We start from the raw sequence: 144,179 nt of genomic DNA, 5'->3' as shown, positions 1-144,179 counted from the left end.
TTCAGCCCCGTCAGGCACTTGGGAAGAAGCCCCGCCCCCTCCTCTAGCCCCACCTCCTGTGTCTTGGCAGGTGCCGCAGGATAGGGATAGAAGCTCAGCCCTACCTCAGAGCTCATAACTCCGCCCATCCTAGTCCTTGCTGCCCATTTGTGGCCCCGGCCACCCCTCTAAGCCCCCCCCCCCTTTCCAGAGGACAGTGAGTCATATATTTTCTGGAAAGGGGGCGGTAGGCCAAATATGTTCGGGAACCACTGCTGTAGAAGGACTAGAACCTTGACAGTGTCAGTCTTCTAGCCTAGATCTTTTAGAAACTATAGCATTTTTCATTCCACACCCTACTCCTAGCCCATTTAATAACAGGCGGAATGCTTTGTCTGGAAGGAACACCCTGCTTAGGTAGTTAAGTAACTGGAGGTCCCCTAATACAGTAGAGTCTCACTTATCCAACATAAACGGGCCGGCAGAACGTTGGATAATAAGGAGGTAATAAGGAAAAGCCTATTAAACATCAAATTAGGTTATGATTTTACAAATTAAACATCAAAACATCATGTTATACAACAAATTTGACAGAAAAAGTAGTTAAATACACAGTAATGCTATGTAGTAATTACTGTATTTACGAATTTAGCACCAAAATATCACAACGTTTTGAAAACGTTGACTACAAAAATGCGTTGGATAATCCAGAACGTTGGATAAGTGAGACTCTACTGTATTTCCTTTTTCTCTGGAGATGAGAGGGGAAGTTGCAGAGGCTGGAAGCGCAATGCTGCTTACACTCCAGCTTGGTGAATGTGCTTTAGCCTGGTCTTTCCTTGGCAACACATTTTCTGTGCATGATGGAAAACGTTGGGAAAAATGTCTTTCCCTGAATCTCCACCAGCAGCCTGAAGTGGTATGTGCCAGACCCTGTCACCATATAAACAACAGCGAGAGGGCTGCTTCCAGTCATGACTGTCCATACCATTCACATATAGCCTAGCTGTCTTCTTCCCTCCTACCTGCCCTGAGATGGTGATCCTATTGGAGGGACTAGGGGTCCGTTTTCAAAAGGCGCGTTTCCTTAGATGTTTTGAGGATGTGTGATGCTTGCTTTTCTTGTTAAAGAATTGTTGTATTGAGACACCTGACACAATTAAAACAAATCCTTTGGCCCCCTTGTCCATGCTCTTGGAGTTGCTTATTTTTAATCCAGCCTTGTTATAGAGAGGCATAACTGTTCCTGTCAAGCACTCCTTCCCTGCAAGGGTGAATTGAAGCAGTCAGGAGAAGACGCTAGTTCTGGTCCTCCAGGTGTTCTGGACTTCAGCTCCCAGAAATCCCAGTTAGGAAAAGTTGGAACTGAAATCCAAAATACCTGGAGGACCAAAGGTTGGGAACCACTGCTCTAGTTGAACCTTGAGGCTCAAACTTTATGGTTTACAGCCAAGAGTGGCCCAACACTGGCATCAAGTAACTGACCAAACTGCAGAATGAGGTGGACCGATTTCAGAAACATGGGGTTTTATGGGTTTTGATGTTAATGAAACAGCTAGAAGGGGCTACATACAGACAGAGGGATGTTCTGCTTTTGAAATGGAGATATGGATGATCTGAAGAAGCCCTTCTACTGAAGCCTTAGGTATCACTCCCTAGTTCTTGCTTTCATGGTAAATAAGGTCTTCTTTCAGCCTTCAGTTTACATAGGTATATGTGTTTTATTTATTATGCAAACTTTTCAGAGCAGCACCTCCATTTTAAGCGGGTGTAGGTGCCACTGTGGCATCAAGGAAAGGGTTTCCGACTATTAAAGTATAGAAATCGGGTATCCTGCAGATATTGTGGAAAGGTTTTTTGGCTCTCCAGCTTCCCCCATCTCATCACCTCCAGTCTGCCTGGTCAGTCAAGGAAACAGCAATCCCAGCCAGGCAAAAAGGGCAACAGGGACGACAAACCAAGGAACTCAAGGTAAAAATCTGCTTAGAATGACAAGCTTCCATTTCCCTTTCTCCCTCTCTATAGGGAACTGGAGTGTGTGGGGTGGGGTGACTCAGTATTCAAGGTAAATTGAAGATCATCTGTATTGAGAAATGTTCCCTATTTACGGTCCCCTACAGTGATGCTTAGAAACATGCAACGCCAAGAAGGAAAGAGTGGCTGTAGTTCAGTGGTATTACACATAAATTGCATTTTTTTTTCTGGTGCCTGGTCTTCTGTCCCTTCTTAAAAGAGTCTGAAAGACACCTCAGAGAGCCAAGGCCAATTTTGAGCAGTTAGAGCAGGGGTCCCCAAACTAAGGCACGGGGGCCACATGCGGCCCATCGAAGCCATTTATCCGGCCCCCACAGCACAAAGGCAGAAGGGGGTTGGGCTAAATGACCCAAGGGTTCTCCTCTTCTCATTATTACTATTATTATTATTATTATTATTATTATTATTATTATTATTATTATTATTATTATTAACATTGAGGCTGGGAGGCCATATGTCAGGGGTGCTTTGCTTGTGCTTTTGATGCACAATGGCAGAAGAGTGTTGGACTAAATGGCCCAAGGGGTCTCTTCCAACACTCTTTATTACTGTTGTTGTTGTTGTTGTTGTTATTATTATTATTATTATTATTATTATTATTAATAACAACATTGAGGCTGGGAGGCCATCTGTCAGGGGTGCTTTGCTTGTGCTTTTGGTGTACAAAGGCAGAAGGGGGTTGGACTAAATGGCCCAAGGGGTCTTTTCCAACACTCTTTATTACTGTTGTTGTTATTATTACTATTATTATTAGTAATAGTATTAACACTGAGGCAGGGAGGCCATCTGTCAGGGTTGCTTTGCTTGTGCTTTTGGTGCACAAAGGCAGAAGGGGGTTGGACTCAATGGCCCAAAGGGTCTCTTCCAACCATTATTATTATTATTATTGCTTGGTGGCCAACTATAGTCCGGCCCTCCAATGGTCCGAAGGATCGTGAACTGGCCCCCCAGTCTAAAAAGTTTGGGGACCCCTGAGTTAGAGTACTGGCTTAGTTTTAGTATAAGGCAGACAGCAGCAGCAACAATGACAACTTAAAACAAAAAAGCAGAAAAGATTGTATGAGGCAGTTGTTGCCTAAATTATCTTGCTATTCCTAATTAGACTTTACCAACTGAATCAGTTTGATGTATGTGTTGAGTCTGCATTCAGCAATTAGTTTAAAGATTGGGGACTAGGCAGCAGGATTTTCCCTCCTGTGTGTTTTGGTAAGCACAAGAGTGAATACATTTTAGGTAAGAGGTGCTAAGGTTTTTGTTGGAAGCCTAAATCTAACCAAGCAAAGGCTCAGACCAGGGCACATCTACCCTGACATGGGGACGATCTGGAATGTCAGATTCCAGATTAGCTAAAAAATATGCAACCACGATAAAGGTTCAAAGCATGGAACATTATGTACAATAGAGTCTCGCTTATCCAACGTAAACAGGCCGGCAGAACGTTGGATAAGCGAATATGTTGTGCAAGCTGTGGTGCAAGCTGATGAGCAGCCAGCTGAGACCAATCACTGACCAAGAGGTCATGAGTTCGAGACCAGCTCGGAGCCTGCATTTGTCTTGTCTTTGTTCTATGTCAAGGCATTGAATGTTTGCCTATATGTGTAATGTGATCCGCCCTGAGTCCCTTTCGGGGTGAGAAGGGCGGAATACAAATGCTGTAAATAAAGAAATAATAAATATGTTGGATAATAAGGAGAGATTAAGGAAAAGCCTATTAAACATCAAATTAGGTTATGATTTTACAAATTAAGCACCAAAACATCCTGTTATACAACCAATTTGACAGAAAAAGTAGTTCAATACACAGTAATACTATGTAGTAATTACTGTATTTACGAATTTAGCACCAAAATATCACAATGTATTGAAAACATTGACTACAAAAGTGTGTTGGATAATCCAGAACGTTGGATAAGCGAGTCTTGGATAAGTGAGACTCTACTGTATATTAGAGCATCATATACATAATAATGTTAACAATAATAATACAACTGATGATCAAATTCAGTCAGCTGTAGTGACACACAGTAGTAACAGAGTATAAAGAGCAGTTTTCAGTATAGAACCATATCTACAAGACTCCAACTGAATTATGTTAACAACACAGTATGTGTACATTCAATCTCTCCAAAATGGTATGTGATAATATGCTGTGAAACTAAATAAATCAGTATACAATTCAGTTGACTCAAACCTCAAATTCAGCTGGAGTCTTGTAGATATTGTTCTATACTGAAAAGTGCTATAAATCTGTAAGTTACTACTGTGTGTCACTACAGCTGACTGAATTTGATCCTCAGTTGTATTATTATCGTTAACATTGTTATGTATATGATGCTCTAATACAGGGGTCCTCAAACTTTTTAAGCCGAGGGCCAGTCCACAATCCTTCAGACTGTTGAGGGGCCGGATTACCATTTGAAAGAAAATACAAACAAATTCCGATGCACACTGCATATGTCTTATTTGTAGTGCGAAAACAACAACAACAACAACAACAATGAAAGAACAATACAATATTTAAAAATAAAAACAATTTTAACCAACATACATTTATCAGGATTTCAATGGGAAGTGTGGTCCTGCTTCTGGCCAATGAGATAGTCAAATTAATTAGGGTTGTTGTTGTTGTTGTGTGCCTTCAAGTCATTTCAGACTTTGGGTGAGCCTAAGTCTAAAATTTATTTATTTATTTATTTATTATTGACTGCATTTATTTACTACATTTGTATCACACCCTTCTCACCCCAAAGGGGACTCAGAGTGGCTTACAAATTATATGTACATACAATATATTATATTATTAGCATAGCACAATATTAGCATTATATATTACTATATTGAACTATACCACTATACAGTAATATTATTAGTAATACTAGCTGTGCCTGGCCACATGTTGCTGTGGCGAAGTATGGTGGTATGGGAAATAAAGTATTGAGGAATTGGTGGTAGTTAAGGTAAAGGGTAAAGGTTTTCCTCTGACATTAAGTCCATTATAAATGGGTTATATAGCTGTGTGGAAGGGCCTTGAGTCCACACTGCCATATAATCCAGTTAAAATCTGATAATCTGTATTTTATAGGCAGTGTGGAAGAGGCCTAAGTGAGGCCTAACTCTGCCTGTCCCCTGGGCTGAGTGGGTTGCTAGGAGACCAAGTGGGCGGAGCTTAGCCTTCTAACTGGCAGCAATTGGAATAAAAACAATTATTCCTCTCCCTCTAATTAGGACTTTATTTTTCTTTTCTTTTTGTTGTATGATCGTAGAGGCATGGATGAGGGGTTGTGCTGCCAAGTTTAGTGTTTCTGGGATGTGCAGTTTTGTTGTTTTGTCCTAGGCCGAAATTTCATTACCCTTTTATATATATAGATTATTAGCATAGCACAATATTAGCATTATATATTGCTATATTGAACTATACCACTATACTGTAATATTATTAGTAATATTATATGTAATGTAGAATATATAATTAATATTATTATATGGTATTATTATTAGTGTTATATTGTATTACATTATAATATTATCAATATTATATGTATATACAATATATTATATTATAAAACTGAGGGCGGGGGCCAGGTAAATGACCTCCACCCCCGGGCCTTAGTTTGGAGACCCCTGCTCTAATATATATATTATGTTCCATGCTTTGAACCTTTATCGTGGTTGCATATTTTTCAGATATTGTTTAGAATAGACATCTGTATTTAGTTATTATTAGATTCCAGATTAGCTCCAGGATGGTTTTGACTGTTGCAGATATGGGGAGGAGTCCTATCAGTCCAGCGCATCAATACTACTAAATGGCCACCCTTACCACCACCTATCTACTCATAATGGTGGTGAGAAGCTGCAACATGGCTTGTCAGTTGCTCCTCACCTGGAGTGATGTTGGAATGAGTGACACTGTGGGAGAGAAGGAATCATCAGCATCTCCCAGGGAATATAGGATGGCCATGTAAATATATGGTTGGTTCCGTTTTAGAATCTCAGAGTTGGAACTGTCCCAGAGTCATGGTTTGTTCTGGATTCTCAGGGAGAATTTGGAGCAGCTTGCGACTTCTATTAAAAGACTATGGCTTTGGCCTGTATTAACTCAAATCAGCTCTGCGTCGTGCAGCCACCACGAAACCGATTCACCCTATACTTCGGGATAGCGGGTTAGTGTAGATGTGCCACCCAGACTTTCACACAGAAGGAGATAGTCTTGGTGACTGTTAATATCTCAAAGCTAGTTCTACAGACCTTTCTTAATACATTTGATGGTTTCTTATCAAGTAGCCATTGTAAATAGCGTTTATTGTACAAGCATAGTGCCAACTAGTCAGTCGATTTATCTCGGTCATAGACCAGCATCAAAAGAAAAAAGTTAATTTTTAATATAAGATACATAAAACTAGAATATGTTAAATTAATCATTTATTTATTTACAGTAGAGTCTCACTTATCCAAAATAAACGGGCCGGCAGAATGTTGGATAAGCAAATATGTTGGATAATAAAGAGAGATTAAGGAGAAGCCTATTAAACATCAAATTAGGTTATGATTTTACAAATTAAGCACCAAAACATCATGTTATACAACAAATTTGACAGAAAAAGTAGTTCAATATGCAGGAATGCTACGTCGTAGTTACTGTATTTATGAATTTAGCACCAAAATATCACGATATATTGAAAACATTGACTACAAAAATGCGTTGGATAATCCAGAACGTTGGATAAGTGGATGTTGGATAAATGAGACTCTACTGTATTTAATACATTTATATCCCACCCTTCTCACCCCGAAGGGGACTCAGAGCAGCTTACAAATTAAATTTACATATAATATATTATTTCCATAGCACAATACTGGCAATAAATTACCATATTGTACCATATCTATATATTGTAATATTATTAATAATACTACATGTAATATATAATTAATATTATTATATTGTATTAGTATTATATTGTATTACAAAATAACATTAATATTATATGTATATACAATATATTATAATATATATTATTGTAAATTATATTGTATATATGTATATATGCATGTGTGTATACATATATATACACACACACACACACACATATATATATATATACATACATATATATATGTATAATTAGCAAAGCATGTTACTGGTGGTGTTACTTGTGTGTCAGAAGTGACTTAAGAACATACTGCAAGTCGCTTCTGGTGTGAGATAATTGGCTGTCTACAGAGATGTTGCTCAGGGGACGCCTGGATGTGTTACCATCCTGCCGGGAGGCTTCTCTTATGTCCCCGCAAGCTAGAGCTGACAGGCGGGAGCTCACCCCATCTCACGGATTCAAACCACCAACCTTCAGATCAGCAGTTCAGCCAGCACAAGGGTTTAACCCATTGTGCTACCGCAGCTCCTTATAAGATACATAAAACTAGAATATGTTAAATTAATAATTGATAACCACTGATAAGTGGAGGGGTACTATTAAGTATAAATAAAATAATGAGATATTAAGGATGTTTATTTATGGATTTTTTAATGTTCTTTGTATCCCGGATACTTTATTGTTCACGCTGCCCTGAGTCCCTATGGGTTAGAAGGGCGAGATATAAATCTTGGAAATAAAAATGGAAATAAATAATTATTTTTTATCACAGCCAAATTAGTCAAAAACCACAACTGGATTGTGAAAATGGCTGTGCTTTTAACTTGTAGTGCATACAACTGTCCTGCACAGTGTAATCGGAAGCCTTCATTGATTGCTTCTGTAGGCTTTTTTTAATGGCTCACTTTTGGATTCCCTTTCCCTTTTTGAAAAAAGGCTATAGTTATTGCTATATCCAAGAAGAACTGGACTTTTTCCAGCACGATTGAGTAATGCCAGGAAAACTCACTTGTCCTAGCCTTGCTGGTATTACTCATCCATGAAATTGTGCCCTTTGGTAGATTTTACTAAAATAACCACTTGGTGTTTTGTCGCCGCAGTGTTTAAAACATAAAATGTTAGGTTAAAACTGCAAATAATCCAGTAAACTATTCATTCCCATGTTTCCAAAGAGACGGGAATTTCAATTACCGTATATACTCGAGTATAAGCCGACCAGAATATAAGTCAAGACACCTAAATTTTTTTACCACAAAAAAATTGGGAAAACATTGACTCCAGTATAAGTCGAGGGTGGTAAATTTCAGAAATAAAAATAGATACCAATAAAATTACATTAATTGATGCATCTGTAGGTTAAATGTTTTTGAATATTTACCTAAAGCTCAAATTTAAGATAAAGACTGTCCAACTTTGATCAAATCATTCTCATCTTCTTCAATGTAAATGTGCTTATGTATCCTTTTAATAATAATAGAGTAAAATAATACATGTAATAATAATAAATACAGGAAAATAATACATGTAATAATAAATAGAGTAAAATAATAAATGCAATAATAATAATAAGATCAGAGTGAAATAATGTACAGTAGAGTCTTACTTATCCAAGCTAAACGGGCCGGCAGAAGCTTGGATAAGCGAATATCTTGGATAATAAGGAGGGATTAAGGAAAAGCCTATTAAACATCAAATTAGGTTATGATTTTACAAATTAAGCACCAAAACATCATGTTTTACAACAAATTTGATAGAAAAAGCAATTCAATATGCAGTAATGTTACGTTGTAATTACTGTATTTACGAATTTAGCACCAAAATATCATGATATATTGAAAACATTGACTACAAAAATAGCTTGGATAATCCAGAAGCTTGGATAAGCGAGGCTTAGATTGAGAGACTACTGTATTATTATTATTAATAATAATAATAATAATAATAATAATAATAGAGTAAAATAAATGTAATAGTAGCAACAATAATAGAGAAAAATAATAAATGTACCATATATTCTCGAGTATAAGCTGACCCAAATATAAGCAAACCAGGGCCCTCACCCGAGTATAAGTTGAGGGGGGCTTTTTCAGGCTTAAAAAAAGGGCTGAAAAACTAGGCTTATACTCGAGTATATACAGTATTTTCACTTTTATTATATGCATAGATGATGATGATGATGATAGTTATTATTAGTGCAGGTATTTGTGTGTTTCATGAACCAACCCAACTAAAAGAAGCTGAGGATCGTGACACATGATGTATTTGATTTTAAAATCAATAACATAAATGATCATAAAATTGCAGGTGCAAAACTGTATTTTTTCTCCCCCAGTCCAAATTAATTAGCTAGGATAATCATAATAATTGGCCAAAACAGTAACTCTCTGAAAATAGTTTTCATGAGAACAAGACATCGATTATGCTCAAATGTTATTCAAAGGGCCATTAGAATTACACTAGTTGGAGGTAGAAAATAAGGGGATATAAAACTTAATAGAGCAGCAAGTAGACAGTTTTAATAAATAATATATCTTGATGGGGTGCAATCAATGAAATTTACTAAGGAAAGGATCAAGGGTCTGGAGAACAAGCCCTATGAGGAGCGACTTAAAGAGCTGGGAATGTTTAGCCCGCAGAAGAGAAAGATGAAAGGAGACAGGATGAGGGCCATGGATCAAGATATAATGAGAAGTCATAGGGAGGAGGGGATGGTCATGGGTTGCAGTAGTTGCAGTATAAAACATCTGGAGAAGCAAAGGCCATGGAGTCATCAATACTGGGAATGATGGAACATGGCATAAGGCAGCTACCGGTGCTTCTGATGGACCTTATGGCAATGTTGCATGTAGAAGGTTCTGTACTCATTCCCTGCCAGGTTTAGTTAGAAGGATCAGGTGGCAGATGATGGGGAATGAACCTCCAGAGAGCTGTTGTTGCCTCCTGTTGTCTATCCCTAATGTTGCGCTATATTGGGAATGCGTAAAGTGGCAACCCTCCAGAATCATTGGTTGACCTTTTGGTGAAATATGCTGGTGTGACCAAAGTTACCCTCGTAGATGTAACTTCTGTGGCATTATGGTATTCATTCCCCAGCACATTAGCTCCCTACCCTCAAACCAAGACAGCTCCACAGCCATGTAGTCGCTGGTCTAGTTCTGCATCTAGGAGAAATTATCAGATGTCACTCTTGTTTCCACTATGTTCAGGCATAGTTTATTGTGCACCTCGCGATGTATCCCCTGCCATTAAAAGTAATATGCAGTCGAAGGTCCCTTGTTGAGATGGTGTGGGGCAGGGGTCCGGATACGGCCCTCCAAGGTCATTGACCCTGTCCTAAACTTTAGACTTAGGGTTGACCTAAGTCTACATGGTCTTTGAAGGTCTCTTTGCTTACTTATGGCCTTATGGGAGCGTCTAGATGGTCTTTGAAGGTCTCTTTGCTTAGCTACGGCCTTATGAGACCATCTAAATGGCTTTTGGAGGTCACTTTCCTTACCTATGGTCCTATGAGACCGTCTAGATGACCTTTGAGGGTCCCTTTACTTAACTATGGTTTTATGTGACCATCTAGATGGCATTTGGGGGCCCCTTTCCTTACCTATGGTCTTATGAGACTATCTAGATGGTCTTTCAGGGTTTCTTTATCTATGGTCTTCTGATGGCCTGATGAGATTGTCTAGATGGCCTTTGAGGGTCCCTTTCCTTACCAATGGTCTTATGAGACCATCTAGATGGTCTTCGGAGGTATATTTTCTTACCTATGGTCTTATGAGACTATCTAGCTGGTCTTTGAGAGTCTCTTTCCTTATCTAAGGTTTTCTGGTGGCCTTATGAGATCATCTAGATGGCCTTTGAATGTCCCTTTCCTTACCTATGGTCTTATGAGACCATCTAGATGGTCTTCGGAGGTATCTTTACTTACCTATGGTCTTATGAGTTTGTCTAGATTAGGGGCCACCAAACTAAGGCCCTCCCAGGTCATTGACCTGGCCTCTGACCTAAACCTTAGACGTAGCGTTGACCTAAGTCTGAAATGACTTGAAGGCACACAACAATAACAATCCTAATTTTGAACTATTTCATCCTAGTCCGGCCCCCCAACAGTCTGAGGGACTGTGAATCGGCCCTCCACTTGAAAAGTTTGAAGACCCCTGGTGTGGGGCAAAGAGGATAAGTCCTATGGAGGTAGGATCATGGCCAACAACATCCAGCCCTGCTCTCTGAGACACTAGGCCCCCATTGTGCTTCAGCTATGGACTAGGAGCAAAAAACACTTGCAAATCTCATGGCAGTTGTCATATGCTTTCCCACCAAATGTTGGAGTAAAACAGTGCCTTAGCTACCTGACCCATTCCATACCATGAAGTCCTAGAAGCTGGAACATGCTTTATTGTTGATGGTTTCTACCCTAACCTATGTTTCCCATGGTGCCAGCATGACGGCAGAATAAGCAGGGATCAGGCATTCATGGAGGGGCTATTTTGCTATCTTTGAGAAGGCCCACTTTTCTGTACAACACCTGCTGATAGAATCCTATGGGTTAGTCCTACCTAGAGTAAACCTATTGAGATAATAATTTTTTTACCTATTGAGTGCTATGTCAGCATATAGATAAATGCCATATATATTCTATATTCTCAATTGGATTCCCACCACTGTGAGCTTGACATGGAATGTGCTCTGCAAATAAGTGTCTTGACGGTAAATTGTCTAGAAATGATCTGTCATATCCTGTGAACATACTGAGTAAGGTTCTCCCATCTTGGGATCAAAAAAGGGACCTTGACCCAGAGACAATAAGTTATCAGTGATACGTTCCATTGATAAGTTCATAATCTATGGCCCAACTTTTCAAATAGTTGAAGAAGGCCATTGCTTTGCCTTATAACTGGAAGAGACCTAAAGGCCATCTAATCCCAACTCTTATCAGCTCAGGAATCAACTGCTAAAATATCCTTCCAGCATAGAAGACTTCATCACTTTCCCAGGTAGGAGGTTGCACTCTCAGACAGATCTTTCAGTCAAAAAGTTCTTTCTTCCTAATGTTTAAGCAGAATTCCTTTAATTAGAATCCATTGGCTTGGGTCATGTCTCAGGGTCATTCTTCATCAGTTATATGACTGCATTTCAGACATTTCAGTATGGCTAATTTTATCACCTCTTTTCCAAACTAAATATCCAGAGTCCTTGTATTCCCCATCAAACGTGGCTTATAGACCTTGTACATTGTGTTGATGTTCTTTTGGATATGTTCCAACATTTCACTGCCTTCATCTGTGGCAGAAAACCTGGTATTCAAGGTGAGACTGTCCAAAGCAGTGAGTTTTATTTGAGTGCTCTGAGATGCTGTGAGTTTTATTTGAGTGCTCTGAGATCTTGGGCAAGCCATACTCTCTCAGCCTCACAGAAAGGCAGATGTGAAATCGTCTCTGAACAAATCTTGCAGTGGCATCATAGCTCACACTTGCTAGTATTCCACCATAGAAGGTGATGGGAATCCACTCCAAAAACTTCCACCTTGAAAAGAAATAGCCCCAAATGAACCATGAGAGTACCAAAAGATGAGATCCCCACATTGGAAGGCACTCAACCATCTACTAGGGAAGAGCAAGGAAATCTGGAAGCTGTAGAACACATAATATAGGAACACGGAATGTAATAGGGTAAGACAGATATTGTAAAATAATAAATGAAACATATAAACATTGCGATACTTAAGACGAGCGAGCTAAAGGAACATATTCAGTCAGATAATTACAGTGCTTTACTCCAGGAATGAATAAGAAGAAATGGGTGCCATTTATAGCAACGACAAATGTAGTAAAGGCAGTCAAGGGATATAATGCCAAGTCTGAGTGAGTAATAACCGTACGACTTTAGGGAAAACCTGTCAATATAATCATATGCTGTAACTACAGAAGAGGAAAATTATGTGCTGGAGGCCCAGGAGGAAATTAATCACATGTTATTAATCGGAAATAGGTATGCAAAAAATAGGAAGCAGAGCAGAATCAAATATTTTAGGAAAATATAAAATAGGATCAAGAAATGAAGCAAGAGAAGAAAAGAAATAAGAGAGCAACAGACTGAATATTATAACGCCCATAGCTTGTTCATCACAAACACATTTTTTGAGGCAACCAAAGAAAAACTATACATGGACATTACCTGATGGCCAATATAGAAATCAGGCTATTTAATTAGAAGCAGAAGATGGAGATGATTCAATTATCTCTGCAAAAACAAGGCTAGGAGCATATTGTGGCACAGACAATGCACTACTAATAATATATATAAAAAACTAAAGAAGAACTCTGGTCTGAAACCAGGGAGGAGATACTCTCTGTAGCTAAAAAAGAAGGAAAAGCTATGCTTTGAACGATAAAACTCTTCAATCAGTCAAGTCCAGATAAGAAACAAAAGTTTAAGGTGACAGCAATAAGGCCAGAGCCCCCAATGCCATTGCTTGGGTGCAGGATCAAACATCAGTTTTATAACAAAAATAGTTATATGGAGGAGAAGAACTAAACAAGTTCCTGGACCACCCCAACAGCATCCACTCAAACATCCAAGAAAATGAAGGGAAACTGCAATTTCTAGATTTCTTAGTCATCCGCAAACTCAACAATCGGGCCACACAGATGACAGAAAAGCTACACATATGAATGGATATCTACATAAAAACTCCAACCATCACCCAAATTAAAAAAAAAAAAATCACAATTTAATTAATTCCAGACAGGAAACAATCAGGGCCAGCTAACACCTCTCAACAAAGGATTCCCCAGGCAGGAAGCAGCCAGACTTTGTAGCTGCAAGGCTGTTCATTGCTAATCAAGCTGGCCAGCTGCAACATTCACACTTCCTTCAGGCAGACGAGGTCTTTCTCCCACCCTGGACATTGTTCCACAGATATATAAACCCCACTTGCCTAGTTTCCAGCAGATCTCACAACCACTGCCATAGATGTGGACAAAACGTCAGGAGAGAATGCTTCTGGAACATGGCCATAAAAAAGGGAAATCAGTGTGTTTAGCAAGCCTTGCTAATGCTGATTTATTATCAGTAGATGTTTGATTTTTATACCTATCTTATATACCTTTATACCTAGGGTCGTGAAAAAAAAGTGATCTAGCTGAAAGAAGTTCCGAGTGGGAAAATTTAGGAAGCCTTAGTCTAACATATTTGGAGGATGTCAGGTTTAAGAAATGCTAATTTTCTAAGTATTTCCATTTAAAATAGTTTGGCTTTGGACTGTAAAAAATATTTTCCTCCCTCAAACGTTGTAACTGATCCTTCCCCCCATGCCCTCCTTGCCATACCGCTAAACAACACTGGCCATCCTTTGTGTCCTGCGTTCCTTAACCCTGTCAACCTCAGCTATACACAGAACGGGATTTTACACATGTTGGACAGAAACAAGCGGATCAAGCCCCGGCCGGAGAGATTCCAGAACTGTAAAGATGTATTCGACTTGATCTTGACTTGCGAAGAAAGAGTCTACGATCAAGTAATAGAAGGTAATTCCTGAATTTGGGGGCAGTGAAAAGATTCTGTTATTAGAATTCCATAGAGTTCGGGGAATGTGAACCAGGGATTGTTTAGTCTAGAACAGGGGTCCCCAAACTAAAGCCCGTGGTCCGGATGCAGCCCTCCAAGGTCATTGACCTGGCCACTGTCCTAAACTTTAGTGTTGACCTGAGTCTACCTGGTCTTTGGAGGTCTCTTTGTTTACCAATGGCCTTATGAGATCGTCTAGATGGTGTTTGAAGGTCTCTTTGCTTAGCTACAGCCTTGTGAGACCATCTAGATGGCTTTTGGAGGTCCCTTTCCTTACCTATGGTCCTATGAGACCGTCTAGATGGCCTTTGAGGGTCCCTTTCCTTACCTATGGTTTTATGAGATTGTCTAGATGGCCTTTGAGGGTCCCTTTATTTACCTATGGTCTTATGAAACCATCTAGATGGTCTTTGAGGGTCCCTTTCCTTATCTATGGTCTTCTGGTGGCCTTATGAAATCATCTAGATGGCCTTTGAGGGTCCCTTTCCTTACCTATGGTCTTATGAGACCATCTAGGTGGTTTTTGGGGACCCCTTTATTTACCTATGCTCTTATGAAACCATCTAGATGGTCTTTGAGGGTCCCTTTCCTTATCTATGGTCTTCTGGTGGCCTTATGAAATCATCTAGATGGCCTTTGAGGGTCCCTTTCCTTACCTATGGTCTTATGAGACCATCTAGGTGGTTTTTGGGGACCCCTTTATTTACCTATGCTCTTATGAAACCATCTAGATGGTCTTTGAGGGTTCCTTTCCTTATCTATGGTCTTCTGGTGGCCTTATGAAATCATCTAGATGGCCTTTGAGGGTCCCTTTCCTTACCTATGGTCTTATGAGACCATCTAGGTGGTTTTTGGAGGCCTCTTTACTTACCTATGGTCTTATGAGCTCATCTAGATCAGGGGTCCCCAAACTAAGGCCCTCCAAGGTCATTGACCTGGCCCCTGTCCTAAACCTTAGACTTAGGGTTGACCTAAGTCTGAAACGACTTGAAGGCACTCAACAACAACAATCCTAATTTTGGACTATTTCATCATAGTCCAACCCCCCCCCCCCCAATGGTCTGAGGGACTGTGAATCGGCCCTCCACTTAAAAACTTTGGAGGACCCCTGGTCTAGAAGATCACAGCCACAAAGCTGCCTTCAGGCTAGGAAGCTAGTCACTTCTACAGACTAAGAACCATAGAGCTGGAGGTGGCACCATAGGTCATCAAGTCCAGAGCAGGACCTCAAGATAGAATATCCTTAGTATGTCATCACCATCATTTATTTGTATAGCCCTCACTATACAAGCAAAAAAGCATAACAAACATTGAAAAGGAATGGAGTGTGGGAGATGATGAAGTCCAGCAGATGCTGATGCTGCTTTGCTCCATCTAAGGCAGTGGTTCCCAACCTTTGAGTCTCCAGATGTTTTGGACTTATAATAATAATAATAGTAATTTTATTTTTATATCCCGCCTCCATCCCTGCAGGGACTCAGCGTGGCTAACATGAATGAGCCCAGGCCCAGATAATCACAATAAAACAGAATAAAATTCATAAATAAACACAACGCCAATAACAAATAATAACTTCAGCTCCCACAGTTCCTAACAGCTGGGATTTCTGGGAGTTGAAGTCCAACAAAACACCTGGAGGCCCAAAGGTTGGGAACCACTGCTCTAAGGCAGTTGGTTCCATTAAGCAATAATAATAATAATAATAATAATAATAATAATAATAATAATAATAATAATAATAATAATTTATACCCTGCCTCCATCTCCCCGGAGGGACTCGGGGCGGCTTACAAGGCTCGAACCCAGATAAAAATAGCAACAATATAAAACACATTAAATGTACAAAGACATGTGCAATTATAAAAACAGACATTTACATATACAGGTAAAATAGCAAACTAAATAACACAATTAAAACAAGTTAAAAATAGACTAAATAAAGTGCACTGTATAAATTTCAAACCTGAGGTAGGTGACAAAGTGCTGCTCAAACCATCACAAAATTCCTTTTAACGTTCTTTGAACAAAACTAGTATAATGTGAGCCACCCTGAGTTCCTTCAGGGAGATGGGACAGGATACAAGAATAAAGTTTTTTTATTATTATTATTACTATTATTATTATTATTGACACAAAGACATAGTATGACACAGCAAACGATATATATGCTGGATTTCGTATCACAAAATCACAAGTCGAACACTTCCCAAGTATTTAATAATAAATTACCGTTTATACTCAAATATAAGCCGACCTGAATATAAGCCGAGGCACCTAATTTTATCACAAAACTGGGGAAACCTATTGACTCGATTATAAGACAAGGGTGGGAAATGCAGTAGCTACTGGCAAATTTCAAAAATAAAAATAAATATAGATACTAATAAAATTACATTATTTGAGGCATCAATAGGTTAAATGTTTTTGAATGTTTACATAAAACTGTAATTTATGATAATAATAAGACTTTAACAAGATAAGACTAAGTCTGATTACCTATATACTTGAGTATAAGCCAACCCGAACATAAGCCAGCCAGGATCCTCACTCGAGTATATGCCGAGGGGAGCTTTTTCAACCCTAAAAAAGGCTTATACTCAAGTATATAAGTAGTATTATATAAATTATTATTATTATTATTATTATTATTATTATTATTATTATTATTATTATTATTATTATTATGAGAGTGGTATTGATGATTATAATGGTGGTGATGATGATGTTAGCTACTCCATAGGCCTAGGAAGAGCTTTACTCTCATGGAATAAAATTGTAAAAGGCTTGCTTTCTTTGGTGCGTTTTCCCCAGCATCATTTGGATGTTTCTTGGTGTCGTTTCAGATTTAAATTCTAGGGAACAGGAAACGTGCCAGCCTGTACACGTGATAAATGTGGACATTCAGGATAATCATGAGGAAGCAACACTGGGCGCTTTCCTTATCTGTGAACTATGCCAATGTGTAAGTATAAATACACAAGAGAAAATGGTTTGAAGACCAAAGGGCAAACAGCCAACACTGGGTCTTCCACTGGAGAATCCAGCCACAGAACATGATGCACCTGAAATACTTGCTCCGAAGGGCTGGGAAACCGTCTGGATTCGAGTTTTGGGCAGATCCGAAATCTTCAAGAAGTGCAAGGAAAGATGCTCAATGGCACTAACATTGGATCGAAGCTTTGAGGGCCATTTCGTTTAGTGGGAGATTAGAACATCAGACCAAGCACACACATACCCAATAATTCCCATTGTTGTTATTATTATTTACAATATTTATACTCCGTCCTTCTCACCTCGTATGGGACTCAGGACGACTTACATATATAGGCAGCGCTTCGATGCCATAAAAACATACATCAATTTTAATATATATAAATCATTTAATATATAAATATAACAATATAAAATGATTGTTATATTTATATATATTATTATATTTATAACAATTATAAATATAATAATCTATATATATAAAAGAGTGATGGCATCACGGCGATTCACAAAACAACAAAAGTACAGGCCCCCCAACCTCAAAATTTGACAACACAACCCATCATCCACGCCTCAAGGTTGATATAACAAAAAGAAAAGAAAAATAAAGTCCTAATTAGAGGGAGAGCAATAATTTTTTTTATCCAATTGCTGCCAGTTTAGAGGGCTAATCTCTGCCCACTTGGTTGCCTAGCAACCAAGGGACAGCCAGGTTTCAGTTAGGGGACAGGCAGATGTAGGCCTCACTTAGACTTCTTCCACAGATTATCTAATTTGCACTGGATTATATGGCAGTGTAGACTCAAGGCCCTTCCACACAGCTATATAACCCATTTATAATCTTATATTATCTGCTTTGCACTGGATTATCTTGACTCCGCACTACCATATAATCCACTTCAGTGTGCATTTTATACAGCTGTGAAGAAGGGGCCTCATATAATCCAGTTCTGAGCAGATAATATAAGATTAGAAATATACAGTAGAGTCTCACTTATCCAACGTAAACAGGCCGGCAGGATAAGTGAATATGTTGGATAATAAGAAGGGATTCAGGAAAAGCCAATTAAACATCAAATTAGGTAATCGTTATACAAATTAAGCACCAAAACATCATATTATACAACAAATTTGACAGAAAAAGTAGTTCCATGCGCAGTAATGCTATGTAGTATTTACAGTAGAGTCTCACTTATCCAACACTCGCTTATCCAACGTTCTGGATTATCCAACGCATTTTTGTAGTCAATGCTTTCAATATATCGTGATATTTTGGTGCTAAATTCATAAATACAGTAATTACTATATAGCATTACTGTGTACTGAACTACTTTTTCTGACAAATTTGTTGTCTAACATGATGTTTTGGTGCTTAATTTGTAAAATCATAACTTAATTTGATGTTTAATAGGGTTATCCTTAATTCCTCATTATCCAACATATTCGCTTATCCAACGTTCTGCCGGCCCGTTTATGTTGGATAAGTGAGACTCTACTGTACTGTATTTACAAATTTACCACTAAAATATCACAATGAATTTAAAACACTGACTACAAAAGCATTGATTATGAAAAGGCAGACTGCGTTGGATAATCCAGAACATTGTATAAGCGAATGTTGGATAAGTGAGATTCTTCTTTAATATGAAATAATTACTGGGATAGAATAATGCAGAACAATATAATCTCTAAAACCAGGACAGTAAATAAACAGGGGAATTCCACACAGGAAACAATCAGGGCCAGCTAACACCTCCCAACAAAGTATTCCCATCATCAAAGTCTGGCAAATCCTCTGTTTTCTCAGGGCCACAGACAGTAGAAGCACATAAAATATCGCAAACATCACTCTGAAAACAAGGGTATTCCAGACAGGAAACAATCAGGGCCAGCTAACACCTCCCAACAAAGTATTCCCATCATCAAAGTCTGGAAAATCCTCTGTTTTCTCAGGGCCACAGACAGTAGAAGCACATAAAATATCGCAAACACCACTCTGAAAACTAGGGAATTCCAGACAGGAAACAATCAGGGCCAGCTAACACCTCCCAACAAAAAATTCACTCAGGGAGGAAACAGCCAGGCTTTAAAGCTGCAAGGCCATTACATCCTAATCATTTTTCCTAATTGCAGCATTCATACTTGCCTCCAACAAACAAAAAAAACCAATCAGAAATATTGTATATTCACAACCTTTAGGAAATAATATCCCCTGATGGCGCAGCGTGTTAAAGCGCTGAGCTGCTGAACTTCTGGACTGAAAGGCCACAGGTTTGAATTGGGGGAGCGGAGAGAGCCCCCACTGTTAGCTCCAGCTTCTGCCAACCCAGAAGTTCGAAAACATGCAAATGTGAGTGCATCAATAGGTACTGCTCCGGCGGGAAGGTAACGCCGCTCCATGTAGTCATCCCACATGACCTTGGAGGAGTCTATGGACAACGCCGGCTCTTCGGCTTAGAAATGGAGATGAGCACCAACCTCCAGAGTAAGACACGACTGGACTTAATGTCTGGGGAAAACCTTTACCCTTGACCTTAACTACCACCAATTCCTCAATACTTTATTTCCCAGACCACCATTCTTCGCCACAGCAACGCGTGGCCGGGCACAGCTAGTATATAAATATAACAATCATTTAAAAACATATTGCGCTTTTTACACTGCTTTTACAATATTGCCTCCCACTTTTCCTCTTTACTCCCTCTTCACCCCCAGTTTACTTCAAAAGGAAAGTGAATTCAAACAGCAAGAATAGTTTCCACTTATAATTTAATTGGAAGGGAGGAATTTGCTGAATCTTGTCCTTCCCAATTGGCTCAGGCAAAAGCAAACTGCTGCAAACATACCTCTCCTGGCTGGTATGTTCTTCATAGATCATGTTTACCATGTTCACATGTTGCATGGCTATACGTGACTCAGTTTTTGTCTGTGAAACACTAGTTGAATCCAATATTGCTTCTCCACTAATAAACTAGTTCCAGGGTTCTAGCTAAATCATCAAGCTCTTGAGACAAACACACATTATATTCAATCGGGGCCAGCTAACACCTCCCAACAGAGGATTTCCCCCAGGCAGGAATCAGCCAGACTTTGAAGCTGCAAGGCTTTTCAATGTTAAGGTGATTGATTGCAACATTCATACTTGCCTCCAACAGATATTATTATTATTATTATTATTATTATTATTATTATTATTATTATTATTATTATTATTATTATTACGTGTGATCCAATACAACAGCCAGCAGAGTGCCTGTTGTGGACTCATCTTGTTGTGTTTCTAATAATAATAATTACTATTATTATTATTTTATTTTTGTATCCCACCTCCATCTCCCCGAAGGGACTCGGGGCGGCTAACATGGGGCTAAGCCCAAACAATTACAATAAAACAAAATAAAATGCATATAAGACACACGTCAACATCCAATAAAAATGCTTATACAATAACATAGTAAAACAAAACATAATAACAATAGCATAATAAAACAGACAATAGTTCTTTCTCCCACCCTGGACCTTCCACAGATATATGTATACACCTGACTGACCTAGTTTCCAATATACCTCACCTCTGAGGATGCCTGCCATAGATGTGGGCGAAACTTCAGGAGAGCATGCTTCTGGAACATGGCCAGACAGCCTGGAAAACTCACAGCAACCCACACACTATATTTTTTCAATTCCAAGAAACATTTTCCCCCATATAAACATCTCTAAAGTGGGGTATTTCTTAGGATCACGGGTGCTTTTGTATATACCGTATATACTGGAGTATAAGCCAACCTGAGTATAAGCCAACCTGAATATAAGCCGAGGCACCTAATTTTACCACAAAAAAACTGGGAAAACGTTGACTCCAGTATAAGCCGAGGGTGGTAAATTTCAGAAATAAAAATAGATACCCATAAAATTACATTAATTGAGGCATCAGTAGTTTAAATGTTTTTGAATATTTACATCAAGCTCTAATTTAAGAAGACTGTCAAACTCTGATTAAATCATTATTCTCATCTTCTTCAATGTAATTGCGCTTATGTATCCTTTTAATAATAATAGAGTAAAATAATAATAATAAATACAGGAAAACAATACAAGTAATAATAAATAGAGTAAAATAATAAATGCAATACAGTAGAGTATCACTTATCCAACACTCGCTTATCCAATGTTCTGGATTATCCAGCGCATTTTTGTAGTCAATGTTTTCAATACATCGTGATATTTTGGTGCTAAATTCGTAAATACAGTAATTTATTTATTTATTTCGTGTCAAAAGCATTGCATAACAAATACATTTTAAAATGATGAAAAAAAAGGAAATCACAAGCAACTAAATAGTTTTAGACCAAAATACAGTAATTACTATATAGCATTACTGCGTATTGAACTATTTTTTCTGTCAAATTTGTTGTATAACATGATGTTTTGGTGCTTAATTTGTAAAATCATAACCTAATTTGGTGTTTAATAGGCTTCTCCTTAATCTCTCCTTATTATCCAACATATTCGCTTATCCAACGTTCTGCCGGCCCATTTACGTTGGATAAGTGAGACTCTACTGTAATAATAATATTGGAGTGAAATAATAAACATATTAATAATAATAATGATAAAAATAGAGTAAAATAAATGTAATCGTAGCAATACTAATAGAGAAAAATAATAAATGCAATAATACCAATAATAATAGAGAAAAATAATAAATGTACCATATATTTTTGAGTATAAGCTAACCCAAATATACGCCAACCAGGACCCTCATCTGAGGGGGGCTTTTTCAGTCTTTAAAAAGGGCTGAAAATAGGCTTATACTAGAGTATATACAGTACATAATAATTGAGCTTTTTTTTTTGGTGATTCTAAGAGATCTTAGAATCAAAGAACTGCAGTATTAAGGATCAATCTTGTGGTCCATTTAAGTAAACTGACGGTCGCAACCCTGGTTTTAAATCAATACTTATAGCCTCCTTTCTTCCTTTGCTTCCAGATACAACATACGGAAGATATGGAAAATGAAATAGATGAGCTGCTACAAGAATTTGAAGAAAAAAGTGGAAGGACTTTCCTGCACACGGTCTGCTTTTATTGAAAGCACACCTATCTCCTCCTCTAGGCCTTACTGCAGACAAAAGAAGCATGTGTCAGTTCAGACTTGACTGGACCTTTCTCCCCTCCTCTTGGAGACTGAACTTTACAACCAATTTCATTGTCGCTGTTTCATTTTATTTCCCTGCTGCGTATTTCTCGGAGGGGGAAAAAAATATTTTTTGTGAGTGGGAAGAGGGGAATGTTTCTGAACCTTTACCTATAAAAAAGAAAGACATTCTTATTCCCGAAGCTGCTTTATTTAAGAGATGTTTTTTAATCAAAGATTTTTTAAACCCTTTCCTTCTCCCTCCCTTGCTTCTGATACCCCACTCGAATTGGTTTTCATAGGGCTTTAATTGTAAAAGAGAATTTCGAAAATGATATCAGTACTTATTTCCAGTGTAAAGAACGTATCTAAGTTGTTTGTGGGATTTTTTTTTATTTGTTTTCGGTTGCAGGGGGAAAGGGAGATGCTTTTCTTTCAACGGAATAGACCGAATGGCTGGGATATACAAAGGTATGAATGGGATAATGAATATCTGTATAATATTAGGAATGAAACAGGAATTGTCCAATAAATATAACTGCCTCAACTTCTGTCCTGTTCCTTGTTACACGTATTAATATAGATTTATGGTGTAATCAAACTGATAAGTTTGCTTGGAACATGCATATGCCTTCTAACTGTTATAGTTATGTATTTATGTTGTATTTCCCAAAGTTTGGTCCTCCAGGCGTTTGGACTTGAAACTCCCAGAAGTATTAGTCATTGTCCAAGCTGGCCGGGGCTTCTGGGTGGTCGAAAAAGTAGGTTTTGTGAGTTGTGTTACCAATTTAGTCACCACTCAGCATTGTCAGCCTCACTAGTTGACACACCATCAGAGGAAGTGATAACAAAATCTATACTATTTTTATGCAGTTTCGGCAGTTTTTATAAAAATATGCCAATAGCTGCAAAAGCATTTTTCATAAGCCCAGCTTACATGTACTGTGTCAATATACCTACAACACTGAAACTTGAGAGTATTTTATTTTTTGAATCTTCTAATGCACATACACATAGGTTACAATTCTCATTATCACCCAGTTATCACCCAGTTGTCATCACTCAGTTGTCATTTTCACCCAGTTGTCATTATCACTCAGTCATATCTCCCAGTTGTCATCTCCCAGTTGTCATTATCACCCAGTTGTTATCCAGTTATCATTATCACCCAGTTGTCATTATCACTCAGTGATCACCCAGTTGTCATTATCGCCCAGTTATTATCCAGTTGTCATTATCACCCAGGTGTCATTATTACTCAGTTATCCAGTTGTCATCACCCAGTTGTCATTATCACCCAGTTGTCATTATTACCCAGTTATCACCCAGTAGTCATCTCCCAGTTGTCATCACCCAGTTGTCATTATCACCCACTTATCACCCAGTAGTCATCTCCCAGTTGTCATCACCCAGTTATCATCCAGTTGTCATCACCCAGTTGTCATTATCACCCAGTTATCACCCAGTAGTCATCTCCCAGTTGTCATCACCCAGTTATCATCCAGTTGTCATTATCACCCCGATGTCATTATTTATTTATTTAATACATTTATATCCCGCCCTTCTCAGTCCAAAGGGGACTCAGAGTGGCTTACAAATTAAATTTACATACAATATTATATTATTAGCATAGCACAATACTGGCAATAAATTACCATATTGTACTATATCAATATATTGCAATATTATTATTATTATTACATGTAATATATAGTATATAATTAACATTATTATATTGTATTAGTATTATATTGTATTACAAAATAATATTATTAATATTATATGCATATACAATATATTATAATATTATTATCCAGTTGTCATCACCCAGTTGTCATTATCACCCAGTTATCATCCAGTTGTCATTATCACCCAGTTGTCATTATTACCCAGTAGTCATCTCCCAGTTGTCATCACCCAGTTATCCTTCAGTTGTCATTATCACCCAGTTGTCATTATTACCCAGTAGTCATCTCCCAGTTGTCATCACCCAGTTATCATTCAGTTGTCATTATCACCCAGTTGTCATTACCCACTTATCCATTTATCGTCACCCAGTTGTCATTATCACCCAGTTGCCGTCATTACCCACTTATCATCCATTTGTCATCACCCAGTTGTCATTATCAACCAGTACTAAGAGCCTCCCCCCCCCCCCCCCCCCCCGGTAGCGTAGTGGATTAAACCTTTGTGCCAGTAGGACTGCTGACTGAAAGGTTGGGGGTTCAAATCCGGGGAGCGGGGTGAGCTCCCATCTGTCAGCTCTATTTCCACATGCGGGGACATGAGAGAAGCCTCCCACAGGATGAGAAAACATCAAACATCTGGGTGTCCCCGGGCAACGTCCTTGCAGACAGCCAATTCTTTCACACCAGTCTCTTAAGTCGCTCCTGACATGGGAAAAAAGACCCAGTTGTTTTTCTGGTATTTTTGTTACAATATTCTGGTCTACTCTGGTATAGGAGACGGTCCATAGAGGTGACACCATGAATTACCACACTGGGTGACACCAAATGTTACTATTCATACTTGGACTTGAATACCATTCTGGAGAAAAAAACAATGCTTTTTGGGAAGTTAGCATAATCTATGGCCCTGCAGCGATTGCGCCAAGGAACTCAACCTTTTATCAGATCCAAGCTAGAAATGTTGGGAGTTGTAGCTGGGCAAAGTCTGGAGGATAGCAGGTTGAAACAGGCCCTTGAAACAAGATTTAAGTATCTTATCACAATTTTATTTTTTCAGACCATTTAATAGCAGAAGGATGGCAAGGAAAGGTGGTCTCCTTACCTTTGGTGGTTTTCTCAACCTAACGTATCTATCGAAGGCTGGAGGCTGTCTCTGTCAAACTTTTTAGTTCACATTTAGTCTCATTTTTTTCAGAAGAGGATACGGACTATCCCTTCACTGTTTTATATCACAAAAATCCTTGTGAGATTGGCTTGGATGAGAGTGTGTTGTTGTATTTTGAATTCCATGACATCCATAGACTATATTGCTTAAAGGTAAACAAGATCCTGTACTTCGATTTCCATTCATCCATCAGAATTTGGATTGTTCTCTTCCTGGGCCTTCATACTTGGTTGGACCAAATGGGCTTTAGAATCGACTCCAACTCTAGGATTCTTTAAATGCTCTTTTAATCCAGTTGCATCCCTTGTTGTCGCCAATTCTGCAGTAAATTCTGACTTCAAGACACCCGATCAAGAGATGTCCAGCGCATCAGGCATTTCAAGGTTGAACATCCCTCCAATGCCAACAAACAGCTTTCAAAATAGATTTAAGAGTGGCAAAGATAGTCATAAAATGATGAGCCTTCAATGAACAAAGAACATGGCGATGCTCCATAAATATAATGGATTGCACACTAGCAGGGGGTCGGGGAGGGAAGCAAGCGGTGGGTGATGATGGCAAGGATGCATGTCAAAATTCACACTTTGTAACACTTTGGAAAAGTTAAATGCATGGTTGCTTAGTGGATTCTGGGAGTTACACTCCAAAGGAAATATCTCCAGCCTCAGGTGGGTCAATAGTCTTGCTAGATTCAATATTTTTCTTGGATGGACTTTTTGAAAGTACTTGTCCAGGAGTCTAAAAAGAAGGGAAAATACAAAATAAGTACACCGGTGTAATGTTCACCAAGTACAGTAGAGTCTCACTTATCCAACATTCTGGATTATCCAACACATTTTTGTAGTCAATGTTTTCAATACATCGTGATATTTTGGTGCTAAATTCGTAAATACAATAATTACTACATAGCATTACTGCGTATTGAACTACTTTTTCTGTCAACATGATGTTTTGGTGCTTAATTTGTAAAATCAAAACCTAATTTGATGTTTAATAGGCTTTTCCTTAATCTCTCCTTATTATCCAACATATTAGCTTATCCAACGTTCTGCCGTTTACGTTGGATAAGCAAGACTCTACTGTACTGATCAAACAGAAAAGACTGTGTTGTCGAAGGCTTTCATGGCTGGAATCACTGGGTTGCTGTGAGTTTTCCGGACTGTATGGCCATGTTCCAGAAGCATTCCCTCCTGACGTTTCGCCCACATCTATGGCAGGCATCCTTAGAGATTGCTCTTCTCCTTCTGCCTCTAAATGTAGCCATGTTCCAGAAGCATTCTTTCCTGATGTTCTGCCTGCATCTATGGCAGGCATCCTCAGAGGTTGTTGTTCTCCTTCTGCTTGTAAATAATAAAATAATAATAACAATAATATAATATAATATATATTTAATTATTTTATTTATATATATATATATATATATATATATATATATATATATATATAAAATATTATTATAATATATTATAATATATTATAATATATTATTATTATTATTATTATTATTATTATTATTATTATTATTGGCTCCAAAGGTGGTGGTTCTTCTCCTTCTGCCTCGAAAGGTGAGGCCTTCGACTTTGGCTCTTTCCACACAGCTGTATAAAACCCACACTGAACTGGATTACATGGCTGTGTGGGCTCAGATAATCCAGTTCAAAACTAATAATGTGGATTATCCGCTTTGATAATCTGGATTATATGGCAAAGTACCTCAACCTGACTCCTGAGGTGAGATAGGTAACATCTAAACTGTATTATTATACCTCACAACCTCTGAGATGCCTGCCATAGATGTGGGCAAAAGGTTAGGAGAAAATGCTTCTGGAACATGGACACACAGCCTAGAAAATGCGCAACAACCCAGTGATTCCAGCCATGAAAGCCTTCAACAACAACATGTATTATTATTATTATTATTATTATTATTATTATTATTATTATTATTATTATTACACAAAGACATAGTATGACACAGCAAACAAGATATACAGTATTATCATCGCCATATTATTATATTCCTATTATCATTATGATTATGATTATCATCACCATATTATTCTTATTGTTACCATATTTCTATTATCGCCATCATGTTATTATTATATTATCATTATGGATAAGTGAGACTCTACTGTATTATTAAGCCTTCGATAACAACATGTATTATTATTATTATTGACATAAAGACACAGTATGACATAGCAAATGAGATCTATATGCTGGATTTCGTATCACAAAATCACTAGTCAAACACTTCTCAAGTATTTAGGACTGCGTGATGTATTATTATTATTATTATTATTGACACAACGACATAGTATGACACAGCAAACAAAATCTATATGCTGGATTTCCTATCACAAAATCACAAGTTGAACACTTCCCAAGCATTTAGGACTGTGTGATGTATTATTATTATTATTATTATTATTATTATTATTATTATTATTATTATTATAATATACTGTATTATTATATACATTATTATTATTATTATTATTATTATATACTGTATTATTATTATTATTATTATTGACATAAAGACATAGTATGACACAGCAAATAAGATAGATATGCTGGATTTCGTATCATAAAATTACAAGTCGAACACTTTCCAAGTGTTTAGGATTGTGTGATGTATATTATTATTATTATTATTATTATTATTATTATTATTATTATTATATACTGTATTATTATTATATACTGTATTATTATTATATACTGTATTATTATTATATGCATTATTATTATTATTATATGCATTATTATTATTATTATATACTGTATTATTATTATTATTATTATTATTATTATTGACACAAAGACAGTATGACACAGCAAACAAGAAAGATATGCTGGATTTCGTATCACAAAATCACAAGTTGAACACTTCCCAAGCGTTTAGGACTGTGTGATGTATATTATTATTATTATTATTATTATATACTGTATTATTATTATTATTATTATTATTAACATAAAGACATAGTATGACACAGCAAACAAGATAGATATGCTGGATTTTGTATCACGAAATCACAAGTCGAACACTTCCCAAGCATTTAGGACTGTGTGATTATTATTATTATATTATTATTATATACTTATTATTATCATTATTATTATATACTGTATTATTATGATTACATACTGTATTATTATTATATACTGTATTATTAATATTATATACTGTATTATATTATTATATATTGTATTATTATTATTATTATTATTATATACGGTATTCTTATTACATACTGTATTATTATTATATACTGTATTATATTATTATTACAGTAGAGTCTCACTAATCCAAGCCTCGCTTATCCAAGCCTCTGGATAATCCAAGCCATTTTTGTAGTCAATGTTTTCAATATATTGTGATATTTTGGTGCTAAATTCGTAAATACAGTAATTACTACATAGCATTACTGCATATTGAACTGCTTTTTCTGTCAAATTTGTTGTATAACATGATGTTTTGGTGCTTAATTTGTAAAATCATAACCTAATTTGATGTTTAATAGGCTTTTCCTTAATCCCTCCTTATTATCCAACATATTCGCTTATCCAAGCTACTGCCGGCCCGTTTAGCTTGGATAAGTAAGACTCTACTGTACATTATTTCACTCTGATCTTATTATTATTATTGCATTTATTATTTTACTCTATTTATTATTACATGTATTATTTTCCTGTATTTATTATTATAACATGTATTATTTTACTCTATTATTATTAAAAGGATACATAAGCACATTTACATTGAAGAAGATGAGAATGATTTGATCAAAGTTGGACAGTCTTTATCTTAAATTTGAGCTTAATAGGCTTTTCCTTAATGCCTCCTTATTATCCAAGATATTCGCTTATCCAAGCTACTGCTGGCCCGTTTAGATTGGATAAGTGAGACTTTACTGTATATACTGTATTATTATTATTATATACTGTATTACTATTATTACTTTACTACTGTATTATTATTATTACTTTTACTACTGTATTATTATTATTATTATCATATACTGTATTATTATTATTATTACCATTATGAGCTCCAAAGGTGGTTCTTCTCTTCCTGCCTCCAATGGTGAGGCCTTCCACTTTGGCAACCCAAAGCAGTATAAAACCCACACTGAACTGGATTATATGGCAGTGTGGACTCTGATAACAACCCAGTTCGAAGCCTAATCCTTGTGGGGATCTATTCTGGGTTAAATGGCTGTGTGGAAGGGCCTTTTTCCCCTCACAAAAAAACAAAGCCAACCTGGCCTTCTTCTTCCTCGCCTTTCCTGAGGGGCCAAAATGGCGCCCCTCCTGACAGACTCCTGACAGAGACTCCGGACCCTGAATGCTATTATCTTGAGGGGAGGGCTTGGCAGGACCAGCCCGGGCTGGCACGAAGAGGGCGCCAAATCTGACCAGAGGCTGGAAAAAGACACAGAGAGGGGGAGAAGCCTGGAAGGGAAGAAGGGGAGAAGGGGAGAAAACGTCGTGCGAGGCGCCTTTTTCCCCTCAGAAAGAGACGACGGAGAGGCGGGAAGGAAAGAAGGCGCCGCAGCCTTGTTGACTTTGTTCCCCCCTCAGGAAAACGGTCGGGAAGATGGAGCACCGCCGCCCCCACCTCAAATAGGTAAACAGGGCCCCGGGCGTGGGTGTTTTTTTCTGGTCTCGAGTCGTTTTGGGTGAGGGAACGAGGAGGGAGTGGCCGCCATTGTGTTTGGGGGCGTCTTCCTCGGCGGCGCTTGCAGAGGCCTAGCGCGCCGGCCCGAGCCTGCCCTCGAGTAGCGCCAAGGCTCGTGTTTTTGTCACTTTTCTTCCTGCTTTGGGGTGCATAAAGCGCCCCATAAATCGCCCCACAAGTTGGGGGGAGTTGTAAGCATAGGCCCCTCCCATCTCTATAAAATCCACATTGAACTGGGTTATATGGCAGTGTGGACTCATAACCCTGATCAGATATTGTAGACGATCTCATAAGTCCATAGGTAAGTAAAGAGACCCCCAAAGACCATCTAGATGGTTTCATAAGATCATGGGTAAGCAAAGAGACCTCCAAAGACCATCTAGATGGTTTCATAAGATCATGGGTAAGCAAAGAGACCTCCAAAGACCATCTAGATGGTTTCATAAGATCATGGGTAAGCAAAGAGACCTCCAAAGACCATCTAGATGGTTTCATAAGATCATGGGTAAGCAAAGAGACCTTCAAAGACCATCTAGATGGTTTCATAAGATCATGGGTAAGCAAAGAGACCCCCAAAGACCATCTAGATGGTTTCATAAGATCATGGGTAAGCAAAGAGACCTCCAAAGACCATCTAGATGGTTTCATAAGATCATGGGTAAGCAAAGAGACCTCCAAAGACCATCTAGATGGTTTCATAAGATCATGGGTAAGCAAAGAGACCTTCAAAGACCATCTAGATGGTCTCATAAGACCATGGGTAAAGAAAGGGACCCCCAAAGGCCATCTAGATGATCTTATACGGCCACCAGAAGACCTTAGATAAGGAAAGGGACCCTCAAAGACCATCTAGATGGTCTCATAAGACCATGGGTAAAGAAAGGGACCCTCAAAGGCCATCTAGATGATCTTATACGGCCACCAGAAGACCTTAGATAAGGAAAGGGACCCTCAAAGACCATCTAGATGGTCTCATAAGACCATGGGTAAAGAAAGGGACCCTCAAAGGCCATCTAGATGATCTTATACGGCCACCAGAAGACCTTAGATAAGGAAAGGGACCCTCAAAGACCATCTAGATGGTCTCATAAGACCATGGGTAAAGAAAGGGATCCTCAAAGGCCATCTAGATGATCTTATACGGCCACCAGAAGACCTTAGATAAGGAAAGGGACCCTCAAAGACCATCTAGATGGTCTCATAAGACCATGGGTAAAGAAAGGGACCCTCAAAGGCCATCTAGATGATCTTATAAGGCCACCAGAAGACCTTAGATAAGGAAAGGGACCCTCGAAGACCATCTAGATGCTTTCATAAAACCATAGGTAAATAAAGGGACCTCCAAAGACTATTTAGATGGTCTCATAAGATCATAGGTAAGGAAAGAGACCTTCAAAGACCATCCAGATGGTTTCAGAAGACCATAGATAAGCAAAGACCATCTAGATGATCTCATAAGATCATAGATAAGCAAAGAGACCTCCAAAGACGATCTAGACAATCTCATAAGACCATAGGTAAGGAAAGGGGCTCTCAAAGGTCATCTAGATGATCTCATAAGGCCACCAGAAGACCTTAGATAAGGAAAGGGACCCTCAAAGACCATCTATATGGTTTCATAAGACCATAGATAAGGAAAGGGACCCTCAAAGGCCTTCTAGACGGCCTCATAGGACCATAGGTAAGGAAAGTGACCTCCAAAAGCCATCTAGATGTTCTCCTAAGACCATAGGTAAGGAAAGAGACCTTCAAAGGCCATCTAGATGATCTCATAAGGCCATAAACAAGCAAAGATACCTCCAAAGACCAGGACAAGGGCCAGGTCAATGACCTTGGAGAGCCGCATCCGTCCCATGGGCCTTAATTTGGGGACCCCTGTTGTAGACTCTCAGACTTGATATTCTGGGTTATATGTCTGTGTGGAAGGGCCCTTAATGTGCCTTTATTTACCCTATGGCTCCTTCCACATATCTGTATAAAATCCACATTGAACTGGGTTATATTATATTATAATCCTGATCAGATATTGTAGTCTCTCAGACTTGATGTTCTGGGTTATATGTCTGTGTGGAAGGGCCCGTAATGTGCCTTTATTTACACTATGGCTCCGTCCACATATCTGTATAAAATCCACATTGAACTGGGTTATATTATATGATAACCCTGATCAGATATTGTAGACTCTCAGACTTGATAATCTGGGTTATATGTCTATGTGGAAGGGCCCTTAATGTGCCTTTATTTACACTATGGCTCCTTCCACATATCTGTATAAAATCCACATTGAACTGGATTATATTATATGATAACCCTGATCAGATATTGTAGTCTCTCAGACTTGATATTCTGGGTTATATGTCTGTGTGGAAGGGCCCTTAATGTGACTTTATTTACACTATGGCTCCTTCCACATATCTGTATAAAATCCACATTGAACTGGATTATATTATATTATAACCCTGATCAGATATTGTAGTCTCTCAGACTTGATATTCTGGGTTATATGTCTGTGTGGAAGGGCCCTTAATATGCCTTTATTTACACTACGGCTCCTTCCACATATCTGTATAAAATCCACATTGAACTGGGTTATATGGCAGTGTGGACTCATAACCCTGATCAGATATTGTAGACGACCTCATAAGACCATAGGTAAGCAAAGAGACCTCCAAAGACCATCTAGATGGTCTCATAAGGCCACCAGAAGACCTTAGATAAGGAAAGGGATCCTCAAAGGCCATCTAGATGGTTTCATATGACCATAGGTAAGGAAAGAGACCTCCAAAGACCATCTAGATGATCTCATAAGACCATGGGTTAAGAAAGAGACCTCCAAAGACCATCTAGATGGTCGCATAAGACCATAGGTAAGCAAAGAGACCTCCAAAGGCCATCTAGATGGTCTAATAAGATCATGGGTAAGGAAAGAGACCTCCAAAGACCATCTAGATCAGGGGTCCCCAAACTAAGGCCCGGGGGCCGGATGCGGCCCTCCAAGGTCATTTACCTGGCCCCCGCCCTCATTTATAATATAATATTTTTATATCAATTTTAATAATATATTGTATATACATATGATATTGATAATAATATCATTTTATACAATACTAATAATAATACCATATAATAATATTAATTATATGTTATATATTACATATAATATTACAGTATAGTGGTATAGTTCAATATAGTAATATATAATGCTAATATTGTGCTATGCTAATAATATAATATATTGTATGTACATACAGCTGCTCTGAGTTCCCTTCGGGGTGAGAAGGGTGGGATATAAATGTAGTAAATAAATGTAGTAAATGAATAAATAAATAATTTTGAACTTAGGCTCACCCAAAGTCTGAAATGACTTGAAGACACACAACAACAACAACAATCCTAATTATCCCGACTATCTCATTGGCCAGAAGCAGGCCCACACTTTCCATTGAAATCCTAATAGGTTTATGTTGATTAAAATTATTTTCATTTTTAAATATTGTATTGGTCTTTTATTGTTAATGTTGTTATTTTGCACTACAAATAAGACATGTGCAGTGTGCATAGGAATTTGTTCGTTGTTTTTTTTTCAAATAATAATTCGGCCCCTCAACAGTCTGAAGGATTGGGGACCGGCCCTCTGCTTAAAAAGTTTGAGGACCCCTGATCTAGATGGTCTCATAAGACCATAGGTAAGCAAAAAGATGCTCAAAGACCAGCTAGATGGTTTCATAAGACCATAGGTAAGCAAAGAGACCTCCAAAGACGATCCAGACAATCTCATAAGACCATAGGTAAGGAAAGGGGCTCTCAAAGGCCATCTAGATGATCTCATAAGACCACCAGAAGACCTTAGATAAGGAAAGGGACCCTCAGAGACCATCTAGATGGTTTCATAAGACCATAGGTAAGGAAAGGGACCCTCAAAGGCCTTCTAGACGGTCTCATAGGACCATAGGTAAGGTATTATTATTATTATTATTATTATTATTATTTTTCGTGTCAGGAGCAACTTGAGTCGCTTCTGGAGTGAGAGAATTGGCCGTCTGCAAGGACGTTGCCCAGGGGACGCCCGGATGTTTTGATGTTTTTACCATCCTTGTGGGAGGCTTCTCTCATGTCCCAAGTTTATTATTATTATTATTATTATTATTATTATTATTATTATTATTATTATATCTGTATTTTATTTTAAGTGAACCAGATGTATGTTGTACGTTGTATTTGCATTGTCTGTTCTTGATAAGGCCAACTAGCTAATCAATAAATTGTTGTTGTTGTTGTTGTTGGAGGCTATGTCTTGTCAAAACCTGCCTTGGGTTTTCTTAATGGCTGAATGAATATGAATATCGGAAGCGGCTTGAGACCTGCTGGGTTTTTCTACCGCATTGTTAGCCCGGCTCGGGCTTGGTGCAAGTGGCTCAATGTCATCAACCCCCCAAAAATAGAGAGAAAAATCACATTTTTTAGGTTGATTCTCCTCCCATTTCCCTGCAAATTTCATGTTTTTTCCCTTCCTATTTGTGTGCATTTTCTCTCCCCACACTCCACCCTGCATTGGTTTTTTCCCCCCTACATTAGCGGTTATATAGCTCTGATTTTTTTTTAAAAAAAGACTCCTACATGACGCCAGTGTGCTTCCATTTTCACCCCCTACCGAGACCAAAAATAGGGGGATCTACATGCCTTCCTTGCCTCACTTTTAACCTGAGCCAGGGAGAAAGAAGACCTTCCCCTCCGGCTCCTGAATGGTCGACATTTTCCCCAAAAAAGGAGAGAGAAAAAGGAGGGAGGGAAGAGATCTCCAGACCCAGTTTTCTCCTTGGCATCCGTTCACCTGTTTCTAAGGGATGGAGAAAAGAGAAGACAGAGATGGTTGGAAAGGCAACTGAGATATATTTTTTTCTGAGTATAAGGTGCTGCTTCGTAATTTTTTTTTGGTTTTACAAAACCCGATTGGGCTGGATCCACCTCTCCCTGAGATATATATATATGTTTCTGTATATATGCAGAGTATAAGGTGCTGCTTCGTATTATTATTTTTTGTTTTCCCAAAACCTGATTGGGCTGGACCCACCTCTCCCTGAGATATATATATATATTTCTGTATATATGCAGAGTATAAGGTGCTGCTTCGTATTATTATTTTTTGTTTTCCCAAAACCTGATTGGGCTGGACCCATCTCTCCCTGAGATATATATATGTATTTCTGTGTATATGCAGAGTATAAGGTGCTGCTTCGTATTATTATTTTTTGTTTTCCCAAAACCCAATTGGGCTGGATCCACCTCTCTCTGAGATATATATATTTTTTTTCTCTCTGTGTGTATGCAGAGTAAAAGGTGCTGCTTCGTATTATTATTTTTTGTTTTCCCAAAACCCGATTGGGCTGGATCCACCTCTCTCTGAGATATATATATATATTTTCTCTCTGTGTGTATGCGGAGTATAAGGTGCTGCTTCGTAATTTTTTTTTGTTTTTTTTGTTTTCACAAAACCCAATTGGGCTGGATCCATCTCTCCCTGGCGGTGCATTATCCGGGTTGCAGCACCGCGATGTGGTCGACCTTTCCGCTCAAGGGGTTCGGCGCATCCCAGGAAAATAGAATCCAGCCTGTCGAAAGAGCAGCGCTTTGAACAGCCTCGGGGAACCTAAAAAAGGACAAAAAAAAAAAACAAGGGTGGGAAGCAAGGAAGGAGAGCGAGAGAGAGAGAGAGGACGAGACAGAGAGAGAGATCCAGCTCGGGGAATAAACCCAGGAGAGTGTCTCCGTGTATGGTTGGAGAGTGGGGGGGGCAAGAGCCTTCCCCCCCCTCAGGACTGCAGTTGGGCTTGAAGACCTTGTTTGTGACCGTATCCGACCTCTGCCGAAAATCCTGGCACCCCTTCCTCTCGTTTTTCATCTTGGGCAAGGGGGTGGGGGGTGGCCTGGGGGGCAGTGAGACCGCGGCCGTCCATTTCCAGTTGATGTCCATGAATGCTAACACCATGATATTTATGATCCTCGGAGCTTCTATTGTTATGGTAAGGGCACCCAAATATACCCCTGTCACCCCCCAATTTTCATGCCACCCCTACCCCCCCTACTCCCCCCCCTCGCCATCCTTCGTCTCCGTGTTGTCCCATTTTGGTGTTGTACGTCTGTGGCTCTCTCTTTTATTATATAATTGTCAAAAAAGAACGAGTCTCGTTTTGATTGCCCTAGTTTTCCGTAGCAGCCAAACGCAAGTGAATGTTTTATTCCACCACCTCTAGCCCTGACCAGATGCCTTATGGGCTCTTACAGGCAATTGCGTGCTTGATGGATATGAACGCTCTCTTGGACCGATTTCACAATTATATCTTACCGCATTTGAGGGGCGAAGACCGGGTTTGCCACTGCAACTGTGGAAGGTAAGTCACGTTACGGCGACTCTTTTGCCTTGCATGGCATGGCCCCCGCTCCGTTGCATGGGATGCATCTCTCGTCTTCCCTTGGGAATCTGTGAAGGGGGAGGGATGCTAAAAAGAAAGAGGGACAGGCAAGGATGATGCCCTTATATCTTGATGGATATTGCCATTTCTTGGGAAAGGAGTTGCTTTAGGAATAGGGTGTTCTCATCACTCTGTTTAATGCAGTGTTTCCCATCCTTTTTTTGACCAGGGACCACTTTGACCAAAATTTAGTATGTATTATTATCACTACCATTATTTTCCCCACCTTAGCACTACACAACACAGGTATTTCTATGTAAACCAGTGGTTCCCAGCCTTTTTTTTAAAGCAGGGACCACCTTGACCAGGGACCGTCTTGACCAGGAACCACTTTAACTAGGGACCACTTTGACCAGAGACCACTTTGATCAGGGACCACTTTGAAGAGCGACAACCTTGACCAGGAACCACTTTGACCAAAATTTAGTATGTATTATTATCACTACCATAATTTTCCCCACCTTAGCACTACACAACACTTAAGTATTTCTATGTAAACCAGTGGTTCCCAGCCTTTTTTTTTAAAGCAGGGACCACCTTGACTAGGGACCACCTTGACCAGGGACCACTTTAACTAGGGACCACTTTGACCAGAGACCACTTTGACCAAAATTTAGTATGTATTATTATCACTACCATTATTTTCCCCACCTTAGCACTACACAACACTTAGGTATTTCTATGTAAACCAGTGGTTCCCAGCCTTTTTCATAAAGCAGGGACCACCTTGACCAGGGACCTCCTTGACCAGGAACCACTTTAACTAGGGACCACTTTGACCAGAGACCACTTTGATCAGGGACCACTTTGAAGAGCGACAACCTTGACCAGGAACCACTTTGACCAAAATTTAGTATGTATTATTATCACTACCATTATTTTCCCCACCTTAGCACTACACAACACTTAGGTATTTCTATGTAAACCAGTGGTTCCCAGCCTTTTTTTGACCAGGGACCACCTTGACTAGGGACCACCTTGACTAGGGTCCACTTTGACCAGGGACTATTTTGACCAGGGATCATTTTGACTAGGGACCTCTTTGACTAGGGACCACTTGACCAGGGACCATCTTGATCAGCGACCTCCTTGATCATGGACCATCTTACCCAGAGACCACTTTGACCAGGGACCACCTTGATCATGGACCACCTTGATCATGGACCACCTTGATCATGGACCACTTTCATCATGGACCACCTTGATCATGGACCACTTTCATCATGGACCACCTTGATCATGGACCACCTTGATCATGGACCACCTTGACCATGGACAACCTTGACCAGGGACCACTTGATCAGGAACCATTTTTACTAGGGACTACCTTGACCATGGACCACTAACCCTAACCCATTGACCACTTTGACTCTCCATCATTAGTACCAAAAGGGTTACGAATCAGTTTTTGGTCAACTTTAGATCCGGTTTGGTTTTCTAGGTTGCTGATTCAGAAAATTGCATTGGATAGACCCCATCAGCTCTAGTTTCTGAAAAAGAACATATGCCATCCAGTAGTCACCATCTGCTTGCCTACAGAAAACGTAATAATAATAATAATAATAATAATAATAATAATAATAATAATAGTCCTAGACACTTGGAAAGTGTCCGATGTGTGATCCAGTACAACAGCCAGCAGAGTGGACTCATCTTGTTGTGTTTCAAATAATAATAATAATAATAATAATAATAATAATAATAATAATAATAATGGAATAATAATAATAATGGGAAGTGTTCGACTTGTGATTTTGTAATATGAAATCCAGCATATCTATATTGTTTGCTGTGTCATAATAAAATAATAATAATAATAATACATCACACAGTCCTAGACACTTGGGAAGTGTTCGACTCGTGGTTTTTGATACGAAATCCAGCATATCTATCTTGTTTGCTGTGTCATAATAAAATAATAATAACAATATAACTTTGTTTTTGTACCCTGCCTCCATCTCCCCGAAGGGAGTCGGGATGGCTAACATGGGGCCAAGCCTCATATCTAATAATCTAGAGCTGATGTGGTCTATCCAATGCAATTTTCTGAATCAGCACCCCAAATAATCCAGGAACAGGCCTTAAAACGAAGACACCAAGAAAATAATACATTTTTTTTATTGGGCTGTATTATTATCCGTAGTAGTAACAATGAGGCCGCAGACCATATTTTAGTTCTTGCGGATCACAGGTTGGGAATCACTGGTTTAATGTATGGCATGGTGGCATTGTACCTATCAGCACTTTGAATTTTCCATAATGTTTCTGTAGTACATAATCTCATGTTAAGCTTTACAACAATCTTGCAAAGCAGGTCAGTGTTATCTCCTCCATCCTGCGGATGGGAAAAAGAAGGGGAAGGCCAATTTAACCCGAGTGAGAGTCAAAGCAAGGACATTGTCATTCATAGGGTTGTTGTGTGTTTTCCGGACTGTCTGGTCATGTTCCAGAAGCATTCTCTCCTGACGTTTCACCCACATCTATGGCAGGCATCCTCAGAGGTTGTGAGGTCTGTTGGAAATTAGGCAAGTGGAGTTTTTATATATCTGTGGAATCTCCAGAGTCGGTGAAAGAACTCTTGTCTGCTTGGCGCAAGTGTGAATGTTGTTATTGGCCACCTTGATTAGCACTGAATGGCTTTGCAGCTTCAAAGCCTGTCTGCTTCCTGCCTGGGAGGGATCCTGAGGGAAGTGCCATTATGTCACTCTTGGCCTCTGGCCACGTTTTTTATGATGTGATGGTGAGTTTTTATAATTATGTATTAATTTGTTGTGATTGGATTGCATTTTATGTTGTTGTATTTTATTGTACAGTAGAGTCTCACTTATCCAACCCTCGCTTATCCAAGCTTCTGGATTATCCAAGCCATTTTTGTAGTCAATGTTTTCAATATATCGTGATATTTTGGTGCTAAATTCGTAAATACAGTAATTACAACATAACACTGCTGTGTATTGAACTACTTTTTCTGTCAGATTTCTTGTATAACATGATGTTTTGGTGCGTAATTTGTAAAATCATAACCTAATTGGATGTTTAATAGGCTTTTCCTTAATCCCTCCTTATTATCCAAGATATTCGCTTATCCAAGCTTCTGCCGGCCCGTTTAGCTTGGATAAGTGAGACTTTACTGTACATTTTTGGGCTTGGTCCCCATGTGAGCCATCCTGAGTCCCCTCAGGGAGATGGAGCGGGATACAAGAATAAAGTTGTTGTTGTTATTATTATTATTATTATTATTAATAATAATAATAATAATAATAATAAGTTTATTTATATCCCGCCTCCATCTCCCCCGAAGGGGACTCGGGGCGGCTCACAGAAATATCAAATAAAAACAATAACAATATACAATACACCAATAAACAAAACATTATAAAATCTAAACATTAACCTATGAAATAAAAACAGGCTTAATAAAACATAGAATTAAAACCAGCGAGGTTACAGTAATAGATAAGCTAAAGTGCGCATTATAAGTTGTAAACTCAAGATAACAGATAAAGTGCAGCAAATTATTATTATTATTATTGTTATTTTATTATGACACAGCAAACAAGACAGATATGCTGGATTTTGTTTCACAAAATCACAAGTCGAACACTTCCCAAATGTCTAGGATGGTGTGATATATTATTATTATTATTATTATTATTATTATTATTATTATTATTATCATCATCATCATCATCATCATCATCATCATCATTATCCTTGGTTGGGAGGTGTTCGCTGGCCCTGATTGTTTCCTGTCTGGAATTCCCCTGTTTTCAGAGTGTTGTTCTTTATTTACCGTCCTGCTTTTAGAATTTTTAAAATACTGGTAGCCATATTTTGTTCATTTTCACGGTTTCCTCCTTTCTGTTGAAACTAACCACATGCTTGTCGATTTCAATGGCTTCTCTGTGTCGTCTGACACGGCGGATGTTAGAGTGGGCCCAGCATTTCTGTGCTCGCAAATAATATGCTGTCTCCAACAGACAGGACACAATCAGGGCCAGCTAACACCTCCCAACAAAGGATCCCCCCAGGCAGGAAGCAGCCAGGCTTCAAAGCTGCATGGCTGTTCAGTTTTTTAAAAAAGCTCTATAATCAGGACAGTAAATAAAAAGCAATACTCTGAAAACAAGTGAATTCAAGACAGGAAACAATCGGGGCCAGCTAACACTTCCCAACAAAGGACCCCCCCCCCAAAGGCAGGAAGCAGCCAGAGAAATGGCTAAGTTGGCCTTTTTTGAAATTGCAATCGCCCCATACTTCATCTTATGTTTTTTGCAACCCTTCTTATAATAATATAATAATAATAATAATATAATAATAATACTAATAATAATAATAATAATTATTATTTATTTGTATATCCCGCTCCCATCTCCCCCAGAGGGACTTGGGGTGGCTCACATGGGGAACAAGCTCAATGTCACATATAATAAACAGTTATACAACAACGTCCTTGTGAACGTTATATACACTGAATCCTCTTAAAATACGGTAACTAAATAAGTCACCTGGGTCCCTGCCTAGCTTCTCTCCTGGCCCAATGCCTTTCCGAGCGATCCAACTCTCTGTCACTTGCACACCATTATTTGGACGCACTAATGAATATCGGAAATATTTGATACACACAACTTTGCTTTTAGCTTTGGCAATTCAATGGAGTGACCTTCAAGATCATGGCAATATTTTGCCCATTCAAGGCTATGCTGACGGAAGAAAGGCAGCAGCTGCCCAGAGCAGTAAAACAAAAACAAACTTAATTGCTTGTGGCTAATAGATGAGGAACCATTCTTTTCAAGTCCTTGAATAACATGCCTTCACACTTATTTATTTACTTATTACATTTATATCCCGCTCTTCTCACCCCGAATGGGACTCAGAGCGGCTTACAAATCAAATGAACATACAATATATTATTAGCATAGCACAATATATGCATTAAATTAAATTAAATTAAATATAAGCACCATGTCTCCTGTGTCCATATAACAATATAATAATAGATAATAATCATACTATACTAATAATGTAATATATTGAATAATAATTGGCAGCGTTAATTATTATCATGTATGCTGGAACTCAATTGACAGACCCAGTTTTTTGAACTGAACACGCCTATTTGTATTTTATAATGTGTTTTTTTTTAACTGATTTATATTGTACTGTATAATTTTTATACATGCGTTTTATTGTAAGCCGCCCTGAGTCTCATGTTGGGTGAGAAGGGTGGGATATAAATATTGTAATAAATAAATATTGTATATGCATATATTAATAATATTATAATGTAATATAATAGTAATAAAAATACACTATTATAATGGTATATTTATATTACATGTAATATTACTAATAATATTACAATATAGTGTTATAGCACAATTTAGCAATATATAATGCTTATATTGTGCTATACGAATAATATAATATATTGTATGTACATATGACTTGTAAGCCACCCTGAGTCCCCTTCGGGGTGAGAAGGGCGGGATATAAATATCGCTAATAAATAAAATAAATTACTATATTGTACTATATCATTATATGGTAATATTATTATACAGTAGAGTCTCACTTATCCAAGCCTCGCTTATCCAAGCTTCTGGATAATCCAAGCCATTTTTGTAGTCAATGTTTTCAATATATCGTGATATTTTGATGCTAAATTCGTAAATACAGTAATTACAACATAACATTACTATGTATTGAACTACTTTTTCTGTCAAATTTGTTGTATAACATGATGTTTTGGTGCTTCATTTGTAATATCATAACCTAATTGGATGTTTAATAGGCTTTTCCTTAATGCCTCCTTATTATCCAAGATATTCGCTTATCCAAGCTTCTGCTGGCCCGTTTAGCTTGGATAAGTGAGACTCTATATTACATTTAATATATAACGTGACTTAAAGTCAGGGGAAAACCTTTACCTTTACCTTTTATATAATTAATATTATTATATTGTATTATTGTTATATATTTATAAATTATTTTATATATATATATATATATATATATATATATATATATATATATATATATATATACACACACACATACACACACATACACACACACACACACACATACACACACACACACACACACACACTAGCTGTGCCCAGCCATGCGTTGCTATGGCTAGGATTTAATTTTTCTTTTCTTTTTGTTGTATGAACGTAGAGGCGTGGAAGAGAGGTTGTGCCGTCAGTTTTCGAGGTTGTGGGGCATTTAGTTTAGTTGTTTTGTCCGGTGCCGTGATTCCATTACCCTTTTATATATATATAGATATATATGTATATAAAATTATCATAGCATGTTGCTATGGCACAAGTGTTCTTTTTCCCATCCTAGACATTATTCCACAGATATATACACCCCACCTGACTTGTTTCCAACACACCTCCCAACCTCTGAGGATGCCTGCCATAGATGTGGGCGAAGTGTCAGGAGAGAATGCTTCTGGAACATGGCCATACCGCTCGAAAAACTCACAGCAACCCAACAAGCAAGTACAGTAGAGTCTTACTTATCCAACGTTCTGGATTATCCAACGCATTTTTGTAGTCAATGTTTTCAATATATTGTTATATCTTGGTGCTAAATTTGTAAATACAGTAATTACTACATAGCATTAATGTGTAATGAACTACTTTTTCTGTCCAATTTGTTGTATAACATGATGTTTTGGTGCTTACTTTGTAAAACCATAACCTATTTTGATGTTTAATAGGCTTTTTCTTAACCTCTCCTTATTATCCAACATATTCACTTATCCAACATTCTGCCGGCCCGTTTATGTTGGATAAGTGAGACTCTACTGTAGTTTAAAGGGGAAATCCAGTTGCTAATTCATTCTCATCTGTTTCAAGCACATCTACACTGCCATATGATCCATTTTCTGAATCCAGATGATCTGCTATGACAGTGTGGACTCCTATAATCCAATTTAAATCAGATAATCTGGATTATGTGGCAGTGTAGCTCCAGCCTCAGTTAAGAGGTGACCTCCCTGAATGCTTTCCCAAGCTGATCTGCTTATTTATTAATTTTCTCCATGCGTTCTTGGAATGGCTCTTGCGTCGAGAGCCAAATGCTTTTCCTTCTATTGAGTTTTATAGATGTCACCGGCATTCTTTGGAAAGGAGCAGCACACATCCCGGCCTTCAAGCCAAATCTATTGTCCCTCAGACCTGAACCATCAATTAATTTCTTCGAAAGAGCCAAACGGGAAGGAAGGCCCTTGTAAAACTGGTTTAAGTTGGAAGCGGATGGATTTACATCAGGGGTCCCCAAACTTTTTAAGCCGAGGGCCGGTCCACAATCCTTCAGACTGTTGAGGGGCCGGATTATCATTTGAAAAAAAAAATACAAACAAATTCCGATGCACACTGCATATGTCTTATTTGTAGTGCAAAAACAACAACAACAAGAACAACGAAAGAAATGAAATGAATCATTTCTGTGACACTTGTTGTAAGTGTATAGTAAGGTAAAGAAGGAATGACTAAGCTAATAAATAAGGACAATATCCCTCCCTTTTGGTAGGGTTCGTTCTTTACTTCAGATAAAGAGGTTAATTCAATATAGTTTCTATTGTATTACCCTCACTCAACTATATGGGCTGGAAACCGCTAAGGCGAAGATGGAAGTCTTTTTTATATTTTTATACTTTTTTTAAAAAAAAATTTAATAATTTTTTTTTTACTTTTTCTTTGAAATTTTACTATTTTTTCTTCTTACTTTTTCTCTTTTTTTCTCCTTTTTTTTCACTTTCTGTCAAAATTATTGTTCTCACTCTTTCGTTGTTATTTCTTTATTATACACTCCAATAAAAATATATACAAAAAAAAAAAAGAACAACGAAAGAACAATGCAATATTTAAAAACAAAAACAATTTTAACCAACATACATTTATCAGGATTTCAATGGGAAGTGTGCTCCTGCTTCTGGCCAATGAGATAGTCAAGTTAATTAGGATTGTTGTTGTTGTTGTTGTTGTTGTTGTTGTGTGCCTTCAAGTCATTTCAGACTTTGGGTTAGCCTAAGTCTAAAATGTATTTATTTATTATTTATTTATTTACTGCATTTATTTACTACATTTGTATCACGCCCTTCTCACCCCAAAGGGGACTCAGAGTGGCTTAGAAATTATATGTACATACAATATATTATATTATTAGCATAGCACAATATTAGCATTATATATAACTATATTGAACTATACCACTATACTGTAATATTATTGGTAATATTATATGTAATATAGAATATATAATTAATATTATTATATGGTAATACTATTAGTGTTATATTGTATTACATTATAATATTATTATCAATATTATATGTATATACAATATATTATATTATAAAACTGAGGGCGGGGGCCAGGTAAATGACCTCAGAGGGCCGCATCCGGCCCCCGGGCCTTAGTTTGGGGACCTAAGGGAACTCAGGGCAGCTTACAAGCTATATAATAATATAATATATTGTATATACATATAATATTGATAATATTATAATGTACTAGCTGTGCCCGGCCACGCATTGCTGTGGCGAAGTCTGGTGGTATGGGAAATAAAGTATTGAGGAATTGGTGGTAGTTAAGGTAAAAGGTAAAGGTTTTCCCCTGGCATTTAAGTCCAGTTGTGTCCGACTGCACACTGAAGTGGATTATATGGCAGTGTGGAGTCAAGATAATCCAGTTCAAAGCAGATAATATAAGATTATAAATGGGTTATATAGCTGTGTGGAAGTCTACACTGCCATATAATCCAGTTAAAATCTGGTAATCTGTGGGGAAGAGGCCTAAATGAGGCCTAACTCTGCCTGTCCCCTGGGCTGAGTGGGTCGCTATGAGACCAAGTGGGCGGAGCTTAGGCTTCTAACTGGCAGCAACTGGATAAAAACTATTATTCCTCTCCCTCTAATTAGGACTTTATTTTTCTTTTCTTTTTGTTGTATGAACTTAGAGGCATGGATGAGGGTTTGTGCTGCCAAGTTTAGTGTTTCTGGGATGTGAAGTTTTGTTGTTTTGTCCTAGGCCGAAATGTCATTACCCTTTTATATATATAGATTACAATATAATACTGATAATAAGACAATTTAATAATATTAATTATATATTATATATTAAATGTAATATTACTAACAATGTTACAATGTAATGATATAGTACAATATAGTAATTTAATGCTAGTATTGTACTATGCCAATAATATAATGTATTGTATGTGAATGTAATTTGTAAGCCTCTCTGAGTCCCCTTTGGGGTGAGAAGGGCGGCATATAAATGTAGTAAATAAAATAAATAATAAATATATGTACATACAATATATTACATTATTAGTATAGCACAATATAAGCATTACATATTACTATATTGTACTATACCACTAGGTTGTAATATTATTAGTACTATTACATGTAATATAAATATACAATTATAATATATTATTATTATTATTATTATTATTATTATTATTATTATTTTACATTATAATATTACAGTAGAGTCTCACTTATCCAAGACTCGCTTATCCAAGGTTCTGGATTATCCAATGTATTTTTGTAGTCAATGTTTTCAATATATTGTGATATTTTGGTGCTAAATTAGTAAATTTGGTAATTACAACATAACATTACTGCGTATTGAACTACTTTTTCTGTCAAATTTGTTGTATACCATGATGTTTTGGTGCTTAATTTGTAAAATCATAACCCAATTTGATATTTAATAGGTTTTTCCTTAATCCCTCCTTATTATCCAAGATAGTCGCTTATCCAAGGTTCTGCCGGCCCGTTTAGCTTGGATAAGTGAGACTCTACTGTATATTACATTATTAGTATAGCACAATATAAGCATTATATATTTCTATATTGTACTATACCACTATATTGTAATATTATTAGTACTATTACATGCAATATAAAGATACAATATTATTATTATTATATTACATTATAATATTACAGTAGAGTCTCACTTATCCAAGACTCGCTTATCCAAGGTTCTGCTGGCCCGTTTAGCTTGGATAAGTGAGACTCTACTGTATATTACATTCTTAGTATAGCACAATATAAGCATTATATATTTCTATATTGTACTATACCACTATATTGTAATATTATTAGTACTATTACATGTAATATAAATATACAATTATATTATTATTATTATTATATTACATTATAATATTACAGTAGAGTCTCACTTATCCAAGACTCGCTTATCCAAGGTTCTGCTGGCCCGTTTAGCTTGGATAAGTGAGACTCTACTGTATTACTATCAATATTTTACTCAACAGCCTGCACACTGGAGCTTCACACACAAGGCCTTCGATCTAGAGCAGTGGTTCCCAAACTTATTTGTCCTTCCGCCCTCTTTCCAGGAAAAATATTACTCAGCGCTTGCTGGAAAGGGGGCGTGGCTTAGAGGGATGGGCGTGGCTCCTGCTCAAGAGGGCGGGGCTGAGCCTCTCCCCTAGTCCAAGATGCAGGGCTGCGAGGGGAGGTGGGCGGGGCCACAAATGGGCGGCCAGGACTGGGGTGGGAGGAGTTACGAGCTCTGAGCTAGGGCTGAGCTTCTATCCCTGTCCTAAGTCGCCTGGCAGGACACGGGGTGGGGCTAGAGGAGGGGGCGGGGCCTCTATACCCCGCCCCCGTGTTCTAGGTATACAGAGGCTCAGCCCTGTCTCGTGCTCTTGGGAAGAGGCCCCGCCCCTAGCCCCGCCCTTTAGTCCTAAAAGGCCTCTCAGGAGAAATATAGAGGCTCAGCCCTGTCTCAGGCTCTTGGAAGGAGGCCCCGCCCCCTTCCCTAGCTCCGCCCTCTGTGTCCCAACAAGCGCCTCAGGAGAGGTATAGAGGCTCAGCCCTGTCTTGCGCTTTTGGGAAGAGGCCCCGCCCCTAAGTCCTAAAAGGCCTCTCAGGAGAAATATAGAGGCTCAGCCCTATCTCAGGCTCTTGGAAGGAGGCCCCGCCCCCTTCCCTAGCTCCGCCCTCTGTGTCCCAACAAGCGCCTCAGGAGAGGAATAGAGGCTCAGCCCTGTCTCGCGCTTTTGGGAAGAGGCCCCGCCCCCACTCCTAGCCCCGCCCTTTAGTCCTAAAAGGCCTCTCAGAGACGTATAGAGGCTCAGCCCTGTCTCGGGCTCTTGGAAAGAAAAGACAGGTCAGGGCATGTGCTTGCTTTCCAGAACTTGGGAACGTTCCTTTTGTGGTCTGGAGCCCATTAAGGACCCTTGAGAGCCCAAACCAGCATGTCAGAGGGAGATGCGAAATAATAAGCAACCAGCGCGATTGATATAACAAATGGCATAATATGTTCCAAGAGCCGAGCACCCACTAACAATCTGCGGCCGTATTTTCGAGCCGCTTGTGATTTCTGAAACATCTTGAAAGGCAGCCCACCTCAAAAGACAACATTGAAAGCATCTGAATGCGCAGATCAAAATAATTCTTCAGAAAGAGGTGTATTCAGGATCTGTTTTTAAGGTGAGGGAGGAGGTCAACATGATGATGATCATAATAATAATAATAATAACAATAATAATAATAATTAAAGTATGACACGGCAAACAAGATATGCTGGATTTCATATCACAAAATCACAAGTTGAACACTTCCCAAGTGTCTAGGACTGTGTGATGTATTTATTATTATTATTATTATTATTATTATTATTATTATAGTATGACACAGCAAGCAAGGTAGATATGCTGGATTTCGTATCACAAAATCACAAGTTGAACACTTCCCAAGTGTCTAGGACTGTGTGTATTATTATTATTATTATTATTATTATTATTTCGCATCATCTGAAAATACATCACACAGTCCTAGACATTTGGGAAGTGTTCGACTTGTGATTTTGTGATACAAAATCCAGCATATCTATCCCGTTTGCTGTGTCATATTATATACGGTAATAATAATAATAATAATAATAATAATAATAATAATAATAATAATAATACACACAGTCCTAGACACTTGGGAAGTGTTCGACTTGTGATTTTGTGATAAGAAATCCAGCATATCTATCCCATTTGCTGTGTCATATTATATACGGTAATAATAATAATAATAATAATAATAATAATACACACAGTCCTAGACACTTGGTAAGTGTTCGACTTGTGATTTTGTGATACGAAATCCAGCATATATATCCCGTTTGCTGTCATGCTAAAAATAATAATAATAATAATAATAATAATAATAATAATAATACACACAGTCCTAGACACTTGGGAAGTGTTCGACTTGTGATTTTGTGATAAGAAATCCAGCATATCTATCCCATTTGCTGTGTCATATTATATACGGTAATAATAATAATAATAATAATAATAATAATAATAATACACACAGTCCTAGACACTTGGTAAGTGTTCGACTTGTGATTTTGTGATACGAAATCCAGCATATATATCCCGTTTGCTGTCATGCTAAAAATAATAATAATAATAATAATAATAATAATAATAATAATAATAAAACACACAGTCCTAGACACTTGGGAAGTGTTCGACTTGTGATTTTGTGATATGAAATCTAGCATATATATCCCGTTTGCTGTGTCATACTAAATAATAATAATAACAATAATAATAATAATACAACACACAGTCCTAGACACTGTGATTTTGTGATACGAAATCCAGCATATATATTCCGTTTGCTGTCATACTAAATAATAATAATTATTATAATAATAATAATACAACACATAGTCCTAGACACTTGGGAAGTGTTCGACTTGTGATTTTGTGATATGAAATCCAGCATATATATCCCGTTTGCTGTGTCATACTAAATAATAATAATAATAATAATACACACAGTCCTAGACACTTGGGAAGTGTCTGACTTGTGATTTTGTGATATGAAATCCAGCATATATATCTCATTTGCTGTGTCATACTATGTCTTTGTGTCAATAATAATAATAATAACTTTATTTTTGTATCCCGCCTCCATCTCCATGTATTGAAATACCTGACACATTTAGCACTTTATAGCTGGCCATTCCAATGCTAAATCCTGGCCACTGTATGCGGATTATTGTTATTAGGTTTTAAATGTTCGGTTATGTGTTGTATGTGGGGCACAAACGCCCTGAATAGCAGCAGCAATACTATTAATAGTTTTACGTTCAAACAGCTGAATCCTTGTAGTACCATACCACCCTAAATATACCCAATCTCCTCTGATTTTGGAAGCTAAGATGGATTGGACCTGGTTAGTACTTGGATGGGAATATCCAAGAAATACACAGTGATCTCCAGGTAGAGTTAAGAAAGTAAACAGACAGAAACCGGTGTGACGGGTATAGAAAACTCAACAAGTTCCCTGGTACTCTCTCGACACACAACTGAGTGTAATGCAAGCTGACAACGCAAGATAGGGAAAGCTAAAATGCTCCTGAATTCATTAGCTGGGGAAAGACTGCAGCTCTATAGACTCGGTTGGGGAGACAGCAACCAAATAGGACACGACACCACACTCTTTTCCTAGCAGCCCGGAGCCTGTAATTCGCTGCCTTGTCACTCTCGCCGTCCCAATCCCATCCCATTCTCGTTCTTAGCAAGCAACAGGATTCTGCTCCCAAAGGTCTTGAGGCCTCTAAGACGTGACTGGTCCAACTATGGGGTTGCAGAAGGGAAATCTGCTTTAAACTAGTTATAAACAGACATCAGATAGCCGTTTCTCAGGAATGCCTTGATTACACATTTCTGCAAGAAATAAGAATAAGAATACGAGGGTTATCCAGAAAGTAGGTTACGTTTTGGAATTAAAAATGAACAAAATATAGGAGAAAACATTTACCATATGCAGTTGAAAGCCAGACCCAAATACCACTTCTCAACATAGTCGGCATTCAAATTTAGGCACTTATCATAGTGAGGAATGAGCTTGGCAACTCCTTCCCCACCAAACTCTGCCGCTTGCACCCTCAAAAAGTATAGGAGAAAACATTTACCATATGCAGTTGAAAGCCACACCCAAATACCACTTCTCAACATAGTCGGCATTCAAATTTAGGCACTTATCATAGTGAGGAATGAGCTTGGCAACTCCTTCCCCACCAAACTCTGCCGCTTGCACGCTCAAAAAGTATAGGAGAAAACATTTACCATATGCAGTTGAAAGCCACACCCAAATACCACTTCTCAACATAGTCGGCATTCAAATCTAGGCACTTATCATAGTGATGAATGAGCTTGGCAACTCCTTCCCCACAAAACTTTGCCGCTTGCGTCCTCAACGCAGCGTTTTGGCGATGATGCGCAGCTGTGGGAAGGGGTGACTGGCTGGTTGAGGACGCAAGCGGCAGAGTTTTGTGGGGAAGGAGTTGCCAAGCTCATTCATGGCGACGATGTGCAGCTGCGGGAAGGGGTGACCGGCTGGTTGAGGACGCAAGCAGCAGAGTTTTGTGGGGAAGGAGTTGCCAAGCTCATTCATGGCGACGATGCGCAGCTGCGGGAAGGGGTGACCGGCTGGTTGAGGACACAAGCGGCAGAGTTTGGTGGGGAAGGAGTTGCCAAGCTCATTCATGGCGACGATGCGCAGCTGTGGGAAGGGGTGACCGGCTGGTTGAGGATGCAAGCGGCAGAGTTTTGTGGGGAAGGAGTTGCCAAGCTCATTCATGGTGACGATGCGCAGCTGCGGGGAGGGTTGACCAGCTGGTTGAGGGATGCAAGCGGCAGAGTTTGGTGGGGAAGGAGTTGCCAAGCTCATTCATGGCGATGATGCGCAGCTGTGGGAAGGGGTGACCGGCTGGTTGAGGATGCAAGCGGCAGAGTTTTGTGGGGAAGGAGTTGCCAAGCTCATTCATGGCGACGATGCGCAGCTGTGGGAAGGGGTGACCGGCTGGTTGAGGATGCAAGCGGCAGAGTTTTGTGGGGAAGGAGTTGCCAAGCTCATTCATGGTGACGATGCGCAGCTGCGGGGAGGGTTGACCAGCTGGTTGAGGGATGCAAGCGGCAGAGTTTGGTGGGGAAGGAGTTGCCAAGCTCATTCATGGCGATGATGCGCAGCTGCGGGAACGGGTGACCGGCTGGTTGAGGATTTGAAGACTTTTCAGGGGGAAAATGCAAATGTGAAATTGGTATATATAATTATAGATCTATATCTAGCTCTGCATTGTTTATATAGGCATTGAATGTTTGCCTGTTACTATGTGGGAGATAGATAGAGCAGGATACAAAGGAAGTTGTTGTTATTGTTGTTGTTGATGATGATAATGATGATGATTATTATTATAAAGTTACTAGCTGTGCCCGGCCACGCGTTGCTGTGGCTTATGGGAATGCTTTGTTGGCCAGGTGGAATAGCAGTGAACAGCCTTACAGCCTCAAAGCCTGGCCATTTTCTTCTTATGGGACTCCTTGTTTGATGAGCTGGAATACAAAGGAAGGAATAGACTTGCTGCTTGGAAGGCTGGATTATATGGCAGTGTGGAGTCAAGATAATCCAGTTCAAAGCAGATAATATAAGATTCTAAATGGGTTATATAGCTGTGTGGAAAGGCCTTGAGTCTACACTGCCCTATAATCCAGTGCAAATTAGATAATCTGTGGAAGAGGCCTAAGTGAGGCCTAACTCTGCCTGTCCCCTGGGCTGAATCGGTTGCTAGGAGACCAAGTGGGCGGAGCTTAGCCTTCTAACTGGCAGCAATTGGATAAAAACAATTATTCCTCTCCCTCTAATTAGGACTTTATTTTTCTTTTCTTTTTGTTGTATCAACCTAGAGGCGCGGATGATGGGTTGTGTTGTCAAATTTCGAGGTTGGGGGGGCCTGTAGTTTTGTTGTTTTGTCCGCTGCCCTGATGCCATCACTCTTTTATATATATATAGATTGTTTTTGTTGACCCTACTTATACACTTACAGAGTTAGCTTACTGTTTTTCTTTGAAATACCGTAAATATTCCAAAATCATTTACCCCACTTACCATCACCTCAGTTAATGTAATTTTATTGGTATCTATTTTTATTTTGGAATTTACCAGTAGCTGCTGCATTTCCAACCCTCAATAAGTTTTCCCAGTTTTTTGTGGTAAAATTGGGTGCCTCGGCTTATATTCGGGTCGGCTTATGCTCGAGTATATACGGTAAATAGGCCGGCTCTGAAACGACCCCGTGATTTAGTGCAGCTTTTAATGGGTCCGTGTGTGGACTCATGGCCGTGATGACCTTGGCATACGATGCTCGTGGCATCCGGTCCGTTTTAATGCCACGGCTATTTGCTATAATCGGCAGCAATCAATTTAGGGAATTGTTCTGGCCCGCTTAGAAGGCAACCAGAAAGGGTTATTGCCTTTTAATTTGCCTTTCCTGGCACGCCTGGCTTGATGCGCTGCCTGGGAGTCCAGCGGAGTCTCCTTGGCTGGAGTTTTTTGAGCCTAGGCTGGATGTCTCTCTGCCGGGGGTGCTTTGATTGTGCCTTCCTGCTGGGACACTGTCTGTTGCCGGCTTTGCTTGCTGCAGTGGCGGAGTGTGTTCTGCAGTGGCTGATGCATTGCTCAACATCCTTCTACACTTTTCTGGCTTCCCCCCATTAAGGCAGATTCACAGAGAAGCCAATGGTCAGTTAAAGTTATGTCATGCACAAAAGCTGTGTGGCCGGAACACAACGCAAAAGGAAATGCTACATCATCCTTGCTGGGTGTGAGGCTGCCTTCAAAAGTATCCCAAGTGGTGTATGAAATGAGATAGAAAGAAAGCAGGGGCTTCATTGATTTATTAGGTAGAGCAGGGGTCCCCAAACTAAGGCCCGGGGGCCGGATGCGGCCCATCCAAGCTATTTATCCGGCCCCCACAACACAAAGGCAGAAGGGGGTTGGGCTAAATGACCCAAGGGGTCTCTTCTTCTCTTACAGCCCTTATTATTATTATTATTATTATTATTATTATTATTATTATTATTATTATTATTATTTTATATATATATAGATATATATATAGATATGTATGTATATATGCATATATACATATATATATATATATATATATATATATATATATATATATAGATATGTATGTATATATATAGATATAGATATGTATATATATATATATATACACACACACACACATAACTTATCTTTTTTATTTATTATATTTTATTATTTTGTTGTATTATTTTTAGTTTTATTATTATAGTATTTTATTGTATTAATTTTAGTGTTTTTAATTATTTTAGTGTTTTTTATTTTTTTATTATATTATTTGTATTTATTTTATTTTTTATTCTTTTATTAACACTGGGCTCAGTGGGTTGCTAGGAGACCAAGTGGGCAGAGCTTAGCCTTCTAAGTGGCAGCAATTGGATAAAAACAATTATTTCTCTCCCTCTAATTAGGACTTTATTTTTCTTTGCTTTTTGTTGTATCAACCTAGAGGCGTGGATGATGGGTTGTGTTGTCAAATTTCGAGGTTGGGGGGCTTGTAGTTTGGTTGTTTTGTGGGTCGCCGTGATGCCATCACTCTTTTATATATATAGATATGTATGTATATATATATATATATACACACACACACACACACACATATGTGTGTGTGTTTATATATAAATATATATATACAATATAATTTACAATAATATGTAATAATTATAACATATTGTATATACATATAATATTCATAATATTATATTGTAATACGATATAATACTAATAATACAATATAATAATATTAATTATATATCATATTTTACATGTAATATTACTAATAATATTACAATATGTTGATACAGTACAATATAGTAATTTGTTACCAGTATTGTACTATACTAATATAATATTGTATGTAAATTTAATTTGTAAGCCGCTCTGAGTTCCCTTTGGGGTGAGAAGGGCGGCATATAAATGTAGCAAATAAATAATAAATAATAAATACAGTAGAGTCTCACATATCCCAGGAAAAGCCTATTAAACACCAAATTAGGTTATGATTTTACAAATTAAGCACTAAAACATGTTATACAACAACTTTGACAGAAAAAGTAGTTGTTATTATTATTATTATTATTATTATTATTATTATTATTATTATTATTATTAACATTGAGGCTGGGTGGCCATCTGTCAGGGATGCTTTGCTTGTGCTTTTGGTGCACAAAGGCAGAAGGGGATTGGACTCAATGGCACAAGGGGTCTCTTCCAACCCTCTTTTTTATTATTATTATTATTATTATTATTATTATTATTATTATTATTATTATTATTAACATTGAGGCTGGGTGATGGCATTACGGCAACCCACAAAACAACAAAAGTACAGGCCCCCCAACCTCGAAATTTGACAACACAACCCATCATCCACGCCTCTAGGTTGATACAAGAAAAAGAAAAGAAAAAGAAAGTCCTAATTAGAGAGAGAGGAATAATTGCTTTTATCCAATTGCTGCCAGTTAGAAGGCTAAGCTCCTCCAACTTGGTCTCCTAGCAACCCAATAAAAAATAATAAAAAACACTAAAAATTAATACAATAAAATACTATAACAGAAAATAACTAAAAATAATACAAGAAAATAATAAAATATTAATAAAAATTAATAAAAAATTGCAAATAACGTCAAATAAAAATTACACAACAATTTTTAACCAATACCACCACCACTTTGCCACAGCAACGCGTGGCCGGGGACAGCTAGTGTATTATAATATTAGTATAGTATAATATTATTATATATCATTATATCATTAAATTGATATAAATCATTAAAACAATTTAAAATCATACAAATGGTAAGCATAAATACACCATGAATGCAACATAAAACTAGTAAACCTATATTTTAAAAGAACGTAAATGGATGCAGGTCTGAAAAGTGTGTCCCGGCACGACGTGTTTGGAGAGCTAAATCCGAGAGTGATTTCTACTTGTGACCGTAAATCAGCCTCAAAACCTTGATGCTCTTCTTCTTTTTCTCTCCCGACCCGACAGGCACCATGTCCATTATGTCATCCCTTACGACGGGGACCAGTCGGTCGTGGATTCCTCAGAGAACTACTTTGTGACTGACAATGTCACCAAGCAGGAAATTGACCTGATGCTGGGACTCTTGCTGGGATTCTGTATAAGCTGGTTTCTGGTCTGGATGGACGGGGTCCTCCATTATGCCGTGCGAGCGTGGCGGACAAGCCGACGGTATGGTAAGTGGACGTCTGCTGGGGTCTTGGAAAGGGGTTTGCGAGGGTCTGGATGGCCATCTGTCAGGGGTGCTTTGATTGTGCCTCTCCTCCCCGGAAGAAGGGGGGTTGGATTGGATGGCCCTTGTTATTATATTGTATTAACTCTTGCAGTGTTTCTTTTCGTGATGGTTGTCTCAGGAAAGGTTTTGTTTTGAAGTGTAAGAACACAAATACATTTACAGTAGAGTCTCACTTATCCAACACTCGCTTATCCAACGTTCTGGATTATCCAACACATTTTTGTAGTCAATGTTTTCAATATATCGTGATATTTCGGTGCTAAATTTGTAAATACAGTAATTACTACATAACATTACTGTGTATTGAACTACTTTTTCTGCCAAATTTGTTGTCTAACATAATGTTTTGGTGCTTCATTTGTAAAATCATAACCTAATTTGATGTTTAATAGGCTTTTCCTTAATGCCTCCTTATTATCCAACATATTCGCTTATCCAACATTCTGCTGGCCTGTTTATGTTGGATAAGTGAGACTCTACTGTATTTTGTTATCTCAAAGTATATGCATCTCTATACTATAGAACTGGCGTACAATTAAACTGCCATGGTTCAATGCTATCGCAGCCTGGAAGGTGTAGTTTTGCAAGGTCTTTGACCTTCTCTTCCAAAGACTTCAGATGCCTAGTTTAATTTTATTTATTTATTTTAAATTTTTATTTATTTATTTACAGTAAATAAATTTTTATTTACAGCTGGAGGCCCTTATCCGCAATAACATGCTATGCTAGTTTTATATATATACAGTAGAGTCTCGCTTATCCAACGTAAACGGGCCGGCAGAACGTTGGATAAGCGAATATGTTGGATAATAAGGAGAGATTAAGGAAAAGCCTATTAAACATTAAATTAGGTTATGATTTTACAAATTAAGCACCAAAACATTATGTTATACAACAAATTTGACAGAAAAAGTAGTTCAATACACAGTAATGCTATGTAGTAATTACTGTATTTACCAATTTAGCACCAAAATATCACGATGTATTGAAAACATTGACTACAAAAATGCGTTGGATAATCCAGAACGTTGGATAAGTGAGACTATACTGTACTAGCTTTGCCCGGCCACGCGTTGCTGTGGCAAAGTGGTGGTGGTATTGGTTAAAAGTTGTTGTGGAATTTTTATTTGACGTCATTTGTATTTTTTAAATTAATTTTATTGTAACTTATCTTTTTTATTTATTATATTTTATTATTTTGTTGTATTATTTTTAGTTTTATTATTATAGTATTTTATTGTATTAATTTTAGTGTTTTTAATTATTTTAGTGTTTTTTATTTTTTTATTGTATTATTTGTATTTATTTTATTTTTTATTCTTTTATTAACACTGGGCTCAGTGGGTGGCTAGGAGACCAAGTGGGCAGAGCTTAGCCTTCTAAGTGGCAGCAATTGGATAAAAACAATTATTTCTCTCCCTCTAATTAGGACTTTATTTTTCTTTGCTTTTTGTTGTATCAACCTAGAGGCGTGGATGATGGGTTGTGTTGTCAAATTTCGAGGTTGGGCGGCTTGTAGTTTTGTTGTTTTGTGGGTCGCCGTGATGCCATCACTCTTTTATATATATAGATATGTATGTGTGTGTGTATATATATATATATATATACACACACACACACACACACACACACACACATATATGTGTGTGTGTTTATATATAAATATATATATACAGTATAATTTACAATATGTAATAATTATAACATATTGTATATACATATAATATTCATAATATTATATTGTAATACGATATAATACTAATAATACAATATAATAATATTAATTATATATCATATTTTACATGTAATATTACTAATAATATTACAATATGTTGATACAGTACAATATAGTAATTTGTTACCAGTATTGTACTATACTAATATAATATTGTATGTAAATTTAATTTGTAAGGGGGAATACAAATAAAGTTTGTTGTTATTATTACTATTATTTTATGTTATATAATTTTTTTGACTACATGTAGTTTAATTTATTGATGTTAGGTTTAATTTACTGATGTTAGGTTTAATTTACTGATGTTGGGGAGTTAGGATGGAATACAAATGAAGTCATTATTATTATTATTTTATGTTGTTATATAACTTTGTTTGACTACATGTAGTTTTAATTTGTTAGGTTTCATTTACTGGTGTTGGGGAGATAGGGCGGAATACAAATAAAGTTGTTTATTATTATTATTATTATTTTATGTTATTATATAATTTTGTTTGACTACATGTAGCGTAATTTATTGATATTAGGCTTAATTTACTGAAGTTGGGGAGATAGGGCGGAATACAAATATTGTTATTATTATTATTATATGTTATTATATAATTTTTTGACTACATGTAGTTTAATTTATTGATGTTAGGTTTCATTTACTGATGTTGGGGAGTTAGGGCGGAATACAAATGAAGTCAACATTATTATTATTATTATTATTATATTTTACCGAAGTCCTTCTAAGAGCTCTGTCTCATTATTATATGTTATTATATACTTTTGTTTGACTACATATAGTTTTAATTTATTGATGTTAGGTTTAATTGCTTAATAATGTGTTATTATGTTATGTAATGTTTGTGTTGTTTTTATGATTGGAAACCGCCCTGAGTCCCATCCAGGAGATAGGGGGTATATAAATAAAATATTATTGTTGTTGTTGTTGTGGATCACACGTAGGACACTTCCCAAGTGGTGGTGTTGTTGTTGTTATTATTATTATTATTATATTTTACCGAAGTCCTTCTAAGAGCTCTGTCTCCTTATTATTATATAATTTTGTTTGACTACATGTAGCTTAATTTATTGATGTTAGGTTTCATTTACTGAAGTTGGGGAGTTAGGGCGGAATACAAATGAAGTCATTATTATTATTATTGTATGACACAACAAACAAGATAGATATGCTGGATTTCGTTTCACAAAATCACAAGTCGAACACTTCCCAAGTGTTTAGGACTGTGTGATATATTTTCGGATGATGCACGTAGATCCCAGTAGGGTGGCCTTTTGCAGTTATTATTATTTGAAACACAAGATGAGTCCACAGCAGACACTCTGCTGGCTGTTGTATTGGATCACATGTCGGACACTTCCCAAGTGTTGGATTTTGGTTGTGTGTATATGAAATGTAAATCAAGTGTTTCTGCTGTTTTGAGAAGTGTGTGTTTCAGCAATGAAACAGTTAACAGCAGGCCAGTTTGACTGACAGCCTGATGATTTCCGGCCTTGGAGGTCGGAACTTCCTTCAGACTAAGGAATGTGCTTCTTATCTCTCGTTGTTGAGCTGTGTGTGCCGAGTTGAGAGGCAAAGGGAAAATGCCAGCTTCTAGCGATGGACTTTGCTGTTATGTAAATATATCTTTGTAAATATTAAATAAGTGTTTGAACTTCAGATTGCAGAAGTCTTTGAGTCTGACATTGGAGAGGAATTGGTGAGGGCAGAAGTTCACCAATTCGTCAGGGTGCTGGTCTGGAGCTGTTTATTTATTTATTTATTTATTTACAGCATTTATATTCCGCCCTTCTTTCTCACCTGGAAGGGGACTCAGGGCGGATCACATTACACATATAGGCAAACATTCCATGCCTTTTAACATAGAACAAAGACAAACAAACATAGGCTCCGAGCGGGCCTCGAACTCATGACCTCCTGGTCAGAGTGATTCATTGCAGTTAATTGCAGCTGGCTTGCTCTCCTGCCTGCGCCACTGCCCGGGCCTGGTATGGTTTTGAAGAAACCCACCAACACGCACCCTGACCCCCTGACACTGATCTTTGACAGTGTTGTTGTTGTTGTTGTGGATCACACGTCAGACACTTTCCAAATGTTGTTGTTGTTGTTGTTATTATTATTATATTTTACCGAAGTCCTTCTAAGAGCTCTGTCTCCCTTTCTTCTTTTTTTTCCAGACAATACTTGGTCTTGGCTTCCAAAATTTTGTAACTTCAAGGAGTTCAGGAAACGTCACCACCGGCAATATGACGAAGCCACCGGGAACATGGTGCACATCAAACAGAAGCTGTACCACAACGGGCACCCGAGCCCGAGGCACCTCTGAGGCCGCCCGAGACTGATGCGAGGCCCCCGAACTCTGTCCCGAGGGGACCTCGGCCCGTTCCCACGTCTCCGACGGATGCTGCTTTAGGACTTCCTCTCCTTCCCCCGAGTTGTGTCCGTCCCGGCACACAGAGAATGCACAATTCATCCCCGTCCCGGATGCCCGGCACCCGCGGCGTCGCACTGTGGTTACCATTTTCTTGGTGGACTTCTGTACATATGTAAATACAAAAGAACAAAACCCAAAAAAGAACGAACGTAAGAAAACAACAACAACAACAACAACAAAAAAAGAGAGAACTCGCATTGTACTTCCAATCCATCGCTTCCTCGATGGTGTCCTGCAACGCCAGTGTACTTTTGATTTATTTATTTTTTGGTTTCGGTTTATTTGTTTGTTTGGAAATTTGTCGTCGTCGTCCCAGGTCTTTGTAGGTGAATTTGGCCCGAAGATGCAGTGTTTAGCATTCGAGAACTTTCAAAGTCCGGTCTGGTTGTGTCCCAAGATTTCTCTGGCAGGTTTGGTTTGAGGTTCGGAACTATTTTGGTTGTTTTGACGTTGGATTGGTCACTTTCTTTGTTTCTTATTGAATTTGTTGGTTTGGAGGAAAGCGGCCGGACGTTGTGTATCAATCACTCCCTTGGTTCTAGTGCAGTAAACTCGAATTCCCACCAAAGCCGATCACTAAAAGGATCCCACGACCCTAACTTTATTGTTGTTGTCCTTCTCCCTGTGTTACGTGAATTGGGGATGATGGGATAGGTAAAAGGTAAAGGTTTTCCCCAACTCAGCAGTACCTATTGATCTACTCACACTCTGGGGGTTGATGCTCATCTCCATTTCTAAACCGAAGAGCCGGCGTTGTCCGTAGACGCCTCCAAGGTCGTGTGGCCGGAATACTATATATAAAAAAATGTGTTTCCAAGGGTTTAACTGACAAGTATCCACAAGGTGTTGAATATCATTAAACAATATACCGTATTTATTTATTATTTATTTATTAGCTACATTTATATGCCACCCTTCTCACCCCGAAGGGGACTCAGAGCGGCTTACAAATTAAATTTACATACAATATTATATTAGTATAGTACAATACTGGTAATAAATTACTATATTGTACTGTATCAACATATTGTAATATTATTAGTAATATTACATGTAAAATATGATATATAATTAATATTATTATATTGTATTATTAGTATTATATCGTATTACAATATAATATTAGGGTAGAGTCTCACTTATCCAACATAAATGGACCGGCAGAACGTTGGATAAGTGAATATGTTGGATAAGGAGGGATTAAATTACCGTATATATTTGAGTATAAGCCGACCCGAATATAAGCCAAGGTACCTAATTTTACCACAAAAACTGGGAAAACTTATTGATTCGAGTATGAGACGAGGGTGGGAAATGCAGCAGCTACGGGTCAAATTCAAAAATAAAAATAGATACGGTAGAGTTTCACTTAACCAATATAAACGGGCCGGCAGAACGTTGGATAAGCAAAAATGTTGGATAATAAGGAGGGATTTAGGAAACGCCTACTAAACATCAAGTTAGGTTATGATTTTACAAATTAAGCACCAAAACATCATTTGGCAGAAAAAGTAGTTCAATATGCAGTAATGTTATGTTGTAATTACTGTATTTACGAATTTAGCACCAAAATATCACGATGTATTGAAAACAATGACTACAAAAATGGCTTGGATAATCCAGAACCTTGGATAAGCAAGTATTGGATAAGTGAGACTCTACTGTATTATCATCACCATATTATTATTGATATATTGCTATTATCATTATCATCATATTATTCTTATTGTTACCATATTTCTATTATCATATTCTTATCATTATCACCATATTATTCTTATTGTTATCATATTCTTATCACCATATTATTATTGTTGTCATATTATCATTATGATTATCATCATCACCATATTTTTCTTATTGTTATATTCTTATCATCACCACCATCATCTTATTACTATTGAAAACATTGACTACAAAATGCCTTGGATAATCCAGAACCTTGGATAAGTGAGACTCCACTGTATTATCATCACCACATTATTCTTATTGTTATCATTTCTATTATCATCATGTTATTATTATTGTTATTATTATATTATCATTATTATCATCATCACCGTATTATTATTGTTATCATATTCTTATCACCATCATATTATTATTATTATCATCTCATATTAACATTATTATCACTATTGTGATCACCATATTATTATTATTGTCATATTATCATGATTATTATCATCATCGCCATACTTTTCTTATTGTTATATTCTTATCATCATCATCTTATTACTATTATTATTACTATTATCATAACCACCATGTTATTATATTACTATCATATTATTATTGTTGTTATCACTATGATCATAATCACCATATCATCACCATCATATTACTATTGATAACATTGACTACAAAAATTCCTTGGATAATCCAGAACCTTGGATAAGCGAGTCTTGGATAAGTGAGACTCTACTGTATTATGATCACCATATTATTATTGTTATATTCCTATTATCATTATGATTATCATCACCATATTATTCTTATTGTTATCATATTCTTATCACCATCATATTATTATTATCATTCTCATATTCTTATTATCACTATTATGATCACCATATTATTATTGTTGTCATTATATTATCATTATGATTATCATCACCATATTATTATCATATTCTTATCACTATCATATTATTATGATCATCATCCTCATATTATTATTAGAACTATTACGATCACATTATTATTGTTGTCATTATCATTATGATTATTATCATCGCCATATTTTTCTTACTGTTATTATCATCATCATCACTACATTATTCTTATTGTTATCATATTCTTATCACCATCATATTATTATTGTTATTATCATATTCATATGATTATTATCACCGTATTATTATGATAGTCTTATCACCATCATATTATTATCACTATTATGATCACCATATTATTATCATTATGATTATTATCATCATCACCATATTATCATATTCTTATCACCATATTACTATCATCATCACCATATTATTATCACTATTATGATCACCATATTATTATCATTATGATTATTATCATCATCACCATATTATCATATTCTTATCACCATATTACTATCATCATCACCATATTATTATCACTATTATGATCACCATATTATTATTGTTATTATATTATCGTTATGATTATTATCGCCATATTTTTCTTATTGTTATATTCTTATCATCACCATCACCATCTTATTACTATTGAAAACATTGACTACAAAATACCTTGGATAATCCAGAACCTTGGATAAGCGAGTCTTGGATAAGTGAGACTCTATTTTATGTAAATGCAACACTTTGATTGTAATTTCTAACTGCTTATCTGGAATTTACATGCATTTATTGCACATAATACATTGCTTAATGATATTCAGTGCCTTGCTATTATTCCAACAGTGGATACTTCTCAGTTCAGTGGATACTTCTCAGTTCAGTGGATACTTGTCAGTTGTTTTCAGTGGTTTTCAACCTGGTGTTTCGGCCAAGGTTCCTCCCATTGAACTCCAAAGACCCAAATCCCAGGAAGGCCCATTTCCACGGCTCAAAAATGACCTATTTTCAGACTACAACTCCCAGAATCCCTTGCCTTCGCATGACCACTAGCTGGGGATTCTGGAAGCAGTCATCCCCTTGAAAAATGACATTTTAATGCTTTCTTTGGAGTTTGCCTGGGATGGGACTGCATGGCAGAATTATATCTCCCGTTCCCAACAATCTCCCAACAATGTCAAAATAGTACTTTTTATTTTGTCGGCGAGATTATATTTCCAGACTTTCCCAATTTCGTTCCGCGTTACAAAACAGAATGGGGGTAAAAAAAAGGAAGCGGGGAGGGAATTGGATAGGAAAATAATATTGACGATATCTGTGATTTGCTCTTATTGTTTAATTGTGTGATTAAAAGGAGAAGGGAAAAAAACAAAACATGAGAAATCTACCACCAAAACGAACCTCACTAATCTTGTTTTTATTTGATTTGCAAGCTCTCAACCAAGATCATTTCCATTAAAGGCTGTTTGTGGTATGTGTGCTGGAGGAATGATTCAAAGGCATTGCCGCAGACTGACGTTAAATCTCCCATATATACCGTATAGGTCTAAGTCTAAGAGCCGGCGTTGTCCATAGACACCTCCAAGGTCACGTGGCCGGCATGACTGCATGGAGCGTCATTACCTTCCCGCCAGAGCAGTACCTATTGATCTACTCACGCTCTGGGCATTGGTGCTCATCTCTATTTCTAAGCCAAAGAGCCGGCGTTGTCCATAGACACATCCAAGGTCACGTGGCTGGCATGACTGCATGGAGCATCGTTACCTTCCCGCCAGAGCAGTACCTATTGATCTACTCACACTCTGGGCATTGGTGCTCATCTCTATTTCTAAGTCTAAGAGTCGGCGTTGTCCATAGACGCCTCCGAGGTCATGTGGCCAGCATGACTGCCTGGAGCGTTGTTACCTTCCTGCCAGAATGGTACCTATTGATCTACTCACATGTGCATGTTTTCGAACTGCTAGGTTGGCAGGAGCTGGGGCTAACAGCGGGCGCTCACTCCGCTCCCGGGATTTGAACCTGGGACCTTTCGTTCTGCAAGTTCAGCAGCTCAGGGCTTTAACATACTGCACCACCACCAGGGGCCCCATATGTGTGTGTGTGTGTGTGTGTGTGTATGTGTATGTATGTATGTGTGTGTGTGTATATATATATATATATATTAATTATTGGGTCATGGCCATGTTCCAGAAGCATTCTGTCCTGACGTTTCACCCACATCTATGCCAGGCATCCTCAGAGGTTGTGAGCTATAGCTTGGGTCATGGCCATGTTCCAGAAGCATTCTATCCTGACGTTTCACCCACATCTATGGCAGGCATCCTCAGAGGTTGTGAGGTATATATGGCCATGTTCTAGAAGCATTCTGTCCTGACGTTTCACCCACATCTATGGCAGGCATCCTCAGAGGTTGTGAGGTATATATGGCCATGTTCTAGAAGCATTCTGTCCTGACGTTTCACCCACATCTATGGCAGGCATCCTCAGAGGTTGTGAGGTCCGTAGGTCCGTTGACGCAGGGACTACGAATACACAACACTCACGGGCGCTTAACTCTGTGATGCATTCATAACTGCGACATAGGATTCCAGCCAGCCTTCCCATATATATATACACATACACACACACACACACACACAACCCTCACAACCTCTGAGGATGCCTGCCATAGATGTGGGCGAAATGTCAGGAGAGAATGCTTCTGGAACATGGAGATATATTCCTCACAACCTCTGAGGATACCTGCCATAGATGTGGGCGAAACGTCAGGAGAGAATGCTTCTGGAACATGGACATATATTCCTCACAACCTCTGACGATGCCTGCTATAGATGTGGGCGAAACGTCAGGAGAGAATGCTTCTGGAACATGGACATATATTCCTCACAACCTCTGAGGATGCCTGCCATAGATGTGGGCGAAACGTCAGGAGAGAATGCTTCTGGAACATGGACATATATTCCTCACAGCCTCTGAGGATGCCTGCCATAGATGTGGGCGAAACGTCAGGAGAGAATGCTTCTGGAACATGGACATATATTCCTCACAACCTCTGAGGATGCCTGCTATAGATGTGGGCGAAACGTCAGGAGAGAATGCTTCTGGAACATGGATATATATTCCTCACAACCTCTGAGGATGCCTGCCATAGATGTGGGCGAAACGTTAGGAGAGAATGCTTCTGGAACATGGACATATATTCCTCACAACCTCTGAGGATGCCTGCTATAGATGTGGGCGAAACGTCAGGAGAGAATGCTTCTGGAACATGGATATATATTCCTCACAACCTCTGAGGATGCCTGCCATAGATGTGGGCGAAACGTCAGGAGAGAATGCTTCTGGAACGTGGCCACACAGCCCGTAAGACATACAACAACCCCTCCTTTGCCTTTTCAAAAAAATCCCACAACTTAAAGTGGTTTACAAACCTTTGGAAGAAAATCAGGCACAAACCGGTTGCTTTCTTTTAATGTATTGGTATCCTCTTCTGGGATACAGTCCCACATTTTAAAAAAAAGAATAATCCAGAGACAGCGGATTTCAAAATGTATCACCTTGATCCTTCTTCATTGGCACAACCTTTGTGATCTCCTTGACATGATTCTGTTCCGTCCCGGTACCTTAAGGCGAAGGGCCGCTCGCTTCCCCGTCGTCAGTCGGCCTGGCATGTTTTCTCCGTCTCTCGTTTTCTCTTTGCAACTCATACGGACTTCCCCAGCGCCAGAGGCAACGGTTGGCTCTTTCCCGGCTCCACGCCCTCGGCCTTGAGCCACTCCATTTTCTGCTTGTGCTGTTGGACCGCGTCGGCCACGCGGGCGTCAATCATCGCCTCCGTCAGAACGCCGTCCTCGGATGCGTACGCGGCCGCCTGGGAAAAGGAAAGAGATTGAAACAAAAAGCCCTGAGAACTGGCTTGATGCTGGTCTTCCAAGCATTAGCCAAAAAGCCAATAGAGCCTGGATGGCCATCTGTTGGGAGTGCTTCCATTGTGTGTTCTTGCCTGGCTTAGATGACCCTTGGGTCTCTCCTACATCTACAATACGCTGACTTATTAAAGCAGAGGCTGGGTGGCTATCTGTCGGGAGATAATAATAATAATAATAAGTCACTTATGGGAAGTACAAGTCTTGCAGAAGAACAGAATAATAATAATAATAATAATAATAATAATAATAATAATAATAATAATAATAATACGTGTCACTTATGGGAAGTACAAGTCTTGTAGAAGAACATAATAATAATAAGTGCCACTTATGGAAGTACAAGTTTTGAAGAACAGAATAATAATAATAATAATAATAATAATAATAATAATAATAATAATAATAATACGTGTCACTTATGGGAAGTACAAGTCTTGCAGAAGAACAGAATAATAATAATAATAATAATAATACATGTCACTTATGAGAAGTACAGTTCTTGCAGAATAACAGAATAATAATAACAAGTGTCGCTTATGGGAAGTACAAGTCTTGCAGAATAACAGAATAATAATAATAATAATACTTGTCACTTATGGGAAGTACAAGTCTTGCAGAAGAACAGAATAATAACAACAGTAAATGTCACTTATGGGAAGTACAAGTCTTGCAGAAGAACAGAATAATAATAATAATAATAATAATAATAATAATAATAATAATAATAATAATACGTGTCACTTATGGGAAGTACAAGTCTTGCAGAATAACAACAATAATAATAATAATGTCACTTATGGGAAGTACAAGTCTTGTAGAAGAACAAAAAAATAATAATCATCATCATAATATGTGTCACCTATGGGAACTACAAGTCTTGTAGAAGAACAGAAAATTATTATTATTATTATTATTATTAATAACTATTTTTATACCCCGCCTCCATGTCCCCGCAGGGACTGAGAGCGGCTAACATGGGGCCAAGCCCAGATAATCACAATAAAACAGAATAAAACACATACAGAGCAAATCAAGCATCATCAACAAGAAAATTTAAACAGAATAAAACACACTATCCTGTGTTGTCGATATGGCTGGAATCACTGGGTTGCTGTGAGTTTTCCGGGCTGTCTGGCCGTGTTCTGGAAGCATTCTCTCCTGACGTTTTGACCACATCTATGGCAGGCATCCTCAGAGGTTGTGAGGCAGTTTCACCCATAGATGTAGGCAAAACGTCAGGAGAGAATGCTTCCGGAACATGGCCATACAGCCGGGAAAACTCACAGGATCCCAGCATATTTGTAAGAGGCACTGGAAGGTTCTAGCTTCCTTTCAAGAGCCAGGAATGTTGCAGATTTGGTAGGATAAAGAGGGCTCGCAAACCCGTTTTACTGCAAAGCTCCAGCTGGGTCTCTGCGGTTCACACTTGGCTGGTTCTCTGAATGGTTTTCTAAAAATAGAGCTGCCCAGGCCCGCGGCTGCCAGCAGAAGAAAGGAAACCGCTCGGAAGGGGAAATTTTTAACTTGCCGAAATCAAGCATTTGGCTTTGCCCGAGATAAATGCAAATGCCTCGCGGCGTCGCCCGGAATCCGCTTTCTCAGATACAGAGTTACCCCGAAACCCACAACCCTCTGTCATCTCATTTTACGTTTCACCGATCAAAAAAACAAAAAACAAAAACAATTCAAGGCTATTTCCGGGCTGTATGGGCATGTTCCAGTAGCACTCTCTCCTGACGTTTTGCCCACATTCTATTTTATTTATTTGCCACATTTATATCCCGCCCTTCTCACCCCAAAGGGAACTCAGGCGGCTCACAAGTTATATTTACATACAATATATTATATTATTAGCATAGCACAATATACACATTATATATTACTATATTGTACTAGACCAGAATAATAATAATAATAATAATAATAATGATGATGATGATGATGATGATGATGTTTATTTGTATCCCGCCACCATCTCCCCCAGAGGGGACTCGGGGCGGCTCACAAGTTATATGTACATGCAATATATTATATCATTAGCATAGCACAATATAAACATTATATATTACTATATTGTACTAGACCAGAATAATAATAATAATAATAATAATAATAATAATAATAATAATAATAATAATAATAATAATTGTATCCCGCCACCATCTCCCCCGGAGGGGACTCGGGGCGGCTCACAGAAATATCAAACACAAAACAATAACAATATATAATACATCAATAAACAATAACATGCACCCATTGTAATATTTGCACATTACCCAAAAATAATAAAAACACACTTATTAAAAACATAGAATTTAAAAACAGTGAGGCTGTAATAGATTAGCAAAGTGCACATTACAAGTTGTAAACTCAAAACATAGATTATTAGTAATATGACATGTAATATACAATATACAAATATAATAGCGCATTATTATTATATTGTATTACATTATAATATTATAAACATTTATATCCTGCCCTTCTCATCCCAAAGGGGACTCAGGGTAGCTTACAAGTTATACGTACATACAATATATTATATTATTAGTATAGCACACTATAAGCATTATATATCACTATATTGTACTATACCACTATATTGCAATATTATTAATAATATTACATGTAACATATAATATACAATTATAATAGTGCATTATTATATTATAATATTGTCAATATTATATGTTTATACAATAGATTATATTATTAGCATAGCACAATATATTATATATTACTGTATTGTATTAGACCACTATATTGCAATATTATTAGTAATATTACATGTAACATATAATATACAATTATAATAATGTATTATTATTATATTGTATTACATTATAATATTATTATCAATATTATATTTACTTACACTATATTATATTATTAGCATAGCACAATATAAGTATTATATATTACTATATTGTACTAGACCACTATACTGCAATATTATTAGTAATATTACATGTAACATATAATATACAATTGCAATAGTGCATTATTATTATATTGTATTACATTATATTATTATCAATATTATATGTATATACAATATATTATATTATTAGCATAGCACAATATAAGTATTATATATTACTATATTGTACGACCACTATACTGCATTATTAGTAATATTATATGTAATATATAATATACAATTATAATAGTGCATTATTATATTGTATTATATTATAATATTGTCAATACAGTAGAGTCTCGCTTATCCAACGTAAACGGGCCGGCAGAACGTTGGATAAGCGAATATGTTGGATAATACGGAGAGATTAAGGAAAAGCCTATTAAACATTAAATTAGGTTATGATTTTACAAATTAAGCACCAACAAATTTGACAGAAAAAGTAGTTCAATATGCAATAATGCTATGTAGTAATTAGTGTATTTACAAATTTAGCACCAAAATATCATGATGTATTGAAAACATTGACTACAAAAATGCGTTGGATAATCCAGAACGTTGGATAAGTGAGACTCTACTGTATATTATATTATTAGTATAGCATAATATTAGTATTATATACTGTTATATTGAGATAGGAGACATGGTGGAATGGTGTCTTCCTGGCCCCCTTCTTCACCTCTATGAAGCACACATAGATGTGGGTGAAACGTCAGGAAAGAATGCTTCCGGAGCATGGCCATGAAGCTCGGAAAACTCACAGCGACGCTGAGTATGTTTAGCTTGGAGAAAAGCGAGGTGACGTGAGTGTTATGTTTAAATAATTGAAATGATGTCCTATACAAGGACTGCTGCTCCAGAGACTAAGACACAACGGGGCAGTGGATTCAAATGCAAGGAAAAGAGAATCCACGTAAACAACGGGAAGAACGTTGTGCTTACCTGCCAGGCAACAGCGAGTTGCGAGATCTCCCGGCCGGACATGCCGTCGGTCAGCTTTGCAATCTCAGAGCACTTTTTCCCATAGTCAAACTGGCCCAGCTTCAGGCGCCTGGATGAAGAAAAACAACACAAATCAGCACCAGCATGCAAGTAGTATTAGGCAATGGCCACCTTAAATACTTAACACACTAAAAATAAAATACTAAAACTGAAGGTCAGATAAATGACCTTGGAAGGCCACATCCGGCCCATGGGCCTTAGTTTGGGGACCCCTGCTCTAGAATAGCCCCACGTGAGACCCCGTAATCCCAAAACCATAATGGCAATAGAGAAGGCGCAGGAAGGGTGTTTACTGACTGCTTGCCCTCGGTGGCCGGCTTCAGGACGTGCTTGTCGAAATACATCCGGACCAGCCTCTCTCGCTCTTCCAGCCCCGGCAACGCAAAGTGAACCATTTCGTCGATCCGGTCGTTGATGGCCCAGTCAAACTGCTCGGGCTGGTTGCTGGCCAAGACCAGCATGAACCTGGAGAAGCGGGAGAGGTATATTAGTATAGCATACTATCAGTATATTTCATTTTATTATTATATTGACATAGGAAACATGGTGGAATGATGTCTTCCTGCCCCCCCCCTCTTCACTTTGGCTCCAAACTTCCTGCCTGGAACGTTGGTGGTTCATATCCAGGGAGCGGGGTGAGCTTCCGCTGTTAGCCCCAGCTTATGCCAACCTTGCAGTTCGAAAACATGCCAATGTGAGTAGATCAATAGGTACCGCTCAGGCAGGAAGGTAAGGCTATTCTGTGCAGCCATGCCAGTGGCCACATGACCTTGGAGGTGTCTATGAACAACGCCGGCTCTCTGGCTTGGAAATGGAGAAGAGCACCAACCCCCAGAGTCGGACACGACTAGACTTAATGTCAAGGCGCAAAAGAGAAAGAGATTCCTTACTTGTTGCTGTGCTGCCCTGTTCGATGCAAGAAAGCATTGAGGGTGGCCCGCAAGTCTTCGCTGATCTTTTCCTAAAGGAGAGAGAGAGACAATTATAGTTGAGCATTCAGCTCACAGCAAACAGAGCATGAAGTGCCATGTGGCTGTTAAGAATGTAGAGCTTAGGAGGCAAAGATAGAAAAATTGGATATTTATAGTTGAGCATTCAGCTCACAGCAAGCAGAGCGTGAAGTGCCATGTGGCTGTAAAGAATTTAGAGCTTAGGAGGCAAAGATACAAAAACGGGATAGTTATAGTTGAGCATTCAGCTCACAGCAAGCAGAGCATGAAGTGGCTTTTAAGAATTTAGAGCTTAGGAGGCAAAGATACAAAAATGGGATACTTATAGTTGAGCATTCAGCTCACAGCAAGCAGAGCGTGAAGTGGCTTTTAAGAATTTAGAGCTTAGGAGGCAAAGATACAAAAATGGGATACTTATAGTTGAGCATTCAGCTCACAGCAAGCAGAGCGTGAAGTGGCTTTTAAGAATTTAGAGCTTAGGAGGCAAAGATACAAAAATGGGATACTTATAGTTGAGCATTCAGCTCACAGCAAGCAGAGCGTGAAGTGGCTTTTAAGAATTTAGAGCTTAGGAGGCAAAGATACAAATATGGGATACTTATAGTTGAGCATTCAGCTCACAGCAAGCAGAGCGTGAAGTGGCTTTTAAGAATTTAGAGCTTAGGAGGCAAAGATACAAAAATGGGATACTTATAGTTGAGCATTCAGCTCACAGCAAGCAGAGCGTGAAGTGGCTGTTAAGAATTTAGAGCTTAGGAGGGAACGATACAAAAAAGGGATACTTATAGTTGAGCATTCAGCTCACAGCAAGCAAAGATGCAGAATTCTGTCTTTAGATACGTACCGTTGACCGCTTACGCAGGAACGCATCTGCTTCATCCACAAATAGCAAGAGGCTGGAAAAGAGAGGAAAGTTGTTCGGCTATAGGTATCTATTTTTATTTTTGAAATTTACCACCCTCGGCTTATACTGGAGTCAATGTTTTTCCAGTTTTTTTGTGGTAGGGGCTTTGGCTTATATTTGGGTCGGCTTATATTCGAGTATATACGGTAGATAGGTAAATAGATAGATAGATTGATATGTTGTTGAAGGCTTTCATAATAATAATAATAATAATAATAATAATAATAATAATAATAATAATAATAATAGACACTTTGGACATGTCTGATGTGTGATCCAATACAACAGCCAGCAGAGTGTCTGCTGTGGACTCATCTTGTTGTGTTTCAAATAAATAATAATGATAATAACAATAATAATAATAATAATACAACACACAGTCCTAGACACTTGGGAAGAGTTCGACTTGTGATTTTGTGATACGAAATCCAGCATATACTATATAATAATAATAATAATAATAATAATAATAATAATAATAATAATAATACAACACAGAGTCCTAGACACTTGGGAAGAGTTCGACTTGTGATTTTGTGATACAACATCCAGCATATCTGTCTTGTTTGCTGTGTCATACTATGACTTTGTCTCAATAATAATAATAATAATAATAATAATAATAATAATAATAATAATAATAATAGACACTTTGGATGTGTTTGACGTGTGATCCAATACAACAGCCAGCAGAGTGTCTGCTGTGGACTCATCTTGTTGTGTTTCAAATAATAATAATAATAATAATAATAATAATAATAATAATAATACAACACACAGTCCTAGACACTTGGGAACAGTTCGACTTGTGATTCTGTGATACGAAATCCAGAATATACTATATTATAATAATAATAATAATAATAATAATAATAATAATAATAATAATAATAAAAAAAATAAATCACACAGTTCTAGACACTTGGGAAGTGTTCGACTTGTGATTTTGTGATACGAAATCCAGCATATAGATCTCGTTTGCTGTGTCATACTATGACTTTGTCTCAATAATAATAATAATAATAATAATAATAATAATAATAATAATAATAATAATAATAATAAATTACACAGTCCTAAACACTTGGGAAGTGTTTATACTTCGGCTTCTACTGGAGTCAGTTTTCCCAGTTTTTTTGTGGTAAAATGAGGTGCCTTGGCTTATATTCGAGTCGGCTTATACTAGAGTATATACAATATATAATAATAATAATAATAAAAAATCACACAGTCCTAAACACTTGGGAAGTGTTTATACTTCGGCTTATACCGGAGTCAGTTTTCCCAGGTTTTTTTGTGGTAAAATTAGGTGCCTCAGCTTATACTCGAGTCGGCTTATACTAGAGTATATACGGTATATAATAATAATAATAATAATAATTTTATTCTTATACCCCGACCCATCTCCCCGAAGGGACTTGGGGCGGCTTACATGGGGCCAAGCCCGAATAGAACAATAAAAACAAGACAAGAAACCAATAAAACCAATAATCAAACCATAAAAACAAGTCATAAAAACTTATTATTATGTAAGAAGCCACAATCCAAACTCGCTAATAAATAAGTAATACTGCTGCAGAGGATTTCAGAGAAATGCTTAGACAGCCATTGAGTCCCCAGCTCCGTGTTTTCAGCTCCCTTTGCAGACGATGAGCCTCTGAATAATGTATCCCGTGCCGCCAATACATTTTTAAACACTCCCATAATATCCTCGCCTCTCGCTTCCTTCTCATGGAAAAAAATAAAAATAAAAAGGCAGGTTGCGAAGTCTGCCAGGCAAGTGGGGTGAATAATATCCAGGGTGGGAGAAAGAAACTCTTGTCTGTTTGAGGCAAGTGTGAATGTTGCAATTGATCACCTTGATCAGCACTGAATAGCCTTGCAGCTTCAAGGCCTGTCTGCTTCCTGCCCGGGGGGGAAATCCTTTGCCCGGCTTACCCTCTCCTGCTGGTGTTTGCCCAGTCGAAGACCTTATGCATTGCGGTGACTCCTTCCCGGCCCATCGGGGCCACGTCGCCGCCCGTCATGATGGCGTAATCCATGCCGGAATGTGTGGCTAGTTTCTGGAGAAAGAAAAAGACAAACAAGAAATGAATAAAACTTAAACCTGTGGGTTTTTTTAAAGGATTTAATAGATTTAAGTTATCAAGTACAGAGGCTCATACAGATTCCATATTGAGTTGGGAGACATGCAAAGTGTGCCTCAAGCTCTTGTTCGCAATGAACTAATCTTGTTGTGTATCAAATAAATAATAATAAATCACATAATAATAATCATAATAATACATCACATAGTCCTAGAAACTTGGAAAGTGTTCAAATACAAAAGCCAGCATAGCAATCTTGTTTGCGGTGAACTAATCTTGTTGTGTATCAAATAATAATAGTAATAATAATAATAATAATAATAATAATAATAATAATAATAATAATACATCACATAGTCCTAGAACCTTGGAAAATGCCCGACATGTGATTGAATACAAAAGCCAGCATAGCGATCTTGTTTGCGGTGAACTAATATTGTTGTGTATCAAATAATAATACTAACAACAATAATAATATATCACATACATAATAGTAGTTCTAGAAACTTGAAAAGTGGCAGATGTGTGATCGAATATAAAAGTCAGCATGGTGATCTTCTTTGTGGTGAACTAATCTTGTTGTATATCAATAATAATAATAATAATAATAATATATTACATACATAATATTAATACATCACATAGTCCTAGAGACTTCGGAAGTGTCCCATGTGTGATCAAATACAAAAGCCAGCATAGCGATCTTGTTTGCGGTGAACTAATATTGTTGTGTATCAAATAATAATACTAACAACAATAATAATATATCACATACATAATAGTAGTTCTAGAAACTTGAAAAGTGGCAGATGTGTGATCGAATATAAAAGTCAGCATGGTGATCTTCTTTGTGGTGAACTAATCTTGTTGTATATCAATAATAATAATAATAATAATAATAATAATAATAATAATAATATATTACATACATAATATTAATACATCACATAGTCCTAGAGACTTCGGAAGTGTCCCATGTGTGATCAAATACAAAAGCCAGCATAGTGATCTTGATGTGTATCAAATAATAATAATAATAATATCACATACATAATAATAGTTCTAGAAAACTGGGAAATGATGTGTGATCGAATATAAAAGCCAGCATAATGATCTTGTTTGCGGTGAACTAATCTTGTTGTGTATCAAATAATAATAGTAATAATAATAATAATAATAATAATAATACATCACATAGTCCTAGAACCTTGGAAAATGCCCGACGTGTGATCGAATACAAAAGCCAGCATAGCGATCTTGTTTGCGGTGAACTAATATTGTTGTGTATCAAATAATAATACTAACAATAATAATAATATATCACATACATAATAGTAGTTCTAGAAACTTGGAAAGTGGCCAATGTGTGATCGAATGCAAAAGCCAGCATGGTGATCTTGTTTGTGGTGAACTAATCTTGTTGTGTATCAAATAATAATAATAATAATAAAAATAATAATAATAATAATAAAAATAATAATAATAAATAATAATAAATCACATACATAATAATAATACATCACATAGTTCTAGAGACTTGGGAAGTGTCCGATGTATGATCGAATATAAAAACCAGCATAGTGATCTTGTGTATCTAATAATAATAGTAATAATATATCACATACATAATAGTAGTTCTAGAAACTTGGGGAGTGTCTGATGTGTGATCGAATATAAAAGCCAGCATAGTGATCTTGTGTATCAAATAATAATAATAATAATAATAATAATAATAATAATAATAATAATAATGTATCACATACATAATAGTAGTTCTAGAAACTTAGGGAGTGTCTGATGTGTGATCGAATATAAAAGCCAGCAGTGATCTTGTTGTGTATCAAATAATAATAATAATAATAATAATAATAATAATAATAATAATAATAATGTATCACATACATAATAGTTCTAGAAACTTGGGAAGTGTCGGATGTGTGATCAAATACAAAAGCTAGCATAGTGACCTTGTTGTGTATCAAATAATAATAAATAATAATAATATATCACATACACAATAATCGTTCTAGAAACTTGGGAAGTGTCTGATGTGTGATCAAATACAAAAGCTAGCATAGTGACCTTGTTGTGTATCAAATAATAATAAATAATAATAATATATCACATACACAATAATCGTTCTAGAAACTTGGGAAGTGTCTGATGTGTAATCAAATACAAAAGCCAGCATAGTGACCTTGTTGTGTATCAAATAATAAATAAATAAATAAATAATAATAATATATCACATACATAATAATAGTTCTAGAAACTTGGGAAGTGTCTGATGTGTAATCAAATACAAAAGCTAGCATAGTGACCTTGTTGTGTATCAAATAATAAATAAATAAATAAATAATAATAATAATATATCACATACATAATAATAGTTCTAGAAACTTGGGAAGTGTCTGATGTGTGATCGAATATAAAAGCCAACATAGCGATCTTGTTTGCGGTGAACTAATCTTGTTGTGTGGCAAATAATAATAGTAATAATAATAACAATAATAATAATAATACATCACATAGTCCGAGAACCTTGGAAAATGACTGACGTGTGATCGACAAAAGCCAACATCGTGAGCTTGTTTGCTGTGAACTAATCTTGTTGTGTATCAAATAATAATACTAATAATAATAATATATCACATACATAATAGTAGTTCTAGAAACTTGGAAAGTGTCCAATGTGTGATAATATAATAATAATATATCACATACATAATAATACATCACATAGTCCTAGAGACTTGGGAAGTGTCCAATGTGTGATCAAATACAAAAGCCAGCATAGTGATCTTGTTGTGTATCAAATAATAATAATAATAATAATAATAATAATAATATATCACGTATCTAATAATAATAATAATAATAATAATAATAATAATATATCACGTATCTAATAATAATAATAATAATAATAATAATAATAATAATAATAATAATATATCATGTACAGAATAGTAGTTCTAGAAACTTGGGAAGTGTATTAAATAATATTAATAATAATAATAGTACATCACATACGTAACAGTTAAAGTAGCCTCCACACATAAAGCGGTACCTAAATTTCCTACTCGACAGATGCAACTCTTTCGTAATAATAATAATAATAATAAATCACATAATAACAATAAAACATCACATAGTTCTGGAAACTTGGGAGGTGCTCGACGTGTGATCGAATACAAAAGCCAGCATATGGATCTTGTTTGCTGTGAACTAATCTTGTTGTGTATCAAATAATAATAATAGTAATAATAATAATAATAATAATAAATCACATAAATAATAATAGTTCTAAAACTTGGGAAGTGTCCGATGTGTGATCAAATACAAAAGCCAGCATAGGGATGTTATTTGCGGTGAACTAATCTTCTTGTGTATCAAATAATAATAATAATAATAATAATAATAATAATAATAATAAATCACATACATAATAAGACATCGCATAGACTTAGACACTTGGGAAGTGTCTGACATGTAATCGAATGCAAAAGCCAGCATAGCAATCTTGTTTGCGGTGAACTAATCTTGTTGTGTATCAAATAATAATAATACTAATACTAATATCACATACATAATATTTCACATAGTAGTTCTAGAAACTTGGAAAGTGTCCGATGTGTGATCAAATACAAAAGACTATATGGATCTTGTTTGCTGTGAACTCATCTTCTTGTGTATCAAATAATAATAATAATAATAATAATATATCACATAAATAATAATAGTTCTAAAACTTGGGAAGTGTCCGATGTGTGATCAAATACAAAAGCCAGCATAGGGATGTTATTTGCGGTGAACTAATCTTGTTGTGTATCAAATAATAATAATAATAATGATAATAATAATAATAAATCACATACATAATAAGACATCACATAGACTTAGACACTTGGGAAGTGTCTGACATGTCATTGAATGCAAAAGCCAGCATAGCAATCTTGTTTGCAGTGGACTAATTTTGTTGTGTATCAAATAATAACAACAATAATATCTTTATTCTTATACTCCGCCAGCATCTCCCTGAAGGGACTCGGGGTGGCTTACATATGGGGCAAAATTCCCACAAAACACTAAAAAAAACTACAAACAATCCATTAAAGGAAAAGCAGAATTAAAATAAGAATGTGATAAAATATAACGATATAGATAGAACACAATTAGATAAAACAGCAGGATATAAAACAGCAGCAAATTAATAATAATAATAATAATAATTTATTTCACTTGGAAAGTGTTCGACTTGTGATTTTGTGATACAAAATCCAGCATGTCTATCTTGCTTGCTGTGTCATGCAATGTCATTGTGTCAATAATAATAATAATAATTATTTATAAAAGCTCAATCAAAACAATACTCAAACAAACCAAGTGCCAGCAGTAGTTGTGGCTCTATTCCTTGGGATAGGGCTACCTTGGCAAAGAGGGTCTTCCCTGTCCCCGGGGGACCGTACATGAGGATGTTCCGGTAGAGACTCCTGTTGTTCCTCGTGTTCCGGGTCGCAATAGCGATGTCCCTGACTCGCTCCTCCAGCTTTGGCTGCAAGAAGATAGGGGAGGACAAGCAACAGCATTAGTCCCGGGATCAAGACACGCAGCAAGTCCCAGATTCAGACACATGTGCATCCAACACCCCCCTGGCCACGTCTCTCCAGAAGGAAGCGTCATTATATTTGTTAATGTATATATTTGCTAAGCTGTATTCTATATCTATATATATAAAAGAGTGATGGCATCAGGGCAGCGGACAAAACAACAAAACTGCAGGCCCCCCAACTTCGAAATTTGACAACACAACCCATCATTCACGCCTCTAGGTTGATACAACAAAAAGAAAAGAAAAATAAAGTCCTAATTACAGGGAGAGGAATAATAGTTTTTATCCAATTGCTGCCAGTTAGAAGGCTAAGCTCCGCCCACTTGGTCTCCTAGCAACCTACTCAGCCCAGGGGACAGGCACAGTTAGGCCTCATTTAGGCCTCTTCCACAGATTATCAGATTTTAACTGGATTATATGGCAGTGTAGACTCAAGGCCCTTCCATACAGCTATATAACCCATTTATAATCTTATATTATCTGCTTTGAACTGGATTATCTTGACTCCACACTGCCATATAATCCACTTCAGTGTGCATACTAAACATAAAGACAACCATACAACAGACATTCAATACCATCACTACCTCAACAATTTCTCACCAACACCACCAGAAAATGCCACAGCAACGCGTGGCCGGGCACACCTAGTATATAATATAAATACTGTAAATAAATGTTGATTTGTCAGTTTAACTGCACCTCTTTGGTGTGAGAGGGGTTATAGACATTTGATTGGACTAAGCATGTTCAGGCACAAGACTCCAGTTTGTGTCCAGTATGCTCTATCCCCCCGGTAGATGTTTATCTGCTTTTATTATTATTATTATTATTATTATTATTATTATTATTATTATTATTATTATTATTATTATTATTATTAACACAGGGGTGGGAAAAACAGCTAGATGGACAAACAAGAGTCGGAAGAGTCCCAAGGCCCACCCAGTCCAACTCCCTGCCATACGGGAACACAACATTCAACACATAGCCATCCAAAAAATACAGGCAAGTCTAGTCTGGCAGGACTTGTTTTTTAGAAACCCATGTTGATCTTTTTCTAAGTGCCAATGTCTCACATTTTTGTATTTTAAGCTCTAATATTATTTATTTATTTATTTACTACATTTATATGCCGCCCCCCCCCCCCCAAGGGGACTCAGAGCGGCTTACAAATTCCATTCACATACAATACATTATATTATTAGCATAGTACAATACTAGCATTAAATTACTATATTGTATTATATCATTACAATGTAATATTAGTAATATTACATTTAATATCTATATATATAAAAGAGTGATGGCATCACGGCGACCCACAAAACGACAAAACTACAGGCCCCCCAACCTCGAAATTTGACAACACAACCCATCATCCACGCCTCTAGGTTGATACAACAAAAAGAAAAGAAAAATAAAGTCCTAATTAGAGAGAGAGGAATAATTGCTTTTATCCAACTGCTGCCAGTTAGAAGGCTAAGCTCCTCCAACTTGGTCTCCTAGCAACCCAATAAAAATAATAAAAAACACTAAAAATTAATACAATAAAATACTATAATAACAGAAAATAACTAAAAATAATACAAGAAAATAATAAAATATAATAAAAATATAACTTATAATAAAATTAATAAAAAATTGCAAATAACGTCAAATAAAAATGACAACAATTTTTAACCAATACCACCACCACTTTGCCACAGCAACGCGTGGCCGGGCACAGCTAGTATAATATATAATTAATATTATTAAATTGTATTGTTATCAGTATTATATTGTAATACATTATAATATTACCAATATTATATGTATATACAATATATATTTTATTATAATCTATATATATAAGAGTGATGGCATCACGGCAGCGGACAAAACAACAAAAGTAAACACCCCACAACCTCGAAAATTGACAGCACAACCCATCATCCATGCCTCTAGGTTGATACAACAAAAAGAAAAGAAAAATAAAGTCCTAATTAGAGGGAGAGGAATAATTGTTTTTGTCCAATTGCTGCCAGTTAGAAATCTAAGCTCCGCCCACTTGGTCTCTTAGCAAACGACTCAACCCAGGGGACAGGCACAGTTAGGCTTCACTTAGGCCTCTTCCACAGATTATCTAAAGCCCCAGCTTCTGCCAACCCAGAAGTTCGAAAATATGCAAATAAGAGTAGATCTTTCCACCATGTCTCCTGTATCAATTTAATGATATAATGATATATAATAATATTATACTATACTAATATTATAATACATTGTATATACATGTAATATTAATAATATTATGATGTAATACAATGTAATAATAATTATAATTAACTATTATAATTGTGTATTTATATTACATGCAATATTACTAATAATATTGCGATATAGTTGTATAATATAATATATTGTATGTACTAGCTGTGCCCGGCCACGCGTTGCTGTGGCAAAGTGGTGGTGGTATTGGTTAAAAATTGTGTAATTTTTATTTGACGTTATTTGTATTTTTTTATAAATTTTATTGTAAGTTATCTTTTTATTATATTTTATTATTCTCTTGTATTATTTTTAGTTATTTTCTATTATAGTATTTTATTGTATTAATTTTTAGTGTTTTTTATTATTTTTTATTGGGTTGCTAGGAGACCAAGTTGGAGGAGCTTAGCCTTCTAACTGGCAGCAATTGGATAAAAGCAATTATTCCTCTCTCTCTAATTAGGACTTTATTTTTCTTTTCTTTTTGTTGTATCAACCTAGAGGCGTGGATGATGGATTGTGTTGTCAAATTTCGAGGTTGGGGGGCCTGTAGTTTTGTGGGTCGCCGTGATGCCATCACTCTTTTATATATATAGATAGATACTAGCTGTGCCCGGCCACGCGTTGCTGTGGCAAAGTGGTGGTGGTATTGGTTAAAAATTGTTGTGTAATTTTTATTTGACTTTATTTGCATTTTTTATTAATTTTATTGTAAGTTATATTTTTATTTATTATATTTTATTATTTTCTTGTATTATTTTTAGTTATTTTCTGTTATTATAGTATTTTAGTGTTTTTTGTTGTTTTTTATTGGGTTGCTAGGAGACCAAGTTGGAGGAGCTAAGCCTTCTAACTGGCAGCAATTGGATAAAAACAATTATTCCTCTCTCTCAAATTAGGACTTTATTTTTCTTTTCTTTTTGTTGTATCAACCTAGAGGCGTGGATGATGGGTTGTGTTGTCAAATTTCGAGGTTGGGGGGCCTGTAGTTTTGTGGGTCGCCGTGATGCCATCACTCTTTTATATATATAGATATTAGCATAATATGGCAAAGTACATGGTCTGCAAGACTCAAGAGTCTGACGTATGGGAAGCGCTCTCAAATAGTAGAGGTGTCTTACAAAGCAATGCTTTGGTGTTACTCACACTGAGAACAACGCCTTCGAGGGCATCCTGGGCCTTGCTGCGGAGCCGCTTGCCAATCTGGGAAGGAGAGGGAAAGAATGAGCCATGTTGGGAAGGAGACTTTGTTTGTCTGGCTGAAAAGACCAAGGACGGAGCGGTGTTACCTGGATGGGGTGCTTGAGGGCTTCCAGCAGAGTGATGCGGGAGGTCTCCCTCACCAAGGACGGCTTGCCCAGGCGGGCCTCCACGTACCGCCCGGCCACCGCGGTGGCATTCTTGGCACTGTAAATGCCCACCGCCAGCAGGGTCAGCCCTGCCACCTGTTGAAAAGAAAAACTATTCCTTAGTTTCAACTAGTACAGTTCCAGTGAATTAACCCTATGCAACAAAATTTGAAAAATGTTCTGTTCCTGGTTTGAAAGTGTTATTTCCTGTTTAATTGTGCAGCACTTACTTCGAAAATAGTTGTCCTACTCCAGGAACTTCATTTTTGTGGCTGCCACAAACTATCTTGAATTGGTTCAGACGCTAAGAGATAGTCATTGAAAAGCCGTAGCAAAATATTCTGCCGGATGTTCCACAGAACCAAAGTTTTTGCAGTCTAGTAAACTCTTTCCATGTTTTAATGACAGAACCAATTAGGAAATGTCATTTGTAACCCAGGAACAAAAATCGTGTTACATAGTGTTATTAGTGAGCCAATATTTAGGTAAATCTAGCTCTATTCTATTCATGTCTCCTGTGATATGAGCTGGGGGCCCTTCTCCCCAATAACATGCTATGGCAGGGGTCCTCAAACTTTTAAAGCAGAGGGCCGGTCCACAATCCTTCAGACTGTTGAGGGGCCGAATTATCATTTGAAAAAAAAAACACGAACAAATCCCTATGCACACTGCATATGTCTTATTTGTAGTGCAAAAACAACAACAACAACGAAATAAAAATACAATATTTAAAAATAAAAACAATTTTAACCAACCCAAACCGATCAGAATATCAATGGGAAGTGTGGACCTGCTTCTGGCCAACAAGATAGTCAAGTTATTTAGAATTATTGTTGTTGTGTGCCTTCAAGTCATTTCAGATTTGGGGCAAGCCTAAGTCAAAAATTTATTTATTTATTATTTATTTATTTACTACATTTATATCCTGTCCTTCTCATCCCGAAGGGGACTCAGAGCGGCTTACAATTTATATCTATATACAATATATTATATTAGTAGCATAGCACAATATTAGCATTATATATTACTATATTGAATTATACCACTATACTGTAATATTATTAGTAATATTACATGTAATATATAATATATAATTAATATTATTATATGGTATTATTATTAGTATGACATTGTATTACATTATAATATTACTATCAATATTATATGTATATACAATATTATATTATTAAAACTGATATAAAAATATTATATTATAAAACTGAGGGCAGGGGCCAGGTAAATGACCTTGGAGGGCCGCATCCGGCCCCCGGGCCTTAGTTTGGGGACCCCTGTGCTATGGTATGCTAATAATATATTATTCTATGCTAATGATATATATTACTGTATATAATACACAGTATAATATACAATAATATATAATAATATATTGTATATACATATAATAGTGATAAGAATATTGTAATATAATTCAATATAATACTAATGATAACACATAATGATAACACATAATGATAACACATAATGATAACACATAATAATAATAATAATAATAATAATAATAATAATAATAATAATAATTGGGCCCTTCTCCCCAATAACATGCTATGGTATGCTAATAATATATTATTCTATGCTAATAATATATATTACTGTATATAATATTCAGTATAATATACAATAATATATAATAATATAATATATTGTATATACATATAATAGTGATAAGAATATTGTAATATAATACAATATAATACTAATAATAATAATAATAATAATAATAATAATTGGGCCCTTCTCCCCAATAACATGTTATGCTATGCTAATAACATATTCATCTATGCTAATAATATATATATTATTGCATATAATATACAGTATAATATACAATAATATATAATAATATAATATATTGTATATATATATATAATAGTGATAAGAATATTGTAATATAATACAATATAATACTAATAATAATAATAATAATAGGGCCCTTCTCCCCAATAACATGCTATGGTATGCTAATAATATATTATTCTATGCTAATAATATATATTACTGTATATAATATACAATATATAATAATATAATATATTGTATATACATATAATACTGACAATAATATTGTAATATAATATAATACTAATAATAATAGAATATAATATTAATTATATGTTACATGTAATATTACTAATAATATTACAGTATAGTGATATATGTAATGCTAATATTGTGCTATGCTAATAATATAATTTATTGTATGTATATATAATATGTAAGCCAGCCTGAGTCCCCTTTGGGGTGAGAAGGGCCGGGCTGTGGCGCAGCTGGCTAGTAACCAGCTGCTATAAATCACTACTGACCGAGAGGTCATGAGTTCGAAGCCCGGGTCGGGTTAAGCCTCCAACCATAAAAAAAAAATAAAAAAAAAATAGCCCCGGCTTGCTGTTGACCTAGCAACCCCGAAAGACAGTTGCACCTATCAAGTAGGGAAAATTTAGGTACGCTTATGTGGGAGGCTAATTTAACTAATCTACAACACCATAAAACTGCTCACGAGGAAAAGAAGAGGAAGAACAGCCACCAATGGACGGTGAAGCAACAGCTCCCCCTGTGGCCAGAATCGTGAAGCTGGAAAGATGTTAAAATGCCTCTGTGTCTGTCTAAAACTGAATGTTGTTTGTCTGTTGGCATTGAATGTTTGCCGTATATGTGTTCATTGTAATCCGCCCTGAGTCCCCTTCGGGGTGAGAAGGGCGGGATATAAAATACTGTAAATAAATAAATAAATAAATAAAAATGTAGTAAATAAATAAATTTTCCTCAGCTTACTGTGGCAGTCACTTTGTCCCAGTCTGTGACAAAGGCACGGAATCCCTCGCCAAACAGCGTCCCGGCCGTCCTAAGGAAAGGACGAGAAGAAACATCAGATGAGAAGGCATGGTTTCATTGCAAACTGAAGGGTTCGGTGGACAACACCACGCAGTTCAGGCTGACAAAACGCAAATTGACAGGCTGCTCCCAATGCTTCAGCTGAGTTCAAACCTACTTGAGGGAATCGAGCACAGTCTGGCGGTGCTCGGCTGCCTTCAACCGAATCTGTTCCCGGATGAGGTCTGCGTTCTCCCGCTCCGCCTTGGCCCTCGCCCGGGCCTCGGCTTCGATCCGCAGCATCTCGTTCTTGTGCCGGAGCTCCATCTCCCGCTCCACCGTAGCTGCAAAAGAGAGACAACAGTGCCTTGAGTAGGCGCAACACACACACACACATACATATTTTCACTTTTATTATGTGTATAGTTAATTATATTTTAACATATTATTGTCCGCCTGGGACAAAATCCTTTCTCAAGAAATATATGGATATGCAGGCCTTTTTACCTTCCCGCAGAGGCGGGTACCTATTGATCTACTCACATTGCAGGCTTTCAAACTGCTAAGTTGGCAAAAGCTAGGGCTGACAGTCTGGTGCTCACCCCGACTTTTAAATGCCAAGCCTCCGGTCAACAGATTTCCTGCAGTTAGCGGGCTGTGGCACAGGTTGGTTAGCAGCCAGCTGCAATAAATCACTCTGACCAAGAGGTCATGAGTTCGCGGCCAGCCCGTGTCGGGGTGAGCACCCGACAATTAAAATAAAAAATAGCCACTGCTCGTTGCTGACCTAAGTAACCCAAAAAATAGTTTCTTGTGTTGTCGAAGGCTTTCATGGCCGGGATCACAGGGTTGTTGTATGTTTTTCGGGCTGTGTGGCCATGTTCCAGAAGTATTCTCTCCTGATGTTTCACCCACATCTATGGCAGGCATCCTCAGAGGTTGCCTCTATGGCAGGCATCCTCACAACTTCTGAGGATGCCTGCCATAGATATGGGCGAAATGTCAGGAGAGAATACTTCTGGAACATGGCCACACAGCCCGAAAGACATACAACATACAACAACCCAAATAGTTTCTTCTTCTTCTTTCTTTTCTTCATTTCTATCCCACTCTTCTCACCCCACAAGGGACTCAGAGCGGCGTACCACATACATTTAGGCAAAAATTTAATGCCACATTATACAAAGCAAATAAAACATAACATAAAATCAATAGAAACAATCAACATATAAATACAATTTAAAACCATTAACATTAAAATATAAAAACAGCATCTAGATAACCCCTCCCCAAATGATCTCAAGGTTGCATCTATCACTCCAAAAGCAAGTCCGGTTGCTCCTGACACGAAAAAAAATCTATCAAGTAGGAAATTTAGGTACCACTTATACGTGGGGAGGCTAATTTACGACACCATAAAAATCATCCAGCCGCTGTTGGAACGAGGAAGTTGCCATTGCAGTGGATGATGAAGCAACTGCTACCCCTGTGGCCGGAATCAAGCATACCCTCAGGAAGCTGGAGAAGTTTAAATTGCCTCTGTGTCTGTCTCTGTTCTATGTTTATATGGCATTGAATGTTTGCCTTATATGTGTACGATGTGATCCGCCCAGAGTCCCCTTCGGGGTGAGAAAGAAGGGTGGAATATAAATACTGTAAATAAATAAATACATAAATTTTATCCCACTGCTCTACCATGGCCCCTATTTGTCTATATATTTTTGGTTTTATCTTTTATTGTTGATATGCTCAGTAGAATAATCAATAAAGAGATCTAACTATCTATCAGTTATACTTCCTCTCCAAGAAAAGGGAAAAAGAAACCTTAAATTACCTCGTCTCATGGCCTCCTGCTTCTGAACAGATTCCTCTTGCTTTCTCAAATTCTCTTCATTAAGGAGTTGCTAGAAAGAGAGAACGAGGCACTCAATTTAGCTGTTCCCATATATACAATTATTTATTTATTAGCGACATTTATATCCCGCCCTTCTCACCCCAAAGGGGACTCAGGGCGGCTTACAAGTTATATGTACATACAATATATTATATTATTAGCATAGCACAATATAAGCATTATATATTACTACATTATTATTATTATTTGCGACATTTATATCCCGCCCTTCTCACCCCAAAGGGGACTCAGGGCGGCTTACAAGTTATATGTACATACAATATATTATATTATTAGCATAGCACAATATAAGCATTATATATTACTACATTATTATTATTTGCGACATTTATATCCCGTCCTTCTCACCCCAAAGGGGACTCAGGGTGGCTTACGAGTCATATGTACATACAATATATTATATTATTTGCACAGCACAATATAAGCATTATATATTACTGTATTGTACTATACCACTATATTAGTATTATTACACGTAATATAAATATACAATTATAATAGTGTATTATTATTATATTATAATATTATCAATATATGTATTTACAATATCTTATATTGTTCGTATAGGTTTAGTTAAAAAATCAACCCCAAAAGACATGAGTTCACTTACTGTATATACTTGAGTATAAGCCTAGTTTTTCAGCCCTTTTTTAAAGACTGAAAAAGCCCCGCTCGGCTTATACCCGGGTGAGGGTTCTGGTTGGCTTATATTTGGGTCAACTTATATTCGAGAATATATGGTACATTTATTATTTTTCTCTATTATTATTGGTATTATTACATTTATTATTTTTCTCTATTATTGTTGCTACTATTACATTTCACTCTTTTTATTATTAATACATTTATTATTTCACTCTGATCTTATTATTATTATTATTATTATTACTGCATTTATTATTTTACTCTATTTATTATTACAGTATTACATTTATTTTACTCTATTTTTATTATTATTAATACATTTATTATTTCACTCTGATCTTATTATTATTGCATTTATTATTTTACTCTATTTATTATGACATGTATTATTTTCCTGTATGTATTATTATTATTACATGTATTATTTTACTCTATTATTATTAAAAGGATACATAACCAAATTTACATTGAAGATGAGAATCATGATTGGATCAGAGTTGGACAGTCTTATCTTAAATTGGAGCTTGATGTAAATATTCAAAAACATTTAACCTACTGATGCCTCAATTAATGTAATTTTATTGGTATCCATTTTTATTTCTGAAATTTACCATCTTCGGCTTATACTGGAGTCAATGTTTTCCCAGGTTTTTTGTGGTAAAATTAGGTGCCATGTCTTATATTCGAGGCGGCTTATACTCGAGTATATACAGTATTTTTATTTCTGAAATTTACCACCCTCGGCTTATACTGGAGCCAATGTTTTCCCAGTTTTTAAGTGGCAAAATTAGGTGCCTCGGCTTATATTCGGGTCAGCTTATACTCGAGTATATACGGTAATTTTATTTCTGAAATCTACCTCCCTCGGCTTATACTGGAGTCAATGTTTTCCCAGTATTTTTGTGGCAAAATTATATTCGGGTCGGCTTATACTTGAGTATATACGGTATTTTTTACTATAAGTAATTCAGGTGTATTTCCTGCAAGGAGGTAGCCTCACCTGTTGTCTTAGCTGGTCCTCATACCGCTGCCTGGCCAACTTGTCTTGGTATTGTGCTCTCTGTGAAGGAAAAAAAAGAATACACTTCAATATATATTTATTTAAAATATATCTGTTAAAAAACCATATTACTTGGAGACAATAATGTGGGTTTTTGGCAGGTTAAACTTGGAAGGAAGGTGGATTTTACTTATTTACAACTCTGTTTTTGCCCCCTGACTTTCAGACATGATCAGAAAAGCCCACTTTACTGCTTGCTGCTGCCTTGTCTCTTCATTCAGTGTTTTTCTTCTCTCTTCCGCTTGTATCCGGACCTGTTCGTTCTTCAGTTGCTCTATGGCAGCCTCATATTCCTAGGACAAAAGACCGAAGGGAAAATAATCAATCAATTATTATTATGTACGCTGGAACTCAATTGACAGATCCAGTCTTTCAGACTCGGACATGCCCATCTGTATTTTATAAGTGTTTTTATGAATGTCTGATGTAATTTAATAACTTTTTAATTGATTCACAATGTATTGTACAATTTTATATATGTGTTTTATTGTAAGCCGCCCTGAGTCCCCTATTGGGTGAGAAGGGCGGGATATAAATATTGTAATAAATAAATAGTACAATACTGGCAATAAATTATTATATTGTACTATTTCAATATATTGTAATATTATTAGTAATTAGTAATATTACATGTAAAATATATATAATTAATATTAGTATTATATTGTATTACAATATAATATTATGAATATTATATGTATACACAATCTATATATATATAAAAGAGTGATGGCATCACGGCGACCAACAAAACTACAGGCCCCCCAACCTCGAAATTTGACAACACAACCCATCATCCACGCCTCTAGGTTGATACAACAAAAAGAAAAGAAAAATAAAGTCCTAATTAGAGCGAGAGGAATAATTGCTTTTATACAATTGCTGCCAGTTAGAAGGCTAAGCTCCTCCAACTTGGTCTCCTAGCAACCCAATAAAAAATAATAAAAAACACTAAAAATAATTAAAAACACTAAACGATTAATACAATAAAATACTATAATAACAGAAAATAACTAAAAATAATACAAGAAAATAATAAAGTATAATAAATAAAAAGATAACTTACAATAAAATTAATTAAAAAATACAAATAATGTCAAATAAAAATTACACAACAATTTTTAACCAATACCACCACCACTTTGCCACAGCAACGCATGGCCGGGCACAGCTAGTATGTTATAATTATTATATATTATTGTAAATGATATTGGCGAGTTGTCCAGGGCAATAGACACGATTGCTCCTGAGCATCCCCTCTCGCTGCGTGGAGTTGCCCCAGCTCCCTGGTTTACTGGGGAGCTGGCGGAGATGAAACGTGCAAGAAGGAGACTAGAGTGCCGCTGGCAGACAACTCGTGACGTATCTGACCGAGCACGGTCTAGAGCCGCTATTAGGGCCTATTCCGCGGCGTTGCGGGCAGCCAGGAAAGTTTTCTCGACTGCCCGCATCGCGTCTGCAACAAATAGATCTTCAGAGTTGTTTCGAGTTGTTGGGGAGCTCCTCCACCCTCCTCAGGTCGGGGGAGCACCCGACATCTCATCAACTCGGTGTAGCGAGTTCGCTCACCATTTTGCAGACAAAGTCGCTCAGATTCGTTCCGACTTAGACGCCGGCCTTGATGCATTGCCAGGTGAGGTAACCGAGGCATCTGTCTGTTCGATCTTGTGGGATTCGTTTCGGCTTGTGCAGCCTGATGATGTGGACAAGATTCTTGGAGCGGTGAGGGCGACCACCTGTGCCCTTGACCCTTGCCCATCTTGGCTCTTAAAACAAGCCAGTGGAGGGCTAGTTGATTGGTTTATGAGAATAATCAATGCCTCTTTGGAGCAGGGCATATTTCCATCTGGCCTAAAACAAGCTGTGGTGAGGCCTGTTTTGAAGAAAGCCTCCTTGGATCCGGCTAACCTCAGTAACTACAGACCAATCTCTAACCTTCCATTCTTGGGCAAGGTCTTGGAGCGGGTGGTTGCTTCCCAGCTCCAGGGATTCTTGGAAGATACGGATTTTCTGGACCAATCGCAGTCTGGTTTCAGACCTGGCTACAGTACCGAGACGGCTTTGGTAGCCTTGGTGGATGACCTCCGCAGAGAGCTGGACAGGGGGAGTGTGACCCTGCTGGTTCTCTTGGATATCTCAGCGGCTTTCGATACCATCGACCATGGTATCCTTCTGGGACGGCTCTCTGGGATGGGCCTTGGGGGCACTGCATTGCAGTGGCTCCAGTCCTTCCTAGAGGGCCGTTCCCAGTTGGTGAAGCTGGGGGACACCTGCTCGGACCCCTGGCCATTGACCTGTGGGGTCCCACAAGGTTCCATTTTGTCCCCCATGCTTTTTAATATCTACATGAAACCACTGGGTGAGGTCATCCGGAGTTTTGGAGTGCGGTGCCATCTCTACGCGGATGACACCCAACTCTACTACTCCTTTCCACCTAATTCCAAGGAAGCCCCTCGGATACTGGACCAGTGTCTGGCCGCTGTATTGGCCTGGATGAGGGCGAACAAGCTGAAGCTCAATCCTGACAAGACAGAGGTCCTCCAGGTCAGTCGTACGTCTGATCGGGGTATTGGGTGGCCACCTGTGCTTGACGGGGTTGCACTCCCCCTGAAGGCGCAGGTCCGCAGCTTGGGGGTCCTCCTGGACTCTGCGCTGACACTTGAGGCCCAGGTGTCGGCCGTGGCTGGGAGGGCCTTTGCACAACTAAAACTTGTGCGCCAGCTGCGACCATACCTCGAGAAGTCAGATCTGACCATGGTGGTCCATGCCTTAGTTACCTCTAGACTGGATTACTGCAATGCGCTCTACGTGGGGCTGCCTTTGAAGACGGCTCGGAAACTACAACTAGTACAATGATCGGCAGCCAGGTTTCTAACTGGGGCAGATTACAGGGCGCGCTCAACGCCGCTGTTTAAAGAGCTCCACTGGCTGCCATTTATTTTCCGAGCCCAATTCAAGGTGCAGGTTATCACCTACAAAGCCCTAAACGGTTTGGGACCCACCTACCTTCGAGACCGCATTTCCCCCTATGAACCCGCACGACCTCTTCGCTCGTTGGGAGAGGGCCTCCTCTCGCTTCCACCAACTTCGCAGTTGCGGTTGGTGGGGACGAGGGAGAGGGCCTTCTCCGCCGTGGCCCCCCAGCTGTGGAACTCGCTCCCCAGGGAGATTAGGCAGGCCCCTACCCTACTTTCTTTCAGGAAGAGCCTGAAAACTTGGCTATTCCAGAAGGCCTTCATTGACTGATCCTTGTGGGATCATGTTATTTACCTATTAAGCAGTAGACCCTCTGGATTGTTTTTAGGATTCATTCAGCACTTTAAGTATTACACCTGCTGTATAATTATCCCTCCCTGATAACTTGATATTGCTTTGCACCTTGGCCTGGATCTTTTGACCCAAATCGGGATTTTAATATTATTGTGTATATTGACTTTTATGACTGTTTTTAATCATGTTGAAGTTTTACTGCTCGGTTTAATGTTTTATCTGATTTGTGCTGTCGTGTCTGGGCATGGCCCCATGTAAGCCGCCCCGAGTCCCTCCGGGGAGATGGGGCGGGATATAAGAATAAAATTATTATTATTATTATTATTATTATTATTATTATTATTATTATTATTGTATATAATTGAGATGATCTCAGAGCTTGGAAGAGTAAATTTTCCACAATGTCAACAAACCCTCTAAAACTGTGGTTCTCAACCAGAAATCCTAACAGTTGGTAAACTGGCTGGGATTTCTGGGAGTTGTAGGCCAAAACATCTGGGGACCCACAGGTTGAGAAATACTGCTTTAACAGTTGATACAGGGAAGTGATTTGGAAGAGTTGTACTCTCAAAAATATTAAATTATCCAGATGGGTGATCTTCTGTTTACAAACAGGATCTTTAACACTGAGTTGAGACTCCGTAAACAAACAAAAGGGTTATGATATCTACTAAGACAGTTTGGAGCTCAAAAGCTTAGCTCACCTTCAGTTTGGTCTGCTGCTCTAGCTGGAGAGTCTGTTCCTGCAACTGTGCCATATTGAGAGCCTCTTTGGCATGTCCTGAAAAGAAGAGACATAGTTCAACACTCCTTTGCAAGTGGGTGACCACAAAGAAGGACAAAGAGCAAAAGGCACAAGTCTATAGGTCACCCCTTCAAATCATTTGACTCTATATCACAACCAACTGGGGAACAAGACTTCCAAAGCTGGAAGGCAGATAAGCTAACCACCCCAAATATCAGAGCTGTTCGGGCTTTGAGTCTGTAAAGGCATTACACTCATTACAGGCAGTCCCTGAGTTACAAACATCCGACTTACAAATGACTCCTCCCCTTAGCAACAACATAGTATTATATAATATAATAATATTGTGCTATGGCAATAATAAAATAAAATATGGTAAAAATAATAATAATGCCCCCCCCCCCCCCGATTGGCAGAGTGTGTTAAAGCGCTGAGCTGCTGAACTTGCAGACCAAAAGGTCACAGGTTCGAATCCAGGGAGCAGAGTGAGCTCCCGCTGTTAGCCCCAGCTTCTGCCAGCCTAGCAGTTCAAAAACATGGCAATTTGAGTAGATCAATAGGTACTGCTCCGGTGGGAAGGTAATGGCGTTCCATGCAGTCATGCCTAATGGCCACATGACCTTGGAGGTGTCTACGGACAACGCCGGCTCTTCGGCTTAAAAATAGAGATGAACACCAACCTCCAGAGTCGGATATGACTGGACTTAACGTCAAAGGAAACTTTTACCTTTGGTAATAATATATTGTATATATACATATAATATTGATACTAATATTATAATGCAACGCAATATAATACTAAGAATAATACAATATAATAATATTAATTATATATTGTAGATTAAATGTACAGTAGAGTCTCACTTATCCAAGCTAAACAGGCCAGCAGAAGCTTGGATAAGTGAATATCTTGGATAATAAGGACGGATTGAGGAAAAGCCTATTAAACATCAAATTAGGTTCTGATTTTACAAATTAAGCACCAAAACATCATGTTGTACAACAAACTTGACAGAAAAAGTAGTTCAATACACAGTAATGCTATGTAATAATTACTGTATTTACAAATTTAGAACCAAAATATCACGATATATTGAAAACATTGACTACAAAAATGGCTTGGATTATCCAGAAGCTTGGATAAACGAGGCTTGGATAAGTGAGACTCTACTGTATTACTAATAATATCACAGTATAGTGGTATAGTACAATAGAGTAATACATAATGCTAATATTGTGCTATGCTAATGATATAATATATTGTATGTACATATAATTTGTAAGCTGCTCTAAGTCCCCTTCAGGGTGAGAAAGGGTGGGGTATATATGTAGTAAATAAATAAATAAGAATAGGGCTAGGACAACAGGAAGTGAGAGAAATCTATCCCTTGGAAGGGAAATTCGCTTTAACTGCTATGCCTCAATGCTGTGGAGCCCTTGGAGTTGGTTGTTTGGCTGAGAGGCTAGAGTTTTACAAAGAACCTCAGAAGCAATAACTCCCAGGAAAACTCTCAAAGGAGTTGTAGCTTCGCAAGGTTTTTTGCCTTTGCAGCAAAAGAGTCCTTATGCCTTACTAGACTGCCATTCCCATGATCTAGTCGTTGCTAACTATGAATGATAAAGTCATGAGTCACGTGAAGGCTGAAGGTTCAAAGGACAGCTCCCACTGATGCAATCTACTGCTGGAAAACTGCAAGTTGGTAGCTCAAAATTAGACTATTTATTTGGGGAGAAATTGACCCTCCTTTCTGGGAGTTGTATTTCACCCACAACCAGAGACAAATTGTGACCTTCACTGATGATGGACTTGGACCACACTTGGCACACAGAACTGGCTTGACTAACTCCTATTGTTTCTAGTTTTATTTTTCATTGCTGGATCGTATGTTGTGTATTTATGTTTATTACTTGTATTATTTTTAAATTGTTGCATGGTTCTGTTTTTATTATGTGTATTGTTTTTTTTTTATTATGTTGGAAACCGCCCTGGGTCCCCTGTGGAGATAGGGCGGTATATAAATTAAGTTTTATATTATTATTATTATTATTATTATTAGAAGCTCCTCGTGGCGCAGCGTGCTGAACTTGCAGACAAAAAAGTCTGCTGTTCGAATCCAGGGAGCGGAGTGAGCTCCCGCTGTTAGCCCCAGCTTCTGCGAGTGTAGCAGTTCGAAAACATGCAAATGTGAGTAGATCAATAGATACCGCTCCGACGGGAAGGTAACTGCGCTCCATGCAGTCATGCCGGCCACATGACCTTGGAGGTGTCCATGGACAACGCCGTCTCTGCGGCTTAGAAATGGAGATGAGCACCAACCCCTAGTCGGATTTGACTAACTTAATGTCAAGGGTCCCAGGTTGAAATCCCGGGAGCGGAGTGAGCGCGCATTGTTAGCCCCAGCTCGTGCCAACCTAGCAGTTCGAAAACAAGCCAATGTGAGTAGATCAATAGGTACCGCTCCGGCAGGAAGGTAACGGCGCTCCATGCAGTCATGCCAATGGCCACATGACCTTGGAGGTGTCTACGGATAACGCCGGCTCTTCGGCTTAGAAATGGAGATGAGCACCAACTCCCAGAGTTGGACATGACTGGACTTAACGTCAGGGGAAAACCTTTACCTTACCTATTTTTATTATTTATTTATTTAATAAATTTATATCCCGCCCTCCTCACCCTGAAGGGGACTCAGAGCGGCTTACAAATTAAATTCACATACAATATTATATTATTAGCATAGCACAATACTGGCAATAAATTACTATATTGTACTATATCTATATATTTTAATATTATTTAAAATATTACATGTAATATATAGTATACAATTAACATGATTATATTGTATTATTAGTATTATATTGTATTACAAAATAATATTACAGTAGAGTCTCACTTATCCAAGGATTCCCCAGGCAAGAAGCAGCCAGGCTTTGAAGCTGCAAGGCTACTCAATGCTAAATCAAGGTGGTAAAGTGCAATATATTATATTATATATAAGAAAATGTATATATAATATATATTCTTATATATTATACATGTTATATATTATATTATATTCTTATATACACACATACATATTATGCATACATATACAGTAGAGTCTCACATATCCAACACTTGCTTATCCAACGTTCTGGATTATCCAACACAATGTAGTCAATGTTTTCAAAATATTGTGATATTTTGGTGCTAAATTCATAAATACAGTAATTACTACATAGCACTACTGCATATTGAACTATTTTTTCTTTCAAATTTGTTGTATAACATGATGTTTTGGTGCTTAATTTGTAAAATCATAACCTAATTTGATGTTTAATAGGCTTTTCCTTTATCTCTCCGTATTATCCAACATATTCGCTTACCCAACATTCTGCTGGCCCGTTTACGTTGGATAAGCGAGACTCTACTATACATATATATGTGTGTGTGTGTGTGTATATATATATATATATATATACACACAATATACAGTAGAGTCTCACTTATCCAAGACTCGCTTATCCAATGTTCTGGATTATCCAATGCATATTTGTAGTCAATGTTTTCAATACATCGTGATATATTGGTGTTAAATTCGTAAATACAGTAATTACTACGTAGCATTACTGCGTATTGAACTACTTTTTTGTCAAATTTGTTGCATAACATGATGTTTTGGTGCTTAATTTGTAAAATCATAACCTAATTTGATGTTTAATAGGCTTTTCCTTAATCTCTCCTAATTATCCAACATATTCGCTTATCCAATGTTCTGCTGGCCCATTTATGTTGGATAAGTGAGACTCTACTGTAGATGCATATACAATCTATATATATAAAAGAGTGATGGCATCACGGCGACCCACAAAACAACAAAACTACAGGCCCCCCAACCTCGAAATTTGACAACACAACCCATCATCCACGCCTCTAGGTTGATACGACAAAAAGAAAAGAAAAATAAAGTCCTAATTAGAGAGAGAGGAATGATTGCTTTTATCCAACTGCTGCCAGTTAGAAGGCTAAGCTCCTCCAACTTGGTCTCCTAGCAACCCAATAAAAATAATAAAAAACACTAAAAAATTGATACAATAAAATACTATAACAGAAAATAACTAAAAATAATACAAGGAAATAATAAAATATAATAAATAAAAAATAACTTACAATAAAATTAATAAAAAATGCAAATAACATCAAATAAAAATTACACAACAATTTTTAACCAATACCACCACCACTTTGCCACAGCAACGCGTGGCCGGGCACAGCTAGTATATTATAATATTATATATGATTGTAAATTATATATTATTATTATTGTTATTATATTAGTGGGAGTTGTAGTTCACCCTACAGCCAGAGAGCACACTGAACCCACCCATGGTGCATCCAGAGCACACTTGAAGTACTAATGGAGTTACTCAGGGTTCACCTGGCATGATGGGAGTTGTAGTTCGCCCACAACCTGATGCATTTTGGACTACTGAAAATGGGCTTTATCAAGTAACCATGGCAACGCCGGGTCCCCAAGGTAAAACATACTGAAAGTGGGCCCTCTTTGGACCCTTTGTCATGACTCACGCGAGGCGTCGAGCTCCCTGGCGGCCTTGGCGGCGCGCTCCAGGCCCGTGGGGTCGAAGTTGCTCCATTTGTCCTTGGGGCGGCCGCCTTCCCCGGCCCCTTCCCCGGCGGAGGAAACGCCTGAGGGCGGAGGCGGCAAGGGAGGCAGGCCCGGGGAAGAAGCGTCGCCGCCTCCGCCGCGGTTCAGGCCGAAGAGCCACGACATGGAGCCACTTTCTTCCCCGGCAAGACAGGCAAAAAATTTTCCTCACACACGAGGACCTAACTTCCTCCGTTCTGCGCAGGCGCAGCCCTGCCTCTTCCGGCTACTGCCTCACGCGACTTTTTTCCCCTCAGTTCTGGGCATGCGCAGACACGCTCCTTCTTCCCTCTTAGAAATTTCCCTCACGGAAAGAGCGGCTCTGCTTCTGCGCATGCGCAGATACGCTCCTTCTTTCCTCAGAAATCTCACGGAAAGAGCGGCTCTGCTTCTGCTCATGCGCAGACATGCTCCTTCTTCCCTCATAAATCTCACGGAAAAGCGGCTCTGCTTCTGCTCATGCGCAGATACGCTCCTTCTTCCCTCATAAATCTCACGGAAAAGCGGCTCTGCTTCTGCTCATGCGCAGACACGCTCCTTCTTTCCTCATGAATCTCACGGAAAGAGCGGCTCTGCTTCTACGCATGCGCAGACATGCTCCTTCTTCCCTCTTAGAAATTTCCCTCACGGAAAGAGCGGCTCTGATTCTGCGCATGCGCAGATACGCTCCTTCTTCCCTCATAAATCTCACGGAAAGAGCGGCTCTGCTTCTGCTCATGCGCAGACATGCTCCTTCTTTCCTCATAAATCTCACGGAAAAGCGGCTCTGCTTCTGCTCATGCGCAGATACGCTCCTTCTTCCCTCATAAATCTCACGGAAAAGCGGCTCTGCTTCTGCTCATGCGCAGACACGCTCCTTCTTCCCTCATAAATCTCACGGAAAAGCGGCTCTGCTTCTGCTCATGCGCAGACATGCTCCTTCTTCCCTCAGAAATCTCACAGAAAGAACGGCTCTGCTTCTGCGCATGCGCGAACACACTCCTCCTTCCCTCCTCTCAGAAATCTCCCTCACGTAGAGCGGCTGTGCGTCTACGCATGCGCAGACACGCTCCTTCTTCCCTCACTCAGAAATCTACTTCATGGAAAGAACGGCTCTGCTTCTGCGCATGCGCGGGAAATGAAGCCGACTGAAAGGAGGCGGAGCTTTTTCCCCTTAGCAACGGGAGCTTGTTTGAGGCTGTTGCTACGCGGAAGCTGGCTGGAGCTTGGCCTGAGGCCTTCTTTCAGGTGCTATGCTATACTAATAATACAATAATAATAATAATAATACAATATATCGTATATACATATAATATTGATAATAATAATATAATGTAATACAACATAATAATACGCTAGTATTATTGTATATTATATATTACATGTAATATTGGTAATAATATTATAATGTAATGCAATATAATAATACACTGCTATTATTGTATTTTATATATTACCTGTAATATTACTAATAATATAACAGTATAATGGTATAGTACTATATAGTAATATATAATGCTTATATTGTGCTATGCTAATAATATAATATATTATATATACATATAATATTGATAATAATATTATAATGTAATACAATATAACAATACACTACTATTATTGTATATTATATATTACATGTAATATTACTAATAATATGACAGTATATATGATAGCACAATATAATGCTTATATTGTGCTATGCTAATAATATAATATATTATATAATAATATAATATATTATATATACATATAATATTGATAATAATATTATAATGTAATACAATATAACAATACACTACTATTATTGTATATTATATATTACATGTAATATTACTAATAATATGACAGTATATATGATAGCACAATATAATGCTTATATTGTGCTATGCTAATAATATATACTAATAATATATAATAATATATGCTAATGGTATATACATATAATATTGATAATATTATAAGGTAATAAATATAATAATACACTATTATAATTGTATTTTTATATTACTAATAATATTGCAATATAGTGGTATAGTACAATATAGTCATATATAATGCTTATATTGTGCTATGCTAATAATATAATATATTGTACATACATATAAATTGTAAGCCACCCTGAGTCCTCTTCAGGGTGAGAAGGGCAGGATATAAATGTTGCAAATAATAAATAAAATAAAATAAACGGCTTTCCTTCCACATAGGCATTGAAAATATTTTAATTGTTTTTAAATTGTTGTTGTATGCTTTTTCTTAATGTATTTATGGATGTGTTTGGATTTGTTTTTACTGTTGTATTTTTATATTGTTTGGGCATGGTCCCTTTGTAAGCCAGTGGGATATAAGAATAAAGTATTATTATTATTACTGTATTATTATTATTATTATTATTATTTTATTGTATGACCCAGCAATTATTATTATTATTATTATTGACACAACGATGTTGTATGACACAGCAAACAAGATAGATATGCTGGATTTCGTTTCACAAAACCACAAGTCGAACACTTCCCAAGTGTCTAGGACTGTGTGATGTATTTTCGGATGATGCGTGCAGATCCCAGCAGGGTGGCCTTTTGCAGTTGGCAGATCGTAATTTTGTCAATGTCTATTGTTTCCAAATGCCGGCTGAGATCTTTTGGCACGGCACCCAGTGTGCCCATCACCACCGGGACCACCTGCACTGGTTTCTGCCAGAGTCTTTGAAGTTCAATCTTGAGGTCCTGATAGCGGCTGAGTTTTTCCTGTTGTTTTTCATCAATGCGACTGTCACCTGGGATGGCGACATCCATGATCCAAACCTTGTTCTTTTCCACAACTGTGATATCTGGTGTGTTGTGTTCCAGAACTTTGTCAGTCTGGATTCGGAAGTCCCACAGTATCTTTGCGTGTTCATTTTCCACGACCTTTGCTGGTTTGTGATCCCACCAGTTCTTTGCTGCTGGCAGGTGGTACTTGATGCATAAGTTCCAATAATTATTATTATTATTATTTATTATTATTATTAATAATAATAATAATAATAATTATTACTATTAATTATTATTATTATTATTATTATTATTATTATTATTATAGATAGTTACACCTCTCATGGCATCACCGAGATGCCCACTATGGATGATTTGGAAGAAAGTCTGAGGCAACTCAAGGTCCAAGTGGATAGCTTGGCCTCCAGCCTGAATCAAGAGCACCCTTTCAACTTGGAATCTGTATCTGATACAAGCCATTTTGGCTCCAATTGGCCAGTGGCTCTTACTGGGAGCTGGGAGGACTCCAGTATTGGAGAGACACCAAAGTCATCCACAGAGACAGAGCGGTTCTTGAAGCTGAAGCATCTGCTCAGACCTTCAGAGATGACAAACTTGGGCCTCCCAATTGTTGCCATGTCGCCAATGAAGCGGGTGACTGGGCTGCTCGGAAATGAGTTCATACACCAAAATATCTGGCCGTCGGTGGATCGCGCCTTCCCCTTGAAGCTTGGGTCTCCGCATGTCATCGGCGTCAAGTCTTTGTTGCCTCCTGAGATCCCAGTGAAAGGCTCCTGGCCAAAAAGGTCCTCTTTCTCCCCGCCGCTGAGCCTTGACCATTCTGGGTCCATCCGTAGCCGGTCATTCTCTCCACCTGCCAAACGTACACGCTGGGTCCGATCCCACTCTCAGTCTCCGAGGCCGGTGTGGAAGCCCACCTCAGCCAAGGCCAATGCTTGTGCGCAACCTCCGCCACAGCTCTTTAAGAAAGGCAGGTTGAGCAAGCAGCCGCAGGTAAGGATGCGCAGTTCGTGGTCTCCTAAGGCAAGGGGAACACTCAACAATGGATGGAGTCCGTACAGTTTCCCTTCTGCTTCTATCTGCTCACCTACAGCCCAAGAACTCAATGAAAGGTAAGAGAGAGCTTGGCCATTGTTCATATCCAGCCACACCAATGAGCTGCTGTTGATGCACATTGCCTTCTATTGAAATGGCAGACAAAAGTTTGAGGTAATGAGACAAAAGAGAGTTCCGGTGGCTGTAGAAAAAAGACGTTTATTCTCAGTGGCCAGAGAGAATATAGACCCTCCTGTCTCCAGGAAAAGGGGTACAGAACAAAGAAACACAGGTTCTTATATACTATTTTTGCCTTCCTCTATCTACGTCATATAGGCATTATTCATCACCAATTAGTGTCAAAAAAGTCTTACTTTGCACTTTACTAAAAGTTACTTTTGCAGTTTCCTAAAATATAGACTACTTTCAAGACCTCTGACCCTCCATTAGGCCTTATCTAAGGAATTCCCATCTAGGCTCTCAGGATCCATTAATTAAGGAATTCCCCCCTACCTTAGCTTGTCAGAGAGTCATTAGCACTCCTACATGGCACCAGGTCTTACCTTGACATCCCAAAAACCTTAATTTGTCTCTTGTCCATTAGCTTATCTATTCTTGTTGACACTTGACATATGTCTCTGGCACTTAGGGTGAACTTTGGTCTCTGCTTATGGGAAAACGGGTATTTGCTGAGCAGAGTGTATTTTGGGGCTGCATTTTTCCTATTCCTATTTCTAATATGATTACATTCAATATATAGTTTACAATACAAGTATTATATTTTCCCAATACACCTTCATCACTATATCTCTAGTCCTTTTATTTATTTATTTGTGACATTGATATCCCGCCTTTCTCAGCCCAAAGGGGACTCGGAGCGGCTTACAAATGATATGTACGTACAATATATTATATTATTAGCATAGCAAAATATTAGCATTATATATTACTATATTGAACTATACCACTATACTGTAATATTATTAGTAATATCACATCGGAGCGGCTTACAAATGATATGTACGTACAATATATTATATTATTAGCATAGCCAAACATTAGCATTATATATTACTATATTGAACTATACCACTATACTGTAATATTATTAGTAATATCACATCGGAGCGGCTTACAAATGATATGTACGTACAATATATTATATTATTAGCATAGCAAAACATTAGCATTATATATTACTATATTGAACTATACCACTATACTGTAATATTATTAGTAATATCACATCGGAGCGGCTTACAAATGATATGTACGTACAATATATTATATTATTAGCATAGCAAAACATTAGCATTATATATTACTATATTGAACTATACCACTATACTGTAATATTATTAGTAATATCACATCGGAGCGGCTTACAAATGATATGTACGTACAATATATTATATTATTAGCATAGCCAAACATTAGCATTATATATTACTATATTGAACTATACCACTATACTGTAATATTATTAGTAATATCACATCGGAGCGGCTTACAAATGATATGTACGTACAATATATTATATTATTAGCATAGCAAAACATTAGCATTATATATTACTATATTGAACTATACCACTATACTGTAATATTATTAGTAATATCACATCGGAGCGGCTTACAAATGATATGTACGTACAATATATTATATTATTAGCATAGCAAAACATTAGCATTATATATTACTATATTGAGCTATACCACTATACTGTAATATTATTAGTAATATCACATCGGAGCGGCTTACAAATGATATGTACGTACAATATATTATATTATTAGCATAGCAAAACATTAGCATTATATATTACTATATTGAACTATACCACTATACTGTAATATTATTAGTAATATCACATCGGAGCGGCTTACAAATGATATGTACGTACAATATATTATATTATTAGCATAGCAAAACATTAGCATTATATATTACTATATTGAGCTATACCACTATACTGTAATATTATTAGTAATATCACATCGGAGCGGCTTACAAATGATATGTACGTACAATATATTATATTATTAGCATAGCCAAACATTAGCATTATATATTACTATATTGAACTATACCACTATACTGTAATATTATTAGTAATATCACATCGGAGCGGCTTACAAATGATATGTACGTACAATATATTATATTATTAGCATAGCAAAACATTAGCATTATATATTACTATATTGAACTATACCACTATACTGTAATATTATTAGTAATATCACATCGGAGCGGCTTACAAATGATATGTACGTACAATATATTATATTATTAGCATAGCAAAACATTAGCATTATATATTACTATATTGAGCTATACCACTATACTGTAATATTATTAGTAATATTACATGTAATATTATATTGTATTATTATTAGTATTGTATTACATTATAATGTTATGGCCAATTTTATAGGTATATACAATATATTATGTTATTATATCTTTCACTTTCCAATTAAAGAAATTAAGATTCAATAGTTAATTCTGCAGAAAATACTATGGGGTTTGTTGTTGAAGGCTTTCATGGCCGGAATCACTGGGTTGCTGTGATTTTTCCGGGCTGTCTGGCCATGTTCCAGAAGCAGTCTCTCCTGACGTGATACCCACATCTATGGCAGGCATCCAGAGGTTGTGAGATCTGCAAGTGGGATTTATATATCTGTGGAATTATGTCCAGGGTGGGAGAAAAGACTCTTGTCTGTTTGAGGCAAGTGTGAATGTTGCACTTAGCAATCTTAGTTAGCGTTGAAAAGCCTTGCAGCTTCAAACTAGTAGCTCGATGAGTAGAGACAGATCATTACCCAAACTAGAAAATGTCAACCTGTCTTGTCCCAATCAGGTTCCTTCAGACTCTTGCCGAAAGTGCCATTGGGAATTCCCTGATCGAAACGTCTCCGTACCGGCAAGAGTTGGCTCGTCTCCGCCTGGAGCGCCTTGGCGTGGAAGAAGCCTGGCTTCTGGAGCTGAAGCGGCAGCAGGAACTGGAGCGGACCCGAGGCCCCAAACCAAAATGGTCAATATAACAAGATAATAATATATACCGTCAGACTAATATTATGCTATGCTAATAATATGTTATATTGTATATACATATAATGAACCCCCTGTGGCACAGTGTGTTAAAGCGGTGAGCTGCTGAACTTGCAGACCGAAAGGTTGCAGGTTCGAATCCAGGGAGTGGAGTGAGTGCCTGCTGTTAGCTCCAGCTTCTGCCAACCTAGCAGTTCGAAAACATGCCAATGTGAGTAGATCAATAGGTACCGCTCCGGCGGGAAGGTAACGGTGCTCTATGCAGTCATGCCTATGGCCACATGACCTTGGAGGTGTCTACGGACAATGCCGGCTCTTCGGCTTCGAAATGGAGATGAGCACCAACCCACAGAGTCAGACATGACTGGACTTGACGTCAGGGGAAACCTTTACCTTTTCTTATATACATATAATATTGATAATAATTGTATAATGCAATACAATATAATAATAATACCCTATTATAAGCGTATATATTACATGTAATATTACTAACAATATTGCAGTATAGTGGTCTAGTACAATATCTATATAGATAAAAGAGTGACGGCATCAGGGCAGCGGACAAAACAACAAAACTACAGGCCCCCCAACCTCGAAATTTGACAACACAACCCATCATTCACGGCTCTAGGTTGATACAACAAAAAGAAAAGAAAAATAAAGTCCTAATTACAGGGAGAGGAATAATAGTTTTTATCCAATTGCTGCCAGTTTGAAGGCTAAGCTCTGCCCACTTGGTCTCCTAGCAACCTACTCAGTCCAGGGGACAGGCACAGTTAGGCCTCACTTAGGCCTCTTCCACAGATTATCAGATTGTAACTGGATTATATGGCAGTGTAGACTCAAGGTCCTTCCACACAGCAATATAACCCATTTAGAATCTTATATTATCTGCTTTGAACTGGATTATCTTGACTCTACACTGCCATATAATCCACTTCAGTGTGCATACTAAACATAAAGACAACCATACAACAGACATTCAATACCACCACTACCTCAACAATTTCTCACCAACACCACCAGACAACACCACAGCAACGCGTGGCCGGGCACAGCTAGTAGTAATATATAATGCTAATACAGTAGAGTCTCACTTATCCAACCCTCGCTTATCCAACGTTCTGGATTATCCAATGCATTTTTGTAGTCAATGTTTTCAATATATCATGATATTTTGGTGCTAAATTCATAAATACAGTAATTACTACATAGCATTACTGCGTATTGAACTACTTTTTCTGCCAAATTTGTTGTCTAACATGATGTTTTGGTGCTTCATTTGTAAAATCATAACCTAATTTGATGTTTAATAGGCTTTTCCTTAATGCCTCCTTATTATCCAACATATTTGCTTATCCAACATTCTGCCGGCCCGTTTATGTTGGATAAGTGAGACTCTACTGTATTGTGCTATGCTAACGATATAATATATTGTATGTACATATAACTTGTAAGCCGCCCCGAGTCTCCTTCGGAGTGAGAAGGGCGGGATATAAATGTCGCAAAGAAATAAATGTACAGGCCTAGAAGTCTGGACTTGTTCCCTTTGTGACCGGTGGGAGTGCATTACATTGTTGCTGGCTGGTGGAAATCCATTGCTTCCCCTTGCTGTGTTTTAGGTACGAGATGCGAAACTCTCAGTTCCACTACGAAGCCCGCAAGAATAATGAGCTTTTGAGAAACAGCCAAGAGGTGCCCTCTGTCTCCAAGTACAGGCAGGACCTAGTGACGGCTTCCAAAGAATTCCTCCTGCATCCTATTTCCACTTACCTAGATACCTAGAGGTAAAGATCTGTTTGGGAATCTTGGGCAGCTTGCTCCTTCCAGAAGATGTAAGTCTTCTCCCCAAGGCACCGAAGCTGGACTTCAAACACCAACATACCGCCTTTCTGTCTGTTCTCTTCTGTCCTGTCTGTCCAAACGAGGTATATATGCTGGATTTCGTATCACAAAATCACAAGTCGAACACTTCCCAAGCATAGAGGGCCATGTGATGTATTTTCGTGAATAATAATAAAATTACAATAATAATAATTAACACAATAATATTATTAATTGTAATATTATTAATAATAATATTAATATATTATTATTATTATTATTATTATTATTAATTATATTATTATTATTATTATTAATTATTATTAATTATTATATATTATTATTATTATTATTAATTATAAATTATAATATTATTATTGTGTGGTGCAGTGATTATAGGTGTTTCCAAGCCTGGAGTGCATATAACATTGGGGTTGTTTCTCTAAGTCATTCCCAAACATTTAGGATGGTGTGATGTATTTTAGTCAATAATAATAATAATAATAATAATAATAATAATAATAATAATAATAATGTGGTGCAGTGATCACAAATGTTTCCAAGCCTGGAGTACATACAACATTGGGATTGTTTCTCTAAGCCATTCCCAAGTGTTTAGGACTGTGTGATATATTTTCATCAATATTACTACTACTACTATTACTAATAATACTGTAATAATAATAGTGTGCTGCAGTTATCATAGGCATTTCCAGGCCTGGGGTACATACAACATTGAGATTGTTTTTCTAAGCCATTCCCAAACGTTTAGGACTGTGTGATATATTTTTGTCAATAATAATAATAATAATAATAATAATAATAATAATAATAGTAATAATAATAATAATAATAATAATAATAATAATAGTAATATTAATAATAATAATAATAATAATAATAATAATAATAATGTGGTGCAGTGATTATAGGCATTTCCAGGCTTGGAGTACATACAACATTGGGATTATTTCTGTAAACCATTCCCAAGCGTTTAGGAGTGTGTGATATATTTTCATCAAAAATGATGATGATAATATTAATAATAATAATAATAATAATAATAATAATAATAATAATAATAATAATGTGGTGCAGTGATCATAGGTATTTCCAGGCCTGGAGTACATACAACATTGAGATTGTTTCTCTATACCATTCCCAAGTGTTTAGGACTGTGTGATATATTTTCGTCAATAATAATAATACTAATAATAATACTAATAATAATAATAATAATAATGTGGTGCAGTAATCATAGGCATTTCCAGGCCTGGAGTACAACATTGGGCTTGTTTCTCAAGCCATTCCCAAGCGTTTAGGACTGTGTGATGTATTTCCGTCAGTAATAATAATAATAATAATAATAATAATAATTATTATTATTATTATTATTATTGTGTGATACCGTGATCATAGATGTTTCCAGGCCTGGAGTACATACAACATTGGGATTGTTTCTCTAAACCATTCCAAAGGGTTTAGGACTGTGTGATGTATTTTTGTCAATAATAATAGTAATTATTATTATTATTATTATTATTATTATTATTATTATTATTATTATTATTATTATTATTATTGTGTGGTGCAGTGATTGTAGATGTTTCCAAGCCTGGAGTATATACAACATTGGGATTGTTTCTCTAAACCATTCCCAAGTGTTTAGGACTGTGTGATGTATTTTCATCAATAATAATAATAATTATTATTATTATTACTCCAGAAGAATCGGAAGAGACGTCAACACACACAAATGGGGAACTCTGGCAACTTCACCACGTTTTGTTTATTATTATTTTTAATGAAGGAGAAAAAATACTGCGTCTCAAAAAGTTATTAGTGAAAAGGGGCCCTGTTTCGTGTTCTTGGGTTAAGCAAACCCTGCTTCACAATACCAATAAAGAATCCCACCATGTTTATGTTACATCTGCAGTCCATGTAAACGTTTGAATGAAACCCCAGCTTGCTGGTTGTGTGAAATAATGTGATGTGTCCTGCCCGATAAGAGCAGAAAACTATTGCAGAAACTATTTTATTTGCCACGATTGCCTGGGCAAATATGCAGAGGCTTCAGAATGGATACACTTAGTGCCAACGAATATTGAAATTAAGAATATATATATATATATATATATATATATATATATATATATATATAAAAGCTGTGCCCGGCCACACATTTCTGTGGTGTATGGGAATCATTTGTATGGGAATCATTTTTATGGGAATTATTTGTTGTATAGGTGTGTGGTAGGGCCTTGAGTCTACACTGCCATATAATCCAGTTCAAATCAGATAATCTGTATTTTATAGACAGTGTGGAAGAGGCCTGAGTGAAGAGGCTCTGGGCACCATTAAATGGCTGAGTGGGTTGCTAGGAGACAAAGTGGGCGGAGCCTACCCTTCTAACTGGCAGCAAGGGGAAAAAACAGTTCTTCATCTAATTTGGACTTTATTATTCTAGGTGTTTTGTTTTGTTTGAAAGACATATTTTAGATAACGATGTCTTTTGTGGCCAAATTTTGTGTGATTTGGTTCATTGGTTTTGTTGTTTACTCCATAGTAAAACACACATTACATTTTTATATATAGACTAGCTGTGCCCGGCCACGCGTTGCTGTGGCTAGGACTTAATTTTTCTTTTCTTTTTGTTGTATGAACGTAGAGGCATGGATGAGAGGTTGTGCTGTCAATTTTCGAGGTTGTGGGGCATTTAGTTTAGTTGTTTTGTCCGGTGCCGTGATTCCATTACCCTTTTATATATATATAGATATGGGCGGAGCCTACCCTTCTAACTGGCAGCAAGGGGAAAAAACCGTTCTTCCTCTAATTTGGACTTTATTTTTCTAGGTGTTTTTTGTTTTGTTTGAAAGACATATTTTGGATGTCTTGTGGCCAAATTTGGTGCGATTGGGTTCAGTGTTTTTGTTGTTTACTCCATAGTAAAACGCACATTACATTTTTATATATATATAGATATGGGCGGAGCCTACCCTTCTAACTGGCAGCAAGGGGAAAAAACCGTTCTTCCTCTAATTTGGATTTTATTTTTCTATGTGTTTTTTTTGTTTTGTTTGAAAGACATATTTGATGTGATTGGTATCAGTGGTTTTGTTGTTTACTCCGTAATAAAACACACATTGCATTTATATATATATATAAATATGGGCGGAGCCTACCCTTCTAACTGGCAGCAAGGGGAAAAAACCGTTCTTCCTCTAATTTGGATTTTATTTTTCTATGTGTTTTGTTTTGTTTTGTTTGAAAGACATATTTGATGTGATTTGTATCAGTGGTTTTGTTGTTTACTCCGTAATAAAACACACATTGCATTTATATATATATATAAATATGGGCGGAGCCTACCCTTCTAACTGGCAGCAAGGGGAAAAAACCGTTCTTCCTCTAATTTGGATTTTATTTTTCTATGTGTTTTTTTTGTTTTGTTTGAAAGACATATTTGATGTGATTTGTATCAGTGGTTTTGTTGTTTACTCCGTAATAAAACACACATTGCATTTATATATATATATAAATATGGGCGGAGCCTACCCTTCTAACTGGCAGCAAGGGGAAAAAACCGTTCTTCCTCTAATTTGGATTTTATTTTTCTATGTGTTTTTTTTGTTTTGTTTGAAAGACATATTTGATGTGATTGGTATCAGTGGTTTTGTTGTTTACTCCGTAATAAAACGCACATGACATTTTTATAGATATAGATGTATGTATGAATCTAGGGGTGGGAGAAGGGAGACCTGCATGTAACCTTCTTACTCACTCAATGACGATAGCTAAAAACAAATAAATACAAAATACAGTAAGGATTTTGGACGAAGGGATTTGGATCCTCAGTCTTGCTGGAATACAAGGAAGGATACGGAAAGCAATACTGGGCAATGTCTGGCGGAGTCTTCTTCATGTGCCAATCCTTATTCCCAGTGGCAATGAGAGAGCCAGGGGTCTCATAGGTTTGGGATTATGGCTCACTTGCCATGCGCCATGCGCATGCGCGCTCTCCTCCGGTCCGTCTCGCTCTGCTCCACAGAGGTTCTGCTCAGGTCCATTAATGCTTATGCTCTCTCCGGTGCCGATAGCCTCTGGGGACTGAAGCTAAACATGACAAAAACAGAAGAGTTCATATAAGGATCTTGTAAATATAGTCAACGCATCATGCGTCATCCACCATAACACTGTGTTGCCCCATCTGACTTTACTGTTTACATATTTACATTTATTATTTTTTACAGAAGATGTCATATAAGGATCTTGTAAATGTAGTCAATGCATCATGCGTCATCCACCATAGCACTGTGTTGCCCCATCTGGCTTTAATGTTTACATGTATAATTTTTTTCTAATTTTTGGGAATTTTTATTATAATGAGTATGTCATTGTCATTTTATACTTTTGATATTAGCAAAGTAGTTAACATACCCTTTATGTGTATGTTAACCGCCCTGAGTACCTCTGGGGAGAGAGGGCGGTCTGGAAATAAAGTTTTTAATTCTTCTTCTTCTTCTTCTTCTTATTATTATTATTATTATTATTATATTTTATGACACAGCAAACAAGATAGCTATGCTGGATTTTGTATCACAAAATCACAAGTCAAACACTTCCCAAGTGTCTATTATTATTATTGTTATTATTATTATATTTTATGACACAGCAAACAAGATAGCTATGCTGGATTTTGTATCACAAAATCACAAGTCGAACACTTCCCAAGTGTCTATTATTATTATTATTATTATTATTATTATTATTATTATTATTATTATTATTATTATATTTTATGACACAGCAAACAAGATAGATATGCTGGATTTTGTATCACAAAATCACAAGTCGAACACTTCCCAAGTGTCTATTATTATTATTATTATTATTATTATTATTATTGTTATTATTATTATTATATTTTATGACACAGCAAACAAGATAGCTATGCTGGATTTTGTATCACAAAATCACAAGTCGAACACTTCCCAAGTGTCTATTATTATTATTATTATTATTGTTATTATTATTATTATATTTTATGACACAGCAAACAAGATAGATATGCTGGATTTCGTATCACAAAATCACAAGTCGAACACTTCCCAAGTGTCTAGGACTGTGTGATGTATTATTATTGTTGTTATTATTGTTATTATTATTATTATTATTATTTATTTTATACATTTATATCCCGCCCTTCTCACCCCGAAGGGGACTCAGAGTGGCTTACAAATTAAATTTGCATACGATATTATATTATTAGCACAGCACAATACTGGCAATAAATTACCTTATTGTACTATAGATATTGAAATATTGTTAATAATATTGCATGTAATATATAATATATAATTAATATTATTATATTGTATTATTAGTATTACATAGTATTATATATTATATATTACATGCAATATTACCATTGGTTCACTTCTTCTTACCTGGCTGCATGTGGACCATCCTGCACAGCCCTTTTCCCGGCAGGTTTTTGTAGATGGGCCGGACGCACACCTTGTTGGTGCTGCCCACCGCCAGGTCCGACAGCAGAACGCTGTGGATCTGGGGCGAGACGCTGAGGAGGGTCGACGGGCCCGCCTGCCGCCGGCACCGCACCCGGTAGCCGGCCACGTTGCCGTCAGCCGCGTCCCAGGAGGCCTTGACCATGGTGGGGCTCATGTCCTCAAAGCGGAGGTGCTTGATCTTGGAGTTCTCTAGTCAAGAGGCAAAGAAAGGGGGGAATGAGGACGGCAGAAGGGCCTTAGCATTGAACGGTTGTGTTGTTAAAGGCCGAAGTATGGAACCCTGCGCAGACGGGGAAGCCTTGGCATTGAACGGTTGTGTTGTTAAAGGCCGAAGTATGGAACCCTGCGCAGACGGGGAAGCCTTAGCATTGAACGGTTGTGTTGTTAAAGTGCCAAGTATGGAACCCTGCGCAGACGGGGAAGCCTTAGCATTGAACGGTTGTGTTGTTAAAGGCCGAAGTATGGAACCCTGCGCAGACGGGGAAGCCTTGGCATTGAACGGTTGTGTTGTTAAAGGCCGAAGTATGGAACCCTGCGCAGATGGGGAAGCCTTAGCATTGAACGGTTGTGTTGTTAAAGGCCGAAGTATGGAACCCTGCGCAGACGGGGAAGCCTTAGCATTGAACGGTTGTGTTGTTAAAGGCCGAAGTATGGAACCCTGCGCAGATGGGGAAGCCTTAGCATTGAACGGTTGTGTTGTTAAAGGGCGAAGTATGGAACCCTGCGCAGACGGAGAAGCCTTAGCATTGAACGGTTGTGTTGTTAAAGGGCGAAGTATGGAACCCTGCGCAGACGGGGAAGCCTTAGCATTGAACGGTTGTGTTGTTAAAGGGCGAAGTATGGAACCCTGAGCAGACGGGGAAGCCTTAGCATTGAACGGTTGTGTTGTTAAAGGGCGAAGTATGGAACTGTGCGCAGACGGGGAAGCCTTAGCATTGAACGGTTGTGTTGTTAAAGGGCGAAGTATGGAACCGTGCGCAGACGGGGAAGCCTTAGCATTGAACGGTTGTGTTGTTAAAGGGCGAAGTATGGAACCGTGCGCAGACGGGGAAGCCTTAGCATTGAACGGTTGTGTTGTTAAAGGGCGAAGTATGGAACCCTGTGCAGACGGGGAAGCCTTAGCATTGAACGGTTGTGTTGTTAAAGGCCGAAGTATGGAACCCTGCGCAGACGGGGAAGCCTTAGCATTGAACGGTTGTGTTGTTAAAGGCCGAAGTATGGAACCCTGCGCAGACGGGGAAGCCTTAGCATTGAACGGTTGTGTTGATAAAGGCCGAAGTATGGAACCCTGAGCAGACGGGGAAGCCTTAGCATTGAACGGTTGTGTTGTTAAAGGCCGAAGTATGGAACCCTGCGCAGACGGGGAAGCCTTAGCATTGAACGGTTGTGTTGTTAAAGGGCGAAGTATGGAACCCTGAGCGGACGGGGAAGCCTTAGCATTGAACGGTTGTGTTGTTAAAGTGCCAAGTATGGAACCCTGCGCAGACGGGGAAGCCTTAGCATCGAACGGTTGTGTTGTTAAAGGCTGAAGTATGGAACCCTGCGCAGACGGGAAAGCCTTAGCATTGGACGTTTGTGTTGTTAAAGGGCGAAGTATCTACTCACCTTCCTGGGTGCAGGCCTTAGCGGAGAGTGCTTTCTCTTTGCCGGATTTATAAATGGCTGAGACGGTCACCAGGTAAGTGGTGTTGGCCGCCAGGTCTTCCAGGACGGTGGAGTTGAGGCTCCCTTTCACCTCCACCACCTGGATGGCGTTCCCAGGAAGAGGGCCATAGAGGAGCTGGTAGCTGGCCACGCCCTCCGGGGTCGGGGACCAGCTGACCCGAACGCTGTGGGGCTTCGAGTCCGAGATGAGGACCTGTGCCGGGCTGATCACTTCTACGGAGAGAGGAAAAAGCATCAGGCACCTGTTAGGACACAGAGGGCGGAGCTAGCGAAGGGGGCGGGGCCTCCTTTCAAGAGCCCGAGACAGGGCTGAGCCTCTATATCTCTCCTGAGAGGCCTTTTAGGACTAAAGGGCGGGGCTAGGGGTGGGGGCGGAGCCTCTTCCAAAGAGCGCAAGACAGGGCTGAGCCTCTATACCTCCCCTGAGGTGCTTGTTAAAACACAGGGTGGGATATAGAGGTTCAGTCCCGTCAGGCACTTGGGAAGAGGCCCCGCCCCCTCCTCTAGCCCCGCCCCCTGTATCCTAACAGGAACTACCAGTTCACTGTGTTTTGCTCTTACCTTCCAAAGTGGTGACTCTGGTGACCTGCGGAGGGATGTACTTCTCGTTTGACTCCGGAACGAGCGCCACCTCGTAAGTGGTTTCCGGCTGGAGGTCGCGCACGACAGCGCTGGTGTGGTCGCCGGGCATCTGTCTGGTCACTTTCCGCCGGGGGTCTCCGTTTGGGGCATACTCCAGGACGTAATACCCAGTGCCACGGGTGAGAAGCGGTGGCCACGTGATGCGGAAGCTGCTTGAAGAGATTTCCGTTGCGCGGAGACGCTTGGCTTCCATGACCCCTGGAAGGAAGCGCATTGATTCAAAATCCCTCTGTCACTCATCTTTAGGAATAGTCAGACTAGACGGAGCCACTATGATGGGACTTCTCTGTGTAGTAGTGTAAAATTCCAAGCTCTGTTGTGCATCTACTATCCCATCTATATTTATTTATCTATATATATAAAAGAGTGATGGCATCACGGCGACCCACAAAACAACAAAACTACAGGCCCCCCAACCTCGAAATTTGACGACACAACCCATCATCCACGCCTCTAGGTTGATACAACAAAAAGAAAAGAAAAATAAAGTCCTAATTAGAGAGAGAGGAATAATTGCTTTTATCCAATTACTGCCAGTTAGAAGGCTAAGCTCCTCCAACTTGGTCTCCTAGCAACCCAATAAAAAATAATAAAAAACACTAAAAATAATTAAAAACACTAAAAAATTAATACAATAAAATACCATAATAACAAAAAATAACTAAAAATTATACAAGAAAATAATAAAATATAATAAATAAAAAGATAACTTACAATAAAATTAATTAAAAAATACAAATAACGTCAAATAAAAATTACACAACCATTTTTAACCAATACCATCACCACTTTGCCACAGCAACGCGTGGCCGGGCGCAGCTAGTATATATATATATATAAACTAGCTGTACCCTGCCACGCGTTGCTGTGGCCCATTGGAATTGCACTGAATAGCTCCGGTTTTTGTGGTTTTTTTAGGCCCTGTGGAGGTTCGTGACGTGATATTTTGTGGTTTCAACCTCGAGGCATGGATGATGGTTTATGTTGTGAAATTTCGAGGTTGGGGAGTGTTTAGTTTTGTTGTTTTGCTCGGTGCCAGGATTCCATCACTCTTTTATATATATAGATGTAATGTGCGTTTTTCCCATGAAGTAAACAACAAAACCACTGGACCAAATCACACCAAATTTGGCCACAAAAGACATAGTCATCCAATCTATGTCTTTCGATCAAAAAAACCTAGAAAAGTAAGGTCCAAATAACAGAAAACCCCCAATTTCATACTGCGCATGCGCAGAAGCCCCCTGGGAACTGAAACAATTACATTACCCAGAGGACCTCGTAGCTGTGTGTGGAGCCTAACCACTTTTAAAAAACGTTGGCATGGTGGAACAGCCTTGCAGCTTAAAAGCCAGGCTGCTTCCTAACCAGACGGGTTCTCCATTGACCACCTTGAATACCACTGAACAGCCTTACAGCTTCAAAGCCAGGATGCCTCGTAATCAGAGGGATCTTAACTGTCAATGTGAGATTTAAATTAATTAAAGAGTTAATCACTAATGAGCCATGATGACCTTGGTGTGTGGCTGGAACTAGGGAGTATCCAGACACAAGAGTATGTGTATATCGATTGCATCAGTTCAGTCTGTCTTGAGTTCGAGTCGAGTTTGAGATCTGTTGGAGAACAGATCAGTCCTGTGTTTGTTTGTCGTCTGCAAGAGTCTGTCTGTGCTATTTATTGCTCCATTCAGTAAAGCTTTGTATATTGCTTTTACTGACGTCTCGAAGTGTCACTTCATTCTGCGCTCCATTGTTTTTCATACTACTACTACTGCTCTACATTACTCTGACACTAACCACCAGACTACACCAAAGCAACACGTGGCCGGGCACAGCTAGTTTCCTTATAAGTGGATTGAATAAATCTATATATATATATATATATATAATAGAGTGATGGCATCACGGCGACCCACAAAACAACAAAACTACAAGCCCCCCAACCTCGAAATTTGACAACACAACCCATCATCCACGCCTCTAGGTTGATACAACAAAAAGCAAAGAAAAATAAAGTCCTAATTAGAGGAAGAGAAATAATTGTTTTTATCCAATTGCTGCCACTTAGAAGGCTAAGCTCCGCCCACTTGGTCTCCTAGCAACCCACTCAGCCCAGTGTTAATAAAAGAATAAAAAATAAAATAAATACAAATAATACAATAAAAAATAATAAAAAACACTAAAAAATTAATACAATAAAATACTATAACAAAATAACTAAAAATAATACAACAAAATAATAAAATATAATAAATAAAAAAGATAAGTTACAATAAAATTAATTTAAAAAAATACAAATAACGTCAAATAAAAATTCCACAACAACTTTTAACCAATACCACCACCACTTTGCCACAGCAACGCGTGGCCAGGCACAGCTAGTCTTGTATAATTTTGCATTCAGAGGTCATAGATTCGGACGAGACCACAAAGAACATCCAGTCCAAACCCTTGACCTTCAAGAATGCATATTTTCAAAACAATCAAGTTCTTGGGATTTCTAAAATATGCACAAACTCTGAAGTCTTTAACTGGAACAAATATGTGATATTCCATGTTGGGACCAAGCCGGAAAGAGAAATTTCGGATTGTGGGTTATAAGTGTGAATAGCCAGCAGGTGGCATCACAGGGCTATGAAAGATTCAAGATAAGAGCTTCGAAAATTATGGTCCAGTTCCGTCTTTGAAAGACAGGTGAGAAATCTGTACATCTATATCTATATCTATATATATATAACTAGCTGTGCCCGGCCACGCGTTGCTGTGGCAAAGTGGTGGTGGTATTGGTTAAAAATTGTTGTGTAATTTTTATTTGACGTTATTTGCAATTTTTTATTAATTTTATTGTAAGTTATCTTTTTATTTATTATATTTTTTATTTTCTTGCATTATTTTTAGTTATTTTCTGTTATCATAGTATTTTATTGTATTAATTTTTAGTGTTTTTTATTATTTTTTATTGGGTTGCTCGGAGACCAAGTTGGAGGAGCTTAGCCTTCTAACTGGCGGCAATTGGATAAAAGCAATTATTCCTCTCTCTCTAATTAGGACTTTATTTTTCTTTTCTTTTTGTTGTATCAACCTAGAGGCGTGGATGATGGGTTGTGTTGTCAAATTTCGAGGTTGGGGGGCCTGGAGTTTTGTTGTTTTGTGGGTCGCCGTGATGCCATCACTCTTTTATATATATAGATAGATAAAAGTGAATGCAAAGGATTATGGGATTTTCACTACCTTCACCCGATTCACCTCCCACGGACCACTGTGATACCCATGAATGACGAAACTGTACCAAACATGACACACAGGTGCAATGTGGCCCACTTCACATCCTGGTGCAGTTTGCGGAAGACCGGACCAAGGATGATGGGATTTGCAATACCTTCACCCGATTCACCTCCCACGGACCACTGTGATACGCATGAATGACGAAACTGTACCAAACACGAAACATGGGTGCGATGTGACCCACTTTACATCTTGGTGCGGTTTGTGGAAGACTGGACCAAGGATGATGGGATTTGCACTACCTTCATCCAAATCGCCTCCCACTGCAAACCCCATCGGCAACAGATCTGCAGCAATGGGCCCATTCATAATATCTAAAACAACTCAATGCCCTCTACTAATAACCCGGGCACCGCCGGGTCTCCAAGCTAGTCTATATATATAAAAGAGTGATGGCATCAGGGCAGCGAACAAAACAACAAAACTACAGGCCCCCCAACCTCGAAATTTGACAACACAACCCATCATCCACAGCTCTAGGTTGATACAACAAAAAGAAAAGAAAAATAAAGTCCTAATTAGAGGGAGAGGAATAATTGGTTTTATCCAATTGCTGCCAGTTAGAAGGCTAAGCTCCACCCACTTGGTCTCCTAGCAACCTACGCAGCCCAGGGGACAGGCACAGTTAGGCCTCTTTCACACTGCCTATAAGATACAGATTATCTTATTTTAACTGGATTATATGGCAGTGTAGACTCAAGGCCCTTCCACACAGCTATATTACCCATTTAGAATCTTGTATTATCTGCTTCGAACTGGATTATCTTGACTCCACACTGCCATATAATCCACTTCAGTGTTCATTTTATCCAGCTGTGTAGAAGGGGCCTCATATAATCCAGTTCTAAGCAGATAATATAAGATTATAAATATACAGTACAGTCTCACTTATCCAACATGCACAGGCCGGCAGAACGCTGGATAAGTGAATATGTTGGATAATAAGAAGGGATTCAGGAAAAGCCGATTAAACATCAAATTAGGTCATCATTATACAAATTAAGCACCAAAACATCACGTTATACAACAAATTTGACAGAAAAAGTAGTTCCATGCGCAGTAATCTATGTAGTAATTAATGTATTTACAAATTTAGCACCAAAATATCACAATGAATTTAAAACACTGACTACAAAAACATTGACTACTAAAAGGCAGACTGCGTTGGATAATCCAGAACACTGGATAAGCGAATGTTGGATAAGTGAGATTTTACTCTACAGGGGAAAACCTTTACCCTTTACCTTGACTACCACCAATTCCTCAATACTTTATTTCCCATACCACCTGACCGCCACAGCAACGCGTGGCCGGGCACAGCTAGTATATAATAAAACTCAGTGTTTGTATGTATGCGGGTATGTATGTATGTATGCGGCGGAGTATGTGGCAGCTTTCTGATTGGCCACCACTTACACGGACAACTACGACCACCACGAATGACGGATCTGGACCAAACTCGACACACTTAATCCCCATGACGCGCTTTACATCCTGGTGCCGTTTGCGGGACAATGGACCCTGGGTGATGGGATTTGTAGTACTTTCAATCGCTACGACTCCCACAGGCCACTGCGACGCCCACCAGTGACGGAACTGGACCAAACTTGGCACACAGAATTCCCATGAACCCCTTTCCGTCCTGGGACAGATAAGGGGAGGATGGACCAAGTAGCTTCACTCACTTCTTGCTCTGGGAGTTGTAGTTCACCCTTATAAAGACAGCCAACTTCACATCCTGACCAAACTTGGCACACAAATTTCTCAAAATACCCGGGCACCGCCGGGTCCCCAAGCTAGTTTATAATAAAAGTGAAAATATCCCCATGAAGAAGGATGCTCACTTGGCTTCTCTCGTATCTCCTCCACGATGTAAACAGGCATTGGCTTCTCTTAGATGAGGGATGGGCATGGAGAAGTTGCCTGCAAGCAACTGGCACAAGCAGGGAGTTCGAAGGGAAGATGGGCCAAGTTGGAGAACAATGCCGCTTTGTGCATCCACAAAGGAGCCTTTGAAAAGCTCCCATATGATATGATATCATAGTGCAATGTCTGGGCGTCATCCCAGGCTGCCAACTCGGGGTGGTTCAGCCCCACAGCCCGGGTCCCTTTAGATGTTGCCGCACATACTCAGGGGAGTAGGGAGGTCCGTAAATTACTGCAAGCAGAACTACAACTTGAGGTCGTTGAAGACATCACAACCTCTGAGAATGCCTGCCATAGATGTGGGTGAAACGTCAGGAGACAACACTTCTGGAACATGGGCATACAGCTTGAAAAACTCACAACAACCCAGTGATTCCGGCCATGGGAACTCTCCTTATCACTCAGCTGTTCATTCAACTCCTAGTAAGACTTGAACAGGAGTACATGAACAGGAACATATATCCATAAATCCAAAATCAAAGCTTGATTTGAAGCAGGAACAAGCGGACTCAGGCTTAGCTTCTCACTCTAACGCAGCGTTGCCTGAACTGAGCTTAAAGTCAACAACTTGTTGCTTAATAGACACCCATGAAAGCATTCCGTTTCCAAAATCAAAGCTTGACTGGAACCAGGAACAAGAGAACTCAGGCTTAGCTACTCACTCTAACATAGCGTTGCCTGAACTGAGCTTAAAGTCAACAACTTGTTGCTTAATAGACACCCATGAAAGCATTCCGTTTCCAAAATCAAAGCTTGACTGGAACCAGGAACAAGAGAACTCAGGCTTAGCTTCTCACTCTAACATAGCGTTGCCTGAACTGAGCTTAAAGTCAACAACTTGTTGCTTAATAGACACTCATGAAAGCATTCCGTTTCCAAAATCAAAGCTTGACTGGAACCAGGAACAAGAGAACTCAGGCTTAGCTACTCACTCTAACATAGCGTTGCCTGAACTGAGCTTAAAGTCAACAACTTGTTGCTTAATAGACACTCATGAAAGCATTCCGTTTCCAAAATCAAAGCTTGACTGGAACCAGGAACAAGAGAACTCAGGCTTAGCTTCTCACTCTAACATAGCGTTGCCTGAACTGAGCTTAAAGTCAACAACTTGTTGCTTAATAGACACCCATGAAAGTATTCTGTTTCCCGTGAATTTCTTTCACAACTTTCCCATGTAATCTCCCTGAGTGACACTCTCATTCATTTGTAAATGAAGACTTTTGTTGATGTGAGCTTTCCGGGCTGTATGGCCATGTTCCCATAACCTCTGAGGATGCCTGTCATAGATGTGGGCAAAACGTCAGGAGAGAATGCTTCTGGAACATGGGCATGCAGCCTGAAAAACTCACAGCAACCCAGTGATTCTGGCTATGAAAACCTTCGACAACTTTTGTTGATCTCCGTAGCTGCAGGTGGGTTCCCATGAGAACCCTCCTTATCACTCAGCTCTTCACTCGATTCCGAGTAAGACTGGAACAGGAGTGCATGAACAGGAACATAGAAAACTTCCAGGATATATTAAATCCAAAATCAAAGCTTGATTTGAAGCAGGAACAAGCGGACTCAGGCTTAGCTTCTCACTCTAACACAGCGTTGCCTGAACTGAGCTTAGCTGCAGGTGGGTTCCCATGGGAACCCTCCTCATCACTCAGCTCTTCACTCGATTCCGAGTTAAACTTGAACAGGAGTGCACGAACAGGAACATAGAAAACTTCCAGGATATATTAAATCCAAAACCAAAGCTTGATTTGAAGCAGGAACAAGCGGACTCAGGCTTAGCTTCTCACTCTAACACAGCATTGCCTGAACTGATCTTAGCTGCAGGTGGGTTCCCATGGGAGCCCTCCTCATCACTCAGCTACTCACTCGCTTCCTTGTCTACTGTTGCGACTTCCGACTCACCTGAATGCACTTTCCGAACAGAGAGAACCCTCATTTCCCAGACTGGAGGGCAGTTTGGGAAAGTTATATTTGTGGGGAGAGGATTCATCACGTGCCGGTTGAGGGAGCGGAGGAGTTGTCGTCTCCGAAGGCTCGTTTGCAAATGAGTTCTTTGCTCTCTGGATTCGGAGAAGGCGGCATTTGCCTCGCACTTGTAAAGACAGCACTGGAGGCAGACATCTGGCGCAGAAGGAAGGAAGTCCCTGGGATTTGTGCCAAAGCCGAATGGCCATGTGGGCAGGAAGGGCTGGCGGGAGTCGCGCCAATGTTGACAAGATGCGAGGAGAATGCAGTGCGGCGGGAGGAGCGGTCTGCCTCAGGCCTTTCCACCCAAACCTCTCTCCTTGTTGCGGCTCCCGTTTCTGGCTTCAGACCATTGGTATCGTGACTCAAGTGGTGGTGGATGCTTTCTCTCATCCCTCCATGACCACAGCTACGCCAAGTTATCTTTTGGACCATAATTCCTATTCTTCTTCTTATTGTTGTTATTATTAGTATGCAGCAAATAGTGCAGAGCAAAAATTCACTATCTATACACATAATAAAAGTGGACATATTTATGTGTATGTGTGGCTGGAGTGTCCACTTCCACAGACAAGCTCCCACTTCCACAAATAACTATAGCTCCCACTATTCAGGAGACACCAACGGCCCTCCTGAGTAGGCCCTACATGCTGAATGCTTGATGCTCGTATGACTGGCAGGCAGGGCCTACAGCTGAGCACTCGACGCTCATAGGCAGGGACTACAGCTGAGCACCAGGCCTGTTCAGACGTAGACCCAGGCTGGCAGAGCCTCCAGCCGAGTGCTGGGACCGCTCAGATGTTGTCCCAGGCTGACAGGGCCTCCAGACGATTGCCCGGCCAGCTCAGACGTAGACCCAGGCTGGCAGGGCCTCCAGCCAAGCGCCGGGGCCGCTCAGATGTAGACCCAGGCTGGAAGGGCCTACAGCCGAGTGCTGGGACCGCTCAGATGTTGTCCCAGGCTGACAGGGCCTCCAGACGATTGCCCGGCCAGCTCAGACGTAGACCCAGGCTGGCAGGGCCTCCAGCCAAGCGCCGGGGCCGCTCAGATGTAGACCCAGGCTGGAAGGGCCTACAGCCGAGTGCTGGGACCGCTCAGATGTTGTCCCAGGCTGACAGGGCCTCCAGACGAATGCTGGGACCCCTCAGATGTAGACCCAGGCTGACAGGGCCTCCAGACGAATGCTGGGACCCCTCAGATGTAGACCCAGGCTGACAGGGCCTCCAGACGAATGCTGGGACCCCTCAGATGTAGACCCAGGCTGACAGGGCCTCCAGACGAATGCTGGGACCCCTCAGATGTAGACCCAGGCTGACAGGGCCTCCAGACGAATGCTGGGACCCCTCAGATGTAGACCCAGGCTGACAGGGCCTCCAGACGAATGCTGGGACCCCTCAGATGTAGACCCAGGCTGACAGGGCTTCCAGACGAATGCTGGGACCCCTCAGATGTAGACCCAGGCTGACAGGGCCTCCAGACGAATGCTGGGACCCCTCAGATGTAGACCCAGGCTGACAGGGCCTCCAGACGAATGCTGGGACCCCTCAGATGTAGACCCAGGCTGACAGGGCCTCCAGACGAATGCTGGGACCCCTCAGATGTAGACCCAGGCTGACAGGGCCTCCAGACGAATGCTGGGACCCCTCAGATGTAGACCCAGGCTGACAGGGCCTCCAGACGAATGCTGGGACCCCTCAGATGTAGACCCAGGCTGACAGGGCTTCCAGACGAATGCTGGGACCACTCAGATGTTGTCCCAGGCTGGCAGGGCTTTCAGACGAGCGCCTGGCCCGCTCAGACGTAAACCCAGGCTGGCAGGGCCTCCAGACAAGCACTGGGCCCGCTCAGATGTTGTCCCAGGCTGGCAGGGCCTCCAGGTGAGCACCGGGCCCGCTTAGATGTAGACCCAGGCTGGCAGGGCCTACAGCCGAGTGCCGGGCTAGCTCAGATGTAAGTCCAGGCTGGCAAGGCATACAGCTGAGCGCTGGGCCCACTCAGACGTAGACCCAGGCTGGCAGGGCCTGCAGCCGAGCGCTGGGACCGCTCAGATGTTGTCCCAGGCTGGCAGGGCCTCCAGACAAGTGCCGGGCCCGCTTAGATGTAGGCCCAGGCTGGTAGAGCCTGCAGCTGAGCGCCGGGCCTGCTCAGACGTAGGCCCAGGCTGGCAGGGCCTCCAGCCGAGTGCCGGGCTAGCTCAGATGTAAGCCCAGGCTGGCAAGGCCTACAGCTGAGTGCCAGGTCCGCTCAGATGGAGGCCCAGGCTGTCAGATAGAAATGGTAGCAATTCCATACAAATGCACAAGACTAGTATTGTATGTGTAAGTTGATTTGCCAGTTTGGCTGTACCTCTTTGGTGTGGGAGGGGTGATAAACATGTGATTGTACTGAGCATGTTCAGACGCAGGACTCAATTTTGTAGTCAGTCCGCTCTGCACCCCAGTCGAGGTGGATGCCTGGTGGCACTTCACCATCTCTAGTGATGTCAAGACTTTGTTTAAATGAGCTTATTAATATTCATACTGAGAGTGCTATTACCTGTGATGGCATTCCTCAGCTCCTTCGTAATGATGATGAGGTCGTCCACATCCACAAAATGAAGGTGCTTCTCGGGGGGCTGGCTGGCCGCGGCGGAAAGCTCCAAGTAGTTCCCCCGCCCGGTGCTGACGATGAAAACGGTGACCCCCATGTCCTTCAGCAGCCGCATGGGGTGGGACACGTCGTCGGTGGAGAAGCCGTCGGTGACCCACACCATCACTTTGGGCACGTCGGCCCGGGCGCCGGCCTCCTCGGTGAAGAGCTTCTCCTTGGCGAAGGAGAGGGCCTTCCCGGTGTTGGTGTCTCCCATCTTCTGGCGGATGCCGCGGACGGCGTGCTGAACCGCCCCGCTGGAGAGATAGCGGTCGAAAGGAAACTCCAGGCTGGGCAGGGTGCTGATGTGGACCACGCCCGTCTGGACGTCATGGGGGCCGAAGCGGAAGGGGCGAAGGAGGTCCGCGATGAACTCTTTGACCCTGGAGAACTCGTAGTAGGAGACGCTGCCGGAGCTGTCCAGGAGGAAGAGAAGGTCTCCTTCCAAGTCGGGAGCGGAGGGCTCGGAACCTTGAGGGAGAAACACAAGCATTTAGAGGATCCCTGGGAATTGCGGGGCCAAAACACTAGTTGGGGTTGAGAACCACTGATCTGGAAGCGAGGAAAAGGGCATTTAAGTCAACGGGCGTCAACTTCCTGACATGTTTTCTTTCGCATGTTGCCAGAGGCAAAACATTTTTTCTGGGGTGGAGAAGGGTGGAGGATAAGCGTCGCTGAGAAACTTACCACCCTGGTGTGGCTGCTCTCCGTTTGGGAATGTTGATTTGTATTTTACTTTGGAGTGTAGACAGACACAAGTAAGCATGATCAACGTATGCTATATATACATCCCATGCCTGCTATACATACAGTGGAGTCTCACTTATCCAACACTCACTTATCCAAGGTTCTGGATTATCCAAGCCATTTTTGTAGTCAATGTTTTCAATAAATCGTGATATTTTGGTGCTAAATTTGTAAATACAGTAATTACTACATAGCATTAATATGTAATGAACTACTTTTTCTGTCAAATTTGTTGTATAACATGATGTTTTGGTGCTTAATTTGTAAAATCATAACCTAATTTGATGTTTAATAGGCTTTTCCTTATCCCTCCTTATTATCCAACATATTCACTTATCCAACATTCTGCCGGCCCGTTTATGTTGGATAAGTGAGACTCTACTGTACCAATAAAATTACTTTAATTGAGGCATCCGTAGGTTAAATGTTTTTGAATATTTACACAAAGCTCAAATTTAAGATAAGACTCTCCAACTCTGATCAAGTCATTATTCTCATCTTCTTCAATGTAAATGTGCTTATGTATCCTTTTAATAATAATAGAGTAAAATAATACATGTAATAATAATAATAATAATAATAATAATAATAATAAATAATACAGGAAAATAATGCATGTCATAATAAATAAGGTAAAATAATAAATGCAATAATAATAAGATCAGAATGAAATAATAAATGTATTATTAATAATAAAAATAGAGTAAAACAAATGTAATACAGTAGAGTCTCACTTATCCATCACTCACTAATCCAACGTTCTGGATTATCAAATGCCTTTTTGTAGTCGATGTTTTCAATAAATCGTGATATTTTGGTGCTAAATTCGTAAATACAGTAATTACAACATAGCATTAATGTGTAATGAACTACTTTTTCTGTCAAATTTGTTGTATAACATGATGTTTTGGTGCTTAATTTGTAAAATCATAACCTAATTTGATGTTTAATAGGCTTTTCCTTATCCCTCCTTATTATCCAACATATTCACTTATCCAACATTCTGCCGGCCCGTTTATGTTGGCTAAGTGAGACTCTGCTGTAATAATAATAGAGTAAAATAATACATGCAATAATAATAATAATAATATCAGAGTGAAATAATAAATGTATTAATAAAAATAGAGTAAAATAAATGTAATAGTAGCAACAATAATAGAGAAAAATAATAAATGTAATAATACCAATAATATTAGGGAAAATTATAAATGTACCCTATATTCTCGAATATAAGCTGACCCAAATATAAGCCAACCAGGACCTTCACCCGAGTATAAGCCGAGGGGGGCTTTTTCAGTCTTAAAAAAAGGGCTGAAAAACTAGGCTTATACTCGAGTATATACAGTACATTTCCAAGGAAATCTGGCACGGACCAATGCGAAATGTCACGGTTTTTTCCCCCTTGCAAGCAGCTTTCCATTTTGAAACCCAGAGTTCGAAGAGACCCCCAAGGGCCATCTAGTCTGACCCAATGGTGCCAGGCAGATAGACAACATCAAACCATCCAACCTCCGGACTCCACGAGACTTCTAGGAAGCGGCGGCGTATAAGAAGAATAGGATTTGAATTTCAATCTCTATGTGGATTCTCTAGCCCGACGATTGATTTCAGGATCCGGCTCCCACATCTCCGCCGGCATTCCAAGCATGGCTTGCACCTGAGCTGGTTGCAAGTCATTTCCTCTGTTTTCTCTCCAGAATACACATCGGGAGATAACATCTGCAGGCGAAGCCTTTTCGGGCTTTTGCTCCTTTTGAAATCCCGACGCGAGCTTGATCAGAATGTGTGTCTTGCGGGGGCGGTGGTGCTGGAGCCCTGAAAACGTCCTATTAATTTGTCAGATCCAATTGCTATAATTAATAGAACAGAACAAAGCCCTAATTTTTCCTGGATTGTGCTCATGAGAAGCTGTCTCAAAGGCTTCCTCAGAGGTTGTGAGGAATATATCTCCATGTGCCAGAAGCATTCTCTCCTGATGTTTCACCCACATCTATGGCAGGCATCCTCAGAGGTTGTGAGGTCTATGTATATGGGAAGGCTGGCTGGAATCCTATGTCGCAGTTATGAATGCATCACAGAGTTAAGCGCCCGTGAGTGTTGTGTATTTGTAGTCCCTGCGTCAATGGACCTATGGACCTCACAACCTCTGAGGATGCCTGCCATAGATGTGGGCGAAACGTCAGGAGAGAATACTTCTGGAACGTGGACGTATATTCCTCACAACCTCTGAGGATGCCTGCCATAGATGTGGGCGAAACGTCAGGAGAGAATACTTCTGGAACGTGGACATATATTCCTCACAACCTCTGAGGATGCCTGCCATAGATGTGGGCGAAACGTCAGGAGAGAATACTTCTGGAACGTGGACATATACTCCTCACAACCTCTGAGGATGCCTGCCATAGATGTGGGCGAAACGTCAGGAGAGAATACTTCTGGAACATGGACATATATTCCTCACAACCTCTGAGGAGGCCTGCCATAGATGTGGGCGAAACGTCAGGAGAGAATGCTTCTGGAACATGGATATATATTCCTCACAACCTCTGAGGATGCCTGCCATAGATGTGGGCGAAACGTCAGGAGAGAATACTTCTGGAACGTGGACATATACTCCTCACAACCTCTGAGGATGCCTGCCATAGATGTGGGCGAAACGTCAGGAGAGAATACTTCTGGAACGTGGACATATACTCCTCACAACCTCTGAGGATGCCTGCCATAGATGTGGGCGAAACGTCAGGAGAGAATACTTCTGGAACATGGAGATATATTCCTCACAACCTCTGAGGAGGTCTGCCATTGATGTGGGCGAAACGTCAGGAGAGAATGCTTCTAGAACATGGCCATACAGCCCGGAATACATACAACAACCCAACTCACATCATGCCAAGTTAACCCTGAAAACTCCCCAATTCTGTCCTACAATAACCCCATGATTCCGGCCCTGAAAGCCTTCGACAACACACAGTCGGAATAAGATAAATTTTGAGTTGTTTTGTCAGATTGGGCAAGGCCAATTCTGTCACAAGTCTTTGGCAGAAGGAAGGAACCCGGATTCATTCAAGCTTTGGGTTTTGTGGGTCTCTCCAGGTTTGTGATGCCCGGGATTCTTGTTGCCAATGAAGCTGTTAAACCCCGGGGCTGTTTCTTCCTACCCGAAATGCGTTTTGTTGCCAGCTGGCGTTGGGCTTTTTTTGGATCTGAAGCCAGGACTCGGCCTCAAGTTTTCCAGAAAATCTCCGAAACAGAAGCCGGCGTGTTTTTCTTTTTGCAACTGACGGAGACAACTATTTGGACCGCGTTGCACATTCCGCCAGCGAGTAAAATATCAATTTGCGGAGCACAAAGCACAACAAGTCCTCATGATTAGATATAAACCCAGAGAGAAGTATTTATTAGGAGGGGTAAATAAAGTCCTATTATTCCAGCCGCTGAAAACCAGCTGCAGAGAATCCAAGGCTAATCAGGTCATGTTATCCTCTTGAACATGGGTTTTGGTAAACAAATTCTCCCATGGTGGATTCTGGGAGTGGTGATTTTAATACAATCTTGCTGGCAGAATTCTGCCAGGAAGGAGGAAACAATCAAAGCCCTCCCGACAGATGGCCATCCAGCCTCTGTTTCAAAACCTTCACTGGACTCTGTGGTGGAATATTCCACTGCTGGACAGCCCTGGCTGCTTATTCGTGAAACTTAGTTGTTGTTGTTATTATTATTATTATTATTATTATTATTATTATTATTATTATTATTATTATTATTATCATCATCATCGAAACCCTCCCGACAGATGGCCATGCTCTGTTTCAAAACATTTCTGAGAAGGAGAATGACAATGGACTCCAAGGCAACGGCATATGCTTGGATTGTGTCTCCTTGATTGACAGATTGACCCCATAGTGTCAGACAGGACGACACCATCGAAGCCCTCCCGACAGATGGCCATACTGTGTTTGGAAACATTTCTGAGAAGGAGAATGGCACTGGACTCCAAGACAGTGGCATACACTTGGATTGTGTCTCCTTGATTGACAGATCGACCCCATAGTGTCAGGCAGGAAGACACCATCGAAGCTCTCCCGACAGATGGCCATCCAGTCCTAGTTTCAAAACCTCTGCTGCATTCCAAGGCAGCATATTCCACTTCTGAACAGCTCTAGCTGCTTATTCATGAACCCAACTCTTTCAGAGCAAAAATTAGATAATCATGTAATAATGATGATAATAATAATAATAATACTAATAATAATAATAATATTTTTGTAATATTTTGGTGAAACTTCTTTTGCTGTAGTTTGAATCCATTGTTCCGTCTCGGGGTGTGTCGAATTAGAAGAGACCCCAAAAGACATCCCATCCAACCCAGCAGGCGGGACGACACTATAGAAGCCCTCCCGACAGATGGCCATCCAGTCCTTGTTTCAAAACCTCTGCTGGACTCTGAGGCAGAATATACCACTGCTGAAGTGCTCTAGCTGCTTATTTCAGAGCAAAAATTAGATAATCATGTAATAATAATGATGATAATAATAATATCTTTGTGATGCTGCTGCTGCTGCTGATAAATAATAATAATAATAATATTAATAATAATAATATTTTTGTAATATTTAGGTGAATTTTCTTTTGCTGTAGTTTGAATTTATTGTTCCGTCTCGGAGTGTGTCGAATTAGAAGAGACCCCAAAAGACATCCCATCCAACCCAGCAGGTGGGACGACACCATCGAAGCCCTCCCGACAGATGGCCATGCTGTGTTTCGAAACATTCCAGAGAAGGAGATGCCACCAGACTCCAAGGCAACGGCATACGCTTGGATTGTGTCTCCCTGACTGACAGATTGATCCCATAGTGTCAGGCAGGATGACACCATCGAAGCCCTCCCGACAGATGGCCATGCTGTGTTTCAAAACATTCCAGAGAAGGAGATGCCACCAGACTCCAAGGCAACGGCATACGCTTGGATTGTGTCTCCCTGACTGACAGATTGATCCCATAGTGTCAGGCAGGATGACACCATCGAAGCCCTCCCGACAGATGGCCATGCTGTGTTTCAAAACATTCCAGAGAAGGAGATGCCACCAGACTCCAAGGCAACGGCATAAGCCTGGATTGTGTCTCCCTGACTGACAGATTGATCCCATAGTGTCAGGCAGGATGACACCATTGAAGCCCTCCCGACAGATGGCCATACTGTGTTTCGAAACATTCCAGAGAAGGAGATGCCGCCAGACACCAAGGCAGCGGGATACGCTTGGATTGTGCCTCCCTGATTGACGGATTGATCCCATAGTGTCAGGCAGGACGACACCATCGAAGCCCTCCCGACAGATGGCCATCCAGTCCTAGTTTCAAAACCTCTGCTGCATTCCAAGGCAGCATATTCCACTTCTGAACAGCTCTAGCTGCTTATTCATGAACCCAACTCTTTCAGAGCAAAAATTAGATAATCATGTAATGATGATGATGATGATGATGATAATAATAATAATAATAATATCTTTGTGATGATGATGATAATAATAATAGTAATAATAATAATAATAATAATATGACCCAAAATGCAGACTGTGCAAGGAAACCGATGAAACCATTGATCATATCCTCAGCTGCTGTAAGAAAATCACACAGACAGACTATAAACAGAGGCACAACTCTGTGGCCCAAATGATTCATTGGAACTTATGCCTCAAGTACCACCTCCCAGCAGCAAAGAACTGGTGGGATCACAAACCTGCAAAAGTCTTGGAAAATGAGCACGCAAAGATACTGTGGGACTTCCGAATCCAGACTGACAAAGTTCTGGAACACAACACACCAGACATCACGGTTGTGGAAAAGAAAAAGGTTTGGATCATTGATGTTGCCATCCCAGGTGACAGTCGCATTGACGAAAAACAACAGGAAAAACTCAGCCGCTATCAGGACCTCAAGATTGAACTTCAAAGACTCTGGCAGAAACCAGTGCAGGTGGTCCCGGTGGTGATGGGCACACTGGGTGCAGTGCCGAAAGATCTCAGCCGGCATTTGGAAACAATAGACATTGACAAAATCACGATCTGCCAACTGCAAAAGGCCACCCGACTGGGATCTGCACGCATCATCCGAAAATACATCTCACAGTCCTAGACACTTGGGAAGTGTTCGACTTGTGATTTTGTGATACGAAATCCAGCATATCTATCTTGTTTGCTGAGTCATAATAAAATAATAATAATAATAATAATAATAATAATAATAATAATAATAATAATAATAAATCACACAGTCCTAGACACTTGGGAAGTGTTCGACTTGTGATTTTGTGATATGAAATCCAGCATATCTATCTTTTTTGCTGAGTCATAATAAAATAATAATAATAATAATAATAATAATAATAATAATAATAATAATAATAATAATGCATCACACAGTCCTAGACACTTGGGAAGTGTTCGACTTGTGATTTTATGAAACGAGATCCAGCATGACTATCTTGTTTGCTGTGTCATACAACATAATAATAATACTAATAATACTACTACTACTACTACTACTACTACTAATAATAATAATAATAATAATAATTTTGTAATATTTAGGTGAAACTTCTTTTGCTGTAGTTTGAATCCATTGTTCCGTCTCGGAGTGTGTCGAATTAGAAGAGACCCCAAAAGACATCCCATCCAACCCAGCAGGCGGGACGACACCATCGAAGCCCTCCCGACAGATGGCCATGCTGTGTTTCAAAACATTCCAGAGAAGGAGATGCCACCAGACTCCAAGGCAATGGCATATGCTTGGATTGTGTCTCCTTGATTGACAGGTTGACCCCATAGTGTCAGACAGGACGACACCATCGAAGCCCTCCCGACAGATGGCCATATTGTGTTTCGAAACATTCCAGAGAAGAAGATGCCACCAGACTCCAAGGCAACGGCATATGCTTGGATTGTGTCTCCTTGATTGACAGATTGACCCCATAGTGTCAGACAGGACGACACCATCAAAGCCCTCCCGACAGATGGCCATACTGTGTTTCGAAACATTCCAGAGAAGAAGATGCCACCAGACTCCAAGGCAACGGCATACGTTTGGATGTCTCCCTGACTGACAGATCGACCCCATAGTGTCAGGCAGGAAGACACCATCAAAGCCCTCCCGACAGATGGCCATATTGTGTTTCGAAACATTCCAGAGAAGGAGATGCCACCAGACTCCAAGGCAACGGCATACGCTTGGATGTCTCCCTGACTGACAGATTGACCCCATAGTGTCAGGCAGGAAGACACCATCAAAGCCCTCCCGACAGATGGCCATATTGTGTTTCGAAACATTCCAGAGAAGGAGATGCCACCAGACTCCAAGGCAACGGCATACGCTTGGATGTCTCCCTGACTGACAGATTGACCCCATAGTGTCAGGCAGGACGACACCATCGAAGCCCTCCCGACAGATGGCCATATTGTGTTTCGAAACATTCCAGAGAAGGAGATGCCACCAGACTCCAAGGCAACGGCATACGCTTGGATGTCTCCCTGACTGACAGATTGACCCCATAGTGTCAGGCAGGACGACACCATCGAAGCCCTCCCGACAGATGGCCATATTGTGTTTCGAAACATTCCAGAGAAGGAGATGCCACCAGACTCCAAGGCAACGGCATACGCTTGGATGTCTCCCTGACTGACAGATTGACCCCATAGTGTCAGGCAGGAAGACACCATCAAAGCCCTCCCGACAGATGGCCATATTGTGTTTCGAAACATTCCAGAGAAGGAGATGCCACCAGACTCCAAGGCAACGGCATACGCTTGGATGTCTCCCTGACTGACAGATTGACCCCATAGTGTCAGGCAGGACGACACCATCGAAGCCCTCCCGACAGATGGCCATATTGTGTTTCGAAACATTCCAGAGAAGGAGATGCCACCAGACTCCAAGGCAACGGCATACGCTTGGATGTCTCCCTGACTGACAGATTGACCCCATAGTGTCAGGCAGGAAGACACCATCAAAGCCCTCCCGACAGATGGCCATGCTCTGTTTCGAAACGTCAAGGGACGGCGATGTTGCTGGAGTCTGGATTGAAAGATCTGGATTTGGTTGCGAAGTACACGAAAATGAGTGCAATGCCGAAGAGCGCGGAGACTAGAGACGGTTCGGGAACTCCGTATCCGCGCTCGAGCCGGAGCACATTCTTGCACGACTCTGGTTCCTCTTGACTTTGCAAAGGACGCAAGACACAGCTCACAACTGGCAGGGAATAGACACTCCCAGAAAGGACTCACTCACCTCTCGGCCGAGAGTCTCCCAGGGCGGCCTGAAGGCAGAGGAGGCTCAGCAGGGCCCGGGAAGCCATCCTGGAGCAGCAGCGCCTACTACCTCAAGCCCAGGACCTGGACGCTGGGGGGCATATTCCAGGAAGGGAAGCCCTGGGCTCCTCTCCTTGGAGGGAGGGACAGGCAGACACACACAGGCACCCACTCCCCCCAGGCTGCGCTCCTCCCCGGTGGCTTCTCTTCTCCTCTCTCTCTCTCTCTCTTCTTCTCTCTTCTTTTTCTCTTCCCAAGTCGTAAATCCTTCTTGGCAGGAGTGGCTTCAGAAAACACCACCCCGCCTGCTTGCTCTCCTTGCGGCTGGCTCTCAACACTTCGGGGAGGGAGGAGGAGGAGGAGGAGGAGGAAGGAAGGAAGGGCTCCCACTCAGGACCAGTTCTTCTCTCTCTCAGAATTCAAAACGATCTTGACAGACTAGAGAGATGGGCCGAAACTAACAAAATGAAGTTCAACAGGGACAAATGCAAGAGACTTCACTTCGGAAGAAAAAATGGAAATCAAAGATACAGAATGGGGGACGATGCCTGGCTTGACAGCAGTGTGCGCGAAAAAGACCTTGGAGTCCTCGTGGGGAGGAAGATGAACATGAGCCAACAATGTGATGCGGCTGCTAAAAAAGCCAATGGGATTCTGTCCTGCATCAAGAGGGGAATAGCGTCTAGATCCAGGGAAGTCCTGCTCCCCCTTATTCTCTTCTGCCTTGGTCAGACCACACCTGGAATCACACTGTGTCCAATTTTGGGCACCACAGTTGAAGGGAGATGTTGACAAGCTGGAAAGCGTCCAGAGGAGGGCGACTAAAATGATCAAAGGTCTGGAGAACAAGCCCTATGAGGAGCGGCTTAAAGAGCTGGGCATGTTTAGCCTGCAGAAGAGAAGGCTGAGAGGAGACATGATAGCCATGTACAAATACGTGAGGGGAAGTCCTAGGGAGGAGGGAGGGAGCTTCCTTTCTGCTGCCCTGCAGACTAGGACGCAATGGAACAAGGGCTTCAAACTACAGGAAAGGAGATTCCACCTGAACATCAGGAAGAACTTCCTCACTGTGAGAAGGGCTGTTCGACAGTGGAACTCTCTCCCCCGGGCCGTGGTGGAGGCTCCTTCCTTGGAGGCTTTTAAGCAGAGGCTGGATGGCCATCTGTCGGGGGTGCTTTGAATGCGATTTCCTGCTTCTTAGCAGGGGGTTGGACTAGATGGCCCATGTGGTCTCTTCCAACTCTACTATTCTATGATTCTTTCTCTCTCTATTTCCTTCCTCCCTTCCTTTCTTTATTTCTTTCTTCCCTCCCTTTTTCCTTCCCTCCTTTTCGTACTCCCTCCCTTCTTCCCCTCCCTTCTTTCTTTCTTCCTTTCTTCCTTTCTTCCTTTCTTCCTTTCTTTCTCCCTCCCTTCTCTCCTTCCCTCTCACCTTTCTATGTTTCTTTCTTCCTTCTCTTCTCCCTCTCCTCCTTCTTTTTTCTATCTTCCTACCTTCCATCTCTTTTCTTCCTTCCTTCCTTCCTTCCTTCCTTCCTTCCTTCCTTCCTTCCTTCCTTCCTTCCTTCCCTCCCTCCCTCCCTCCCTCCCTCCTTTCTTTCTTTCTTTCTTTCTTTCTTTCTTTCTTTCTTTCTTTCTTTCTCCTTCCCTCCTTTTTCTTTCTCCCTCCCTTCGTACAATGCAGGGCAGCACGACTTCTCTTTATCTCAGGCACAAGACTCCTTTTTGAAGCCGGCCAAAATCCCATTGGCTTTTTAAGCCACCGAATCATATTATTGACTCATATCAATTGAGCAGCAATTGAAAACAATCCATGTGAAAGGGATCCAGGAGTCTTTTAGACCCCAAGCTGAGCCAAGAGTGTGACGTGGCAGCTAAAAAGGCCAATGCGATTCCCGCATTGAGATCCAGCCTATGTGTGCATCTGACTCAGAAATGTCTTTAACAGGCTGCGCGTGCTGCCTTTTTATTGCCGTGCTTTTACATTGATGTCATATTAATGTTTCAATTTGGGGGGTTATTAAACTTTTTAAAAACTTTCCGACTCTTTATTATGATTCATTCTCCGCAACTCGCATTCAGTCAGGCTTTGGGGAAAAGACACAGGAACAGACGTTGATGCCTCTTAAAATAAACATTTATAATATTTTTAAAATAAATTCCCCCCGAAATAAGATAAATAAATGAACATGCCAGCATATTTTGCCTTAAAGCTCATGGTGTCGGTGAGTCAGAGCTCGGAAAAAGAGAAAGTTGGGAACATACCCAAAGAATAATGCAATAGGGACGGAGATATAGTCATCTGGTAAATATATATAGAGAGAGAATATTTAGCAAAGTTTCCAATCCTTGGTGAGAAAAGGATATCTGAACGCATATTAAAAAATTACCAGCCAAGGTGTGAGTTTCCATCTAGGCGTGGGAACGAAAAAAAAAATCTGTTCATTATATTTGAATATGAATAAATAAATAAATAAATAATAACAGGTTTTAAATCAGAGAGAAGTGCAGGCCGTTGAAAATTAGATAATTCCAATGTCAATTCCTTTGCAACAGGGGAAAAGTCAATTTCTCTTGGGAATCGGCCTTTCGCGGATGGGGAGTTTTCCCAGGATATCAGATTAGGTCTCCTGACAGAGGGAGTGAAGAGTAGATTTCAAGGACTTGAAACCCAGGTGTGCGAGGCACGATCTCATGGCTTCTTGGTCGGGCTTGGGTTTCAATTAAGTGATGTTTACTTGCTCTTTTTGGGTGGTCAGAGAGACTTTGTGGGAAGTATTTGAAACCCAGGTGTGCGAGGCACGATCTCATGGCTACTTGGTCGGGCTTGGGTTTCAATTAAGTTATGTTTACTTGGTCTTTTTGGGTGGTCAGAGAGACTTTCTGGGAAGTATTTGAAACCCAGGTGTGCGAGGCACGATCTCATGGCTTCTTGGTCGGGCTTGGGTTTCAATTAAGTGATGTTTACTTGGTCTTTTTGGGTGGTCAGAGAGACTTTCTGGGAAGTATTTGAAACCCAGGTGTGCGAGGCACGATCTCATGGCTTCTTGGTCGGGCTTGTGCTTCAATTAAGTGATGTTTACTTGATCTTTTTGGGTGGTTAGAGAGACTTTGTGGGAAGTATTTGAAACCCAGGTGTGTGAGAAACGATCTCATGGCTTCTTGGTCGGGCTTGGGCTTCAATTAAGTGGTATCTTTTTGGGCGGTCAGAAAGACTTTGTGGGAAGTATTTGAAACCCAGGTGTGCGAGGCACGATCTCATGGCTTCTTGGTCGGGATTGGGTTTCAATTAAGTGATGTTTACTTGGTCTTTTTGGGTGGTCAGAGAGACTTTGTGGGAAGTATTTGAAACCCAGGTTTGCGAGGCACGATCTCATGGCTTCTTGGTCGGGATTGGGTTTCAATTAAGTGATGTTTACTTGGTCTTTTTGGGTGGTCAGAGAGACTTTGTGGGAAGTATTTGAAACCCAGGTGTGCGAGGCACGATCTCATGGCTTCTTGGTCGGGCTTGGGCTTCAATTAAGTGATGTTTACTTGGTCTTTTTGGGTGGTTAGAGAGACTTTGTGGGAAGTATTTGAAACCCAGGTGTGTGAGAAACGATCTCATGGCTTCTTGGTCGGGCTTGGGCTTCAATTAAGTGGTATCTTTTTGGGCGGTCAGAAAGACTTTGTGGGAAGTATTTGAAACCCAGGTGTACGAGGCACGATCTCATGGCTTCTTGGTCGGGCTTGGGCTTCAATTAAGTGATGTTTACTTGGTCTTTTTGGGTGGTCAGAGAGACTTTGTGGGAAGTATTTGAAACCCAGGTGTGCGAGGCATGATCTCATGGCTTCTTGGTCGGGCTTGGGCTGTTATTTTACATTAAACTGCTGTAGTTCATACTACTGGACTCTGGTGTGACTAGGAACATGAGACAACAAGAACGAATTGTTCCCGTGACGTTTGTTCCCCAGTTGTGTTGTAGTGACATCCAGGCTGTTGTTGATGTTACCTTCATAAGGAATCCTCCTCTCCCGTAAACATTGAAACAAGATCCCCGATTCTGGGATCTGAAAGGTGACACCCCATAAAGTTCATCGTGAACCATTGACCCCCGGGCTGATTCACCGATGCTATTTATAACGGTCCTGGGGTCACCTCGGGTCCTCTTGTCCTGCCCTTGGTGTAACTTTCCCAACTTACACCCAGAAAACTACAACTTCCAGGACTGAATCGCATGGAGCCATGCTTTATCATAGAATCATAGAATCATAGAATAGTAGAGTTAGAAAAGACCTCATGGGCCAGCCATGTTTATTTTCTATCTTGTTATAAGTGTTTTATTTAACTTACTATATGGAGTGTAACCATGTTTTAGCAAGCCGTCTTGTTTGGTTTGGTACTGTGATATGGCCTAAGGGCTAATCAATAAAATACTACTACTACTACTACTACTACTACTACTACTACTATTTATATATTGTAGATACGCCCAGAATGTAGAGGGATGTAGTCCTGAGTCTCCTTGAGGAGATAGGGCGAGATATTATTATTATTATTATTATTATTATTATTAATAATAATAATAATTTGAAACACAACGTGAGTCCACAGCAGACACTCTGCTGGCTGTTGTATTGGATCACACGTCGGACACTATTATTATTATTATTATTATTATTATTATTATTATGATTTGAAACACAACAAGATGAGTCCACAACAGACACTCTGCTGGCTGTTGTATTGGAGCACATTATTATTATTATTATTATTATTATTATTATTATTATTATTATTATTATTATAAGAAACACAAGATGAGTCCACAGCAGACACTCTGCTGGCTGTTGTATTGGATCACACATCGGACACTTCCCAAATTATTATTATTATTATTATTATTATTATTATTATTATTATTATTATTCTAGCTGTGCCCAGCCATGTGTTGCTGTGGCGTAGTACTAAGTAGTCCTTTTCTTTGTGACATTCAAGTTGGCCTAGAAAGGATTCCCCTAGGTATGAAGCAGTCAGGCTTTGAAGCTGTAAAGCTATTCAATGGTATTCAAGTTGTCCAACAATGGAGTCCCCTAGGTATGAAGCAGCCAGGCTTTGAAGCTGCAAGGTCGCTCCTTGGAAAGTGATAAGTAATGTGGCCAAATTTGGTGTGATCTGGTTCAGTGGTTTTGTTGTTTACTCAGTCCTACAAACGTACATTACATCTATATATATAAAAGAGTGATGGAATCAGGGCACCGGACAAAACGACAAAACTACAGGCCCCCAACCTTGAAATTTGACAACACAACCCATCATCCACGCCGCTAGGTTGATACAACAAAAAGAAAAGAAAAATAAAGTCCCAATTAGAGGGAGAGCAATAATTGTTTTTATCCAATTGCTGCCAGTTAGAAGGCTAAGCTTCGCACATAGACCCCCTCTATCGTCACTACTTTCACAGTACACGAACAACCAAATGCATACTAAACATAAAGACAACCATACAACACACATTCAATACCACCACTACCTCAACAATTTCTCAACAACACCACCAGACAACGCCACAGCAACGCGTGGCCGGGCACAGCTAGTTTTTATATATAAAAAGACTTTCTTTTCCAGGTTTTTTTGTTTGAAAGACATAGATCAGATGACTATGTCTTTTGTGGCCAAATTTGGTGTGATTTGGTTCAGTGGTTTTGTTGTTTACTCAGTCCTACAAACAGACATTACATTTTTATATATAAATACTAGCTGTGCCCGGCCACACGTTGCTGTGGCTAGGACTTAATTTTTCTTTTCTTTTTGTTGTATGAACGTAGAGGCATGGATGAGAGGTTGTGCTGTCAATTTTCAAGGTTGTGGGATGTTTAGTTTAGTTGTTTTGTCCGGTGCCGTGATTCCATTACCCTTTTTTATATATAGATAGATGCACCTCTGATTCTAAGATGCTCCCCGTTTTCCAAGAAGTTTATATAAGGGTATAGTGTGTCTTAGAATCCATGAAAGGCGGCAACTTTTCCCAAGCTTCGAGTGGGTTATCTTAGGTGGCTTCTTTCCCCCTTTCTGATTCGATCGGAGCGATTCGGTGGAGTAGAAGGCAGGCTCACCGTCCCAGCTTCCATTTGCCCACGATGTCCGCTGGTACCGAAACACAATCGCTTTGGATCAGGGCACTTGCCGTCTGATGGCGCCCGAAGGCGGATGCCTTGTCGTTGTGCACCAGCCGCTCAGGGAGAACGGCAGAAACCGAAGTGACGCTTCCGACAAGCGTGTCATTCGGAGGACCCGAGAAGACGACTGGGAATTGCATTCTTGGGCCAGGAGTCAGGTAGGACCGCATGGAAGGGCAGGCAGAGAGACCCACAAGAAATAGAGAGCAGAACCATTTTTCCACATTTGGATTCCTTGCAATTGAACTGACCACTGCAATAATAATAATAAGTGAAGAACCTGCTTTCATTGAAGTCAAAAATCAGAAACTCCTCAAAACACAGCAGACAAAGAATCAGTACAAGAAAACCGCACTACAAACTAGAGCGGACAGCTGGCACAACAAAACATTGCATGGAAAGTTCCTTGACAAAATTGAAGGAAAAGCTGATAAGGAGAAGACCTGGCTCTGGCTCACGAATGGGACCCTGAAGAAGGAGACAGAAGGCCTGATCCTTGCAGCCCAGGAGCAAGCCATCAGGACAAAGGCAATTCAGGCCAAGATCGAAAAATCAGCTGATGACCCAAAATGCAGACTGTGCAAGGAAACCGACGAAACCATGGATCATATCCTCAGCTGCTGTAAGAAAATCGCACAGACAGACTACAAACAGAGGCACAACTATGTGGCCCAAATGATTCATTGGAACTTATGCCTCAAGTACCACCTCCCAGCGGTAAGGAACTGGTGGGATCACAAACCTGCAAAAGTATTGGAAAATGAGCACGCAAAGATACTGTGGGACTTCCGAATCCAGACTGACAAAGTTCTAGTTTGTAGTGCGGCTTTCTTGTACTGGTTTTTTGTCTGCTGTGCTTTGAGGAGTTTCTCATTTTTGACTTCAATCAAAGCAGGTTCTTCACTTTGCTTTACATATTCTGCCAGGGCATGTTCTTCTTCTTTGACTGCTTGTTTTACTTATTATTATTATTATTATTATTATTATTATTATTATTATTATTATTGCAGTGAACGGTTCAATTGCAAGAAGTCCAAATGCGGAAAAATTGAGATACCCTAAGTGGAGTATCTTGCATCTGTATGGGCCTGATGCTGTTAGGAATGGTGGGAGTTGAAGTCCAAAACATCTGGAGAGAGGGCCGAAGTTTGCCCATGTCTGGTTTATACTGCAGAGAAGTGGAGCCAAACTCCAAATCTTAGGAGGGGAGTGTCTCACGGCATCGCGCTGCCTATAGAGCATGATCACATTTTTCCACGAGCCAAAACGATGGAAAGAAACACGTATGTGTGCATACATTGGATCAAGTCATGCTTTGGGGATGGAAGATCCAGATCACGGTATTTTTCTCCCAGCGTTTTTCACCACCCGAGGGCTATTGGTTTTAAGATATTTACAACCTGAGATGGAAACTCTCGAACAGTCCAAGGGAAGAGCCGTTTTTGTTGACAGCTTCACTTTGATCGGGATTTCTGTCTTGGCAGCCAAGACAGATTGAAGGATAATGAGAAACGGATGGATGAAGTCAATCTTGGAGGCATCTCTATCCAAAATCCCCTTGAAAAAGGCAAGACGGTGGAAAGATGCAGTTTGTCAACTGCTTTGCCTACGAGGGTTGAATGAAAAGTAATGCCTCCGCCTTCGTAACTCCTCAACAAATGGCAGGTCCTAGCTTGTTCAGTAGACTCTCCTCTACAGTTAGTTCCTTTGCTCGACACATACACATGTTGTAGGGAAGCCTGCTGTGTCTGGACAGATCTCCAAGGGACCAAACGTAAGTTTGTTTTGGGCAGTTGTAAACATCTGGCCCGGTCTCTCCGGAGAGCAGCTGTGGGGTCAAACCGGAGCAAGCCACAAAATCCCGCCGACTTGTCAATATTATGTTCTGCAAGTGTCGGAGGATTAAGTCGCTACTCCCAGCGATGATTTGTTTTCTATAGCTTTCTGAACTAAGCAAAATGGGATGTGATGTTGTGTCCCTTGGAGGCAATAGAGTCTCTTCAATGTTTGCGTTACGGAGTGCGTTTACACTGTAGAATGAATTTAGTTTGGTACTGATTTAACTGCCATAGAGTATTCGTTTCACATGTTCACTCACTTTCTTGGCCAAAGAGCACTGCTTCCTCCCCAAACTACGAGGGTTGAATGAAAAGTAATGCCTCCACCTTCGTTACTTGGATTTGGATGGGACTATTTTAATAAATCAAATGCAGAAATAATCCTTTAACGACCACTATTCACTTTTCCACATCACCACCAGACCATTGGATACATTTCTTCCAACGATGAACAAGTTTTCTGAAGCCGTCACGGAAGAAGTCTACACTCGGTTTCCACAACCGGCGTCTCGCAGGACTCATCGTGCACAGATCTTCCGATAGCCAAGCAAAGCAATCATGTGACCCACACGTTCTTGTGAAATGCCGATAATGCTTGAAATTTCTCTCTGAGTGATACAACTATCGTCCTGAATCAATCTCTCGACCTTTTGCTTGCGAAACCCGGTCGTTGCTGTCACAGGACGTCCAACTCTTTCTTTGTCACGCAAGTCAGATGTTCCCACCTCAACATCGTTGAACTTACTCACCCAACGACGCAACAGGACTCACATCAACACATTCAACACAGACAGCTTGCATTCTCTGAGGAATCTCCTTTGGGAATCTCCAATGACTGCACGTTGCTTAAGTCGCATTGACCGACCGTCTGCGCCGGGTTCCATACTTCGCCCTTTAACAACACAACCGTTCAATGCTAAGGCTTCCCCGTCTGCGCAGGGTTCCATACTTCGCCCTTTAACAACACAACCGTTCAATGCTAAGGCTTCCCCGTCTGCGCAGGGTTCCATACTTCGCACTTTAACAACACAACCGTTCAATGCTAAGGCTTCCCCGTCTGCGTACGGTTCCATACTTCGCCCTTTAACAACACAACCGTTCAATGCTAAGGCTTCCCCGTCTGCGCAGGGTTCCATACTTTGCCCTTTAACAACACAACCGTTGAATGCTAAGGCTTCCCCGTCTGCGCACGGTTCCATACTTCGCCCTTTAACAACACAACCGTTCAATGCTAAGGCTTCCCCGTCTGCGCAGGGTTCCATACTTTGCCCTTTAACAACACAACCGTTGAATGCTAAGGCTTCCCCGTCTGCGCACGGTTCCATACTTCGCCCTTTAACAACACAACCGTTCAATGCTAAGGCTTCCCCGTCTGCGCACGGTTCCATACTTCGCCCTTTAACAACACAACCGTTCAATGCTAAGGCTTCCCCGTCTGCGCAGGGTTCCATACTTTGCCCTTTAACAACACAACCGTTCAATGCTAAGGCTTCCCCGTCTGCGTACGGTTCCATACTTCGCCCTTTAACAACACAACCGTTCAATGCTAAGGCTTCCCCGTCTGCGCAGGGTTCCATACTTCGCACTTTAACAACACAACCGTTCAATGCTAAGGCTTCCCCGTCTGCGTACGGTTCCATACTTCGCCCTTTAACAACACAACCGTTCAATGCTAAGGCTTCCCCGTCTGCGCAGGGTTCCATACTTTGCCCTTTAACAACACAACCGTTGAATGCTAAGGCTTCCCCGTCTGCGCACGGTTCCATACTTCGCCCTTTAACAACACAACCGTTCAATGCTAAGGCTTCCCCGTCTGCGCACGGTTCCATACTTCGCCCTTTAACAACACAACCGTTCAATGCTAAGGCTTCCCCGTCTGCGCAGGGTTCCATACTTTGCCCTTTAACAACACAACCGTTCAATGCTAAGGCTTCCCCGTCTGCGTACGGTTCCATACTTCGCCCTTTAACAACACAACCGTTCAATGCTAAGGCTTCCCCGTCTGCGCAGGGTTCCATACTTCGCACTTTAACAACACAACTGTCCAATGCTCAGGCTTCCCCGTCTGCGCAGGGTTCCATACTTCGCACTTTAACAACACAACCGTTCAATGCTAAGGCTTCCCCGTCTGCGCAGGGTTCCATACTTCGCACTTTAACAACACAACCGTTCAATGCTAAGGCTTCCCCGTCTGCGCAGGGTTCCATACTTCGCACTTTAACAACACAACTGTCCAATGCTCAGGCTTCCCCGTCTGCGCAGGGTTCCATACTTCGCACTTTAACAACACAACCGTTCAATGCTAAGGCTTCCCCGTCTGCGCAGGGTTCCATACTTCACACTTTAACAACACAACCGTTCAATGCTAAGGCTTCCCGCAAAATGGAACTGTAGAGGAGAGTCTACTGAACATACCAGGACTGCCAGATGTTGAGGAATTACGAAGGCGGAGGCATTACTTTTCATTCAACCCTTGTATTTTGCTGTGATTCATGTAATAAAGGCAAGGATCTCTGAATAGGCCCATTGTTTGTTTGGCGGCATCTACTAGCGATAATGTAAGCATCTATGGGTTTTTTCTGAGAAAAACTGGTCGTGAGTGGGATGTGGCATTGTTTCCCGACAAAAGAGGCTTTCTTGGCTCCTCGGAAAGGTTACTGACACACCATTTGGGTTTTGGGAAGGGACGTAGAGACGGGAAACAAATCTCCCCGAAATTCAATGGGATCCTCTCCGAGTTGATGCCCAAGAGAGATGTTTATAGTCGAGGATGAGCAGAACGAGACAGTTTCCGTAAGGACGGTCCTTTCCCGTTACGGCGCAGAACAAACGGGGCCTTTGACTCCGTTTCGGCAAAATGCCACCCTTGATTTAACACTCCCTCCGGGCGAATTGGTTTCAAGGGAAGTTCTCCCACTCAGACTTGGAGAACGTGGTCCTCGGCCAAAAGCGATGACGACAACGTCGCCTTCGAATGCATGTCAACAGAGGATCCCACGCTGGCATCACACACTGCTTGGAAAGGGGTGGTGGCATCCCTGGATCAGCATGTATGGGACCCTGGGAGTTGTAGTTTGGCACTCTTGGATTGGACAAAACAACAACTCCCAGGATCCCGGTGGTGTCATTTATTCTCCTGTGTAGACGCATTAGAGATGTGCACAGTATTTGTTTA

The 144,179-nt window shown here is 39.3% G+C and overlaps 5 protein-coding genes across 6 annotated transcripts in view; 3 read left to right on the top strand and 2 right to left on the bottom strand.

Annotated features, from left to right (window-relative positions):
- The window catches only part of ssu72 (SSU72 homolog, RNA polymerase II CTD phosphatase), a 36,073-nt gene extending 12,951 nt beyond the window's left edge, over positions 1-23,122 (top strand). Inside the window, exons 3-5 of the mRNA XM_003229864.4 lie at positions 14,268-14,407; positions 17,291-17,409; positions 22,429-23,122. Coding sequence (XP_003229912.1) covers positions 14,268-14,407; positions 17,291-17,409; positions 22,429-22,530 — 361 coding nt within the window. The 3' untranslated portion in view covers positions 22,531-23,122. The remainder of the gene's footprint in view (positions 1-14,267; positions 14,408-17,290; positions 17,410-22,428) is intronic.
- Positions 23,123-34,736: 11,614 nt separating this feature from the next.
- Positions 34,737-64,017, top strand: tmem240 (transmembrane protein 240). Its single transcript, XM_062965780.1, has 4 exons — positions 34,737-36,138; positions 36,401-36,507; positions 55,542-55,750; positions 59,729-64,017. The coding sequence occupies exons 1-4, from the start codon at positions 35,890-35,892 to the stop codon at positions 59,875-59,877; spliced, it is 714 nt and encodes a 237-aa protein (XP_062821850.1). The 5' UTR covers positions 34,737-35,889; the 3' UTR covers positions 59,878-64,017.
- A 1,981-nt stretch (positions 64,018-65,998) lies between these two features.
- LOC100560362 (ATPase family AAA domain containing 3A) lies at positions 65,999-98,566 on the bottom strand. The gene is made up of 16 exons (XM_062965777.1): positions 97,575-98,566; positions 92,967-93,043; positions 89,184-89,285; positions 88,933-88,992; positions 87,207-87,276; positions 85,551-85,716; positions 85,334-85,403; positions 82,484-82,639; positions 82,341-82,397; positions 78,765-78,890; positions 74,187-74,311; positions 72,189-72,240; positions 71,285-71,355; positions 70,692-70,859; positions 70,335-70,443; positions 65,999-66,414 (listed from the first exon to the last, which is right to left on the bottom strand). The coding sequence occupies exons 1-16, from the start codon at positions 97,777-97,779 to the stop codon at positions 66,247-66,249; spliced, it is 1,782 nt and encodes a 593-aa protein (XP_062821847.1). The 5' UTR covers positions 97,780-98,566; the 3' UTR covers positions 65,999-66,246.
- A 105-nt stretch (positions 98,567-98,671) lies between these two features.
- LOC134294490 (uncharacterized) lies at positions 98,672-108,249 on the top strand. Of its 2 annotated transcripts, XR_010001377.1 has the most exons (5): positions 98,672-98,880; positions 100,714-101,518; positions 104,305-104,478; positions 106,121-106,426; positions 108,049-108,249. XR_010001377.1 is itself a non-coding variant. In XM_062965779.1 (4 exons), the coding sequence occupies exons 2-4, from the start codon at positions 100,743-100,745 to the stop codon at positions 106,281-106,283; spliced, it is 1,113 nt and encodes a 370-aa protein (XP_062821849.1). In that variant the 5' UTR covers positions 98,672-98,880; positions 100,714-100,742; the 3' UTR covers positions 106,284-106,617. The 2 variants fall into 2 exon arrangements, 1 of the variants encoding a protein (XP_062821849.1); XM_062965779.1 differs by lacking the exon at positions 108,049-108,249 and having other exon boundaries at positions 106,121-106,617.
- vwa1 (von Willebrand factor A domain containing 1) lies at positions 108,092-133,398 on the bottom strand. The gene is made up of 6 exons (XM_062965778.1): positions 132,988-133,398; positions 123,869-124,432; positions 114,077-114,355; positions 113,456-113,728; positions 111,770-112,039; positions 108,092-110,435 (listed from the first exon to the last, which is right to left on the bottom strand). The coding sequence occupies exons 1-6, from the start codon at positions 133,052-133,054 to the stop codon at positions 110,389-110,391; spliced, it is 1,500 nt and encodes a 499-aa protein (XP_062821848.1). The 5' UTR covers positions 133,055-133,398; the 3' UTR covers positions 108,092-110,388.
- Positions 133,399-144,179: the final 10,781 nt, after the last annotated feature.

This window comes from Anolis carolinensis, unplaced genomic scaffold (genome assembly GCF_035594765.1).
Source record: "Anolis carolinensis isolate JA03-04 unplaced genomic scaffold, rAnoCar3.1.pri scaffold_15, whole genome shotgun sequence".
NCBI lineage: Eukaryota > Metazoa > Chordata > Lepidosauria > Squamata > Dactyloidae > Anolis > Anolis carolinensis.
Note: the sequence above shows the minus strand (reverse complement) of the source record. Positions and strands in the feature narration are given on the sequence as shown.

Coding starts and splice junctions, on each gene's coding strand:
- tmem240 (XM_062965780.1), top strand. CDS start 35,890: ATGGTTGGAGAGTGGGGGGGGCAAGAGCCTTCCCCCCCCTCAGGACTG. Junction 36,139..36,400: donor TCGGAGCTTCTATTGTTATG/GTAAGGGCACCC, acceptor GGGCTCTTACAG/GCAATTGCGTGCTTGATGGA. Junction 55,751..59,728: donor GCGGACAAGCCGACGGTATG/GTAAGTGGACGT, acceptor TTTTTTTTCCAG/ACAATACTTGGTCTTGGCTT.
- vwa1 (XM_062965778.1), bottom strand. CDS start 133,054: ATGGCTTCCCGGGCCCTGCTGAGCCTCCTCTGCCTTCAGGCCGCCCTG. Junction 114,356..123,868: donor GCTGAGGAATGCCATCACAG/GTAATAGCACTC, acceptor GCTTCCTTCCAG/GGGTCATGGAAGCCAAGCGT. Junction 113,729..114,076: donor CAGAGTCACCACTTTGGAAG/GTAAGAGCAAAA, acceptor CTCTCTCCGTAG/AAGTGATCAGCCCGGCACAG.
- LOC134294490 (XM_062965779.1), top strand. CDS start 100,743: ATGCCCACTATGGATGATTTGGAAGAAAGTCTGAGGCAACTCAAGGTC. Junction 101,519..104,304: donor GCCCAAGAACTCAATGAAAG/GTAAGAGAGAGC, acceptor TGTCCCAATCAG/GTTCCTTCAGACTCTTGCCG. Junction 104,479..106,120: donor CGAGGCCCCAAACCAAAATG/GTCAATATAACA, acceptor GCTGTGTTTTAG/GTACGAGATGCGAAACTCTC.
- LOC100560362 (XM_062965777.1), bottom strand. CDS start 97,779: ATGTCGTGGCTCTTCGGCCTGAACCGCGGCGGAGGCGGCGACGCTTCT. Junction 85,717..87,206: donor GCAGGAGGCCATGAGACGAG/GTAATTTAAGGT, acceptor TCTCTTTTGCAG/CTACGGTGGAGCGGGAGATG. Junction 66,415..70,334: donor AACTCGCTGTTGCCTGGCAG/GTAAGCACAACG, acceptor TCCTTTTCCCAG/GCGGCCGCGTACGCATCCGA.